Below are 144,179 nucleotides of genomic sequence, written 5' to 3'. Positions count from 1 at the left end.
CCAACAACATCTTCATCACATCACAGAGGTAAAAGTATATTTAATTACATCATAGAGACATAAAAATAACTTGTTTCAGGAAGTCATGAAGGTATTGTAGGGGATTAGGCTGTGTAAACAGCAATATTCACATTCATGAGTTGGTTGTTAACATGAAAAAGAAAGATGGGTTGATGGGTCTGATTCTTTGTCATCTTAAGTGGATGTTTACTCTTGCTTAAAACTGAATGCAAAAATGCAATTAAAACACAGTGTTCTGTTTCACTCCCATTCTGCAAGTGGGTGAAATTGTATATCTATAAATGCACAGACACATTATATAAGGGATGAAATTGTGAAGAATCCAGCTTTTTATCTTCAAGTATTTTAGCTTGCAAAATGCTATACTTGCCTCCATATGCTGAAAATTTGAAATTTACCATTTAATTGCCTACCAGTCCTGTTCTAAGACAAACTGCATATTACCTTGATTATTTTCAGGATCTAGGATCAATAGCAACATGAGGCAACATGTAGGTTAAGTGTTCAATATGGCTTTTTTTTTTTTTTCAAAATAACTTCTCTCACATCAAAGACTAGGTGTCTGGTTTAAATGTATGTCAAATGAGCATTCAGATGGAAAACAGTGCTGTGATTAACACATTCTATTGGAATCTGAGAGTTGGAAGTTTAATACCTAGGCAGTCATATCTATTGGTTTGGCTGACCTTAGAAATTTATTAGGAAAACAGCTTAGAAATATTTTACTCTGTGAAAAATAGGCTTAGTAATGCATCCATTTCTTCACAAAGTTTAGATTGGGGACTTCTTAGACCAGATGGTCTCTCAAAAGGGTATGTTTCCACTGCAGCTGAAGGTGTATTAGCTGATTGGATATATTTGCGCTAAGTGTAGTCTAGCCAGCTTTGTTAAATAGCAATAAAAATAGTGTGAGGTTGTTGTCACAAAAGTGGGATCACTACCCTGTGTGCAAAATGCCAATATACACACAGTTGAGGTATTTTATTTTCAGCTATTTTACAAAATAGGGAGCTAGATGGAAGCTCCACAAAGCTAGTAAGCCTTAGGTTTTTTTTGTACATCAGATTATATAACTTTCAGAGAATGAAGAAATTACTTTTCATTGGTCAAAAATTACCAAATGTATGATTAATTAGTACTCCATCTTCTATTAGGGAAATTGCCCTCTCTTGCCATGTAAATTAGCGCACATGCTCTTTGACACTTGTGGAGGGGGGCAAGCTTTTTTGATCCTGAATTGAGTCAGCTGTCACAATCTGTCCCTGACACCTTTACCCTTCACTCAGTTACTGCTGTTTCTTATTGACTACTTGTTTTTTTATTACTATTTTGTTTTCAGTTGTATTGCAAATGTTCGCCTTTTATCAGTCCTTTAGCTGTTCGTCCAAGGTTGAGGTAGTAAGAAATGTATTGGTTATACAAAGTCTTGTTCTTCTGAGTGATGTTGTTAATCAGCTAGACACTGTTATCATCATGGTCAACTCAGTTCTTACTCTACATCAAGGTATTTCAGTAAATGGGACCCAGCTTGCCCTGGACCCTTGAGTGGCTAGGTTATGCTGATGTACATTGTGTATTTTCACTTCCATAATTACTGGAGTTAGCTAAATTAAAGAGTGTATCTGCTTTTCCCTGTGAAAAGAACTGTTTTATTTTGATCAGCTTTTAGTTTACTTCTTTACTAAATTCTGCACTCAACCTTTAGATTTTCTTCTGATTTATTCTCCTGTAGAAACAAGCTTTTCCCATCCTCTATCTTCCTGGAGGAGGAATGGAGGAATTATGAGGTCCCCCTTGCCTCATGATACAGGTTCTTTTCTTACCCACAGAAGACTAGAAGGCATGCCTCTGTGGCTGCTTTGCTCAGCAAAGCTGTTTTGCTGGGGAATACTAGTTTCCCCAGAATTCCCAAGAAGTATGATTTCCTTGGTGCTTTAAGAAAAGCAAGAAATAAACATAATTAAAGCTTGAGTAAATACAGATTAGTACAGCTTTCTCCACAGCTAGGTAGTGATAATACATAGCCCAGGCCCTAAACGTAGTTGTTCTTATTTTCATCCTCAACCACCTCTAACAAAGAGCCCATTTCCTGCACAAGTTACCCACTTCTGAAATTATATTCTCCTCTATGACAAGTAGGCTATAGGTGTTCAAATTCCAGCTAGTGCACTGAATATGAAACTTGAATGGAGTTCTGTACTGTGGAAGGACATATTCTATGGTTTGAGATTGTTGAGTTTACATCTTCAGGAAGGATACAGACTCCTGTTACATGCATAACATGGAGTAACACATCTACCCCAAAGCTATAATATTTGAAAACAGTTATTTTTCTGGAAGCTAACAGGTCAATTTGGTCATCAGATTTTGAGTTAAAATTTGGTGTCTCTAAGAAATGTAGCAACCCACAGAAGCAGAGGAATGTAGAAGGGACGAGAGAAATGGAAAAGCCTGAATGAAGGGAAAGAAGAGGGAAGTTGGGACATGTGAAGCAGCTATTAACCCAGTTTAACAGGACTGTATTTTGCTGTTACACGCTATTCCAGGAAGATGACTGTAATGGTAAATCTGTCTTTAAATTATTCAGCCTGTAAGTAGCTTCTTCATAATTTAAAGTTTTTAAACATGTTGTGTAGAAAATGGGAACAGACACCGAGCTGCTGTGCAATATAGTGATACTGATCTGTAATGAATTTTAGGAAAACACTGTAGCTTTTGTTTAGTTTACATTATGGTGCTCACCACAGTGGATCCCATAGGATAATGAAGACATGGAGTTGGCAGACCAAATGCATGCTTGCATGTACCCCTAGTATGCATGCTGCACACTCACGAGGGACTGATGTCATGGCTGTAAGACAAGACCCCAGCATTCACCATCTATCTCTTGATACAGCTCAGAATCAACTGGAATTACTAGTACTTTACATTCACAAGTAGCCTAGAACTGCATGTAGTGAGCATATTCAAAACCTGTTATGGTTAGTATTTCACAGAATCCAAGAATGACTGAGGATCTCTGGATGTCATCTATTCCACTGCTCCACTGCTTCTGCTTAAAACAGGCTCAGCTAGAGCAGGATGCTCAGAACCTTTGAAAATCACCAAGGATGGAGACTCCTTAGTTTCTCTTGGCAAACAATTCTGCTGTTCAACCATCCTCCCAGTAAAACCAGTAAAACATTTCCTGTGTTTCAGTATGTGTTCACTGTCTCTTGTCCTTTAATTGAGCACCGAGAAGACTCTTGTCCAGTGTTCTTTACTCTTCCCTGCATCCTCCATCGGGAATTTATAGTCCTCATGTGCTAGACATCAGTCTCCCCAGCGATCTTTGTGGCCCTTCACTAAACTCACTCCAGTATGTCCATGTCTCTTTTACTGGGAATCCACAACTGGAAACAGCATTCCAGATGTGTCACACCACCTCTCTTGACCTGCTGGTAATACTCCTCAGAATGTAGCTGAGGTGACTGTTTGCTTTCTTTGCAAGGGTGCATTGCTGGCTCATGTTTTTTCATGTACACAAGTCCTCTTCTGCAAACCTGCTTCCAAGCCTGTCCGCAGCATGTACTCATGTGGGAGCTATTCCTTGCCAGTACAAGACTTTGCATTTCTCTTTGTTGAACTTTGTAAGACTCCTGTAAGCTGATTTCTCAAGCCTTTTGTGGTCTCTTTGAGTTGTGACACAACCATCTGGTATATTAACTACTCCTCTCAGTTTTGCATAATCTGAAAAATTGCTCAGTATGCATTCTGCACCATCACCAGGTCACTAATAATAATGTTAAGCCCTACTCAGTACCCTTGGGGTACTCCAATAGTGACTGACCTCCAGCTGGACTCTGTTGCTGATCATAAACTTCAAGCGCTTTGTGTGTTAAAATTGTAAACTGAGGGAGAAAATAATGTGGTAGAGTAGCAGTTACTTTTCACTATTGTCAATATTTGCATCTTGTCTGATTAATATTACTGTGTTCTGTGGCTTTAAGAAGAGACATTAATTAAAGAAGTAGAGATCTTCATAATCTTTTGTCTATGCTAAATAAATTATTTACAGTATTCTTGTAAGTGGTTACAAGTTTATTATTTTTTGGTCATTAAGTACCATTTAAGTTGGCTCCTGTTTACACTAGTGCCAGTGGTTCGGACAATAACTTCATTGAGAGGTCACATTCATAGTGAGGATGTTTGCCCTAAAATTGATAATACTGATCTTACTAGTAAGTAAAATGTATGTTTCTAAAGATTCAGACAGGTGGTCTTAGACTCCAGACAAACTTAAGGGCTACTTTTTCCTTCATAAGAAAGGTGACTGTGTGTAATCCATCTACAGCAATCCAGTATACTTGCCAATATACTCTTCTTTATAAAACTCTTTGTTATGTGATTTTGTTAACACCACAATAATTGTACCAAAAATTGTTGTTTTCAGGAATATTATTGAATCTCTGTGCTAAAATTCATTAGTTTGTTCTTACTGAATGAGGGACACTAACATAAAATAGGACTATTAAGAAGCAGTTTCAATACTTCACCTTGAGGGTTTTCAGGTGTTCTTGCATATTTTACACTATTCTCTGATTTACTTACTTTTTATTAAAGGAGGGGGGAATTGCTTCACTAGTACAAATGCAGAGACCATCTAATGTGATGAAGAAATTTGTACCACAGACTTAAATTACGGAGGATAAAAGTGTAAATTGGCAGTCTGTGTTTGAAAGTATCTCCTTTTGACGTATTTTGTAACAGTGGTTTCTCTCATGATTTCGGTAAGTTGCTGCTTAGTGGAAGACATAGCTCTGAAATACATATTTTAGTTCCTGACTGACGGAGGGTTATCATGGCACCAGTGTTTCTGACAAGTTTAGAAGACAAGGATAAAACACTATAGACAGCATTCCAGATTTCTCAGCAGGAAAATGTAAATCTCCTTAATTTTATTCCTCCTGTGCTGTGGCAACTTAAGGTCTTGTATTTAAATGTGAATTATTAAATAGACAGCATGATGATAACAGGAGAGGCTATGTGTTATATGTATCAACAAGTCATCGTAAGCCAAATACCTTGTCAGAAATTCATATTCCCATCTATGGATTTGTGATAAAGGGAAATAATTTTAAGAGTATTTTGCCTTTTATTCTTTAAACCCTACCAAGGGTATTAGATTAGGGAACGGAGTGAGATTTGCCATGTAAATTAGTAGGTGCCGCCTTCTAGCTCTAAGCCTCTGGAACCTAAATGTATCACAGCACTGAAGAAAACAGTCACTTCTAAAAAAAATTGGCAAAATGTATAGATGTTGTAATAGTATAGAATGGCCAGATACTGTATGAAATCTTTAGCATAGGTTATATTTTACTTTATAAAAACAATCTTGAAATGTATTTAACAGGCAGCTTGGTTCATTACCAATTGTGAACATTTTTGAAAGTGAAAAAGTTTTGGGCTTGTTTTATTTTGGGGTTTATTTTATTGGGGTTTTGGTTTTGGTTTGTTTTTTTTTGTGTGTTTTTTTTTTTTAATGTGTTTATACTGTTAAAAAAAAAAAAATTGCATCTGGCAACCTGAAGCTGAGGTATTGTATCTGAGATAAATCTGATCTCTTAGAATCTTGTAGTGTTTGTCAGTGACTGTAGGATTTGGAACTCTTGCAGTAGAGATTAGAAATAGCAGTGGGGTATGAAACAATAGTAAAGAATGATGCATGCTCTCCGCTAATTTTATATGCCATTATAAACTATAAGGAGATGACTGTTAAATATGTAGGTACACTGCTGCATGGACTTAGGTACTAAGCTTGATGCAAGTAAGTAGTCACTCACTTTAATGAGCTGGATAGTAGACTTGCATGGATTATAGGCATGCATAGTGAAGCATGAATAGTAGTGTTTATAGAATCAGGACCTGAGTATGAAATACAAACATAATTCACTTGCCATTTAAGTACAGATATACCTGCAAGAGAATGTAGTGAATTCAGCAAGAATGTGATTCTTGCTAACTGACAGATTTTTAAGGAGGGAATGGTTTTTCTAAATATAAAGCAAGAATCTTAATAGAATCTAATTTGCACACTTGTCGGACCTTTTCAGTAAATGCCATTAGATTTTTAAGGACCAAACCAGACATCGCTTTGTTATATTCCAACAACTGTATCTGTAGAAGGGGTTTGCCTATACTAGTGTGCTTAAGAACTGCTATCTTAGACTCAAGTGCGTGTGATCTCCTGATGTATTACCTACATTTCTTAGCATTGTTTTCTTCCTGAAGAATTTTATAGCAAAAGTAGTTCATGATCCTGTCTAGCTGATGAGACTGGACAAATTAGTAATGTGAGAATGAAATTCTGCAGACAGTACAGGTTTTTAGAAGCAGGATTCTGTATATTGTTTGTATTCTGGGAGGGACTCAGCCCTGCTCTGTCCAGAGCCCAAAAAGAGAGTCCAAACTGCCATAGCCTACTTGGCTAAAAGCCACGTGATCTCATTAGCACGGTGCTGAAACCAGATTTCCAGGCATTACAAAACAGAAGCTCAAGATGCAGGGATGGTAAACATAGTCACACAGGTGTTGGTTGATTTGTGCTTGATCTGATTAAACGCACATCAACCCAGAATATGCTGTTTTCATGCAGAGTCTGAAGGCCATAATTTTGTAATTACACAAGAAATTTAAACTTTTTTTTGCATACTTGAGAATTATTTTATACATCTTTCCTTTAGAAGACTCTGTGGTGCTAATGTCAGACACAGGCACCATTTATGCAAACTTTTCTGATTTACTGAAGTTATGGGACTGCAGTTGGGAAACCAGCAATGTCAACCTCCTAAGCTAATGTGACTGCAGAACTGGCATGTGATGCCAAGTTAGGGGCTGAGGAGTGATTGTTCCCTTGAAAATATCTTCTAGCGAGAATCCTGAGCTTATCTCTCCCTAAAATTAGTGTATTATTCACATGAAGAATTAATTGAAAGTATCAGTTTTGCTTAAGCTTTTTCCATTATGATACTGGATAAAAGTTACTAGTATTTTGAGATAATGCTCTCAGTAGAATGTTATTTGTTAGTGTGAACTGTTACAATGCCCAAATTACATGAAGAACTTTATTTTTTTTTTGCTTATTCTTAGGGAAAGGCAGAGATCATGCTTTGTATCTAACTCATGAGGCCAAATTCAGCTGTATCTGTGGTCATATGATTGGATGGACTGGATCACATGGAACACATTTGTTGCACAGAGTTTGACTCTTTATATGCTAAGTTGCCATCAAAAAATGATGAGGTTGTGAAGGTAAAAGTTAAAAATGAAATTCTTGAGTACCTTCACAAGATTTCCTCCAATGAAGCCTACTGTTAATTAGCAAAATGATGGTTCCAATGAATGAAGGTCTTCCCATTCAGTTCATATGAAATGGAGTCCATCCAACATTGTGTTATTAAATTAAAGGTTTTATTCTTGCGCAAGCTGGAAGCAGAACTCCTTTTGAAAATCGATTGAAGTACAGTAGTTAACTCCCTAAGACATTGTGAATGGCATTAATTTGTCTTGTAAAAGATGAGGCAATTTGGTTGCTACTTTTGTATTTCCTTTCAAGCCTCTTTATTTGCTGGTTCTGCCATCATAATGGGCATGAGTAGGTTTCTTGAGGATTGCTTTTGCTGAGCTTATTGGAGTTTTAAATTTGTTTTGACTTAAGATCTAGTAGCAAGTCTTGTTTTTAATTTGCAGTACAAGTTGATTGCGTAATTGTGAAGCTGTTTGACATGTGTGATACAATTTGATTTGCATTCGTGCCAGTTTTCAACTGTAAGAAACAAAATCTGTTAGTAACAATTTTAGCGGGAGTCACTGGAGGCTTCTTACAGTTTGTTTTCCATTTCCCAGAAATGGAAAGATGGCACTCTTATAAAACTATTTGAACACTTCACACTATTGTTTAGCTGAGCAGTGTATGTTGATATAAGTGGCTTTGATATTTTCAGGGAAGAATAATGAAAAATACAATATATAAAATATGTATTTTAATATATATAAAATGCAGTATAGAATACAGGAAGCAATGGAATGCTGACAGACAAGGGTTAAAAAAAAAAAAAGTCACTGAATTATAGCAAATATCTATTAAGATGTCTTGTGGAAAAGCAGAGACTTCATTGAGACCTGATTAGAAAATTTGAAACCTATGATCATAGTGGTATAGAGGTACTTTTTCCCTGGAAGGATACACACATAGAGTTAGCAAAGTGTTTGCCCCATGACCAACAGATCCTGGAAGTCTATGGAGAAGACATAGCCTTTGCTATGCAGACAACAGCTATATTCAGGCTGGCATGTGCATGTTACAGCACTGGAAGTTTTCTGATAATGTGGCTCTGATTGTTCCTGATTGATTTTATTATTTTTTTTCTATCCCCATTGTGCAGTAGCAGGAAGACTTGAAGTAGCATTAATTCCTGAGTAGATTTTCTCTGGAAAAGCCACAGAATAAGAAGATAATACTATGGTAGAGAGCAGAGTAAAAGGAAACTGAACTGGCAGAAGCATATGATGAGATAGCAATACAGGTGAAGTAGTTAAGAAGTGTTAGAGATGATATGATAATAGAAATGGCAACACAAGTGTGATTTCCATGAGTTCAGAGAAAGTCTAACAACCTATGCAGTCGAAGTGAAATAACAGGCCAGAGACAAAAGAGTAATTCTGAAGATGCAAGAGATTTGTGGCTCATGGATAGCAGCTAATTTAGAACCAAAGTGGGTTGTTTCAAATTATGCATCTTCTTTAAACTGTTACCAAAATGTGTGACCATTACTTGCTCTAAGTACTTACACAGAATTTCTGTAAATTTGTATAAAATGTAAGACTGTAAACAACTACTTTGGTCATTCTCTGTGGTTCTCCACAATTGCAGGCAACTGTGAAATAATGCCTACTCCATTTCAGCCTACAGAACATACCACGAACCACAAAACATTTTTTAAAATACCCTATAAAAAACTAAAGGCAATATAGTACAGGAGACCAATGCACGTGGAAACTACAGTGTGCCATAAGACAAAACCAGGAGAGGCTAAGGATACCACCAGCATTTTAGTTTCCTACAGATCCTAACTCCAGTGCAGATCATTGTTTTGAAACCAAGTACACAGGCAAACAGGGGCACAGAAGCCTCTTGACTGCAGATCTTCTGTACGTCCTACTGTTGCACGACTCCCTGTGAGCAATTTCTGATGGTTCAAAGGCAAACCCCTCTTCACCATGTCACCAGAATTAATTACATATGAAGAAAACAATTGTTGTGGCACAACCGGTGTGCCACAAGGAAGAGCTTTTGCCTTTGAAGCCAAAATAATGTCACTTAGGTCATTCTCACATGAAGAATCAGCTTGCCTACACAACAGCTTGTACTATACCTTTACTGTGCTAAAAAAAAAAAAAAAACAACCGAAATACAAACAAACAAAAACCCAAACAAACAAAACAAAGAAACAAAAGTAAACCGCCCCCACAAACCAGAAAGCAACAGTCACACAGCTGCACTCTGGAGTAACTGAATAGGGAATTTTGCTAATAATGAATTGCTGAGGTGAGTAGCTCGAGAGCTGACGCCTTCAACACCTGTGCGGGGCGAAGCTCAGCGTCCAGGAGCCTCAACTCAGAGCGGCGAGAGCCACCGAGGGAGCCTCAAGTCCTCGACAGGACCTGCCCAGGAGCCGGCAGCTCAGCTGCCGAGAGCGAGCAGCTGACTCACACGGGGCGGAGCCAGGAGGAGCGGCACCAGCCCCGAGTGGGTAAAAACCTGCCCCAGGGAGCGCGGCGAGACGGTTTGCGCGGGCAGGAGACCGGCACGGTGAGCGCTCCCCTGAGGACCAGGGCCCGGTCCACGAGTTCTGCTCTGGCTGCCCCGGCGGTGGCAGCGTAGGCACCCAGGCAGAGCCGATGAGAGGGGAGGCTGCAGTGCAGAGCTCGGGGTGTAGAGAGTGCCTGCACCGGTCTGGTGAGGGAATGGTGCACAACGGGCTGGGCTGCACTCGGTGCTCCCTGGTGGAGGTCCCCCTGCAGCAGGGGCTGACCTGCGGGACGCTGTCAGTAGGCTGCGAGATGTCAGGGAAGCTGAGAGGAAGCAGGAATGCTTTCTCCTGGCCCAAACTGTGCAGGGGCCTCAAACGTCCATTGTAGCTCATGCAGGAAAGAAGGAGGCCGTTAACCCGGGAAGCTGGGAAATAGTAACAAAAAAATAACAAAAAAGGAGGAAGAGGACAATTAAAAGCAAGGGGCTTCCTCCTAAATCTGATGTTCCCACCCAGAATTGCTTTGCTGTCCTGCAGGGGACTAACGAGGAAACACACACCATGAACAACTGGCTGATGCACTGGTAAAGAAGATCTCTACTGGTGCTGCCAGGAAAAAGAGGTGGGTCGTAGTAGTAGGGGACTCTACTTTGAAAGGAACAGAGGCACCCATCTGTTGGCCTGACCCCGTCTAAAGGGAGGTGTGTTGCCTACCAGGGGCACAGATCAGGGATTTGGCAGAGAGGCTGCCTGCTCTAGTAAGTCCCACCAACTATTACCCACTTTTAGAGATCCATGTGGGTGGCAGTGATATAGATAGCAGTAGCCCAGGGAACATAAAGAAGGGCTACAGAGCACTGGGGGAGGTGATTAGGGGCTCTCGAGCTCAGATTGTCTTTTCGTCAATTCTCCAGGATACAGGGGAGGACTCTAAAAAGGCTAGGAGGATTGGCCAGGTTAATAAATGGTCAGAAGGGTGGTGTCATAGTCAGGGGTTTGGGTGTCTTGAACATGGGACTCAGTTTAGGAGGTCAGGTCTAGCGGGGGCTGATGGAGCTGGTCTGATAAAGAAGGGAAAGAGCAGTTTTGGTAGGAGGCTTGCCAGACTGGTCAAGGAAGCTTTAAACAAGATGTGTTGGGGGGAGGGGGGCATCATTCCATCCCAACACACCCAGCCAGTTGCCAGCACCTATAATAACTGCTCGGAGCAATGTAGAGATATTCCAGCCGCTCCAGTCAATGAGCCGGCTTCATTTGGAGCTCAGCTCAGACGCCTCTATACAAACGCCTGCAGAATGGGGAACAAACGAGGAATTGGAGATGTGTGCACGTCTACGGGGGTATGATATAATAGGCATCACAGAAACATGGTGGGATGGCTCCTATGACTGCAGTGTTGGAATGGAAGGTTACAGGCTCTTTAGAAAAGCCCCGGCAGGCAGGGAGGGGGAGTTGCCCTTTATGTTAGGGGTAGGCTGGAGAGTATGGAACACTGTCTGGGGACAGGTGAGCAGTTAACAGAGAGTTTGTGGGTCAGGGTTAAAGGAAGAACAGCGATGGGAGACATTACTGTGGGGATATGTTACAGACCACATGATCAAGAGGACTCTGTGGATGCGGCACTCTATAGACAGATAGGCACAGCCTCATGCTTGCAGGCACTTTTCTCATGTGGGACTTCAACCACCCTGATATCTGCTGGAGGGACGGTACGGCCCAGCACAAGCAATCCAGGAGGTTCCTCAACTTCCTTCTGTAAGTAATAGAGGAGTCGACAAGGAGAGGTGCCATGCTTGACCTTGTGCTCACCAACAGGGAAGGGCTGGTTGGAAATGTGACGCTCCAGGGCAGCCTTGGATGCAGCGATCATGAGATGCTCGAATTTGAGATCCTCAGGACAGTGAGAAGAGCGTGCAGCAAGCTCACTGCCCTGGACTTCAAGAGAGCAGGCTTTGACCTCTTCAGGAACCTGCTTAGTAAGGTTCCATAGGATGCTGCCCTAGAGGGCAGAGGGGCCCAAGACTGTTGGTTGATATTCAAGGATCACCTACTACAAGCTCAGGAGCGTTGCATCCCAACCAGAAGGAAGTGCAGCAGAAGGACCAGGAGACCTCTTTGGAAGGATAAGGAGCTGCTGAGGAAACTTCAAAGGAAAAAAGAGGCTTATAAAAAGTGGAAGCAAGGACAGGCAGCCTGGGAAGAATTCAGGGATGTTGTCCAGGAAGCTAGGGACCAGGTTAGGAAAGCTAAGGCCCAGTTAGAATTAAATTTGGCTAGGGATGTTAAGGATAACAGGAAGGGATTCTATAGTTACATTACAAGTAAAAGACAGAGTAGGGACAACACTGGCCCTCTCCAGAAGCTATCAGGAGAACCGGCTACCCTGGATTTGAAGAAAGCTGAGGTTCAGAATGACTTCTTTGCCTCAGTCTTCACTGGCAAAGGCTTTGACCATACCACCCAAGTCTTTGAAGACAGATGCAGGGACTGTGAGAACGAAGACCCTAGGCCCACTGTAGGAGAGGATCTGGTTCGAGACCATCTTAAGAACCTGAACAGGCACAAGTCCATGGGACCTGATGAAATCCATCTGCAGGTCCTGAAGGAGCTGGCAAATGAAGTTGCTAAGCCACTGGCCATCAGAGTTGAAAGATCATGGCAGTCAGGTGAAGTTCCCGATGACTGGAAAAAGGGAAATAATAACCCCCATTTTCAAGAAGGGGAAAATGGATGACCCAGGGAATTACAGACCAGTCAGTCTCACCTCTGTGCCTGGCAAAATCTTGGAGCAGATTCTCCTGGAAGGCGTGCTAAGGCACATGAAAATCAACAAGGTGCTTGGTGACAGCCAGCATGGCTTCACTAAGGGGAAATCCTGCCTGGCCAATTTGGTGGCCTTGTGGTCTATGGCTCAATGTCCAGCTGGAGGCCAGTAACGAGTGGTGTCCCTCGGGGATTGGTGTTGGGACCGGTCTTGTTTAACATCTTTGTCGCTGACATGGACACTGGGATTGAGTGCACCCTCAGCAAGTTTGCCAATGACACCAAGCTGTGTGGTTCAGTTGATACCCTGGAGGGAAGGAATGCCATCCAGAGGGACCTGGACACTCTTGTGAGGTGGGCTGATGCCAACCTTATGAAGTTTAACCATGCCCAGTGCAAGGTCCTACACCTGGGTCAGAGCAATCCCAGGCACAGCTACAGGTTGGGCAGAGAAGAGATTCAGAGCAGCCCTGTGGAGAAGGACTTGGGGGTGTTGGTCGATGAGAAACTTAACATGAGCCGGCTTCAGTGTGTGCTTGCAGCCCAGAAAGCCAACCGTATCCTGGGCTGCATCAAAAGGAGTGTGACCAGCAGGTTGAAGGAGGTCATCCTACCCCTCTGCTCTCGTGAGACCTCACTTGGAGTATTGTGTGCAGTTCTGGTGTCCTCAACATAAAAAGGACATGGAACTGTTGGAACAAGTCCAGAGAAGGGCCATGAGGATGATCAGGGGGCTGGAGCACCTGCCGTATGAAGACAGGCTGAGAAAGTTGGGGCTGTTCAGCCTGGAGAAGAGAAGGCTGCGTGGAGACCTCATAGCAGCCTTCCAGTATGTGAAGGTGGCTTACAAGGATGCTGGGGAGGGACTTTTCTTTAGGGACTGTAGTGATAGGACAAGGGGTAACGGGTTAAAACTTAAACAGGGGAAGTTTAGATTGTATATAAGGAAGAAGTTCTTTACTGTGAGGGTGGTGAGGCATTGGAATGGGTTGCTCAAGGAACTTGTGAATGCTCCATCCTTGGTGGTGTTCAAGGCCAGGTTGGACAGAGCCTTGGGTGGCATGTTTTAGTGTGAGGTGTCCCTGGCCATGGCAGGGGAGTTGAAACTTGATTATCTTGAGGTCCTTTCCAACCCTATTTTATGATTCTGTAATGTTTGAGAAGTGTATCTCACTTTCTCTGAGAAGTTTCTGTAGATGTGTAGATTTTTGTGTCTGATGCAGACAATCATGACTATTAAAACTGTTCTTCCATAGAAAAATACAGAATACTGAACAAGACAACACAAGAACATCACGTGAGTAGTGGAAGAGGGAGTTTACCACTGGAATTAAAAAAAAATAAAATCACAACTGTGAAATAAAATTGAGTAGAAAATGTCACAAGCATGAAGGAGACAGTCTTAACTTCAGCCACTTAAATACAGAGGTTGAAGTGAAAAAATACCTGTATAGAACATATTATTAGCTGGCGGTTAAATGTGCTGAGGAAGAATCTTGTGACCCACTTGACAGACCTCCCTGGGATAGCAGTCTCCCTTTCCCTCTGCTATGGCCTTGTCCCTTACTTGTTTTCTGTCTTTCTCTAAGCTGGAAAGAGATAGTCTATGCTATGCCTTATCAGCATTTTAGTGTGCCAGGGAAACGTTTAACAATACAGATCTGCTTATCTCTCCCTTGGTAGAGGGAAAGTGTCAATGTTTTAATTCCCTCTCTTTTTCTAGCAACCAATTACTATAAAACTTGTAGGAACTTATTTTATAGTTTCTGTTCTTTTTAAAATTTGCTTGAAATTAGTTCAACAAATTTGGAACACTGTGAAACAATTTTAACTTACTCTTGAAATGTGTCTTGCATGCATTTGTCTTTTTTACTTATTCGTCAGTGGTGTAATAATACAGATGTTAGCATTTTGCTACCTGCCTTGCTAATTTACTTTAGGATATAAAAAAAGAGTAAGCATAAAAAAAGAAATGCTGTGTATATCCCAGAAGAACTATTATGTGCTAATAACACAGCATCTTACATAGAGCTCAGCAGGGATGAAGAAAAGCCCTCACAACAGAAACGCAAAATCTCATTTTCACAAACAGGAGATGGGGATAAGAATAACCTAATTCCTATCATTTCCTATAAAATCAAATACAGTCTTCACACTGAGCATAGTAATATTGTTTATACCATAAACAATGTTACTGCTCTTCCTAAAAAGCAAAGAAATATGATGCATGATCCCAAGATAATGCCAAAGACAGTGATAATGACAGCAACAGTTAAGTTTACTTGCTGCTAGTAAATTATTCACTTATATGGGCAAGTACACAAGAGTCAGCAAGGAAAATTCCAACTAGACCTCAGGGAAAAAAGTCTGCAATGAGTATTGCCAAAGGCTGAGACAGGTTGTCCAGAGGGGCTGTAGAATTGTCATCCTTGGATATATACAGACTGTATTTGGATAAAGCCCTAAGAAATCTGATTTACTTTAATGTTAGACCTGCTTTGGGAAGGAGCATTGGACCAGATGGTGTCCAAATGTCTCTCTGACCCAATCAGTATATGGTTCTAGCCCAGATACTGTTCTAGTGTATAGGGAATTTAACAGTGGAATTCAAAGATTATATTTGGTCTGTTTTTCATACCTGAATAAATATGCAGTAATTTCAGGTAAGTTGACAGCAGTTTGAGGGAGTTGATCCTCCTCTCTGTTCAGCATGGATGAGGTCACATCTGGAGTGGTGTGTCCAGTTGTGGACTCCTCTGTAGGAGAAAGTCCAGCACAGGGCTGCAGAGAAGATTAAGGGGCTAGAGCATTGTTCATATGAGAAGAGACTGAGAGTGTGGGGACTGCTCAGCTGGAGAAAAGAAGGCTCAGAGGAATCTTAACCAGCATGTAAATTGTTGATGGGAGAGAATGAAGGTGAAGTCAGACTGATCTTAGTAGTGCCCACTGACAGGACAAGGGGTAATGGCTGTGAACTGAAACACATGAAATCCCACCTGATCCAGTAAAGGTGAATGCTGTGGCTTCCCACTAAATATCATCCAGATTGCCTCACAATGCCTATTAAGAAAACTAGTGATTGTTTTGTTTGTTGGTTTGTTTCAATGACTGGTTTCTTGGTTGGGTGGTTTTGTTGTTGGTTTGGGTTTTTTTTCCCATTATTTTCCCAGTCCATATGTGTCCTAGTAATTTTTCCATCTACAAAATACAAGTAACTCTTTGGAGGACTGGAGGGTAGTTGGAGACTTGCCTATGAACAGACTCTGGTGTAGTTCTCTAGGGATGTAAGGTTCTACTCATGTGGATCTACTTGCAGAATTAGAATTACGTATTTCATATGTTACTGAGAACTTGGCTGTATTGATCAATAGTTATCTTCTCTCTGGAATTTACTTGAGAACTGACATAAAACGTTGGTACTTTTAAAAAATGTTGGAGCTGCATTAATGAGTAAAATTAGTGAAATGCCTGGAGTTGAGAAGTTCTTATGTGTTTTGGCTGTTCCTTTAAAAAGAAACATTTTATTCCTATTAAATGTAAATAATTACTCTGTTTCACATTAGGATGATCCAGTAGTTCTTGGGGGATTGCAAGAAACTACTCCTTTTCTTTGATAATGCTTAGGAAGCAGTCTTTAGTTGCTATGTGTTAGGTGAGCTCATGTATGTACAAAAGGACTTAGTTTTTTGAAAAAGTAAGTACTGTGTAAGTAAGGACACAGAGAACTGCTGAGTACAAGTCAGTCTGTAGGAAAGTCAGAAGTTTAAGAAACACGGAGAAGTGGGAGCAGCTGTATTTTCATCACTGAGTCAAGGCAAGGGCCTTCATAATATGAAATGACTGCCTTGTTTGATTCAAACACTATTCCTCTGTACCTTTTAACTGCTGCAAGTAGATCAAAATGATCACATCACTTATACAGTCCTATATTAAAAAACCCCGAACAACACTATTGTATGCTAGGAGTTAACTACCTCTGAAATAATTCATAAGTGTCTATTAACATAGTATACTTCCTCATGATATAAAGTTAGGAGCAAGTATTTTATTTAAGAAAATTTATTACACTATTTTCCTCCGATAATGAATTGAGAGCTTCTGTACAGCTTCTTGTTTGTTCTCTGTGTTGTGTTCTTGAAAGGTGCCAAATGCCTTAACTTTCATCATGTTCAGTGAGAGTGAAGGGCACTCAGCATCTTGTAAATACAGCTTGGTGCCAGCAGGACTAAGCTCTTACACTGTGAAGAGATGAGGCATGAATTTGTCATGTACCCTGTCACTTACCTGGCATGGGACTAGTAGGCCTTAAAAGAAGGACTTCAGTATGTCTTGTGGAAATCTGCACCAGTGGTGTATGTCTGAAGTGTCACAACTGCTGTGCAGTTATTACTGTATGGACTACACAGCATAATAAATGTTGTAACTCTGCGTTTTTAATGTGCTTGAATAGAACATTGTGTTACTGTGTAAACATGAGCTAGCTGATAAATTTGTTTACAGATCTTTTTTTTTCCCCAGTATGGACACTTGATAAACTCTGCTTTGAAATCTCACTTAGCACACAGTTTATTTTTAAAACAAATCTTACCACACACAGTCATTCTGAAACAGCCAGGAGAGCATCAGCAGTTGCTTGTTTTAAATAATAATGCTGTATCATGCTTGGTCTACATTCAAGCGGGGCTGCTCTCATGCTCCTTCTGAAAAACATCAACTTCTGCTAAACTGACAGAATATGACTGTTAATTAAAATATGCCCGAGAGAGATATGTATAGTCTATGCTGTCTAGTTTCTATGTTAGAGTTTAGTGTTCTCTAACCTTTGAGTCAGCAGTGTGTGCTTTATAATATAATAATGCAAACAATGGTTAACAACAGCAGACCAAAACCATCAAAACGCAAGTTTTTGTCGAACTGTATCACATGCGACTTTGAAAGAGCTTTATAAACTTCTGTTCCTGTTGTGGAGAAATAATCTCATCCAAGTGGAATATTCTGTCAGGTAAAATTATGCATGTTCTGTTGAGTTACTCCGTGTCAGGTTTATCATGCATTCACCACTGCACAGTATCTTTGTCAGTTTGTAAGGCACCTGACTCAGCCCTGCAGTTGACCTGATGTAACTGGAGATCTATTGGATCTGGATATGCCAGAAGTAGGAATGGATGCAGGAGCAGGCCTAAATTACTTCTGTTGTTGCAGCACATACCCGAGGATGAAAGGGAGACTGTACTGGAGGGCTAAGGCAAAATGAGTATTTATTTCAAATGCAGAATGGAAAAGCAAAGACCTAACACAGTCACAGGTAATGTGAGGGTATTGCAGCCAATACAGAAAATGCCTCCTTATATTTTTATTATTAAAAGGAGTGTAGAAGAAATTTTCTAGAAATAGTGCAATTGAAAACTATCATTAAGGCAGCTTTAGTTTTATGGATAATTTCCTGGTAATATGGTGCGTTTCTTATAACAGGGGAGCAAGAAGCAGATGCGCTGAACCACGGAGGCAGCATTCACTCGTGCTTCATGACTCTGGCTAGGCGGTCCCGGCTAGAGGGAAGCACATGTGTAACGTGTGTAACTGTTTACAGGATTTGGGCCTAACTTAGTCCAGGGGGTTGGTATTTCCTCTGGAGGGATGGAAATGGGTGTAAGTTTCACCCTTTAGGGGCAGGAGCTGAAGTTGTCTTCAAGAGGTGATGTGTGGTCGGGCGCGGGCTGCGCCGCGGCCGCTCCGCCGCTTTACCTATGACCGGCAGCAGCTCCGCTCCCACTTCTGCCTGCTCCCCCCTCGCACCGAACCCCTCCGCCCGCCCAGGTGCCGCTGAGGGGCTGCCGGTGGCTCCCGCCCCGGAGCGGCGCTGCGGGCCGTGGCGCAGCAGGGCTCGGCCGGGGAGCAGCGCCTGCGCGCCCGTCCCGCCCTGGGACCGGCCGCGGCAGCCTAGCGGGGAGGGCAAGAGGGAGGGCTCGGAGGGGGCGGGAGGCGCACGCCGTTTCTCTTTCTCTTTCGCTGGGCGGCCGCGGGGCGCCAGGTACTGGGGGGGGGGACGGGACGGGACGGGAGGCGCCGCAGGTACGGGGAGCGGGGGACAGGAGCCGGGGGAGAGCTCGGCCGCCGCCCTCTGCTGCCGGCGGGCTCTCGCGGCGCTGGGGCGGGGTGTGGGGGGTGAGGGCCCCGCCCCGCCGGGGCCCTCCGAGGCCTGCGGAGCTCGGAGCCGGTCGGCGGGGCCCGGCGGAGCTGGCCCGTGGTCCCTGCACCTGTCAGTGAGGCTGCTTGTCCCGCCGCCGGCCGGAGCCTGCCGCGGGCAGGGCGCTGCCGGGAGTTCGGCTGCCGGGCACCCCGCTGCTGTTATGTAAATAACAGCCGGGCTGCGTGCCCCTGCCAAGTTCACGGTGACTCGTGTCCTCTGGGGCATCGTCGCTGTGCTGCCGGGTTCACGCACCTCTGTATTTCCATGTGTGTTACAGGTAGGAAGATGACTCGCCTGGCACAGGAACAGGAGATATGAGCCATGGCCCTGTGAGACGTCCAGAATTAAGAGCAAATGCCTGGAGAAGTCCAGTTGCACAGAGCAGCGCCACAGCTCTTGTGAACCGTGGGCATCATCATCTCTCAGACTTGCTCCTCTGGTCCCGAGCACTCTGCCAGCATTTCCTACTCCACGAATGGCTACTCAGAGGAAGCACTTGGTGAAAGATTTCAATCCTCATATCACCTGCTATATCTGTAAAGGCTATCTCATCAAGCCAACTACAGTAACTGAGTGCCTCCATACCTGTAAGTAGTACTTTGCAAAACATTCCCTCCTTCATAAGCGATGATTCCTTGAAGCATTTAATACGCCCTCCATGCCAGTTTTTGTTTCCTTCTGCAGTGTTGCATGAAATACCATGTACTTTCTAATGGGGTTTCCAGATCATCCTTTCCAGATGCTAATCTGCCATCTGGGTCATCTTGAGGGTATGTCAACTCTGCTTAACACCTTGCAGAGTAAAAACACCCCTTTTCTTTCCCCCAAGCTAGTGGTGATTATAGTGGCTCTAGAAGGAAATATGTATCGCTGTGGCCTGGCTGATCCCAAGTAAGATCATTAGGTTGGGTGTGATATTTTGATAATGTAACTAGGCTTTTGAAACTAGAGCTATGTATCTGTTGGCAGTGTGCATGATGGATACACCAGTTCAGTCAGTACTGGCTCACATATCTCTGTAGTGTGTTCATGGCACAATGCATAGAAATACTTGAAAGTTGGCAAAATGTTTATTTAAGGAGTAGATCTCTTTGAATGAAACTGACTTGGGAAAAAATAGGTTGTCTTATGTTCCTCATACTTATAAAACATTGGTGTGTATGACATATTAAACATATGAATACCCTATCACAGTCTTACGCAAGCTAAATTATTTTACTATTTTTTTTTAACATTCATTATTGATAGTTTGCTTGGACCTCTTGAGAATTTGTCATCTTTCCAAATAAAATTTAAATTTTTCTAAAAGAAGAATAAGGGGAGCTATATGTTTTTCTGGTAGCTTTCCCATTTTTAAGCCTTTAATAAATACCAATTGAAAGCCTTGTGTTAGCATTTCCTGTTGGTTCTGTGCAGTGCAGTTCTGTGCAGTGCAGTTCTGTGCAGTGTTGTTCTTGCAGTTGTTACTGTCTTCACTGTTAAATTTTACATTATGGTGTTCTGTCTCTAGTATGTCAAGCACTAGAAAATTAAAACAATTGAAGCCATTGTGCAGCAGGAAAATGACATGGGTGCCATCCTGAAAGCATGGTGGGATGACTTGCACAACTGGGGTGCTGCAATGGATGGCTATAAACTCTTCAGAAGAGATAGGGAAGAAGAGGTGGGGAAGCCTGTGTGTTAGGGAGCATTTTGATTGTCGAGAGCTTAATGATGGTGACAATAGGGTTGAGTGTTTAGGGGTAAGAATCAGGGGGAAGTCCAACAAGGCAGATATCGTGGTGAGAGCCTGTTATAGGTCACCCAACCTGGATGCAGAGGCAGATGAAATAATGCAGTTGGGAGAAGTCTCACAATAGCTGTCTCTTGGTCTCATGAGGGACTTCAACTTTGCAGGTGTCTGTTGGAAATGCAGTACAGCAGAGAGTACACAGTCTAGGAGATTCCTGAAGGGTGTGGAAGATAACTTCCTGAACCAGCTGGTGCGTGAGCCAACTGGGGAAGGCACCCACTGGACCTCTTGTTTGTGAACAGAAAAAAGACTTGTGGGTGATGTAATGGTTGGAGGTCATCTTGGGCATAGCAATCACGATAGAGTTTTTGATTCTTAGAATGGCAAGGTAGCACAACTGCTACCTTTGACTTCCAACAGGCGGACTTTGGTCTGTTTGGGAGCCTGGTTGACAGAGTCCTTTGGGAAGCAGACCTGAAGGGGAAAGGAGTTTGAGAAGGACTTCCTGGACATTCTTCAAGAAGGAAATCTTAAAGACACAGGAGAAGGCTGTCCCCATGTGCCATAAGTCAGACTGGTGGGGAAGAAGACTGGGCTGGCTGAACAGAGAGCTTTGGCTAGAACTCAGGAAAAAAAAGGAGAGTTTATGACCTTTGGAAGAAGGGGCAGGCAAATCAGGACAACAATGAGGATGTTGTGAGGTTATTCAGGTTGAAAATTAGAAGGCCCCAAACCCAACTAGAATTTAATTTGGCTACTTCTGTAAAAGACAAAAAAATGTGTCTATAAATACATTGACAACAAAAGGAGGGCTAAGGACAATCTCCATTCTTTATTTGCTGCAGTGGGAAACATGCAACAGAGGATGAGGAAGAGGCTGAGGTGCTTAATGCCTTCTTTGCCTCAGTCTTTAACAGTAAGTCCAGTTGTTCTCCAGGTAGCTAGCCCCTGAGCTGGAAGACAGGAATGGGGAGCAGAATGAAACCTCCATAATCAAGGGGAAAAGGTAAGTGACCTGCTACACCTTTTAGACACACACATGTCCATGAGGCTGGATCGTATCCACCCAAGGGTACTGAGGGAGCTGGTGGAAGTGCTTACCATGCCATTTCCATTTATTAGCAGTCTTGGCTAACTGGGGAGGTCCCAGTTGACTGAAGTTAGCAAATGTGATGCCTATCTACAAGAACAATTGGAAGGAGGATCTGGAGAGCTGCAGGCCTGCCAGTCTGACCTTGGTGCCAGGGAAGGTTGTGGGGCAGATCATCTTGAGTGCTATCACATGGCACATATAGGACAACCAGGTGATCAGGCCCAGTCAACATGGGTTTATGAAAGGCAGGTCCTGCCCGACCAACCTGATCTCCTTCTGGGACTAGGTGACCTCCTTAGTGGATGAGGGAAAGGCTGTGCATGTTTTCTACCTAGATTTTAGTAAAGTCTTTGGCAACATTTCCCACAGCATTCTCTTGGAGAAAGTGTTTGCTTATGGCTTGGATGGGTGTACTCTTCACTGGGTAAAAAACTAACTGGATGGCCAAGTCCAAAGAATGGTGGACCTACATCCAATTGGTTCCCGGTCTCAAGTGATGTTCCCCAGGGCTCTGTATTGAGACCAGTTCTGCTTAGTATCTTTATCAGTGATCTGGATGAGGGCATCAAGTACATCCTCAGAAAGTTAGCACATGACACCAAGTTGAGCCAAGAGTGTTGTTCTGCTGGAAGGTAAGAAAGTTATACAGAGGGATCTGGAGGGGCTGGATCAATGGTCTGAGGCTAATTCTGTGTGGGCTCAGTGCCAGGTCTGGCCAGGTGCTGGTTGTCAGCCAGCTGAACATGAGCCAGCAGTGTGCCCAGGTGGCCAAGAAGGCCAACAGCATCCTGACCCATATCAGAAATAATATAGCTAAGTATTACTATGTGTTTCATGGTATTATTCTTCTTTTTTTGAGTTACTTGGTAAAAGAATTTAAGTTCTGGAGGGGAGAAGTTAAGCAAAGTGTCTTTATAAGAACTTGAAATAAAACAGGAAGGAGAGAGGTATATTACCTATTATTGAATTATCTTTCCCTTTAAAGAAAACAGAAAAAATCCAGCACTTGCTTTTTTTTTTTTTTTTTTATGGTTATAGTTAATGACCAGTAGTAACTTTTAAAAGGTTGGGGTGAGAGGAAAACAGTAGCATTAGAAATTAGCTCAGGCTTAGTAAAAAGTAGGTTTTGTTATGGTATCTTTCTGTTTAGATAATTTATGTGTGTATTTACTTTTGCTGCCATTATAAAACAGTGTCAGGAGGAGCTTTTTTTTTTTTTTTTGTCAGCAGCATCTGTTTCTTTTGTTCGCTTGTAGATCGTGAGCTCTTCACTGAAACAGCTCTGCTACTGTCTACTCCCCAGATTGGCACACATGAATTTTACAGAGCTGCCTTATAGTTGCACAGGTCTCCTCACAGAAAAGATGCCACATGTTTTGGTCATTAAGTAGACCTCCAGGAAAGGAGGTGAAGTTTCTTTAAAGCAAAGTTAAGTTGCCAAAATACAAAGCTTACAAAGATGGAAAGGAAAATGAAAAACTTAAAGTGGTGATATGGAAGTCTTATGTTTGTAGAGTAAAAGGTGATCTGTATGTGGCAGTATTGAGGAAGATACTCTGATAAATTACTTTACACTTTGGCTTGTAGAAAATATTTAAGCTTTTTTAGTTGGCTGGAGGTTTTCTTTGGTTGGTTGGTTGGGTTTTTTTTATGTACAGGTACGGTCCTTCAATCATATCCAAATAGTTACCACAAAGTGCAATGATTTTAACAGTCCTTTAGTATTTGTCTTGTACTGCTAATTGCGGTAATTCAAAACAGTGTTGCACAGATGATCAAAATCTGCAGATATTAACAGTTTAAGAAGCAGCATGAATTCATTCGATATTGTGAGTACAATGTATTTCTCTTGATGAGAAGAAAAGCCTTGAAGTATTGACCTAGATGTTCTCCAGCAGTTGTACAGGAACTAATATGATCAGTAGTAACTAAACCAGTATTAATTCCCATAATCTGTTTTGCTGAAAAATGTTAAGTAGCAAAGTTCTGCTCTGAGGAATATGTTTCTTTTTAATAAGAGATGTTTCTGTTGGGTTTTTTGGAAATGTTGGACAGACAAGTCCACCATTTATTTACTGGGGAGAATAAGCACAACCTGGGAATCACCATTACAAATTTTCCTGTCTCTGTTGGGAAGGAAATGCTTGTATTACAGCAAAATAATTAATTACTCTGCAAATTCAGCAATTTGTTTCTTGTTTGCTATTTGCAACAGAATGGCTTTGTCTTAAGGCCCACCCAAGACCTTTTTTCCTAGTCTGTTAAACAGCTGTCAAGGATGTTCAAGAACTACTGGTTAAAGCAGGCTAGACGTGAGCTAAAGGGTATGTCCCATCCTGTCTCCTGAGTCACTCCATTGTTTAGTGCAGTGTGGCTTACTTGGAAAATAAACTTTCCTCAGGAATGTTCTTTAGTGTCCTAAAAAATATCAGACTGTTTACACAGTCTTAGAAGTGTTGGTTGGAAGGGACATCTGGTGGTTGTCTAGGCCAGCTTCATGCATGAGTCAGGTTAGTTGCCAACACTACACAACACTGTGCCAGGTAAAGCCATGGCTCTGTATAGCTGAGTTGTCAGTTTCCAAGTGTGGAGACCTTGCAGCCTCTCTCAGCAGCCATTTCCAGTGCTACACTATTTACACAGTGGAGAAGTTCTGAATGTCCTACCAAACAACTTGTCACCATTGCTCCTTGTGGTACTATTTGCCACTACCAAGGAAAGCTGGGCTCTGTCACTCCTGTGACTGCTGTTCAAGTGGTATAGGTTGTGGTTAGTTTACCTACTAGCCTCAACCATGGTTTGCTTTTGGTAAATTGATCTTGCCTATTCCTGATTACGTTTTTGTCTCTCGTGATTGGAAATTGATTCCAAGGGACATCATGTGATCGGTCATCTTTTCAGGGAGCTAGGGGAGACTGTTTAGCTATAGTTACCTGGTCATCCTTCCCATCTTTCTTAAAGGTGTGCATAACACACTACCCCTTTCCAGTCATCAGACACCTCCCATGATCACCATAATTATCATGATAAACTTTCAGCTTAGTGAATCCTACCTGGCTTATAGTATGAATACATCCACCTTCGTATATAATCTATTCCTAAGTTTTTCCCGTCATTCATTACCAGACCCATGTTTTGTCGGAACTTCCTGTCACTGAAAGGCAAGCTGCCGTCTGCAGCTGTATTCATCACCAGTTTTTCCCTGTTTATGAACAGCAGATCAAGTGTTGCATTACTCCTAGTTAGTTTCTCTAGTATTTGCTTAAGAAATCATCAAATGATGCAGTCTAGGAACTTTGAGAAATGTCATTCCATGCAGGAAAATGACCGGAGCTGTAATCTTCAATATCAAACCAATAATCAAACCAGCATAGAATTTTTTCATTTTTTTGCTAAAAAAACTTATGCTCTCACCAAAAGTTCTCAAAAGAGCTATACTGCAGCAAAACTTCCCACCCTCAGACAGGCAAACTGATCTGCTTTCATACTCCTCCACCTTCAGAAGCTTCAGTCAATGGCATGTCACCGATCTTAAAGGTTAGCAGATATGTCTCATTCTGAAATTGAAGATTTCAACCCAGAAAGTGTTTTTTGACCACCATGTAGTGAAATTATCTCTCCTTTTTAACAGAAGGGAATCCAGTCTGACTTTCTCTGGTAACTGTAATTAACAGAGGAGTGAGTAGTCTCACATGTATATTTTCTGAAAAGGGTGGTTAAGTATATTAAGAGTTTTCTGTCCTGTTTTGATGCAGACTCTTTCCCTAAAAGAAAGTGCTTTTAAGCAGGTTTAAAGTAGCTAATTAAATACTTCATTAAACATAGCAAATACGTGTGCCATCACTGAGACGAATTTGATGTTCCAGTACCTGTGCGTATCCTGTGCCCCTCCTTTGCTCACTGGATTAAAGAGTGACTTTGAGAGACGGGATCCTTGAAAGAACTCAAAGGATGAATTCTAACAAAGAATTTGTGCCACAGTTAACTAATTAAACTTTCTCATGTAAAATATTTCGTTTTAAAAATCCAATACTAATTTTTATGAATGGAATATAATATGAAGTTTTTCTCGTTGAGCAATATGTGTGCAGGTAGACATAAGATAGGTATTTTTTTTGTTTGCACAAGATGACAAGTAGCACAGCTGATTAAAAAGGTCTAAAAGATTGTGTGAGCCAGGTATCTATGTACTGGCAAAAGCAGTATTGTGAACTATGCTATGGTTGCCAGCCAGTTAGCATGTCATGCAAGTACTCTTATCAGCTGTAGTAAAGGACCTTTTATGTGAGTTTAACTTTTATTGTGACTCATCTAAAGTGTCATAGTACAACCATGAAATCCAGGTCCTTATTTCACTGGCATGTGTAGCACATACCTCAAAATTCTGCAAAGTGTGCACATTTTGGTTCTTTTGTCTATTTGCTACCACAATATGACCTACTGTAAAGTAAGTGAAACCATGTCATTTTGTTAACCTGCACCAGAAGTGTTAAAGAGTTTTTGTTAGTGTTTCTGTTTGTTTGTTTGGGTTTTGTTTGGTTTATTTTGTTGTTTGTTTGGGGTTTGGATTGTTTTGTTGTTGTTGTTGGGGGCTTTTTCCCCCATAGGTGGTGAATTAAATGTATCTGTAGTTAAATTGTATTTAAAGACTCCCTTTTTCCCTACCCTTTTCACCCAATACTTGGACCTCATCCCATTCTCTGAAACTTCAGTCGTAAGGCTTTGAAAAATGTTCAGTGTTTTATATTGAGAATGACAGAGGATGATTATACCTATCATATCTGAAAATACTGATTGATGATCATACTCCTACTAGGAGTATTATGTATCAGTTCATTATTCTTGAGTGCTAGAATTTATGTGTATTTTTTACTTTCACATTGCTATCGGTAAATCACATTTAGTTTTGACAGGCAAATCCTCATAGCGCCATAGCTTTACATGAGAAAAAGCAAAAGTTGTTTTAGATTGCTGCAGTACTGATTTAACAGTTTCAAGGGTTTTTTTCACTGTATAAGATGATCTCATCTTTTGAGCTGGCTGCACGAAGACTTGTTACCTATCTGTAAATTTGCTGGGTAGGGAATATATCCATGTAGGACTGGCTGAGGATCCTAGCTTCCTTACAATGTTTTGTCTGTATATATTCTACTTAAAGACCTCTCTTAACTAGAGATTAAGCTTTTCATTAATTATTAGTCACTTTCTTGAACCATGCATGGCTTCCAAGGGTGCCATCTTCTCTCAAGAAAAGTTATAAGGAGAGCATGTAAATGTATTCAGACTGAAGAATTCAGTTTATTTCCATAGATTGGTTTATATTAGAAATATTAATTAGAAATGTTAGAAATGTTAGTTAGAAATATTTCTTCAAGTAACATTACCGTGGATTTTAGCAGGCTTTATGTTTGGCAGCATTTAGTATTTGGGAGGTTTTGGGGAGTCAGTCCTCTGACTTCAAATAAGTGTGTCAGTTATCTGTCCTGTGGCACAGAGTTCTTCTGAATAGTAACAAATTTCATACAGTAAATTAAAGCCATAGTTCAGGTAGATCCTATTTGTCTTTACTTTGAAAAACAAAAAGCCTAGCAAAGCCAAATTTAAAATACCTTACCATTCAGCTCAGTCCTTTTCAAAGCCGTCAGATCAGTGTCATCTCATTGTCACAGTCTACGAGAACTTCTCTTATGTGTATGGAACAGAGATCCCAAGAGCAAGTAACGGGAATTAAATTCTCTTCAAAGAATTTTAGGCATAGCTTCCTTAAAACACAGGGAGGTCCTTTTGGAAGGGGGCTAGTATTGATTGCTTACAGAAAGAAACCTCTCTGGTAATCCTTTTGAAAAAATTTTGTGTGAATCATCTCAGAGTCTCCATTGCTAAAAATTTCCCAACTAAGATCAGTAGTTAGGCCTATCAGTTCCCAAATTAATATTGACCAATGCCAATTGCATTTATGCCATTTTTCCATTTCTTTTATTTTTATAATTCTATTAAAATTGGTGTCAGATTAGAAAGACTGACCTAATAAAGATGCTGCTGTTTATACCAGACAAGATGTTTACAACAGAAAAAAAAATTAAAGACCAACCCCTTCCTTTATTATAGGAGTTAGCAGAAGAGGGACTTTATCTGCCTTGCAGCTCTCCATTGAAAAAGAGTTATCCCTAAGCACAGTTTCTATGAAGTCAAGTCAGAAAAGGTGTAGAGTATACCAAATCCTTTTGTTACTAACCTCAGTGACTTTCAGATGAATTTCCATGTGGCCATTATTCACAACTGTATTAGACTTCACAATTTCATCATCATACTAGCTTCCCAGACCTTTTCCCTTATGGTCTTTAAACTGAGATTCTCCAACTAATGGTATTTCTGAGATAGCAGATGATTCTTAACCTTGTGGTTCTCGTCAGTATTGTAATCACCCATCACTAATCTGCACTCTTTCTCCTGACAGAAGTAGTGTATCGTCTCCCCCTTCAGCACTATATAGATACCAGGATTATGAGATATCAAATGCTACAGTTGAAGAGCTCAAGTGTCAGTAGCATATTTTACAGATTCCTTGAGAAGCTTGAGCAGAATATAGTTATTTACATTCTCACTGAAGTCATCCAGGAAGTGCTTATTCTAGGACTCTCAGACTTTTGCTGTATCTGACGTCGGATTGAATAGGTTAATCCTATTTAGTTCTTTGGTTTACTTCACGCAGATCTAGTATCTTTACATTTAATTGCTTTAATTTTCTCTACTTCAATACTGTAGAAGAATCATGCCTTAAAAATGTCCTGGGCTTGTTGTTTTGTCTTTGTTTTTTGCTTTTTCTTTTAATAAGTAGAAAGAAGACATCTCTGTTAATGAATGGGAAAGGTACAATTTTTAACTACTCCCATTTTCAACAATGTTAACTATTCCCATTCATAGCAGTATTTAAAGAGCCTGGGTTTGGTCACATTGTCTGCTATTTTGATCTCTCTGTCATGTTTAGAGTAAGACCTTTTACTCACTTTGGCTCACTTTTCACTTCTCAAGAAAAGCAAGATAAATTAATGACATGATACTGTGATGGCCTATTTTGAAAAGAAAAGTTCACTTCATCATAGCTTTCTGATGAGCCCTGTATCTTAATTTCATATTAATTGGTGTTATTGCCTGTTGGGTTTTGTTGAATTCAGTGATATGGCATGCTCTTGATTTAGATGGAGGCTTGTTTTTGGTTTGTTTTTTTTTTGGACAATCTTCAGGACTACTGGTAGTATCAAAAAAGGAAAGGTGCCATAATTAGAGTTTGAAGATAAGCAAGGGCACTTTTGGAGAATATTACAATATGTTGTTTGACCAGTTAATCAAATTCTGTCTGAGCACTTGAACGGTGTTGGTGACTCTTTGCAAGTAACTCAGGTCTGGACACCTGTAGAGTTTCTATTTGTTCCTTAGTACATGTTTTTACATATCATTATGTCTTATAAAAATACCTGTTCAAAAAGTGTAACTTTGGGGAAGTGATGCTGCTTCTTCATCTATGACTCTGAGACACACTTGTGAGACTTCCTAGCCAAGCATGCACCCATCTAAATACAGGTGAGAGGGCTTTTTCATAGAATCATAGAATAGTTAGGGTTGGAAAGGACCTTAAGGTCATTCAAGTTCCAATCCCCCTGCCATGGGCAGGGACACCTCACACTAAACCATGTCACCCAAGGCTCCGTCCAGCCTGGCCTTGAACACCGCCACGGATGGAGCATTCACAAGTTCCTTGAGCAACCCATTCCAGTGCCTCACCACCCTCACAGTAAAGAACTTCCTTATATCCAATCTAAACTCCCCCTGTTTAAGTTTTAACCTGTTACCTCTTGTCCTATCACTACAGTCCCTAATGAAGAGTCTCTCCCCAGCACCCCTATAGGCCCCCTTCAGATACTGGAAGGCTGCTATGAGGTCTCCACGCAGCCTTCTCTTCTCCAGGCTGAACAGCCCCAACTTTCTCAGCCTGTCTTCATATGGGAGGTGCTCCAGTCCCCTGATCATCCTCGTGGCCCTTCTCTGGACTTGTTCCAACAGTTCCACGTCATTTTTATGTTGAGGACCCCAGAACTGTACACAATACTCCAAGTGAGGTCTCATGAGAGCAGAGTAGAGGGGCAGGATCACCTCCTTTGTTCGACCTGCTGATCATGCTCCTTTTGATGCAGCCCAGGATATGGTAGGCTTTATCACTGCATGTGTGTGGCTAGTGTTTGATTACTCACAGAACTGAACTATGCCTTCAGTTGCTCCCTGTGCTTCTTTGTATTTCAAGTAGGTGAAAGAAGGAAAGATAGTTCAAATACTTATGGGAGCTGGAATGGCTGAGGAGCTACTGATCAGCTAAATAATTCCACCTTGTGATGTTTGCCCCTGGGTTAAACGTGCAAATGCTACATCTTCAGGAAAACTGTGATCTGAGAATCTTCATATATTTTCAATTTCAAGGATAACTTAAATTATTTTCAGTTATAGAGGAAATTCATGATCATATTAGTGAGGAGAGATTATAGAAATCTTTACTACATTTATTTTTTTTTAAGTTATTTGGACTTGTGCTTTAATTTAAGCATGTTCTGAAGTGCTTCTTTGGCCTGGCACGAGGGCTTCTCTATGGGTGATGAAGTTCTTTATGTTCTGTAAGTGTAGTAGGAAAATGTTCAGTTTTAGTATTAGTTATAGAAAGTATATGGAAAAAGGAAGAAACCATGTAGATACGGAACATCACATTTGCTTCTTACCCTGTGGAAGTGTTAGGGAATGCATGTGCAAAAATCAATTAAGTCTAGTATTTTAACAAATTATAAAAGATCTGTGATATGAGTTCTGTAATTACAGGTTCTTGCGTTTGTGTGACAGTGCTAAATACCTCACAACTTTAGGTCAAGAAAAAAATGAGGGTTAAATGGCACTCTCACAGCATCACCATCCTCGGCTGTTCTGGAGGGCCCTATGTGCAGAGGACTGCAATGCGCCCACTTACTGGGATTGTTTGGCAGGACTCAGGAGCTTCCTGAGCTTGTTTTACCAGATCATCGGAAATCTGCCCTGCATCTAGCTCTACTAGAGCCATTTAGGTTGGGGAAGGTGCCAAGAGCCAGCCAGAGAGCTCTGAAATCTGTCTGTCTAACTTAAAGGGAAAAGTTCATGTAATTTCAGCCAAACCTATGAAGTTAACATCCTTAAGTTCATGTTTTAAAGGAGTTGGAAAAAAAATCTGCACAGAGGTTTAATGTATGTGTATTATCAGTGTCAGCTGAGTTGCACTAACGCTTCTGAGAAAAGATAAATGCAGGCTTTGCTTGTTAGGTGACATTTGTTAAAGGAATGTCAAGATTCCGTAAAGATTTTCATATAATTAGGATTTACCAGCATGTTTAGAGGTACTCTTAGTTCATTAGGTAATTGATGAAAGAAATTACAGTGTTTCAGCAGAAAGCATATTGTAATTGCAGCAGTCCATTTATTTTTTCAGTCTATTTACTGATGAATTTGCAGTTCTCAGTTTAGGTGAAGTAATAATAAACAGAGGATGGAGTTTATCTCCATGCAGAATGTTGTAATGCAGTAATAATAGCAGGCATATTTGTTGTCCTGGGCTTGGCTTCTATTTTCTTATTAATGGCATTAAAGTCATCAGTCTGCAGTTAATCATTTAGAAACAACAGAAGTGTAGCACCTTGTTTGGTTTAATTTCAGTTTATCGGATTTTAAATTCACACTGTTGTTGTTTTGGGTTTGTTTATACCTGCCATGGTTATGATCCTGATTTTTCATTGCAAGATTCAATTATTAAATGTTCCCTGTAAGTTCTGTCAGAGCTTTTGAAGGCGCTGTGTCAAAAGGGAAACATAGCTGCTTTGAACCTGTGTACAATTTCCGTGAACCTTTATCTTACAGTGAGTATTTACAACAGTATTTTTAGCTGCCAGCAACACTGCTGGAAAGAAAACAATGTGCCTAAGTCATTCTCAAATCATCTGAAGTGATGGTTGGCTTTGCTGGGCTAGAGCAACCCAGCATGCACTTTCTCAGAACCTGCTCTTTAGATGTGCTGTATGGTATGGGGTTTGCATTTTATGGTGCTGGGAGAATTTTAAGTAGTAAAAATCTTGCATACTTTGAAGCAGCACTTGTTTAACCTGTGCTGCTGAACTCGGTGTGTTGGCAGAGCAGAACTAGCTACAACTTTGAGGAAGCAGTGGATAGAATGCATTCCTTATTTGCTTTAAAATAATACTCTGATGCATGAAGTAGTTAGCTGGTATCATTAGGTCATGCTCAAGCGATGTTATTCAGATCTTACACTAAGTTGGTTTTGCCTTTTTTTCTCTTCTGTTCCTCAGTTTGTAAGACTTGCATCGTTCAACACTTTGAAGACAGCAATGACTGCCCCAGGTGTGGCAACCAAGTGCATGAGACTAATCCACTAGAAATGTTAAGGTAAGATGACATTGCACAGCCTTTGCTGAAATGGAAGAACAAAAAATAAAAAATAATATTTTTATCCTGAAAGGAAATAAATTTTTTTTTGCTTCTTTGTATAATACATACATCAACTGTTTTTGGCCATAGATACTACCAATTTCTTATCTCCTGGTAAAAGGTAAATTAACTTTTCAGATATAATAAAAGGAGGAAAGATAATGGAGTAATGCAGAAAGACTGGGTGTATTGTGCAAGTTTAATTTTATTATTTAATTATTTAATGCCTCAAACTAATAAACCAGATGCCTTTTATTCTTTACATGAAATTAAGTTCTAGAATTTCTTTTTTCAAACAATTTAGGGCATTCCAAACTGTGCAGCTTTTTTTTAATTCATAGAGCAATATAGAAAATGAATCATGCAAATAACTGAATACTTTCCAGTGTGTAGACCTACCAATCTGAATTGAAATCTGCTGTCAGATTCATGAAAAGACACTCATGAAAGAAAATTCTGACACCAAAAGTACCTTTTCTTGAGAGTTTGCATTTTTTATGTCACAATAACACATTGCTTTTTTAAACAATTATTTTTCTTGAAATTCTAGATTCTCTTTTCACCATGTTATATTGAAACAAACTGTACTTTTTTATATTGAAACAAACTTTGCCATGTTATATTGAAACTGTACTTGCTACAAGTATAGTACAGAGAAACTGAGAAATGTCATCATAAGTGGAAGAACTAGATATTTTCCTACAATGATGAAGCCTCTCCCTGCCCTCACTCCCAACAGTCCCTCCCCCTCCCCCGATTTTATTAGTTTGTAATACTGTTGGGAACTTAGGAAGAAATATCCTTACATCAGTGTTGCAATAAATATTTACATATTGTGTTTGTTACAATTTATCATATCTTGCTTTTTGACTGATACATGTGTGCATGGCAATTCCCATACTTCAGTTATGTACCGAGAGGGTAGGTGAGAGAGATTAAACACAACAGCTTTAAAGGGTGTTATTAGCTTAAGTCTTTACCATCTGAATGTTTTTTAGAAGGGTAGGGCTAAAAGGGTTTATGTAGATGTTTACCTTAAGTACTATTCTGATCTGTCAGTGTCTGAGCTGCTGGGTCAGTTGTAATAGAAGATTCTATGTAGAGTGCATAAGGCTGAAAATAAAAGCATTTTAGAAATATTTCTTTTATTCTGATAGGACCATTTCATAGGATCTAAAAAAATGCATTTTCTGAAGCCTCTAGTAGATGTTTACTAAATTAATACTATGCTCTAAGCAGGAAATGATGGAAGGGTGAGAAAAGTTGAGACCACAAGCCAGAAATGTGGGAAGAGCTATTTTCTCTGCAATTATTTCCTGAAACTCCTTTTAGAGTCACCGTGTTTATTTGCCAACAAACTGCATATAGCAAGGAGTTTGGTTGTATTTTATGAAACAGTTTTCAACATTTGCTAAACTAATAATCAGAAAAGCACATGAACAGTGTAATGGAATTATCTTTTTTGGATGTTGCCTGCCTAACTTAATACGTCTTACACTCTGACTGTAGAGGCCAGCCCCATCATTGCTCAAGAATGCAGTCATTTTCTGAGAAATGGTGTTGAACACTCTAGATAGTATTTTTAACTGAAATCTTTCAGATAAACTATATAAACCACTTTATAAACTCAGTTCTGAATAACTTCATAACTATGTGAGGTTTTTAGATGTATCTTTCCATTGGCAGCAATTAGGAATGTTGAAACAATAAGCCAAAGTCTGAAATCCGACATTGAGCTCCAAAATAAAAATCTAGGAAGAGTGCTAAATTGTAGAATTCCCCTTCCTGATTTAGCAGAATTCTGAATCGTTAGTATTCACTAGGGTCTGCAGTGGTCTGTCATGAATGCAGGCTGTTTTTTTTTCTTGGTAGCATGCTTCTTGGAAAGCAAGTTTTCTTGAGTGATAGTCTTCATTTGCCTCACTTCAGATAATTAACATTTATCAGGGAATGGCTTTGATCTTATAACTCAGTATTATAGAAGGGGTGAATAAGAGAAGTTTGGAGGTTGGAAGATGTGAGCATGCAAAGAAGCATGTCTAAAATGTTAATGGTCCTGTTTCGGCATTAACAGGAAGTATCATACTAAATGACTGAGACTGTGTTTGGAGTTATGTCAAGTAGTTTCATTTTGGAGTGGATTTGATGCAAGTCACAGAAATACGAATCTTTTGTTTAGAGTCCTGATAGGAGTGGATAATAGGAACACTGTAAGATGCATCTAAAATTAAGAGTCATTTTATAATTTCCTATTATTTTCCCCTATCCTTTGAGTTTTCCTGTACTTAAAAATCAGATAAGTGGGGTTTTTTCCTAAGTTTTTAAAGTATTGATTAGTAGTATTGTTGCATAAGGATAAATAGCTCTTTTTGTTTAGTTTTGAAAGAAAATGAAGTTATTGACTATAGCACATCAAGCCAGTTCTTGCTGCTAGCATTGTTGATTTGTTAAGTATAGTGGTTTTCTTGCTATGATAGCATTACTAGAGACTTTTGGTTTGGGGCATTGAAGACAAATTAGAAAGTGCTAAAAGGGAATTTTAAAAATAAATGTAGAAAACCCAGCATGTATTATGCCATCTTGAGGAATAGTTAGTGGGATTTTTAATTAAATTAGTGTTGTTCTCTTCTTATTTCTTTTCTCTTAATGAGTAAGTTATGAAGAGTAGAGCTTTCTTACAGTGTGAATTAATCCCATTTCCAAGACAGGTTCCCAGTGCTCTACTGCAGGAACTTCATAGAAAGCAGTACCCTCTAGTTGCATTAGATGCTGGAGAGGGACTCTTCACTAGGGACTGTAGTGATAGGACAAGGGGTAATGGGTTAAAACTTAAACGGGGGAAGTTTAGATTGGATATAAGGAAGAAGTTCTTTACTGTAAGGGTGGTGAGGCACTGGAAGCTGTGAATGCTCCATCCCTGGTGGTGTTCAAGGCCAGGTTGGACAGAGCCTTGGGTGAGATGGTTTAGTGTGAGGTGTCCCTGCCTATGGCAAGGGGGTGGAACTAAATGATCTTAAGGTTCTTTCCAACCCTAACTATTCTATGATTCTATGATATTGATTAGAGGTGCTAGAAGAGGTAACATACCGTTTGGAAAGCTAGACCTATATTGTTCTCTATCAGAAACTGAGTGCACAGACATCCCATGGTTTTGGTACCCTTCTTACCTGTGAGAAATTACTCTCTATGCTTCTTTGTTTTAGGGGAGGCCTGTTTCACTTGCCAAAGATTTTTTTTTTTTTTTAATTTTTATTTTTGGGGGTACTTTTAAGAAGAAGCAATTAGAAATGCATTGTGTTTGTAGCTTAAACATTAATATTCTTATGGTATGACTGTCTTCATGAACTAACAGATAACACAGGAAACTACTCTCAGAACAAGGTAACTGGGTAATAGGTCTGGTTGTAAACTTTCAATTACAAAAGCAAATTCTGTAAAGAAGGAGAACCTGTACTGCTTGTATATTTGGTATAAGAAGAGAACTCTTGTCTACTAAAATGGCTTTTAGGCATTCCTCAACAATAAAATCATTCAGTCTTCCTATTTTGCCACTACCAGTGAACAAAAGCTAGAGAACAGTCATATGTTTTTTAACAGGCAAATAGTGTATTATTAATAACATGTACACATACATATCTGTATATGTGCAAGCGTGTGCATAGATATCTCATTGCTGAGATTAAAAATTAAGGGAATCAAAAATATAACAAAGTCAATTATTGTATTGTAGCTTCTGACTGTGTATCAAAATAACTTAATTTCTCTGGCCATATTGCTTAGTACTTGGTTTTGTCCTGGTTTTTTGTTTAGGCTATGGACAGTGGGAGTTACTGTTCACAAGAGAAGATGAAGAGGGCAGAGGAGAGAAATGAAAAAGAGTAAGACAGAGGAAACCAGATAATAAGTGACACAAGGAAAGGAAGTGGAACTAGAAAGCGGATGATAAATTAAAAGGATAGGAGAGTAGGTAAAATTCAGAGAAAAAGGAAGCAAAATATTTTAGCCTCAGCAACAAAGGAAAATGCACCATGTCCTCTGGAAGGGACTGTAATAGCTGTTTCTGGCACTAATATCAGGGTAACAGACGACATGCCTGTGCTGCGTACTGTCATCTGGTAGACAAGTTCATGGCAGATTTAAATAGTTTAAATGAATTATGTTGGGCACTGAGAGCTGTCTAGCCAGAGCAGCATGGATGCTCTGTGGTCTTCTTTCTCCTGCCAAGACTGGTTTGTCTGTGTTGTAATGAGTAGTCAATAGTCTGTTCAGTTTTTCATAACAGCCTTATTACCAAAGCACTTGAACACTTAATATGATCTTGGAGTTTACAGTTTTCATGCTTATTACTCATGATCTGGACCTTAAAATTACATACTTTTTTTCAAGTTTGTTCCTTTTAGTAACACAATTGTTTGCATGTAACAAAAATTAAAATAATGAAAACTTTAGAGTATAATGTTTTTTGGGGGGGTTGGTTTTTTTTTTGTCTTTATACATTAAAAAATAAATTCCTTGGTTAATTCTAAAAGAAATCCATTCAGGAGGTGGTTGAGATAGGTGGTTGAGATGTTGTCTCTCAAGCTAAAATCAGCTGATTTTTTGAGGATACATTGTTTATGAGAAATATGCAGTTTATTATTCAGAAGTTTCTGTTATTTAACGGCTGAAAATATATAAAATGCTGGTTTCTACTTAATGTGAAATGTATTTTTTCCCTTTGAAAGGCTCGATAACACCTTAGAGGAAATTATATTTAAGCTGGTGCCTGGACTTCGGGAACGTAAGTTTTTCATTTGGTTTTGGGCTACCTGTTTGGGTTGATGGAGGGCATATGGTCAATTCTAGTGATATACCTGTAGTATTGGTTTAAAAATTCACATGACTGTTCTTTGATGTTAACTAGAGGAACTGCAGCGGGAGATTGAATTTTGGAAGAAAAATAAACCTCAAGAAAATGGACAAGGTGATGATTTTTTTTTTATTTTTTTCTCTCTCATCTGTGTGTTAAGTAACATTGATGATTACGCCCTTTTTCTTTAAACAGTTACACATGTACATTGTTTTTACAAAAGATACTACAGAAACTTGTTACAAATCTGCATAAACGTAGGCTGGGCCTTCATGTACTGCTGCTTATCTATTAACCACTTGTTTTACAAACATTACCTGTTCTACCATAATTTTAATTGCATCTCCCTAAGCTCTCACTTTCCACACTCATGAGATTTTACATTTGAATTGTTACTTTTCTTAATACAGCAAGATGCAGAACTACTTGAGTTTTTTACAGATTATTTTGTTACTGACTTTGACCAGCTGTTAAGTAGGAGGTTGTCAAGAATTAGTTATGACAAGTAGTAAAACAGCTTTCCACACATGCTAAACAATTGTTTTATATAGATTCCAAAATGTTTGGGTTTTTTTCTAATCTCTTCTTTTCTTTTTCCTTTTTATTTTTTTTTTTTTTTTGTAGTTCACCTATGCACTTTTGGAGCTGATTATCGAGGTGCTAAGTGAGGACTACACTCAACTGGTTTTATGTCTGTTTAATTTGACATTAGGATTTTGAAACCATAGTCTGTTTGGTTCAGACATTTTAAAGAACTTTTGAAAGTCTTTGCTAAGCTATAGCTATTTTTAGTAAAGGATCACTGTCAAGTAAATGTCTTGCAATACTCTTCTGCATTCAATTGTTTATAATATCTTCTTTTCAACTTAATAACTTTAATTTTCTTTCTCACTAATTCTGTTGATTTGCATTTGGCATCCATTATAAGGGACAAGGTTCTTTTCTCTGTTATTAAATGAAGAACTGCAGGACAATTCATATGATATTTTTTTTAGTTTACTGCAACATACCATATAGTGTATACCTATTCTTTTTTTAAAATACAAATATTTTTATGAAATATAGACATTTTTTGACTGTTCAGAAAAGTATTTCTGCTCTCTCTGTCTATATATAAATATATAATTTTCAGATCTGTAGAATGTGACCTCTTTATTCTTCTTGTCCTTACCCTTCTCTCGTAACTCAATGGCAAACCTAATGGCAATCAGTTACTAAGTGTAATGTGTGACTGGATTCTTTGGTGAATCAGAAGGCTGGTCTAACTCTCAAAATGTACTTTTAAGTAGCTACAGATGTATCCAGCTCTGTTAGTGACTGTATCCTTGGGCTATGGAAATTTGACTCTGCAAACCATTCAAAAGTCATGAGACAAATTATGAGCATTTAAACTATTTTCTGCCATAAAAAAAGCATTTAGAATCTTGCCTGAGAATAGATTATTTGGAGAGAATAATTTCAGTAAGACGGGACTGTTTCAGTTATCGATACCATGCCCTGCAGTCATATAGTCAATTCAAAAGAATCCGCAGGTCACGACACAGTTCCCAACCTTAGCATCCAGGATCTGTAAAAAAATTGCAGGGCATAAAATTTTCACATCTCAAAAGAAAAAAACCCTCAGACAACAGCATATCTCAGGCATTGGTGACTCCACTAGGAGATTGGTTACCAGAGAGAATTGATGGGTGATGACAGGAATCATACTGTGATTCAGAGCAGAAAAATCTCTATTGGGCTGCTCCAGTCTGAACTGGAAAAGGAAGAAGGCAAACAGCTTTACATTGAGTCAATCTTTGGCAATCAGTTTTCTATTAAATTTCAAGGAAAAGAACAGGAAATAGACAATTTCCAAGATTTGCAAGAAAGGTGAGATTAAAAAATGAGACACCATTTTACTCCTTACAGAAAGGGGGGAGGGGGGGGGGGGCTGAGGGTGGGTGTTTGTTTTGTTCTGCCTTCTGTTCTTGGCTTGATGTTTTTGACTTGGAAATCACCAAGTCCATTTTGGTGAGATCCAAACCTCATTTTCTTGTTGTTTTTTTTTGTGTTTTTGTTTTCTTTTAAATCATATTGAATTCTAATAACATGCCTCTAAAAGACCATCACATTAATTCCCTGAGGCTGCCTGTACAAACATCATTAATTCTAGTATCTACAGGGATTTTTTTAGTAAATAGGCTGGTGCCATTTATGTGGAGGAGCATTTGAATTTCTGTTAGAATACTTTGAAAAATGAGATCTTTTTTGTGGAATCTTTGTCTGGAATGATTTTGTAGTTGGGTATTTGGTAGTTTCCCTAGTTTTCTGCTTTCTCTACAGCTTTCTGTAGTTGCTTTGCCTTTCAAGACATTTTAAACTGCGTAACTAAATCTTCCTCTGTTACTCAGCAGCGATAACTGTTTAAAGTTGTGGGTGTGTTTGCATTGCCGAAGGATCTGTGAATCATAGACAGACTCCCAAGACAAATGCTTGTGGCAGGTAGACTGTGCCTGCTTGATTAAAAGAGTTTCTTTTTTCACAAAAAGAAAAAAAAGAATATATCTATAGTTCAATACTGTAAATTCTATTCATAACAAGATGATAGGAACAAAATATATGTATGATACATATTCAACTAACTCTGTCAATGGCTAGTAGGGACATGTGGACAATCTTTTCTAACTATAAAATACTCCAAAATTGTATGCAAGGAAAGAAATAACCATAGCTTAAATCTCATCTTGAATATGTAAACTGAACAAAATGAACTAATCACTGTGTCTAGGAACTTAGGCATGGCTTGGTACTTGTTAAAGTTTTAATTCTATCTTCTCATTCTAACTCTACTAAATAACTTTAGAAGTTTGTGGTAAATGTAAAAAAAAAACAGAATCTGATCTGGAAGGTTTTCAGGAAATGCAAAAGTAGCTTATTCAAGTTACTTGTGATAATATTTTATTCCGACAGAGAGCAGCCTCTGTATTAAATCAAGATAAATAAGTTGGGGATACAGAAAACCACAAATGTATTTAATAGGGTTATTGTATACTGTATTCCAAATCTGTAAAAATTACTCCGTTTTATGGCTCATTTTATGGTTATTACTTACATACATTGCAGCCTTATCTGGCTGTACGAGCTAGTCTCAGCATTCAAGTGTTTAACTGTGCTAAACCTTTGAAAACTGTAGGAGATTGTATTTTGCTAAAGAGTTAGATTTCTAAACCAGGAATCAATAGAGCACGTAACAGCATCAGTTGTTATATATATGTGATTATATAGGCTACGTGTGCCCTGCTGAAAAACATGGAGACCATTCCTCTTATTTTTGTTTATAAAGGGGGATAAGTATGTGTATGGCTATTTAGTTATAAAATCCTTCTGGAGAGGGTCACTTGGAGTTCTTACAAAGACATTTCCTAGATGGGGTCAAAAGTGGATGAAATTTAAGTTTTGTCTTGTTTAGCTTACTTAACATTTCAGTCTCTGATGGATTATTGTGACAGACAATAATGAATAAAGTAAAATAGTAAATATGAATTTATTGGCCATGTTATTTTGATATAGAAGTGTCGGGATTAGTTATTCCACTATGTATTTAAAAGCAGTATTTTTTGGCAGTGAACTGCTTCGCCACAGAGTAGGTTGAATGATCTTGATGCATGCTCAGTTGTGGGATTTTAATCACTGGACACAAACAGAAGTAGACAGCCATAACCATTAGTGGTCCATGAGCCTAATAATTTTCTGTCACACACAGAAATCTGTTATCACATATTCTATTAATTTCAATACTAAAACTGTTTTCAGAGATCTGTGAATTGGTAGGTTTAAGAATGCACTGAATTAAAATTGTATGAAGTTAATTTGAAGAAAAAAATACGCACTTGAAAATGATGTATCACTTTAAATATGTTTATTGCTACTGTGACTTTTCATTGTCTTACACTTAAATAATATGATCTTCATATTTTACAGATGAAAGCCCAAAAGCTGATAAACCCAAAGTAGACGAGGAGTGTGATGAAAATGAAGAAGATAAAGACTACCACAGGAGTGACCCACAGATTGCTATCTGCCTTGACTGTTTACGAAACAATGGGCAATCGGGAGATAATGTTGTCAAAGTGAGTGGTAAAGATAATCTGTGCTGTTGTTGTTGCAGAATAGCATCTTGCAGGAACCAAATAATTTTATAACCTTTAATAAGACACCTTAATGTGGTGATCTGTCTCTACCTCCTCACTTATTTAGTTCTTTTGTTTGAAGCATTTCAGTGCATCTTAGAATTTTGCAAAAAATACAATTCCATACAGAAATCTATTGGTGACCATGGATTATTTTGTCTTTTTATGAAGCATAGTTTTGTAGTCTACAGCCTTGATGGTATATAACTGCATTACACAACTGATTACAGCATACCACAGATGTACTTAAAAAGCTAGCTGTAGGGGAGCTGCCCCACACTTTCAGGACTGCTCTCTTCCCATGCCAGCATGAAGCTGTTTTTCATATATGTTGTGCACTGAATGACTGGGATCTGGATCTTTTGTGCCCTTGGACAGGTCACTTCCATCCGTAAAATGTGTAAAGTAATACCTGCTAACCGCTGTTTTAAGAATTAGGGGTATTTGGTCTCTATTCATGAAGGGAAGATTATACCTAATGGTATCAAATCTAGAAGAAAGTGTTTAGAAATCCTCTTAGATTTTGGCATAATATTATTAAATTACAAAGACAAGAATTATAAAAGATATTTAAAATTTGTCTAATAAAACACTACTTACATTTTCTGTGCGCTATGTTACATGTATAATTTTGAAATTTCTTAGTAAGAAAGTTTTGATTCAGCAAGAAAATACACATATATGTTATCACCCTGTTTATGCTAAATAGTAAGAAATCTGTATCTCCATTGCCATGTAGGAGTCTCAGGTTTCCAGCTCTCCTGTTGAATCAAAACTGCTAGGCTCTCTCAGAATTGTAGCTTCCTTGTATTTCACCTAGGTTATTTGAGGATGTTTTTACTTCCTTTTTCTCTCAGGGACTACTAAAGAAATTCTAAGAAATGTCACATCTGTTTGACCCCCAGTGTTACTAACACAGATTATTTAAATTCTTCCTTTTGGTGGTTTTGGTGGGGTGGTTTGTTGGAGTTTTTTTCCCTCCCTCCCTTCTGTATTTTTTGGATGAGTCAAATGAATTTGTAATCTTGTACATTTTGCTAAAAAGTAAAGAAAAATGAACCTCTGGTGCCAATATGAATTAGAGGAGAGTGCAGTAAAATTGGTTACTGGTTGAAGAAAATATCAGTTACAGCTGTTCTTGCAGTAAAACTTCTAACCCGTTTTTTCTGTTTTGTTGCTGTTGCTTTAGGGTTTAATGAAGAAATTTATCCGCTGTTCCACTCGAGTGACTGTGGGAACTATCAAAAAGTTTCTCAGCTTAAAATTAAAACTTCCAAGTTCTTATGAGGTACATTTGAAAGAATGATGCTTGTATTTTTATTTCCCTGCAAAGTATTAAGGTTTTATGAAACTTTATCATATTCGAACTTGAACATTTTGAGAAATATTTCTTTTAGCCCAATCACTAAGTACTGTTCAATATTCCAAGTTACATTTTCTGCCCTTAAATGACAAGTGATCATTTTATCACAGTGACTGAAGTTTCTAGTTAGTGAATTCATATAGTTCTTGTAAATTCAGTTTGTTGCTCACCTGTGAAGGGACACATACATTAGGTTTTGATATTTTTCTGCAAAAAAGAAATGCTTTCCCTTTCCACGTGGGTAATGAAAAAGTCACTTAATACAGTTTTGGGCTAGTAGCTATTGAGGTAAAGGAGAGCTCAATTAAGACATACACAAAACTACTCTGCAATTTATCTTTAGATATAAGAAACTATCCAACAATTATGAAGAAATGAGGAATAACAGCATTTGAATTTTTCTAAATGCAGATACTTTTTTGCATCTTCTCTGGAATTAATTAGGATTTGATGGAGAGAGAATCAAGCGCTTTGCTGCATGAGTGATTTAATTATGGCCAAGGCTGTTCCCTGTGGGGACGTGTTAACATGGTTGAAGTTGTAATGCACGGTGGAGCTGGGAAGTGTGTGACTCCTGCCTCTGCAGGGATGCAGGAATTTAGACCTCAGCACCCTCAGCGCAATTTCTTCAGCTAGTTCTTTTACAGGAGGCAACGACTGTAGAAACTGCCGGCTGCCTTTAGCACAAATGGCAGCCTCCCAGCTTTGGTCAGAGGTAGGGCTGAGTTGGGTCAGGTGCACAGGTTATTGGAGAGCTACATGCAGGAGTCCGTCAGATTCATGACATGCTGATCAGCCATTTTGCTTTTATTTGGTTTTGTTAATTATATTAATTTAATCCATATTTGGCACCTTAATGGCTATGGTGTTACATAGTATATGCTTACTTCAGCATTTTGAACTTTTTTTTTTCCTCTAAAAACCAGAAAAGCATTATGGCAACAGTAATGAAAGAATTGTCAAATGTTTTCAGTGAAGGGTAAAAGTAAGATGTTATAATACAGGTCAAGCTTATTTTCCACAATAAGATCCTTACTCTTATTTTAATTTTGCCTTCAGTTAATGAAGAGTAACATTTGTATACTCGGAAGTGTATTTTCTTTGCCATTTATAGTTCTTTTTAAATAACTTTTTTATATTGCCTTTTTTTTAGTGAAAACTACAGTAATTCTGTAGATCTTTAGTTATGAAGGTGTTGACATATCAAGAAGGCCTTCAAAATACAGCACAAGGCTTTCTCTACAAACAGATACTGTGTAGTATTGCTAAATACAGGGAGTGTTTATCTACTACTGATTTCCTGTGTAGTTTAGCAGACTTTCTTCTATTGACACTTTAATTGAAAACTTAGAAGTGCAAATAAAATGGAATGCTAGTGTACAAAATAGCATATTGTCAGTATGTTGTATTTCTTCAGAGTTGATACAGATTTTCAGTGGAATTACTGTATAATGATACTCACTTAGGAGTTCATTTAGGCATTAAAATTTTGTGTCCCTGTGTCTTACTGCTTGTTCTGTTGTATTTTAAGCTGGATGTACTATGCAATGGAGAGATCATGGGGAAGGATCATACTATGGAATTCATCTATATGACAAGATGGAGACTAAGAGGCGAAAACGTAAATGGTGTTACATTATTAAATGATGTTTTGGTATATTTATTATAGAAAGTATACGTGCTTTCACAGCTTGGTCCAAAATATATTCTGTGATCCTTCAAAAAATCCTTATTTAAAAATGCATTTTGCATGTTTTCTGGATTTCTTGTGTTAAACCCTGCAAGTGAAACCCTGAAGCACATATATTGTGTGGATTCTGAAACTTAAAAATAGCAGGTATACTATACAAGGGATCAAGTTTACGTGGAAGTTATGCTCAGAGTTTTATGTCAGGTATCTGAAAACCCAAGCACTTGTTCTTTTTCTGCATTTGAATTTGGTTTTAGTGACCTTTTGAGGTCAGGGAATACTAAACCCCAGTAGTTGGGGAATCTGTATCCAGCAGTTCTTTATTAAGAATTTCTTTTATTAAGTCAGTAAAGTGACACTGAAATGTTACTGGTGAAATCTAATTTTTTGTTACTATTTCTGTTAATACTCACATACAGATAACATAACACTAATGTCCAGATAACATAGCTGAATGGGTTTTCCTGTTTGTTTGTTTTTTTAAGCTTCCTAGTACTCAGAATAAAAAACATTGGGGCACAGACAGAAAAGACAGAGGACTGAGCGCATTGTAGAGTTAACAGTTCCCAAGTTTCTTAAAGTTTTGCTTTAATCTGGAGGAGGACAGATGGATTTTTGATAGGAATTAGGGGAGTTAATACATATAGGCAAGTATTCATTAAATCTGAAAGGAATACTGCACTGAAATTGCTGAAACCCCAATACTGTACCAATAATGGAGCTTGAAGTAGTATTTTTTTCCAATGCTGCATTGAAACCAGTGGATGTTTGTTTGGCTTGCCCTCTTGTATTTTAGCTAGCATTGGCTATACTATTGGGAAGTGTTGAGGCAACAACTTTAGTGATCATGGAATTCTTTCATGACATGTAATACTGCCACCTCTGCCTACAGATGGACTTTAGAAAGTTGCATGGGTTTGGAAACAACTGTAACTATCATCTTGACAAAAAGGATGTTATTTGTGCTATTTAAATATTTAAAAATTCTCAGAACTATCGTTTCTAACAGGAGTTGAATATGAAAGTTGACAACTCTTGATAAAATTTGTAAGTTGTGTTTACATACACATAGCATAGCCAGGTATGTGTACACCTTTTCTTTTCAACATTAACTCACTCCCCTGAAATCAAGAGATGACAGAATAAAACCTGTACAAATGACATTGTACTGGTAATAAATCCATTAACATCTGGGCTTCTATGATTTTGTTTTCCTTAACTGTGTTGGGTCTTGTTACAAAACAGAAGTTTTAATTAATTAACAATCTTTTCTTTTGGATGAAGATCAATTCCATTATCTCCATCTTTGGTACTATTCGCCATGAGCTTGCATCATGGGATGTACCTGTGGACCTTACATGAGGTGTCGTAGCAAAGGGAAAACACCCACTTATACGTTAGAGAGGTCTTTCCTTTTTAAATAAGTAAATTAATTTCAAGCTTTACATTTGAAAACTTAAAAAAAGAAAAAGCATTAAATGGTGAATGTGTATGTCCAGCTGTGGACGCCTCTTATCTGATCAGAAAATCATCTCCTTCGCAGTTTCGGTGTCAGAACTGCTCATCTTCGCAAGTCTGCTCACAGGATGGCACTTTTTATCAGGTAAGAGGCACTCACGACTGTACATACTACAGTCATTAAGGTCCTTTCAGCGCTTCAGTTGTAATCCAAGTTGTGGAGTTTTTATAATTCCTTACTAGAAAGTGCTAAAACTCTGTGAACAAGGCCTGAGCATTTTGTTCCTTCAGAGAAAGCTTTATTGAATGAATAAATAGAACCCATTCAGAAGGTTTAGGGATTTCTTTTACTTTACATAATGCCATTTGTCTGTTTATTAGAGAGATGTCCTTCTGTAGGCTGATATCCCCATCAGCCTGGAAGGTTTATCTGCCTCTTCTATTTCATCCTTCTTACTAGTAGCATTGGGCAGCACTGACAAGGGATCAAAACTAAAGAGTGTGGGTCAAAAGAGACTACGCTGGTTTCATCTCTTTATGGCAATTCATATGTTCTTTTTAATAGAGTGAAGAAATGTTATATTTTTCTAATACTGTATTCCTTTCACATCTTTTAAAATTAGAAATGAATAACACCTTATCTCTAGAACGTAACAAACCAAAACCTTCAGAACTTGCAAACTGATGTTGATTTCTAAATTTCATTAATCAGTCTGGTTCATACCCATATGAAACAGTATTTCAGTTTCCTCATTGAGAATTTTGATTTGAACTAATTTCTAAAAGTTACTTTGGAAGTTCGAAATAGTATTTTTGCTTGAGCCAAAAGCTGACGTTAATGATGGAGGGTCACTTCATCATGGGAATGACCTGCTGCAGTCATGCCTACTTCAATAAATAGAATTGTCCAGCATGGAGCATTTTACTTGTATAGTTGTTTTGTAATTTTGTGTGCAAAAACACTGAGCCTCACTGGTTTACATGGCAATTTCACTGAGGTGACTGTGCCTGTGTGCACTTCCAATTAATGTGAGTACTTTTAGAGACTTTATATATATTTAGTACTTTTTAGACTTCATATAATCAGAATGAAAAATGTGAAATAGCATTTAAGTGATGTGGTTTTCACATTCAGTGCCAGGAAAACAGAGATCAAGTAGTTTATGATACTACATTTGTAGTATCATATGTTTGTTAATTGCAAATGCAGACTGCACGTCGTGCTCCCTGTCTTCTGTCCTAAATGCTCCTGCTATTATGAATACCTTTGGGTTTATGTTGTGATTTCTCTACACTGCAGTTTGTAAATCCCCAGCAAGCATGATCACATTTAGTTCTGGTGATCATTTCACTATCACAGCATGGAAATTTTATAAACCTGTATAGGTCTCTGCAATGTATCTTTCTTTTGTCACTGAAGTTCATCTGTATTGCATTTGTATGATGCAGTAAAATATTTCTGGGTTTAGTGATAGCTTCTGTAACAATTTTTTATATTTCCAAGTTTGCAATAACAAAGACTCAAATCAGCTATGTTCCTCTGCCTCGTGGCTGAGACAGTAAGATTTTCGTGGGGTTTATGCTATAGAAAACATCCAGTGTCCTAATGAAGTTAATAGGAAAACAGCAGATTTATGTAAAATGCTAACAGACTGAAAAAAGTAAGACATTTAGTAAAAGAGGACTTCACAGCAACAAGCACTCAGAGCATTTTCTGGAAGCCCACGTATTCTTGCCTCCCCTTCCATGACAGTTTTGTCCAATTCAGGGATCCAAGCAGTTTATTTGCCCTTCCCCCCCCCCCCCCCCCCCCCTTTTTTTTTTTCTGGTAAGAACTAATAAAAATGTATCAATAGATCTGAAGTTGAGGATTTGGATTTGTGGGAGAAGTTAGCCTCAGCTCTCAGAAAATCAGCTGACGGCTATTTGACCTTTCTTATCTTTCTTTTTAATATTGGCTCCCGTTAACTAGTGCTGACTACTAGTATAGCGATGAATCTGTGTATCTATTAAAATTAAACCAAGTACATCATCTGTTAATAGACTTTGGTTTAGAAAGTATAAAATTTCAAGATTGCTTTTTCTCAAACGCAGCAACACAGAAAGAAGAGCAGTTGTTTGAGCCCTCTGAGTACATGTCTCAAAATCAAAACATAATCACGAAATATATAAAAGCATATACAGGAGTTTTATATTAGTCACAAATAACTACAACTAACTGACTTAGAGATTGAATATGGATTATGAACTATGGGTAGGAATTTAACTGTTGTAATATATAGAGTTGATTTATATAAATAAAACTGATTGTCGTACACACTGGTAATCTCTGGCTATTAAGGCAATCTTTAACTGCATTTTGCTATTATTTTTTTATGAATTATGTCTTCATTTTTTCTTGTCTGTGTGTGTTGTTGTTTTTCTCTTGCTTTTGTTTTCAGTCTTACCCTATGGTACTTCAGTATCGACCTAGAATTGACTTCGGTTAGACCAAAGGGCCAGATCCCACTGAGATGAATCCTGCACTATTTGTTTACCCATCGACAGATTGCACAATGAATGGATGTGCCTGGATTAGGGGGGGACACAACCAGATTTTCAGCATGCAAATAAGGACATTGTCTTTCTTAAAATTGTCAGTTGCATCTCTGTTGTTTTTATTAGAGCAAGCCAAGTGCCATTCTGCTACTGAAATGTGCATAAGATATTTCTTACGAGTGTGCTGCAAATCATAGCCAAAATCATGACGTGTACAGTCGAGATTCAAAAACTATGGAACATTTTTTGCTTGCGTGTTAGAAAATTTTTCCGGTCCTAATATTGATTACACTAGCAAAATGGCAGAGTGCTCATTCCATGTGGTGTTGCAGTTTCACACACTTACTATTTTACTGGATATTGTTGTTTAAACCATAGAGTACTGTACAAATAACTAAGGATTATACCTTGAAAATATTTTGTATAGAAAATATATTTAGAAAAGTGGTTATTGGGCCACTACTTTTTTCTTGGTAAGTTTCTCATGGGTCCAGGTATAGCTCACTCATGAGTGTGCAACAGTCCTTTTGCAGTGAATGAAGATTAATTACCTTAACAAGAGATGTAGAACATGGTGATTCAAAATGGTAATTTAACATCTTCTAAATAGATTCTGCTAATATTGCTTAAAAGCATCGCAGCCTTTGTGATTGCACTTTTCTATGGTTTCCCTAAAGACTGGAATTTGGGATACTAGCTAATTTTGGAAAATATCTTCTGGTCAGATTACATTTCTTCTAATAAACCCTCCCTAAAAAATGAAGTTAAAAATAATATAGATGTCTATGAAACAAATAAATTTCACTAGAAGACCACAACAAAGGCAAAATTTGACATAATTATTGCCTTTCATAGTAAGCATTTCCTTTTAAGATTAGTTGGAGGTATATAAGACAAAAATAACATACAGCTTTAATTACATTATATATCTCTTGTGACTACCTGGAGATTAGAATTCATTACAGAATTTTTCATTAGTTAAAGTCACATCATAAAATATTTCCATGAAATTAGAGGTAATGCAATACTGAAGATAAGCAGTCTGACCAAAATAATTGTTCAGGTCATTATTTTTCTAAGACCTGTTAGTGCTGGATAAAGTGATTGTTGCCTTAGGTATTGCAAGCATGATGGTTCTAGTGTAGAACGTTTATTGGGGTTTCTGGTAATGTTGCAGGGAGCATGGTAATGCATATGTCTTCTGTAGTCTTCTGTTGTCTTTGCTTAAAATTCAGTTGAGTTTTTCACTTTAAATTCTATGGAGATACTTATAGTTCAGTACTTTTATGTAATTTCTATTTAATGCACACCTGCTGGTATCGTAGATAACAATTTACTTTGTGAGGCCTTTTGCATACAGCAAAAAGGAACCAAATCAGTTTTTCAGAAGCTAGAATAGAGTGAACTAATTCTTCTTAGGTAAGACAAAGTGAAAATTATATTTTGGGATCAAGTATAAAAAAAATAGATGCAAGGCTGTAACTCCTTTGTGAATTTTTGTTCATGTACCTTAGTAAGTTTCTGTAGGAGAACTAAGCATGCTCTGGATAAATCTGCCCCCTCTAATGTTAGTAGGAGTTCTAGCATTGATGACTTGAGGAATCCATATGTAGTTGGGTTGAATTCTACCGTTGCACTCCAAAGCCCATGTGACATGCAGAAATAAAGATGCAGTCAGTAGCAGTCTGTTTAGGAAACCTGCCATTGCAGGTCAAGGTTGCACATATTGTGCAGATGCCAGTGAAACCTGGGCTAGCAAAATGTCAAAGCAGCTGCTGCTCCTTACTGCAGGCATAGTGTGCTGACTGTTACAGGCACTGCTTTGCCCACACTGTAGATAGGTGCATGTGCTGGCTGCAGGAAATGGTCATCTTTTTGCCCACCCAGTCTATGATGTGCTACTTGACAGAAACAAGAAGATACTCCGTGTAGGGAGGGCCCTTCTCCTCTGCAGAATCTGTAGGGAAGCAGAGATTCTTTGTATGTACAGAGGTCCTCCTCACGGAGCAGCTTGGAAGAGCAGAGCATGCATTCTAATTGCAAATCATTCTTCTCTGTAGTATACACAGTTGTTTTGTACAGTAGAAATAAGATATTATTTGTAAATACTTACATGCACATACAAATGACACCTTACAGTTTTTATATATTTCATGTGTTTTTATACCAGAATCTTCACTGTAGAGTCACTTGACATAAAACGCTTATTTCAGTTTATCACAAAACTAATGGTAGTACACTTAAGTATGATTTCTGCTTGGTTCAGGGGACAATTTTTTTTCTCAACAGTTGTGCTTACTGTTTTGACAAGTTTGAGCAGACTTGTTTTAAAAGGAGAAAACCATCAATTTTTAATCCATTTTAAGTTACCTTACACAGAAGTTTTCATCCACCCAACAGACCCCTGAAACAGGACTACTTTATATTGTTTTCTCAATGGCAACTAGTAGAAGATTTGACTGTTTAATGGCTTTCTGTATTCACAATTAAGAGAACCATGAATTCTTTTGATTGGACATAGATACTGGTTTAGTTCATGATATTATCTTGATGCAACTTAAAGCTAGATTGCAGAAGGCAAATCTTCATTTTAAGCATGGAATATACAGACAGATACAATTTAATGTTCCCAGCTGAGAATCATGGCATTAAATGCATATGATCTAGCCACCTACACTTCATGCATTTCTGATTTGATGGCACAGTGCCTGAATGCTGTTACAATTTAATAGGTTTTGTAGCAGTAAAGTGCCAGCGAAGTATGTATCTTAACTGGGCAGCTTGTGTGACACAGGCTTTGCCTTCTTTACAGGATGTTTCTCTCCCATATACTACATATGTGCCATGTGTCTACAGATATGCATATTTAGTTCATCTGTGCCAATTAGAAGTATCTGAACAGGATAGGAATATGCTAATGTGTCTATAGATTTCTGTGTGCCAAAGATGGGGTAAAGTGAGATGAGTACCTAAGCATTCCATTAAAACTGCACCATATGCCATCTTAGAGCAGATGACTGTATACAGTCACACTTTCTGAGCATTTCCATGACAAAGTGTCATAACGGCATGCTTGTAAAGAATAAGAATATAAAATAAGTGTTGCTGCCACTATGTTTCTATGGCTTTCCCATATTGGCAGTACCTAGCTGTAGAGGAAGAAGACCTAAAAAATTACACACTACTACCTAACCTTGCCATCTCTTATTTAGTAGATTTGGTGTTTGGGTTTTTTTTTTACCGTAAAAGTGAAAACCTTCTATCTGATTTTAACTCTGGAGTAACTCATTAATGAAAGTCATAAGTAACTTTTTGTTGAGCTTAGCTGTGTGCTGCATTTGTCTAGGAACGAAACGTAAATTAGAATTTACAGATGAGATCCTGTAATATCTTAAATGGTATGGAATGAGATGGTTAATCAAGAAATGTATCTTCCACCACGCATTACTACACTGCTCATAGCTGAGGGCCTAGTCCTAGAAACATATTTTTATTTGGATGAAATACCAAATAAGATTACTACAATAATCTTAAGTGACTCATCACTATAGTAGGTACTGTTCACATGAAAGCTTCTACGATTTGGGTCCTAGGAGTATGCAGCGCTATATTGTGCATACTCAGCTAGCTTGCAGTTATTATGCAAAAAAAAAAAGACAAAAAGTATTACTTTGACTTTACTGAAAATGTTATGTAAAGCAAAGTGCCTGGTTACTAATACATTTTAAGCCCATTATTTGCATTTGGCAGGGTAATATTTGCTTCTGTATTTTATCTATGATCTGAATAGTTTCAGCAAGAATATTTCATAAACATGCTGTATTGAGAAGCTTTCTTTCATGGGAAACAAGCAGAAAAAGGAATGTGTTCTGTAACAAAATTTAAAATTGAACAAAAAACCCTCTCTCAGTAGAAACTATTATGACAAGAATTACTTTTTTATGTAAATTATTTCCTGAATGCAGAACCCTTGAATTTTTAATCTCTTTTTCTACGTAGGTTTCAACAGTTTGACTTGACTTTTCTCTTCTGCAGTTGTCAAAAACAGTTCCAGTATATCTGCAGGAGAAAAGAGATTGATCACATTCCTTTTAGATATAAGCTAGGCTGTTGTTCCCTGCTGCAGACAAGGCAATGGTCCAGAGTTCCATCTCATCTCTCCCATGTATAATTGTTAGACACGACTTTGTAAGAAAAGTAAACAATTTTTCCTTCTCTGCTGTTTTCTAAAATAACAACATAGGCCAGGGTTTAGTCCTTTCATTGAACCAATTGCTGAGTTGCATTGTCCCTTTTGTGGGGTTTTTTGTATTTTTATATCACTGAAAACACCAAGCAGCATTCACTCCCCACAGATATTCCTGTGAAGACTTGCAACAAAAGGAATAGCTTCCAGCTCAGACAGCTACTGTGCCTGCTAGAAATACTAGAGAAAAATCGTTGTTCAAAGCAAGCCCTGTGTCTCAAAATAAACAGATTGAGCACTGTTTATAGAGGGGCTACATAAAATACTGGTCAATTACATGGACTGATCAAACTCATTTTTATCCTGGAAAAGACCAAAGGCAGTTAAAACACATATCCTTATCCACAATAAATATATAAACAGAGATGTTTAAATCAAGAGCTTGATCCAGTTTCTTCACTTAACCTAGCCAGGTTAAAGGTGTCTGCTTCCATCAAAAATGCATATATCATGCAGAATATTTGCCCTCATTGTACTTCATGCTATGTTAATTTATTAGTTATCTCAGTTAAAATGTCTATTCAGGCACTGTCTGTCCTGTAATTAATTCTAGGTTCTGACACATCTTTTGCCCATTCCTATACACCACGCTATTTAATGCCCACCAAGTAAAAACACTGAGGAGTTATAAAGGAGAAATTGCACAGGAGGAGTCAGCTCATAGGTTTCATTCACCAAGCAGCTCTTGCGGATTTCAGCGAAGTTTTCACAGTTCTGCAGTTTGAATCTTTTCTACCTAGTTTGAACAAGTTAATGCTTCCATGAGGTGTTCAGCTAAAGACACTTCTTTGAGGAGTGCTTGCAGTCTACTGGAGCATGTTCCAGGATGTGTTCCAAGACACAAGGGGATTGATTCACCCTAAAGGAAATGTGAAAAGCTTCCAACTGTGCATTTACCACTAGTTTTATCATATATGGATAGTCAGGCCTTCAGACCTCAGCTGAAACATCCTTCTGGAAGGATGTCCTCCAAAAAATGATCTTGTAATATATTTATTACCATAAATATATTTATGGTAATATATAAGCAGATCTGTGCATTTTTTAAGTTACTGTCTACTCTGGCTGTAGAGCAAATTAAAACATCAGATTTCAGAATAAGAAAATGATTAATTAATTAATTCCTGACAGATTCTTCCATCCAAGGTATGTGCCATAAATCCTCTGAATTTAGGTAGCTACTACAATCGAGTAAGGACATTGTTTCATTCTCTAGCTCACAATTTAGATCTGTACAGTTTTGGAGTGTGGTAGTGAAATGGAGGAGCTGTGTGGACAGGTGGAAATGTCTAGGCTATCTTTTGTAATTGCAGTAAAAGACCCAGTTCTGTAGGCACAGGATAAAGGAAACAGTCTAGAATGAAAGATGTCTGCAAGTGGAAGTTTTTGTCATCACATTAATTTCAACCAAAGAGAGGCATCATTTTGACTTCACATGTTTATCTGAACCATTAAATGTAGTTTTCTTTGAAGTAACTTCTATATGTATTTTTAGCAAATGCTTCTAACAAGGTTAATAATGTGACAGTTGACAGGATGAGGTGAACAAAGTAGTTACTGTGCATTTTCCTTTTTCTTCATGACAGTGAGTGGAAAGCAAAGTACAAGTTGAGAGTAAGTTGCTATACAACATTACTGCAACAGTAAAACATTTGTGCTGCTAGTCAAAATACTGAGGTTTGTATTAATAATTGATTTGTAGTAAAGATGTTTATTATCAAAGTGCAAGGCACATATTTTATGATGGTATTCTACTCCTAAAGTTCTGGTTTGTATAACATTGAGTATAGTAGACTTTTTTGCTGTTCTCTCATTAACCTTGATGCAGTAAAATGAAACACTCTCCCTTTTTTCTGAAAAATAATCCCATACTAATTGATTTAAAATTACTGTTTGTTGTCAGATACTTAGTTTTGTTCGTTAAAAAAAGTTTGGGTTTTTTTTTAACAAACTATTTTTATGGATAATCTGATTGCCTAATAGTTTTAAGGGACCTATTTAATACCAAAGGTAAAGCCACCCAGAAACTGACTTGGAATACAGTGGTCTAGAGTTGCACCTGGAACCAGTCAAGCAGAGCTTAACCGGTGGTAGCTGCCTGTGTCACCAAGCTGAAAGGTTAGGCACGCGTAGCAGTTTCCAGGACAAAATAGGAAAGGAAAAAAGCCAGCAGGAGTAGCCTAAAGGTTGAGTTAACAGAGTAGCTCTTTGAGTCATAGCTCATGTTCCCAGTGAGAAGCACAAAGGCTTGCATTACTGATGTGTCTGCTATACCTGGCCCGTGAACTAACAAAAAACTTCAGTGCGCTGTCAATCCTGTAAACCTTCCAAAGCACAAAATATTCACCAAGCTACTTTGGGGTTTTCTAGTTGTAGTTCAGTGATATTTTGGAGGGTGGAAAGGACAGACTGGGAGGATAATGAGAAGTTGTTAAGTATGTTATACAGATTTTTATAGATATTTTTTTAGCAAATGGCATCGCTGTCCTTGACATCAGACTATTGATTAGCAAGAAGTTGGTTATTTTACTTGTGCAGTGTGTAATAGAAAGAATAAAGAAATACAAATGTCTTTATTTCCTTTTCCAGGATAGTGATTAACTAAACTGGAAAGTAATAGGACGGTTTAATTGTTTAGCTGACTACAGTATTTCATTCTAAAAACTTACTGATCGTATTTTTTTTTTCTCAAATACAAGCTTCTTAGAATAAACATGAAGCAATGCATCATTTTTTCCCTTACTGCAGACTTAACTATTGAAAGGAAAATATTTTGCATTTTTTAAAATTAATGCAAAGCCTGAATTGTTGGATGTTCCAGGCTACTGAAGAGATGATAAAGAGTTACTCGCAATGGATTTTTTTAGGGATGGGGGCCTAAGTGTCCTTATATAAGCTGTGATCCAAGTTACAATTAAGAAAGGAGCCTACGGTGAGCAGTAATAATGTTCTAATGCTTCCTTGCATTTGATCAGTAGTTACCAGTTTTAAATAAAGCAGCCCTCACAGTACTTAGGAGCTCATAGAACATATTGTGATGTTATGTTGCTAATTTCTTTTAAAATATAAAATGTTTTAAGCTTTTTGTCAAAAGTGGTAACATCATATTACAACTAAACCTTTTTGTGGTTGTAAAATTTAGCATATAAATCATTCAAATTGAAGTGAAAAAAACACAGGTCATTGTTAATGACAGTCTATCCTACTATTAAGAATATATGTATTTTTGTAAAGGAAAAGCACTTGTAGATATTTAATCAGTCCAATATCTATCTATGTTAATGTTTTGGAAAAAAAAAAGGAAAAAAGAAAACAAAATGCTGCTTAGAGAATCACTTACATATTTTTATTTTTTGTGCTCAAATGCATTTTCTGTTGATTTATGGAATGTTTATTCTGTGTGAAGCTGTATAGTTAGTACAGCTGGGCTAAATGCATTTCTTAATCAATTGTATCTGACTATGATAATATATTTGCTGTCCGATCAGAAAGCTAATTGAAAAACATAGACCGGTGGTGCTGGTTTTCGTCTTTGATATTAGCTTCATCCTACCTTATAACATTTCTACTTCATAATAATTATAAAGAATACTAATATTTTTTGTGATGTTTGTGTTTTAGTGGATGTTTCAGGGTATCTTTGGTTATTCAGTTGAATCTTATTGTGCTTGTAAACACTTTCAGAAAATTGTGGCAAAATTTCACGGCAGCTCCCCGGATGGAAAAACTACACCAAATTGGTCAAGTTTAATACTTACTTTCCTCCAAAGGAAACTACTGCTGGGTACATGCATGGACCATGATTGCATCTGTAAGGTTTCTGAGCATTTGTACAAATAGTATTTTTAAAAATCAGAATAGCTCATTTCTTGTAATATTTTGCAGTTGTTTGCAACCTCACTCAACTTTATTTTGATTCAACGTAGTGCATTAACAGTTTCAGGGAAAAAAACAGCAACAAACAAACATTAAAGCAAAGAATTTTATTGAAATACAGTAAAAAGTAGCCACCACATTTGTTTGAAGTTATTATTATACAATCCAAAATGTGTTTACTTATTTCAGTGGGATTCTACAGGGGTCTGCTCCATGGGCCTGACACTAGAGTTAAGCTCTTCAGCCTGACCTCAGTGGAGTTACTTTCTTTAGTTATCTTTGTAAGTGAGACTTGAAATGACCCAGAGTTCCCACTTCCTCACTGAAATTCCTTTCATGGGTGGCTAATATTGTTGAAATTTAATCTTATGATTTAACCTTCCCATAAGAAAATAAGTTTTGCATTGAATATGTACTCTAGCAGTAGAATTCAGCTTGCATTAGTTGTCAAACTGGGAGGAGAATTTCGCTCAACTATCAACACTTGTAATGGCACTTTGTCATTAATATGCACGCTTCAGAAAGATTTGCAGGTGATCAGATTTTGATGTGGTTTATTATTTGAATACTGTCAATTTTTTTAACTTTAGTTAAGAGCTGATTTCTTTATTTGTTGCTGGGAGTCAACATCTCAGAGTCCACAAAGTAGCCGTTTAAAAACTTAAGCCCTTATGAGTACAATACCAGTATTGCAGCCTTATATCTTTTAAAGAACCAGATACGTTCTGGATTGAAGTATTTTTCAAAAGCACTGTAAATTTCACCCTGTTCTACCAAAGGAATGACGTTGGTTTGGTTTTTTTTAGTCTGTGCTACAGTCCTTAGAAGCTGAGTGTGGCCCTGGAAAAAATGAGACACCTATTACTGAGTTAACATCAGTGAGCAGTTTTGCAATTAGGTAAGGGAAGTGCTGGTAGTCAGGGGTGTCCTGCCTCTTGATGTAGAGTGAAGTGTGCCTGTTCAAAGCTGCATCAACATTTGCAAGCAAGATTTATTTTAGAACAACAGCTCATGCAAACTGTGTAAATGGACCTTTTGTTTTGAACATAACTATACTGATATGTAATGACGGTTCTAAATATGTAACTACCTGTATGGCTCAGTACTGGTGACATGAAATTGATCCATGCTAATGTCAAGAATGTTCACAGCACCTTTGTAACAGTGGAAAACAAGTGACAATTTGATCTGATCGATATGCTGCAAGATGCCTCTAGCCCAGCTGGATTAATTTTATGAAAAATCTAGATGAGCAAGAAGTATAACTAATCTGCTTACTAGCACTGAATTGCTCCTTTCTCAAAGCAATAAATATATTCATGTTGTAACATCTGTTGTGCAGCCTACAATACGAGTTGTTTTGTTGCATTGTTTCTATATAATTTATTTTGTGCAATAAAAAATCTCTGGTTTTATCTGACTTCTCTCTAGTTTGTAATAATATTAGAATTAAAACATTTACTAGCTTTATATCTTAATCGTGCAGGCATACTGTCAGCTGACAGAAATGCAGACTAGAAAATGGAATGCAGTAATATTTTGCCTTACAGAAAAATCAGAATATACTTACATGGCCTAGTTTTGTTCTCATTAATGCTATAGATTTTTGTGGGTGCAAAGCCTGCCTAACACTGAAGTTTACTGAATTTGTGGCACCCTGTTTGTAATATACAGCCAGGTGTGTTACACAGGGAAACTGTATTTGATGCTTTTATTTTTAAAGTACATTTCAGTGCTTAAACAATCCCTTAGAGCTTCTGCCACAGTTATTTTTTTTTCGGGGGGGGGTACTTAATTTCACTGGGTTTTATCATGTCAGATTTATTTTTTCCTTTCTGCTCTTCTCTCTTTTTGATGTTTTACTGAGTTAATATGGTTTCACTGGTATTTATTGTTCTATGCACTTATCTTTGATTACCCTTTTCAATGTTGTTGGGGTTTTTAACTCTAAGGTAACGTAATGTGGATGCAAATTGGAAGCTAGAGGATATCCTTATAAATGAGCCCTTGGTGTCAACCAACAGTCCTCATACTATATACTGAGTTATTGCAAAGAAAAACAGTGGAGGGAGAGCTGTTATTCAAGAATCATAGAATAGTTAGGGGTGGAAAGGACCTTAAGGTCATCAAGTTCCAACCCCCCTGCCATGGGCAGGGACACCTCACACTAAACCATATCACCCAAGGCTCTGTCCAGCCTGGCCTTGAACACCGCCAGGGATGGAGCATTCACAACTTCCCTGGACAACCCATTCCAGTGCCTCGCCACCCTTACAGTAAAAATCTTCCTCCTTATATCCGGTCTAAACTTCCCCTGTTTAAGTTTTAACCCATTACCCCCTGTACTATCAGTACATCCCTAAAGAAGAGTCCCTCCCCAGCATCCATATAGGCCCCCTTTAGATACTGGAAGGCTGCTATGAGGTCTCCATGCAGCCTTCTCTTCTCCAGGCTGAACAGCCCCAACAAACTCATACCTTTTATCTGAGATGCTGCTGTGAAACCTGCAGCACCACCACAGGAGATCCGAGGTGTGGTTCACATTTGGAAATGATAGAAAGGATTGCAGATTAAATTAAAATGACCAGAGACAAATAGTGTATCCTCTTGTAAGATCCTTCTTGATGTTAGCCGAAAAAGTTAACAATTGCTTGTGAAAACAAAATGTGAAGGTGTATATAATATAAATGAAACTCGTTGTCCATGGGATTTGTTAGTAGTGTTGCCATTTGCTGATACATAGGCAAAGAGCAGTTGTGGCATCATTGGCTGCCTTGTAACCTGGGCAGCAGGAGCAGTGCAGCCTCACTGGCTTTCTTTGACCCTTTCTTATGTTGAATATTTGAACTCCGCATTTGTCAACGGTCATAGACTAATACTCTCCTTTCTTCTAAAACTGTTCTTGAGAGTCAATGGAAAAAAAAACCAAACTTTGCATAATACTTCTATATAATGCTACTACATTCTTTATGAAACAGAAATTGAATTGTGTTTAAGTGCAAAATTGTGACCCTAAATAGCAAGCAATGTTTTCTCAGCAAGATTTCAATTAAAAATATTGGTATTTAAATTGTTTTTAATAACTACTTTGTTTCAGGTAGCTAAAAAGAGAATCCTTGTGGGGGAAAAAACACGCATAGGACTAGTAACAAATGTCTCATCAGTCATCAACCTGGATTATGTTCTAATGAAGGAGGAAAGTAGGTGGTATACAAATAACTATTTACATTAGGGGAACAACATATGAATTTCCCTATTAGAACTGTGATTCAAATTGTTTTCTATCCTGATTACTTTTTCTCTTTTATTCTAGAGGAGAGTATGCTATGAAACGTCATTATAGGCAAGAGTAATGTTTGTCAAAAGAAAAGTGCTTTAGTAATCTAGTTTTCATTAAAGAAACAGAAATTTGCTGGCAGTATGTAATATGAGCACCTCATTCCAGTGGCAGACTTCCAACATCCTCATTTGGAAAGAAGACTGCTGCATTCATAATTCATAAAAGCATTGGCATCCATCCCATTAAACTAACACAGGAAGAGAAAACACTCTTATATTCAAAAACACTCTGTACATCTTTTCTAAACTATAGGTGAAGCTCTGTCCTTTCGTGCAGTACACAAATAAATACAGTAAGTGCATTTATAGATATGGTAAATAATTACAATAACAAACCTGTTCTTAAGAAGAGCTTTACTTAATACCAGTTTTGGAGACACTATAAATTCCTTGGATTTAATGTCATCCTTTGGTGACTGAAGATGAACAAGATGTATGTGACAGTGCCCCTGCAGACTTCCAGTTCTGCTGCCAGTAGCTTCAACAGACTTCAATGTCCTAGTACATCTGTAGAACTGGCAGAGCTTGTATTAGCCTGTATTCTTCCCTTAGTTTTTCTGCCCATATATTTCTCAAAGTGGTATAATTTTATCTCCACTGCTTTCTATAATGTGCTTTATTCCATGCTCCTCCCTGTAAACTACTAAAAGTGATGCAGACATAAAGAGAACTGGGTGCTCCTCTTGTCCTTGTGTTTCATCTGACCTCAAGATTTCTGAAGATCCTAAAAGGTGGTCTCAGGAAGTTCACTGCAGCTCCTATGCTTCACTGGTTTATGATGTTGAATTTGTAAACCACCTCATTACTTGTGAATAACTCCCAGCAGAAAAATGGCTTTGAACAGCAGATGTAATGATCTCTTCTGAGACAGATAATGCATGACTCATGTTAAGAGATAAATTATTCTGATATAAGGGTCTACTGGCCTAATTCCACAAGACTTACAAAATTGAACACAGTAACTTGAATCTGGTTTGTGTGAACAATTTGACTGTCACCAGCCTTGACATAAAAGAATTTTATCATTGCAAAAAATGGCACTTGTGCACATCTGAGGAGTGCTATCATAGCTGAAAATAATGGATCTCCCACTATTTATTGTAAAAGCTACTATATTGACTATATTGTGTATAGACTATGTCTTAGGTTTTCTAATGCATATATTAAATAGTTGCATACATTTTCTATGGTACAGCATCCAGAATTGGCTATCTGGACGGCATTCATTTTCTCTGAGTTGAATCCATTTTTAAGGAAAGAAAAAAGGATCTACTCGCAATGGTTACCCCTTGGAAGCAAACAGGATCCAGACTAGCACCTGTACTTCTCTATCCTTTCTTCATCTCCAGTGTTAATTGCTTTATGATGTTAAACAGCAGTTTCACTGACTTCTTCTAGGCCCTTTCTCTTTCTGCAAATGTTCAGGTCAGGTTGTTCTGTAGTAATGAAAATCCATGGAACAAGAGGGGAAAAGAAAAGGCATGGATCTGCACAGGTAATAGCTGTCAAAGGAATCCACAGTGCTTTGCTAGTTATGTATTTAAAACATACACACGCAGGAGTGACTTTGCCATGGCAACGTGGCCATAGGTGAAAGTAAAATAGAGCAACTTAGCACAAGAAAATAATACAGCTGCAACTGAAAGATAAGTTTTCAAGGTAACAGTAATGTGAAATCAGAATTCTAAATCAATTCAGGTCTGTCCCCTGACTGGAGAAAAGTACCCAGAAAAACCCTTTCAGTGACTGCAGGGTGAGCTGCTTACCATCTGCAATCGCTCTTATTTCTGCCTGCAGCTCCTGGCCAAGATCTGTTCTATGGAAGACAAATTCTTGGGAGTAAAAAAAATTGTTTCATCAGGAAACACAGAGCAAAATGCTCCACCACTACGAGTCTTAATACAGGCTCATTTCCCAACATGGGGAAACTACAGTAATCACTGCTTAAAGAAGCTGAAGAGAAGCTGAATTCTTTTAAGTTCCTCATAATCACTGCTGAATTTTGAGCAGGGGGTGGATGTGGTGGTAAAGACTACCTGATCTTTCTAAGGGAGAGGGCTATATACTAATTTTCTTTATTCTGATGTCATCTTCTGCTAGTCACAGGAGGAGACTGGCTAAAATCAAAGTTGAATAGCCTGTGAGAAATTCAGTCTTCAGATCTCACAGTTCTCAGCTCTCTCGATTGCACAGCAGCAGGTCAGGCCAAGAGTTTCCAAACATGTAGCGTCACAGATAGCACCATATGAAGGAATGTTTGCCCATGGGTTATATATCAAAAACTGTATTTCAGTGTATATTACCTCTCACCAATAAATACATCTTACTAATTGCTGCTAAGCCATGCCTGAAGTTAAAATAAATGACAGATATGACCATGTTTTCTAAACATACTCACATTTTATTATTAGGAAGCTTAGATTTAGTTCCAGCTACTGTTTGCAGTCCAACATTAGGCATTACTAAAGAAATTGACCTTGTAGATTCACAGGTTTCTTGTTGCTAAATACTTGGGAGCATAGGTCATGGGAAGGAAAGCCATCAGCTTTGAAGCAGCTATATTATCTGGTCTGCTTTTATTTGCCAACAAGCAACCCCTGAAATAAGAATATTTATTTTGGAATGGTAGTGGTAGAAAATAACGTGTTAAGGAGTGCACAGTTGTGAAGATAAAACATTTTTGTGAGAAGGTAAGCAGTAGATAGTACTTCGTGCTATTAATAGCTTCTAAGGAAAGATACCATGTCCCAAGAGCAAAAGCATAGTTGTAGTCTGCTGCAGAGAGAACTTATCTAAACGTGGTCTCCACAGAGGCTGATGATCGTTTCCATTTACTCTGTAAGTCAAATGTGTTTTTTCCACTTCAGTACGGAATCAATTATACACGTCTCTAAAAGCCTACAGGTACAAACACCTCTAATGCAACAGACCACAAGGCACATACACATTTCTAATTTGAGGAACTGAAGGTGAACTGAATTTGTATCTCTTCATGCGTCAGTAATATTTAGAAGAGAAAATATCCAGCTTTGGTGAGTGATGACCCATGAAGGTTGCATTAAGAATGCTCAAAGTGACATAGATTCCTTCCAAGCAGCATTTTAGATGCTCCAGTCTTGCTTCTACCAAATTCACAAAGGGAGGTGGAAAGATTTTCCCTGACTTCCACAAATAATCAGCAATGCCCCTATGCTGAAGTGGTTCTGAGTAAGAATGGAGAGCAGCAACACAGCTCAGTGCTATCAGCAGAACAGTGGGGATGTATGCAAGGCCCAGGTTCCAGACTGAGACATAGGGCAAAAGAATAAATCCCAAGGAATGGGAGGAAAAGTTCCTCCGTGGCTGTCCATACTTGTTTAGCTTTCACCCACACCAAGTGCTTTTCTCAAGGGTGAATGCATATGGAGAGTTTGTTCTTTGCATTCAAAGAAAAATTAGTTTTTGCCGATTTCCCAAAAGCCCTAAATTTAACGGTAAAACTCAATACTGGAAGGCCAGAAGGCAAAGCTCCTCCCTTAGCACCAAGTCCTTCAGCAGCATGGAGAAACTGCAGATATGACAGCAGCAAAAGAAAGAGGATTCTGTGACTGGAAAATGTCTAATTAAATCGAAAAACTACAGAAGATTTAAAAAGCAACTCATTGGATTTTACATGACAGTGCAAGCCAAGAAAAGCTGAATAAAAATAAAAAGGAGCTTGTTAGGGGTTTTATAGATGATCTCCATGTGCGTTAATATCTGTCCTTCTTCCTGTACAAAGGCAATAGTTGAGCCTGAAGCTGTTAGCATAGAATTTACTGCTGTTAACGATCTGTCCATGGCAGCCACTCCTTTGTCTCAGATATGTCCAAGTCAGGATTTTTAACTGTAAATAGTACCTTTGTAGTGGTTAGGCAAAAACTGAGCTTAAATGCAGGAGACAGCTGCTGTAGATCAGCTGTTCTAGCTGGGAGGAGGTGTAGAGAGTTATCTTAAGGTTTGGAAGTTCCATCTGTGTGCAGTCTGTCATCAGCCCTGACCTTTAGGAGCTTGGTATTAGTCAAACAGAGTGACTGCTGACCCAGCCGTCATGACACACCAAACACCACTGCACCTCCAGCTCTCTTATGTGGTAAAGATTTCTAAAGGCATCCTTAATCTCCAAGTTCTATTATTTTCAACAGGTGATGCAGCTGGAGCAGGACTCTTCTGATAGCATTCGTGCTGTGTAGAAAAACTAAGGTAAATTGACCTGACACTCTGCAATAAGCAGAGCAAAGAGTTACTCATTTCAGAAGCTGTTGGTAGGAATGTGGCGGACCTCCACATTTTATACTCATTACGTATGACACATCACAGACATTTATTTAAATCGTGGAAGGATTTTGCTCATGATTTCTTGTTACCAATTCAACTCAAGCAGTCAATGATCTTGTGGAGCCATGAGCTTTTGCCATTGATTTACCAGCAACTGTGACTATTCTATTTGCCCTCAGCACCAGAAGTCCCGCCTGAGAAGCCAGCTGCATTGGGTTACCAGTTTCCATCCTTTCAGGTTGGATCAAATGAGATACTGACTTAGCACATCTTACAGAAGATTTTACTGTCATCGTCGTTAAAATGTCTTTGCCCTTTTAATAGCAACAGCTCTGCTTGAAATTGCAGTGGTTTATTTCTTTGCAACTGTTTCTCCTCGTGCTGGTTATGTCAGGAGGATGGAAAAGCCAGCACTCACAGGTACATGCAGATGCTAAGGACTAAATGCAAAGCTGTCCTAGCACTCAATTGCTCCTTCCTTATTAGCATAACACCAAAGCATTCACAGTATTTTTACTTTGGTTTTAGCTTCGTATCAAAGGCTTACAATCATTGGTCCCAGGTCTTTTACACCTCTCTTACATCATGCTCTACATTGGTACTGCACTTCTGAGTCACTTCATAATATTTATTTCACTCAAGAAATCACAAAACCCCCTTTTCCATAACTGAGTGATGTTTCTTCCTTTTTATTTCCCTCTGCGCCATGCCCCCTGCCTCTCTGGAGGCCTGCTTCAGTTGTTAGCATCTTGATATTATGCCTGAGAACTACTCTATTTTTTTTTTTACATTTTTAATTAAATTTTAAATTTAAACCTTCATTTTCCTGTCTTGTTCCAAACTTTATCTAAGGCCAGCTAATGCGCTCACTAGATCCTGCTTAAGGGTGTTAGTGCCCCTTCTACCCCAGTGTGATGAACATCCCCAAGGATGTTCAAACTGGGGATAACCTCTGTGCTCACTTTACCAGCATGTTGGGATCAGGGAGATTGCATGTGGCAAGGACCAGGTAAGAACCTTCTGGAGAACAACCTTATTCTAAGCTTTCTTAGCTTAATTCTGGACTTGCTCCTGAACATCATATTCATGTAAAGCAGATTAATTAGATCCCAAGATTATGTTTTTAGTGTATGTGATACTGAACCTTGGTTTTCTTATTGTAAACAAAAGAGATGTAGAAAGACTGTTGTTCTGTATTTTCCTCCTGTGGTTAATGCTATTGTGTGTTACTTGCCACAGGTTGCAGGTTTGCAAAAACAGACCCTACTCAAGAAGTTTTGAGGGTGTCCCCAGTGACATCCACACCTAAGCTGAAGTAACGTGGCTCCAAGATTTCCCCAGGATCTTCAGGTAAGGCTTTCCTCTCTTTCCAGTATGGACCTCCTCCTGGGATGAAACAGGGCAATGAGACCAGCTCCTCTGTCCCACTGGACTGATTTCAGAACTGTGGGAATTTGTGTTGTGCACAGACACCTAGTTAGGGTTAATGTCACCTTTGAATTTGTTTCAACATGAAAACACTATCTATAGTGGAAGTGGGTTGACTCAAAGCATAGTGAGAATGGACCAGAGCTCATTACTGCTGTTAATCTTTGTTCAATAATTAAAGCAGCAGAACATGGTCTTGCTCTCTGCACTGCTTCCTATTATAGAAAAAGTATTAATTTCAACCTTAGCTGCAGGAGGACTTTGGCAAGAGATGCTTGGATCTGAGGAGGTTTCCGGCTTTGTTCTAGCCTGTTTCTGAACATCTGCTGGGGTAGGTGGCTGCTTCAGGGGGGAGTGAAAATTAACTTTATTGATTGAGTAATTTCCTTTATAAAGGATCTGAAGGGGACGGCTGCCTGCAGAAATAATATTTGTTAAATAGCCATATTTGGAAAATGAGTCACTGAGAAAATAGCATGCAAATCCCCCAGTTTATCTGCAGCAGGGAACAAACAGAGACTTGCTAGAAAGGGGAGACATGCTGACTTGGAGACGGCAAGCTAAAATGGCCCTAACAGGAATCTTGCTTAATTTTGAACTGAAAAATCAATCAGGAAAATGTTGGAAGTGGCCATTTCAAATGCTAAAACATTTCCTAATGAAAAAATTTGCACTGAAATGTTTGTGCACCTGCAAATTATATTCAGAAGTGTCCACTAATGGCCGGTAGGTGAGGTTTTGCAGTTCTATCCTTTACCTACCTTCACCTACTTTTCCTAGAAAAAAAAGACCTAAAGGAGAACACAGTGTTGCATTCAAGGTATGAATAATGAGAGAAAGGAAAAGAAACATCTTTGTCTTATAGGAACTACATCAGCAAAGTACGCAAGGCTGGCAAAGTCTCAGAGAATTAAAATTAAACTATCTCAGACAAATGCTTGGGTTTCAGACTGCTAGGCAGCAGCCCATTTAATTAGCTACGGTTAGTGTCTCTTTAGCAGCTTTGCCACCACTGACCTTTCTCATTTGCTGTGGGTCTTTGTGGAGGACATTTTCAATAGTCTTTTGTCCTGGCAGCTGGCTCTTTAAACCCAGGAGCAGACTGAAATAGTTTCTACCTTCTACTGCTAGTTCGTGGATGTCTTGGGTCTCATTTTCTCTTGTGTTCCTGAAGAGATGCCATGGCCTCGCTTGGCTTTATGATGATGTGAGGTTGGAGTGACTGCTGGGGAAGTGATAATGATTGCTGTTTGGAAACTCTGGGAGAGGGAAGGGTGGGAGAGGAGACTGGCAGCAATTGGATGCAAAGTTACATCCTTGCTTTTGTGCTTGGCCCTGGAACTGGGGTGGGAAATGGTAGATGAAACAATATGAAATCTGATATTTACTAAGTAAGCTTTTAAATCTCATGCATTAGTCTGGGAGGCTGCCCATGGAACAGAATAGCTCTGCACTGATGCAACCAAAATGTTCCCGGCCAGAGCTAAAACCAAAACATCTCAGCGCCAGAAAGGAGTTCACATTAAGATGTCATAGGGGTGAGCAGCCACTCTGGGTATGCTGTGGGAGCCCCCGTGCTCAGGAATGCCATGTTCTGGGGAGCTCCTGCGACTACAGTAGCAGCTGGGAAATGCTTTGAGGCATTAGGCGGGAAGTTATAAAAGGTTTACAACAGTGTTACTCACTTTCACTGCAAATCCCTTCCCACCCTGCTGTGTGGCATAGACATCTCTAACAGCAGTAGTAGTCCTCTTTTGAAAATGCATGCAGTAAGCAAAGCAAGCCCTGCTGCTTTGCTGAGCAACTACACAGCACTGGGAAGGACCAGGTGATGTGGCTGTGCCCAGGCATCAGCATGTGCACATCTCTTCCCTCTTGGTGGGCACTGATTTCCCTCACATCCGTGCTCCTCTTCATGAAACTGTTCTGCAACTGGGAGATGGTGGAATACAGTCCAGGGAGAGAGGAAACAGCCTCAAGCTGCACGAGGGAAAGTTTAGATTGGATATTGGAAAAAATTCCTTCACCAAAAGGGTTGTCAAGCATTGGAACAGGCTGCCCAGGGAAGTGGTGGAGTCACCTTCCCTGGAGGTGGTTAAAAGACATGTAGATGCATGTAGAGACATGGTTAGTGCTGGACTTGGCAGTGTTAGGTTTACAGTTGGACTTGGTGATCTTAAATGCCTTCCAACCTAAACAATTATATGATTCCTAAGGTTATGACAGGAAACCAGTTGATGAGAGCAGTATTGAAATATAGTGCTACAAAAATGACCAGCAAAGGAAGGATTGAAAGGTGTGAAATACGCACAGCAAACTATAACGGGGTGTGTTGGGGATGACCCTTCACTGGGGACAAAGGTTGTCACAAACCCAAATCATTTAAACAAATACAACTGCCCACATGTCAGAGGACATTAGTACTGGCCAGTGAGGGTTCTGGCAACTCTTTAAAAGATGATCCTTCTAATAATAATATTTAAACCCTCTATTTACAGTAAGGGTTGTGTTGTGGCCCTGGACTATAGAGCATTGTTATCCTTTTTCTGTTTGCTTTAATAAAGACGGATGTATCACCCTCATGTCCTAGTGAAATACAAATTAGGTTATTTCCTTCTAGCTGAAGCTTCCTCTGTGTCTTAATTGGATGTACTTTAATTTGCCTTGTGAGGCTGGGGAACAGGAACATGCTGTGCAGAAAATCCTGCCCAGTCCTGGTCATGTAGGAAGTGTAATGAGCAGGCTGCCGAGGTTGATCCATCAGCTCCTTTGGTCTGCCCCAAAGCCTCCATTTCAGTGCCCATCAGCTTGCAGAAGAAAAGAAAATAATTAAGTATTGCATAAAACATTTGCACAGTACTTGCAGATGGATGAAGATCTGCACTACTGTATCTAATGTACCACAACCATTAAATGGCCACAGTGTTTATAAATTCCTAACATCTTCCACTGGCAGCATATTCAGAATTTGAAGTAGGTATTGCTAGCGCTCTTCTTACACTAGCCACATTGCCTTGAGCTGTGCCCTTTCTGTTACACGCTAGATAGATAGTAGCTAGCTCCTGTCCTGAGGCTGTTACAGGGAAGTGAGAAAAGTATCACTTCAGATCTCTGTTCCAAAATAGCAAACATTAATCTGCTTTGGCATTGGATTTGGTGTAGAGGGATCAAGTCAGTTACACATGTATGAAGAACAAATAACCCTGGCTTTGCTGCATTTCCTGTAGTAGATTTACTCCAGCTCTGTATAGACTTCAACAGAGGAACAAATGACTCTTGCTGAGTTGACCACAACTGGTTCCATATGCAAGAAACAAAATCCCACCTTTAAAATAAAAATAAATTAAATAAAAATAAATAAAATAATTAAAAAACAACCCAAACCAAACAAACAATCAAAAGCCAAAACCAACATGCTATATTGTCTTTCATCCTGCACTCTCATGTATTTGGGCTTACTTCCAATAGCAAGACCAGCACATTTTAATCAAGTGCAGTTATTGACAAATAGGTTAATTCAATGGTGAGCCATTAAAATGGGGGGACTGAGGAGGAGGCTGAGCATACAACAAAAAAAGAGCTAAGGGGGTGGTGGGTTTGTTCATCCTGGAACAGAAAGGGTTGGGGGGCTCTAACTGCATTATTCTGCTACCCAGAGGTGCTGGAGAGCTAAAGGAGGTAATTTCAGTAAACAGAAACTTTATTAAATACTAAAATTCTTTGTAGGCAAAGGAACGGGGGCTCTCGCTGGGGTTACGCAGCACTGAGGATTAGCATATGCCTGTGTTCTGGTAATACCTGTTTACTGCTAGAAGAAAGCCAGCTTAAGCACTGTTCATCACATACTCCCCCCTCATTAAATACCAGGGGTTTTCAGTGTTCTTGCGGTTTCTGAACATGTATTGCAGCCTTGGAGCTGCTGTCCTGACAGTGGGTGGTAAAAAATAAAAAGCTTCAAGTTAGAAGCCCAAGTTTCATGGGAACTGTAAATGTCTCAATGAATTTCAGTAGATCTTTAAGCAAGCAAAGTGAAAGACTGCTCCAATTCCTCTGTGTAATCAATTTCAACATTTATGACTCAGACTATGAAACACGCAATGCTGAATCATTCACTCTGGGCCGAGAAGGAAAATAAGGCTGTGTATCTAACCACAGTCTGAGTAATTATTGCAGGACAGCGGTGGTAGGTTGAACTTCTAAAAATCCTGTTAGTGTAAATCAACTGAAAGTAGCAAAACGTAGGAGGCGTTTGGGCATACTCCATTTCATAGTTTGTTTTGGGGTTTTTTGGTTGCACTTTTCTCAAAGCACAGGAAAAGCTGAAGTGAAAATATGTGTATTTGTGTTGAATCAACATGATGTGACATGGTAACTTATTTCAGATTCTTTTGATGTTTGGCACACAGGGCTGTTGGGTTTAAAGGACTGGCAGGGTCACAGCCTCTCCAGCTCCTAGGCCTTTACTATGGATGCCTGAAGTGGTCATCATTTGAGACCTTCACAGTAGCCTACAAAACTCAGCACATGATCTAAGCCCACTTTGTGAATATCGCTTGACATTTTTGCAGAAAGATCATGCCCTCAGCCAGCTTTTTGGCAGTTTGATGAGCTCTGAGTAACCCAGACCTGGTGCCAGCATTGCATGAAAAGAAGTTATGGGGGTGTCCTGGGTTCAGCAGTAGCAGTTATTTTTTTCCTTCTTACTAGCTGGTGCAGTGCTGTGGTTTTGACTTTCAGCCTGGGAACAGTGCTGATAACACCGAAATTTTTAGCTGTTGCTCAGTAATGTTTTGGTTTGGCCAAGGACTTTCTGAGTCTCATGCTCTGCCAGGGAGGAGGGGAAGCTGGGAGGAAGCAGACTCAGAACACCTGACCCAAACTAACCAAAGAGGTATTCCATATCACAGCACGTCATGCCCACTATATAAACTGGGGGCAGTTACCCGGAAGGGCTAGATCACTGCTTGGGTCGGGCTGGGTATCGGTTGGCAGGTGGTGAGCGGTTGTATTCTCTTCCCTTGTTATTTATGTCCCTTATCACTATTATTACTGGTGGTAGCAGTAGTGATTTGTGTTATACCTTAGTTACTGGGCTGTTCTTATCTCAACCCGTGGGAGTTACATTCTTTCGATTCTCCTTTCCATCCTTCCAGGATTGGGGTGGGGAGGAAGGGGGGAAGTGAGAGAGCAGGCTGTGTGGCAGCTGGGCTTAAACCACGACAGGGAGGAAAGTGCTTTTCAGCCAAACAAGTAGCTGAATCAAGTATGAGACCATTTTACCCGAGCTGTAAGGTCAGTGTAGCGCTTGTACATGTTGGCTCAATCCAGAAAGCACCAGTTTGATCATAGTGATTGTTAGACAAAATCACTTATTTTTTTTTTCCCTAACATTTGAGTCTAGCAGTCAAAAAGACCAAGGAAAGGGTTGTGCCAAGTCTATATACTCAGCAAGAAGTTGCCCAAATAATTACCTAAGTGAAATGTCCTACTTCAAGCTTCAGGGAGAAGCCTTCCTGCTGGAACTTGGTCCTGGCTCTGCCCTGGGGACGCTTCCAAGGTGCATTCCTTCAAGGAGCTGGGTATGGCTTGCTGGGTGTGTCAGGTGTGCACCTTTCCCAGCAGTGGGTGGTTACAGCCTGTGCATAGAAAGCAGGAGATTTACATTCAGTTCCTTTCTCAATCTGAGAGAATTCAAATCCACACGTCCTATTTTCAAGGCAACCGCTTATCCTGAAAGAACACCCTTCCCCTCTCCTCTTGAATGTGTGCCACCAAACCAAAATTAATTAAAAGCATGAATACAAAGAAACAAAAAAGCTGCAGGACTGTAAGCTAATGCTTAGGGCACTTGTGAGGAAGGGGGAGTTGTGAGCTGTGGTTCCTGCCCCTAAGATGAGTTGTGTTTGGCAATTAAACAGTAATATATGCAAGCATTTCTGGCAGCAGAGACAGTAACCAGAATTCTCTGCTTGCACTGGAGTGCCCTGAGTATGGCAAGTGCTTCCCTGAACAGTGTCAAGGCTTCAGAAGGTGGGATGAGGAGTATTGCTTCATGGAGGATAAACCTGTCACCTAGTGACAGACATCCTGCTCAGAATCACAGCTTTCATGCCCACAGACAGAAGCAGCAAGCATCAGACTTGTAATGAATTAAGAGGACCCTACCTCATCCTCTGTTCTACAAGACATCATGGTATCTGTCTGCACCTGGCAGACAAGCACCACCATGGTATCTGTCTGGGCGTAGAGCAGGTTGAAGCAGAACTGGATGCTGAGCTTCTCTGCTCTGTCTGAGCTGAGACAGTTCTCGATGTACAAAGTGATGCAGGTCAGGGCACCTGAGCATTGCGAAATGGAAGAAGTATCTGTCAAACTGATTTCTTTCCAGTGCTAGGAGGCAACCAAGCAAAGGGAGCCTGTGATCAGGTACTTGAATCTTGCATAAGTCATTCTTGATGTTCCTTGTATCCTTTTTTCTCTTTTCCATTCCTCACACACATGCACCCCCTGTGTCTGTTGGTCTGAATTCCCCTTTGCAAGGACCCCAATGTTTCTCTGAAAGGAGGAGCATTTCAAGGGGTTAGGTATTATTAGTGCAACTAAGCATAAGAAATGCCCTCCAGTATAAGGAAAAGCTAGTTTTATACCATTTTCCAATTTCCCCATTAATCTAAAGGTTGTCTGTTCAAGAAGCTTCTGATGACAGTATTGTTCATTTCAGTACTTAGTGATACTAGCTGCTTCTGAGGATGTGTAAGTTTGGCTGTAATGACTTTTTAGTCTGGACATGCTCAGCCAGGACATGTTACTGGAAGCGGGATCAGCATTGGCTCGCCTCTGCTGCATTGGCAGGCATTCCCCATCACCAATGCCTGTTTTCTTTGCTGCTGGAGCCAGAGAGAGAAGGCTGAAATGAAACTTAGGATTGGCAAAGAAAGAGCGAGGTGTAAAAGTGTGAATCTCAGCATTCTAATCACAACTATGGTTATAATTAGTGATACGGTGAGGATAAAATATGCAGCATGCCTGAGGGACCTATATATTCAACTGCTCCTAGATTGCTATCTGACAAGTTAATTAACCACAACAATGTTGAAATACATACTCAGAATGATTGCTTGGGACTGGAGTCACTGTTCTCTCATCACACTGCCATGGCAAGAGCAGAGAGAAACTTAAGGGAGTGAAGAGAGCAGTGAAATGAGGGAACTATTTCTCAACCAGAATGCAGAAGCTCTGTCTAGTAAACCTACATTACGTTAAAGATGAGTGAGCTCCCTCCCAACCACAGTCTGGACTCAGAGCATGCTTAAAGAACTCAACCCACATGGAGGAAGAGGAAAGAAGTTTTCCTCTATGGCAAGCCAACTTCAAAATAAACATTTAAAAATGACCTTTCCTGATTTTAAGGAGGTTTCTTTTCTTGTACCTCTGTTTTCTAATGTCTTCCTTTCATTTTTTTTTGCCCAAGAGTGGGCACTTCTGAGTCACCAGGCTTCCTGTGGCGGTAAGCAGTGGAATAATGACAGAGCATTTCTTTAGGGTAAGCAGAACAAGGCTCCAAATTTGGCTTAGCAAGCAAATACCTTGCTCAGCTGTAGGTACTCGGGTACGCAGTGCTGAGTAACTATGCTGGGATACATCACTATTGTTTCATGTGTGCTGAGAGGTTCTGGTGCAGAGGAGTGAAATCCTTTATCCAAAGGAGAAAAATGCAGAGGTGGCCGTAAATGGCAATTTCTGTCTCATGTGAAATGCTGATGTCTCAGTGTTTGTTCTTGTCTTGTCTGCTTGGGACAGAGAGGTGAAACTTCTTTTCAGAAGCAGCCCTGAGGAGAAGGACTTGGGAGTGTTGGTTGACAACAAAATGAACAAGAGCCGGCAGTGTGTGCTTGCAGCTCAGAAAGCCAACCGTATCCTGGGCTGCATCAAAAGGAGTGTGACCAGCAGGTCAAAGGAGGTGATCCTGCTCCTCTACTCTGCTCTTGTGAGACCTCACCTGGAGTATTGTGTGCAGTTCTGGTGTCCTCAACATAAAAAGGACATGGAACTGTTAGAACAAGTCCAGAGGAGGGCCACAAGGATGATCGGGGGACTGGAGCACCTCCCGTATGAAGACAGGCTGAGAAAGTTGGGGCTGTTCAGCCTGGAGAAGAGAAGGCTGCGTGGAGACCTCATAGCAGCCTTCCAGTATCTGAAGGGGGCCTATAGGGATGCTGGGGAGGGACTCTTCATTAGGGACTGTAGTGATAGCACAAGGGGTAATGGGTTCAAATTTAAACAGGGGAAGTTCAGGTTAGATATAAGGAAGAAGTTCTTTACTGTGAGGGTGGTGAGGCACTGGAATGGGTTGCCCAGGGAAGCTGTGAATGCTCCATCCCTGGTGGTGTTCAAGGCCAAGTTGGACAAAGCCTTGGGTGACACGGTTTAGTGTGAGGTGTCCCTGCCCATGGCAGGGGGGTTGGAACTACATGATCTTAAGGTCCTTTCCAACCTTTACTATTCTGTGATTCTATGATTCTTTTTTTGACCTGTAGAAGATGCCAGTCAAATTTCAGGTGGGTTTCTGTACTGAGTAATCTATAAGGACTTGGCAGAGCACCTTGACAATGCTTCAGGGGTGCTCTGCCACACGAGTGGCCTACACTTGCTCACACTTTGATCTCTTTGCAGGGTGTACTGTGATCCCTCTCTCTGTTGCTCCAATGGAGATGGACTGCTCCATGATCAAATAACTGAGTCTGTCCATTTACTCAAATATGGGAATTTGAACTGGCAACCATAACTCATGCAAGGAAGTTGCCACTGTTGAAACCACGTAACTAGTTATTAAAAAATTGCAAGTGAAATAGGAAGCTTTGTAAGTAAAGTGTAGATCCTAGTCAGACCCAGCTTCTTTCCTGTCACAGGTAGAGTTTGATGTGTGGTTTGTTGGTAGAGACAATGCATGTCTGTAGGAGATGGCACATCATAGGTACCCATCATAATTTTCCTTGAATTGTGTATATACATTCATTAGAAGGGTTTTTTAAAGACCCTTTCAAAATTGCACTTCTTTTCTGCGTTATTAGCTGTAGAGGCGCTCGGTCTAGTGCACCTCTTATGTATGTTGTATTTTTACTATTAAAGGAGCTGCTTATAGTAACCAGCATGTTTGTAGTGGAGGCTCTTTGCATGTGAATGTCAGGGCTGCCTTAATTTCCTGAATAATTGATGAGCAAATGAGAGAATCTCCTCCAAACTGAGAATTAATTGTAGCCAAACTTTAGGGAGCCCCAATGATGATAAGCAAACCACCTCATAAAAATGCAAGTTGAATAAGCTTGTGCTTTCTTCTGCTCAGAGATACACAACGCTGTTTAAACAAAATCTTTTCAATCACACTATTTATTTACCCAAGAGCACCACAGCGTGTTCTCCTACCCTCACCACAATTTCTTGTTCTCTGTAAAGCCACTAATACCCTCTTCCAGGAAGAAATCTGGAAGGTGGGCACGGAGCGGGATTAGGAAGCCAATGGAGCCATACTTGATTATTGCAGGCAGTAGGAAAAGGTTCTTTGCAAAAGTATGAAATGTCTCTGTGTTTTGGGTAGGTGTTTATAATTATTGAGAGAAAACAGTGAGATTTGGTAGATGTAGCCAAGTGTTTTCATTTTAACATACTGGGTATTTCTGATTGAATTCAAAAAGCCTACAATGCTAATAGGCCAAAATGAAGTTCTGGTGCAAAAGCCACATCTTGCAGTCCTCAATCAAGCAAATCTCCTAATAATTCAGATGGAAATCTTGCTGTAGGAAGGATCATTTTTTGGCAACAGAATGGAAGAGCTACAGCAAAACATGAATAATTTTGTCATGATTTACTTTCTTCTTTGTAAATGACTTTTTTCTTATTTGTGTTTGTAACAAGAAATCTCCTCCTTCCTGCACAGCCACAGAGCCCGCTTTAAAACCCAGAAGCTGTTATTGGCCTGTTTTCAGCTGCTTCTCTTGACGTCAGCAGGGAGATATGGCTCTCCCTGAAATGCATTAAAGTGCTGGATATGAATGTTATAAATACATCAAGAAATAAAGGCATTTCTTCAAAATATGTGAGCAGCAGCTCCTGCCTCAGTGGACACCCTGCTACCTCCACTCAGCAACAGGCAGAAGCATGGCTGTTTGGATAGATGCTCTTCTTCTGAGCTGTTGATTCTGTTTCGAAGCACAGCTATTATTTCTAAAGGGTTCAGTCATATAAGGTTAAATCTAAACAAAGGAAGGGCCTGACAAGTCAAACTAAGAAGCAACATCATTTTACTGCAGAGTCAAAAGTAACTCAAATATTTGCTATAATTTTATATTCCCTGTGCAGAAAAAAATGCTTACTATTCAGTCATGATGGCTGCTTTTTTTTTTTTCCCTTACTGTGCTTTCATATTGAAGGAGATGCAGAGGGTAACCCAGGACACCAGGAAGAAGGCTTTTCTTGTAACATGAGATTTTCATGCAGCACGCATATGAGCAAAGCGTTTGTGTGCAACTCAGCACAAATAATCCTGCAAAGACGATCCTACTTTGTTACTGATGGAAAGATGATACTGCTCCTCAGCCGCACAGAAGCAGCTCTCCTGATGGCTTGCATTAGTTCATATAGAAGGCATCCGGGCTATGTCTCTAGCAAACAGCTCTGCCTTATTAGGATGAGGCAGTTTTCTTCTCAGAGTCTGCGCTCTCCTGGTTCTCAGGAGCCTGATGAATGGGTAGATACTGATCTGACTCTCACTTTTTTCATGCCAAATTGATTATACTGTTTCGACATAAACTAGATCCCCTTCCGCAAGCTGTATGCTGGCATTTCTTTGAGTCTAAATATGTAGTTTTCTATCTTTGGGAAGGCATAGATTGTGTTCATTGCCATCTGTGGGTGAAAGCTATATTCTTTACATGTTTAGGTCTAAAAACAATCCTAAAGATGTCCATGCAAGAGGGAGGATTTTTATCTGAACCTCTTCCCTCCTCAATCTGCCAGCAGTGGATTTTTCATGTGGAAGCTTCATGAGAAGCTGGCCTAATGTTATTAAACAGTTATTATTAAGACTACTTGGCCCAGTCAGCACTGAAGCTTGAATGACACTGCAAAATAAACAGGGATATAAAACATTGGGCACTGCAGCTTTAGCATTAGGCACGTGTCTTTTTTTACAGCAACAAATTCTATGCTTAAAAAAGCTGCAGCAGCAGAATAGATAGCTTCAAGAGGGTTAATTCTAGTCTCTTCCCTCAGGAAACTTAACACGATAATCATTAATTCTTGCAAAACCGGTGAAGGTGTTGGCCGCCACTTGCAGATGCTGAAGCTACATTTCATTTAAAATGTCTATTTGCAGGGCAGCTGGTCACTTGCACCCTTCTGCAGCATCTGGGGAGCAAATACCTTGCCCAGGAGTCTGACCATGGGGCAGCTCAGCCCAGAGTCAGATGGTCAGTTACTAGGAACTAGCAAAATAGCATTGTTGAACTTAACTCTGGTTTCCACCATTTGATGTAGTCTGGCCCAAAATGTTCAGGCAAGAAGTTATCCTGATATTTGCCTCCAAGTTCAAATACATAGTTTTGCTGAAGCTGGCAAATTACTTTTGTTTGTTCTCTGGTCTATTTCTGCAAACAAAGCAGGACTTTCTGAATACCCAGAAAACAACCAAAGACACTGTTCCAGAATAGACCTAAGCAGGTAACTTCTGCTTTTAGAAAAGGAAATCCAACACAAGGCCACAAGACTACTTTGAACATTTGCCGAAACCACGTTTGTCAGTGATCGATCTTTCCAGTACTAAGTGTAGACTTTCACAGCACCACCTTAGGAGTGGCAGTGGGGTCAGCAGTGAGGAGGGCAAGATTCGGACAGCACTAGGTCCCACTCATTTTCCATAAATCACAAAATAATAATTGCAAAATGCTGACAGCTTCCCCAAGTGTTTTAGAAATTCTTTCTGTTGCCTAAATTCCCATTACAGCCATAACTAACAAAATAGCAGAATAAAAAAAGAAAACTTCTATTGTTTCTCTGTTAGAGGTCTGAGTAACTGCTCTGGGGGAGCCAGTCGTTGCTATAGCTTTTCATTTCTTCTTCTCTGATAAACTGTTAACTCCAGAAGGAAGATATTGCTCTTCTAGACTCTCATTCCAATAGGAGATTAATTTCTCCCAAGGATTTCTATCAGTTCTCTTATCTTTATTTTTCTCTGACTTTTAGCTTTTGTTTCTGTAAGTTTCCCCAGGGACATCCCACAATACTTCCTGCTCTAGACTCACCAAAGCCAAAGAACACTGCAGCTACACCCATCACTTCCTCAGACAGATTCCTAAGAGAATGCATAATCACCCCTTCTTTTTGGTTTTCTTTTTTTTTGGCTTGCTGTAACATGTCTAAGTTTTACAGGCATTAGACCTTTTAACACTTGCTATATTTATGCCATCAGAGATGAACAGTATAGAAGGACTTTAAATTGCATCTATTATGTTGCTCTCTGCTAAATAGAATGCAATGCCTCGCACCTCACTGATTCCCCTTTGTATGAAGGCCATACTTTTAATTAATATAAGTTGAAAGAAGGCCTCAAGCAGAGATGCTGTCTTGTAAATCACTGAATTTTGGGTCTCTATCTGCAGAAAAAAAGGCAGGTTTAGACTATTAGGTTTGTACAGAGCCTGACTACCTCCTCTCTCAAGAATTATAGCCTTCAGCAAGAAAGAAATGCGCAGAGAGTGTGGAAAAAGAGAAGGAAATCAGAGGTGAAATATAATGCTGACCTGGGTAATGTACCATTTCTTTCAAGATATATGTTTTTATCAGCTACTAGAGCTTCTTTCTCCATTGCAAAATACTTGCAGTAGCAGCGTCATTGCTGTGACAAAATCCTACTTCCAGTTATATTTGTAACACTAACAAAAGTGCCTTGTAGCCATTTTTACAATGATACCTGCTTGAGATAAGCTTGAAAACTGTCTAACATTTCATCCTTCTTAAAAGACCGTTTCTTGGAATTTCTCTATGAAAGCAGAGTGTTGGTTTTCAGCTCCTCGTTGTGGGTTTTCCCTTAAGTGTGTAAGGGAGAAAGGACATTTTTCTTTTTTAATCCTCTGCAGTGCTGGTTGGAAAACTGTTTCAGTTTGAGAATATCCATGTCTGGTCTGAAAAGAACAGATTATAATCAGAGAACCTGAAGACATCTCAAACAGTTGCTAAAGTTTAAATGACTTAGAAAGAGTCAGCATAGATCCACTATAAAGTGTGTTCCATCTGGCACTTGCCTTCTTCAGCCTTGGAAAGGATTTGAAAAGGATATTCCCTCATGGTTCTAATGGAGCTGTGCACAAACTGCATCAGGGAAAGCGTTCTATGAATTACAGGGTTTGGGGTTTGTTTGGGTGTGTTGGTTGGTTGGCTTTGCTGTAAATAGGTTTGCATCCAATCTTGCTTCCATTGGTTTTAATGAAAGTAATAGTTGCTAGAGTTGACCAAACGACAGTAGTATAATTCCTACCATAACAGAAGTCAAGCATTAGAAAATATTAACATTAAAATCGAGGGGTCACTGAATAACAGAGGTATTTAGCATAAGATAGGTTGTGATCCTATCTGTTCACTTTTGTGCAAAGCACCCAGATTCTCTAAATTCTATTTTACGTAACCTTATTGTTACCTGGCAACTTAGAAGATTTCCCAAACAAAGGCTTTCAGATTTGGAAACACCTCCAGAATGGCCAGTTAAAAACAGTTTTGGTGGTCATCTCTGATGTGATTTCTACAGTATCAGATACCAGGCTTAACAGCTTTGCAAATTCTATGTCTGAGAGCAAGGGTCACATTTGCTATTAATAATACCTTGCTTACTGTATGAACCACAAAACTACTACCTTATAGGTAGTAAGATGAATGCATCTCTCCATGCATTGCTGTAGTTCTTGGCTTGCTGTGATGAAGGGTCTCTCTCTCAGGAGCAGCTCCCAAAGTCGCCATCACTGACTTGTAACAGTTTGGTTACAGCCTGGTCGCATCCAGACAATGCATACGAGGACTGGAGCCAGCTGCCAAAACTCATCCAAATTCCCTGTGTCTGAACAGTGACAGATGGCTGTTTTGTAAAGCCCGGCTGCATAAATGCAGTGCTGTGGCTATGGGACCCTGTGGTTCAGCTCCCCACATACCAGAGCTGCTGCCACCATGAGTTGCCCAGGCTTGCTGTGAAACCTTGGTCATGGGATGTCCATCTAATCCTCTGCAGGTGGCTGATAAGGCCATTAGATGGCTTATGGCTTAGCCAAACATGCAGCAAAGACTGGGACATGTCAAAGTGGAGCCAATCATGTCAGCCCTTTGGGGCTTCTGTGATACGTGATGCACGCGAGTCTCATCTTGCAAAGGCTGATGTTGCTCAGCTCCAGTGCATATCCATCACAGGGAGAAATACATAACAGCAATAGTGCTAGTGTTGGCTGTCAACCTGAGAAATCCACTGACCAGCGTGGGTCTGCTCACCTTTGCCTCCCTCCAACACATGAACTAGGCTGGTAATGGAAACAATTTACAAGGCAATAATTTTTAATTGCTGTCACCAGTTAACAGCCACAAACGCAGAGGCAGAGCAGAAATGCTTCTCTCATTCTTCCAAGAAATAAATACCTCAACCATTTATTTGGTCTTACAGTAAAAAAAGAGCCTGTTATAAGGATTTGTTTGAAATTTTCTGCTTATCTGAGCAGACAGCTGCTGTAAAAAGATCAACATTCTATAACAAAAAAGGGCAGAGCTTGATTTCATTTTATGAAAACAAGAAAACAATCTTTGGCTTTGTAGAACAAAATGAAGCACAGTGAGAGGTGGGAATACTGGCTTTGCTGGGTGCTTTGCTCATTCCCCCCCCCCCCCCCCCCTGTTTTCTGATGCCTCCTAAATTGATTATTCTGCTGTTTAGTGTAGTCATGGTGGTGGTTAGGACTAAAGGTCTAAGTGGATGGAATCTCTCTCCCCATACTGCGTTTTTAAGACTCTTTAAAGAGTTTTCAGGACATACTTCCATCTCATGTAATTTAACCATTTTTTTTTCTAGCAAGATTTATAATGTTTTCAATTTTAACTCCATTCCTTTTGCAAATAACAAATTATTTCATGCTGTTAAACAGTGACATTAGAATTGGCACCAAACAGTAATCTGAGGTTTTCTGGGGGAAGTTGTAACATAGGGAAAAAAGTTTTCCTGTGTTACTGGCCTGCTCAGGGCAGCTGAAGACTGGTATGGCATCTGATGTAATTTTATCCCAGGCTTTGCTTGAAAAGTGATGCCTTCCTACACCTCTGATGAAGCCTGAAGTGCTGTAGACTAAGCTAACCCATCACCTGGCCATCTTTGTCTCTGCTGTGCTGAAAGGAGGGACAAGAATGACACAGCTCCTCCACTGACAGCAGTGGCATAGCTCCTTCACTGGGAGAATCCTTCTTACTAGAAATGTGGTAAACTTTGGTTGAAATAAACAATGCTTGAACTGTGGCAATCCTCTACTTGAGGAGCTGCTGTGTGAGAATCTTAGCTGAGGCCAGAGGTAGTCTCTTTAGCTTTTAAACTTGACTTTTTATCTTCATGTCTTTCTAACTCTTAACTGTGAGCCACCAGTACTGGAGTCAGTTAGATAGGATGTTCATTTGTGGTGTTGTTCATATCTGTTGTGATAATTCATTGTTTTTCTAGGCTGCATGATGGGAAGGCAGAAGTAAGGTCTGTCTTTCTCCTGCCTGCATGTTAGTTATGCCAGGATGGGACAAACAGAATCCAAAATGCTCCCATGATGTCTGCAAAACACTTTGTCATCATTGACTGCATTCTTTGGAAATTATCATGGGCTTGAAGGAGAGGTCCAGGGCCTGGGTTTCCTCTTCTTTCTGCTACATCTGCTACACAAAGTCCTTGTCTTGTGAGAGTGAACGATCATCCCTAATGATCTCTGCAGACATGTTCCTACTTGCTGCCTATGTCCTTGTAATGTCATAGCCCAGTACTGGATTAGTGCCAGGATTACCATGCATTTCCTTAACATGCCAAAGTGCAACCATCACATAAATAATACCTTTGAATTGCCTCTGTCTTTTTTTGCCAGCCATGTGTCCAAACTGTACATTAATCATTCATTTAGGCTCAATATGGTGCTCTGGTTAAGATCTGTATTGCTGTTCCTTTCTGTGGAATCTAACCTGCCCCCTCCACTCTAACCAGCGTGTTGCAGCACAGAGCTCTTGCAAGTCTTGTGAAGAACTTAAATCACATTTCTATTGTGTGTCAGGAAGAGAAGGCTCTGACTCTGAGACAGACTTGCTCCAGAATGGCCATCAGCCTAGTGCTTAAGGGTTGTGGACCAGCAAGACAGCAGACCCAGGGCAAACCAAGGGCTCTGCCTGGCAGGAAAAAAGGACTTGGCCCGGACATCCCACAAGTGTCTTGAATGCCATGCTGCTGTTGTGCAGCAGCTTCCTCTATTTATAACAAGCAGAGCAGCTTTTTCTCACAAAGCTACTCTAAAAAAACAACAACAAAAAATCTATCTTTCTTTGGCAACTGGTACCTAAGAGCCTGCAGTTTAAGTTCCTGTAATAACATCTATAGGAAGTAAGGAAGGTCTGTTTTGTCAGTATTTTACAGACCATGCGATGAGAAAAACCATCCTGCAAGATACAATAGTCCTAATGAAACAGAGCACTGACACAGCAATTCTCATTGAACAGGACGTGTATCTCTTGGTCTCATAGCCTGACTGACAGAGGCTATGGGAAAGCATGCTAACCACTGAAAGAGTTATACCTAGTTCTCCTCTGTGGTATACCCCATCTGTCTGGAGGACTTTCTAACTTCTACCCCAGCCCATGTAACTGATGGAGTCTGGATCTGCCCTCTCGTGTCTGAATATGGATTCAGAAGTCAGGTTTGTATATACATTTTGAAAAGGTACTTCTCAAAATCTTCTATTAAGGCAAGCTAAAAAGTCTACAATTTCTACAGGAAAAACCCATGAAGTATATTTTTTAAAGGCCTAGCTATAGTGAAGAATAGTAATTGCCAACATGTGTATCCTATTTTCAAACTGTAATCCAGCCAATTTCAGTTAATAAACTGGATCATGTATTTGTTTACAGTACTCTCTTTAAAACAGAACTCACATTTATAATAATCACATACACATGGAAATAATTTTATTCATGTCTTATCAGTTATTCATGCGTTTAGAATATTCCTTATTCCAGTTTCACTGAAGCAAGAATTGTTTTAGTTCAGAATGTTAATGAAGAAAAATTACTGAAACAAATTTGTTCGTTAAGCACTGCAAACGAAGTGGGAATTAATTGTGTCCAGTACCAGATCCATGTACAGAAAGTTCATGTACAACACCGGCATGCCTTTTGCCTGTCAAAAAACTTGGGCATGTGCCAGGTAGACTTTGGAGGGGCACCTGAGTGACCAATATCACCCTCTTTTCCTCATTTATTCCACTCTTTCCCAGAGTGAGCACGTTTCAAGCATTTGGAAGATCAGAGTGCTGCTGTCACCGAGCACAACCTTGCAAACAATGCCTTTCAAACGCCGCTCTCCACATTGTCCAGATTGCATCATTCCCATGCAAACAAAGCCAAATTAATGACTTTTAAAAGTCCCTGTGACAAAAGAGTCAAAAGTGTGTACACAGGAGTTTAAACAAGTAAGAACTTGCTGCCAAAGCTGATGGCAAACTTACATTGTATTCAATGGTTTTTAACAGAGGCAAAAAAGTTCCAGTTCATTTAAGTCTTACTTATGGGTTTAGCCTAAGCTATCATTGTATCAACAGAAACAGGTAGGTAGCAATGGGTATTCTGCTGGAATATATAGTTTCTCATTGTTGTGCTTCAGTTTTCATGTGAAGAATCATTTTCAGTAATCAGTCTTTATTTAATGAATACGTTTGTTCCCTCTTCCGGTATTTTGCAATCCCAACATAAGTATTTAACCATACAGAGAGACTTTTCAATATTTCTGCCTGTTGTTACTCCCCTAACTTCCACATTCCTAGCAAGCAGATCAACTGTGAGATACCCTCTTTCCCTTTGAGCACAATGCCTTGCTTCACAAATAGCTTCACTGACATCAGTGTACATCCTTGTTATGTCTGGCAACAGCTATCAAACTGCAATTTATCAGCACAGTGAGATTCTGGCAGTTCCAGCACAGTGCCTAGCCTGACAGAAGTACAATTGTTCATATAGTTTATATGGTCACAAGCCCAATAGAAGCAGGATAAAATGAAGGAAAACTTTGGGAGGGCTAGGGTAAAAGATAAATAGCTATGAACACAAATATTAAAATCTGTCCCTCAATCATAAACAGTGCTGTCTAATGCTGTAGGACTACTGCAAATGTTTTGTAATGCAGAACAGAGAAGCATCTTTGGCATTTGAAGATCATCTCTGCATGCCAAGGTGCTTCATACATACAAACATTAAGTTCATACCCCAATGGCTGTCTGCAGATAACATTTCAGCTTTGTTGCAGAAATTGTTGCAATAGTTTGTATGGACAAATAGAAAATTTTAAGCCTTGTTTTTTTTCAGCTTTTTTTTCATGACAGATTTTTCTTTGTAAGACTTAATCCTACTTACACGTCTCCCCAAATGGTCCTACTTGTTTTGCTATTTCGAACAACCACCTTACAAGCATTTATCCTTGTGTTTGCTAAATAATACAATAAGGGCTCAGTTCAAACGCAGAGCTAATCCCACAGCATCTTTTCATTTCAGATAGTTTATTGTTTGATCATGTTTATTAAGTGTTTAAGAGGCCAAAGTCACTCATGCAATAGTCAAGGAATGGGAATTAGTTAAAATCCACATCCAAAACTAATAAACTTGTTAAAACATATGCGGCTTGATAATAAACAGCAGGTTCTTTTGTGATGTTAATTCCATCCTCACAGAAATCTGAACTTCATAGAATTGGGATTGAATTGTCAGCTTTATATGACCGATTACTGTGAATAAGGATGCTAGGCACCTGGGAGACTGGCTGTGGGAATGGGTAAGGGTATGCAAAGCCTTCTAGTTCTCCATCAGAAAACATAGCACGGATGAGTACAGGCCATATGTAGGTACTGAGGGAAAAGCTGCCTTGAGTATCTGAAGAACTGAAGTGTGGTTCTTGTGAATGCCAACTTTAGAAAGACAAAACTGATCTACACCACTCAGCTCAGAGGTTGGTGGATGACCAGTGGAAGGCTGAAACTCTGGCTCTGCCTTCCTTTGAGGTGTTTCCCCATCTTCAGGCTGATCAGTGACACAAAGAGTAGTCTGGAAAAATTATTGCCCGTTTCTCCTATCATCTACTGTTCTTTGGCTGCACTGGTCTTACTTTATGCTGTTCTGGCAATAGAGTAGCCATCAGCACTTAATGCCCTCACCTGGAGAATTGTACCAGCAAGCGGCAGGCAGAATGTGACCATGAGCCCCTTGTGCTGTTCTTTTGTAAGCCATTTGCAGCAGCTTTTGTTATTTGACTTCTCAATGTGAGGATCCACCTGGATGCTCAGCTAGACTTTGAGAAGCAGGCAGAAGTCAGGACATAGGAAGACTCTTTTTCCTAATTGCAGCTGATGAGAGATGGGCTGCTGAAGGCTGAAGAAGAGGGAATTTCAAAGGGTGAGAAAAAGAGTCTGGACTTTGCCTCAGTGTGCACAGTGCATGAAGGAGCTGTGGTAAAAGCCTCTGAAAGTGTGTCTGAAACGCTGACACCCCAAGTGACAGGTTGTACACAACTCATCTTGACCTTGGCCAGGGTATATGGAAAAGATTTCCAGCTTTGTACTGCATGTTTTTCCATTTGATTAAGTGACATAATTATTTGGCTTGGAGGGGGATAGTATTTTATTATCTCTGGGCACATCTGATTGTGAAAGTAATACCGGGGGAAGGTTGGTTGTTTTGGGGTTGTTTTTGCTATGACAAGAGAAGTGAGGTCTAGTGGAAATTCTCTAAGTTTAACTCCAAACATATGGGTGTTTAAGACCTTGCTTCCTTGCTCAGGCAACTATTTCAAACTGACCTGGAATGTTAAGCATTACTTCATTTACAGATACCGCTATGGGAATTTCCAGTATAGAAAACTGTGTCACTTCTTTATGTGGAAGACACTAAAAAGTCAAAATGAGGGAATACCAGAGACAAAAACTTTAACTGCCATATGAAGCTAGTTTTATAGTGTTAACGCAGACAATATAGAGAAGTGACAGAATTTGCCTTTAGTATAGGTCTTGTTGAAATAATTAGCACTAAAGAGACGAAGCTTTGAAGAACAGTCTTGATATGCCATGAAATATTCATTTCCAGTAAGTCATTTAAATTAGAAGTGTTGAAAAGGGAAATTGTTCCAAGCTTCTCACAAAGTCTGTTGAACAGTTAGATGGGAATAAGGAGGGGGAGCAGGGAAAGAAGAGTTATTGGTTTTGTTTCTTTTTAACCTAAAACCTGAGAGAAATACTTATATTATTGATTAATTCCTTGCTATTTTTCTCATGTAGTCATATGATGCTGACCAAAACTAGGAAGGAAATGTTTGAAATGTGTACCTAAGCCCCTTCTCCTGTTTCAATAATTTGTACTGTGGGATATAGAGTAATATCAACCAGCAAAACCGCATAAGATGCTGGTTAACACTGTGCTGGAAGATTTATTACCACCCAGAACATTAATTTTTCTCATTTGCCTGACTTTATAGTAGTAAACTCACAAGTGAAAAAAAGCATGTACTGTGGCAGTTTGAAAAGTTTCCCTTTGATACTCCTGTGTTGTATCAGACTGCCAGCCAACGTCATCCACATGTCTGCTTGGTAGCAAAAAAGTTTTTAGCATTTCTTCTTACTAAAATGAAATGTTTTATATATATTTCAAAAGCATCCTTTCATTTGAAATTAGATTGCATACACTTAGTTTTACTATGGAAAGGAAAACAAGGTTCACACCACTTACAGTTTGGCTTTGCTTCCTATCACTCACTTCTCTCCTTTTTCAATCATCTTTCAGCAGAAACTTCACTATGCCAACCAATTTTAAGTAGAATTCCTTAAATTATATGAGCCCAAGTTTATACAGCAGAGAACAAAGGGCACAGTGCTACAGCTCTGCTTAAGGAAGTGCTATCTGTGGAGTTACTCCCACAGACTGGGAGTCTGGAGTCTGACTCACCACGTGAGCTGAGCTCACATGAACCCCGAGTTCATCACAGTTAGTACTTTGACCACAAGACTAGAACAAGCCAAGAGAACAGTCAGATAGTCATTGGAGACATTTGCATCATGAGCGAATGGAAAACTACTGAGGCAAGGACATCTTCTGTCCTTGACCTGTGTTTTCACTTGTACAGCAGTCTGTTACGATTAGTAAGTTTTTAGGTATTGTGGAGCTCCAGTTTGCATCAGGACTGTGTTACCCTTGGGGAAATACAAAGATCCGAAAGACTTTTTCTTCTGCTTGGAATGCATTTGCCATGGCTCATGGACACTGGCAGCAGCCCAGACTATGGCTTATTCTCTTGCTAAATCTACACCGGAGCCAGAGGTACTGGGTTTCTGTCTGCAGAGAGCACCATCACAGTGTACAATGATGAATTCTGGTGGGACCAGATTCAGCCTTAGGACAGACCCCTAAGGTCTAGGGGCTCCTCATTAATCCATAGATCACAACTTTGTGGCCATCCAAGAGGGTTCCACAACAGTTCATCTATATGATTAAATACTTCAAACTCACTAAATATCCAGCAGTGTCAAGGGAAATTTCTAATTAGACTATAAAAGGTACTGAGCAAAGTCTTTCTATTGGAAGTGTTCAAGGCCAGATCGGATGGGGCTTTGAGCAACCTGGTCTAGGGGAATGTGTCCCTGCCCATGGCATGGGGGCTGGAATTAGATGATCTTTAAGGTCCCTTCTGCCCCATATCATTCTATGATTCTATTTGGAAACCGCTTTTTGCAAGAAAACAAGAAGCTTTTTTACCCCCATCACCTTCCCTGCATACAAATTCTTCAGATCACTGAGCAGCCTATAGCAGAGTTATTTCTTCCATTAGCACTCATTTGTCATCTGTTGTATCACACACAGATTGCCAGCTTCCTTTGAGTCTGACTTTTTATCCCAGTTCTGTACAACATTCAGCACAATGGATTTAGGGACTCCAGAAGCAGAGATGAATAATGCCTGTACACAACACTGCTAGCTTCTCAAATGTAACTCTTGGGAGTGTCGACAAAAATCCAAATTGATATTGTTTTACCTCACTTTTCCCCTTTCACAGGGGCTGTAGAGTGAAATCTCTCACTTCAGAGCTGTTGTACCACAGAGCCAGTTGCCCTCTCAGTAATGCTCCTGAGAAGAATGGGCACAAAGGGAATCTTCTGGAGTGTCACTTCTCATGGGCAGAATAAAAAAACTGACAGCAACTTCCTAAATGTACCGTTGTCCAGGAAAGAGATGGTGCCTACTTCACATGAAATTGTTTTCACAGAATAAGTATTGTTCACATGCATATGAAATATCATGATTTTTTAGCTAGCTATCTTCCTGAATAGTCTTACGTACTTCATGGATAGTACAAAATAGACAAACAACTCTTTTCAAGAAAACTCACCACTCTTAAGCCAATGCATGCACAACCACTCCTTTATCCTGGTAGCATTGAGTTGCTATAAGCATAAACACGTGATAAAGTAAAAAATACTAAAAAAACCCTTCATAGCTGTCATTCAGCACTTTACTAAAATTGATATTTACAGTATAAGAAAACAGAGGGTAACTTTTCCAGATTAATTGTTGAAGTTACAAACCTTTACCTTTATACAGGTTTTGTACTGTTAATTTTGGGGGGCGCATCTTTTAGATGCAATGACAAAGCACATCTATTTTTATAACGAATAAACGATTACTGTGTGCAAATCTAACCCTGCTGGTGTTTGCATGGTATTATATTCAGCAAGACATGCAGTTCTGTGCACTCAGCATCCCTCTTGCGCATATCAGATGTTGTCAATGTTTTGGCATGGAACTTGTTCAGTCCCACTTTGTGGATCCGCGCTCATGGCCCCGAGGAGCCACATTGCTCCTACGGGCAGACTGAACAGACAGTTGCATCATCCAGCTCGTGCACCTGTTCTGCATCTATTTACTTTGACTCTTCTGTGGGTGCTATACTAACACTCAGGCAAATAATGGATATTGAGTAGCTTAACAGTAATGTGTATTTTGCAACATGGGAGTATAAAAGCACAAGTTTTAATGGTTATGACTAGAATTATTAAAATGCAAAACAATAGAGAAGCAAAGGAACAAGTTTGATTTTTTTTTTTATAACTGGCAATTTACTAAGAAGCAGATTGTTGTATAATGAAACTACTCATAAGGGTAAAATGGGCAGGAGCTGGCTTTACAGCTCTCTAAGGCTGAAATCTAATCACTTTGGTTAGTTTGTTATTTATCTGGAGCATTTTGTTTATTACCTTATTGTCCTTCACAAGTAACTGTGTATAAATTTCTTGGCTCCCTCTTTTCTGATTGTATGACTGTAGAACTTGAATGTATGAATTTAAATAATTCAGCAGATGCCACTGTCTGTAACCACCATTTCAAACAGGGCCATGGGTATTTTTTTCTAAGAGGGTTGTCAGAACAACTCATCTTTTCTTGCTGCTCTCTTAAACCACAGTCATTGTGTGCCACCCAGAGTTGGGATAGCAGAGGCAGGGCACAGAGTGGATTTGGAGAGGAGGATGAGTCACCATGGTCCTTGCGTGCGTGTCAAGCATCCCCTCCCACTCCTCCTTAGAGATGAGTGACTTCAACCAGATAAAATATAAATGTCTTCCCGTGGCAAAACACAGGGAGGTAAACAACATCTTCAATTTCTTCATCATAGGTATGATGTGTGGCAGAAAACTGATGCTTAATATGGTGCAAATGCTTACCTATGTAAGTTTTATTTACCCATGACTCACTTCTAAGCAGGTCATCTCTTATCCTGCAAGGGACAGAGTTGAGAGAGGGATAAAGAATGTCAACCCAGTCCCATATTATCTTGCTGGCAACACAAAAAGGCTTACCTTAAATTGCTCAGTGCTATATTTTTCTTCTTCTGTGGTGACTTCTACTGGGACTGACATTCCATCTCCCCCTCTGCATGTGATAACACTCTGCATTTCCAAGTGCCCAACAGTATTTTTAGCACATATTGCAATTCCTTAGATGGGAAGCAAAACCACAGTGTGGTATCTCAGTCCTGTGGTATCACTTCAGACCACTGCCAGGAGCTGGTACTTAAGTCATACATCCTTAATTATATCAGATATATACTAGGAAAGCATTCTTTCCCTCGGAAGATTACTGTGGTATGTCATGTGTCAAATCACACCACAAGCAAAAGATATTTGATGTACCTTTTTTGGGTAGTTCTTGCAAAATAGAATCTATGTGTACATTCCCTTTCTGTGCTGTAGGCAGCTGGGCACCAGAACTGAATCTGGGCTCTGAATCTCAGGGGTGACCTGCCTGAGTCTCCCCCAGTGACTGATTTAGTTGCCCTTTCCTGTACAGCACCTACATTAGTGTGATGAGTTCCAGCCTTGGAGCTGTTGCCTGACCTTCAGGTGCTGCACTGAGCCACCGCTCAGCCAGGCCCTGCTGCTGGCCCTCACTGTCTTTTTATGAATTATTTGCCAGCCTTTCTTGGTTTTTCCCTGATTTAAACATAACTAGCTCTCCACATGACCACACAAAACACCACAGAAGGGGAGTGGTGGGATGACAGCAGGTTGCTGGAGGGTGAGGAGGGGTGGAAAGCTTCTTTCAACATCAGAAATGGTTTATTCTACCTGAAAGCATTCAGGAAACCCCAGCACTGCTGACTAGCAAAGTATGAGTAACCTACAAAAAAAAAAAAAAATCCAGCTTCTATTTGTCTCACTTGGAGACAAGTACAGAAGAAGCTCTTGCAAACTTGAATGCTCTGGCATCAACCATAATGTGTCCTGACGGGAAACATTACAATGCAACCTGGGGTTGAATTTGAGGCTAGAAAGAAAGAAACTGCAGTAACTACTTGAGTAATGTGAGCCTGAAACAAATCTATGGGCAGGTATTGTCAGTTTCAAAGCTGTGCAGAAAAGGGTGGCTTATACCTTGAGAACTGGACCCTTACTAAAATAATCTTTGTGCCCTTGCTAGCTCTACCACAAAAGGCAATGCAAGGCTGGTTTTGGGGTCTGGTTTGGGTTCTTTTTTTTCTAATGAGCAATTCTCATTATGGAGTAAGGAGGTGCTTTCTAATTAAAAAAAAAAAAAAGAAAAATAAAAGAAAAAAAAAACAGGCAATCACTGAAACACAAATGACAATTATGTATGAATGCAACAATTATGTGTAAATGATGTCTCAGGATGATAACATCAAGTAGTGATAGTATAAGGGGTAATGGCTTTAAAGGAGAAGAGAGTAGATTTATATTAGGTATAGGAAGAAGTTCTTCACTATGAGGATGGTGAGACATAAGAACGGGTTTCCCACAGAAGTCGTGGATGCCCCATTCCCAGAAGCATTCAAAGTCAGGCTGTACAGGGCTTTGAGCAACCTGGTCTATCGGAAGATGTCACTACCCATGGTAGGGGGGTTGGAACTGGATGATCTTTAAAGTCCCTTCCAACCCAAACCATCAAACCATTCTGTGATTCTATGCTGACACAGCAGCAGCAGATGATGTAAGATGTGAAGATCCCCACATTCACAGAGCTCCTAGAGATGGTCTAGGCAAAAACTGAAACAAACACTGATTCTTTTGCCTGAATTTGCTGGGCTGTCTCATTTTTATGTACATTAGAAAAAAATGCAATCTCTGTATTTTCATGTATCTTCTCAAAAGCAAAGGGTTTGATAAAAAACAATCCTTTGTGGGTTTGGATTTTTTATTTGTAAAATTAATGTAACATTTTGAAATTATCAAAAAAGATTCATATTTGTGCCACATTGAGGCTTGTTTTATTTAACAAACATGATTTGGTTCAACCTCCAGGTTTGTAGAGTTGAGAAAACAGATCCCTGAGTTTTCCATAAATAAGCTTTTAGAGAAATAATTCACAGAGCACACAGTGACCAGAAAACATGTTTGCTATTTCACAAGGAAAACTTAGCAGGAGGGAAAGAGACTTCTGACCAGGTTCCCATCAAATGATGACGTGAGATATATGACCTTCCTAATAGTATACTGGAGCATCTGTTTGAAGAGCAAACTCCTGCTGGCATGATTTCAAAACCTGATCATAAATCATTTCTCATCTACAGCTGTCTGAAACCCAAAGAAATTAGCTTGGGTTCTTCACATTGTTTCATTCTGAGAGGAAGGACTAAAACATTTGCATGTCATGAGTACTGTAGGTAGGTGTTGTTAAGTCTTGACTACTAAATAGATCTTGATATGGTATCATTATCTATTATTTTCCTTTTATTTATAGCTATTATGCAGCTGAACATTATATGGAGTAAATTTTAGAGGAGAAATTACTGATTAAAACCTCCAGAAAAAGTGTTGAAAGTCTACCATTCCTCAGAGGAAAAGGATTGAGTATTGAATATGTATTATGTATAAGCAAATCCTTCAAGTTTATAATCTTGTGACTGGTCTTTATTCATACATAGGTCAGGTTGGTTTCAGTGGAATGAAAGTATCTAAACTTAAAAATATTTGTCTGTAACCATTCTCTTTGTTTTACAAACAGATGGAGCATGCCTCCCCAAGAGGGGTAGAATAAAGTAGTCATGCACATTAACTCATACTGGCACAAGTGCTTCTACCAAGAGTAAATTGCTCACTGGAAGAAGTATAACTATGAATTTGAAGATCATGTTAAACGAGTAAGTTCAGGTGAAACCTGATCACAATCTTTGCATCCTGTAAGTATTCTTAAAACTTAGAAAATTAACAAAACCCTACATATTATAATATGAGACACTATATTTAAATATGCTTGCAAATAAGTATGATCAGGGGGCTGGAGCACTTCCCATATGAAGACAGGCTGAGAACATTGGGGCTGTTTAGCCTGGAGAAGAGAAGGCTGTGTGGAGACCTCATAGCAGCCTTCCAGTATCCGAAGGGGGGCCTATAAGGATGCTGGGGAGGAACTATTCATTAGGGACTGCAGCAATAGGACAAGGGGTAACGGGTTAAAACTTAAACAGGGGAAGTTTAGACTGAATATAAGAAAGAAGTTCTTTACTGTAAGGGTGGTGAGGCACTGGAATGGGTTGCCCAGGGAAGTTGTGAATGCTCCATCCCTGGTGGTGTTCAAGGCCAGGTTGGACAGAGCCTTGGGTGACATGGTTTAGTGTGAGGTGTCCCTGCCCATGGCAGTGGGGTTGGAACTAGATGATCTTAAGGTCCTTTCCAACTCTATGCTATGATTCTATGTGTATATGAGTATATATGTATATAATAAGTATATGAGGGCAGATTGTGTTTACATCAGTCTGCCCTCTGCTGAAGGTGTTGGCAGGACATTCTGCAAGAAAGGTCCTGTGTTTTATAATCTCCTGGTTTTGTTTTCTAGTCTACCAGAGCGCTGGGTTGTTATCACGATATGGCAGCAGGCTTTTCTTTGCCTGTGCAAAATGGAGCAAATGGGATCACCTGTGGTTTAGTTTATTCTATGGGGGCAATTTTTTACCATTCAAAGAGTGTTCTGGAGATAATTTTTCTGAATTGTGGTGCCTTAGACTTTAATACACATACTCAATAAATACCATGGTGAATTTAGAGCTGTCCTCTGCAGTAATCCCTGGGAAAAGGTTCTTGCTTGTCTAAATGGGATTGACAGGGAACCACCACAGTACTGAGGATTTTGTCTTCCCTTTCACTGTGCTGTCAAACAATATCTCATCATTCGGTGTCATAACACTTCAGATGTCTTCTGATTTTTTTTTCTTTATGGTGACTCAAAGAGGATAGTTTTGTTTCACCAAAAATGACTGCTACTTATGCCTGTTTCCAGGGCACACCATCTCTGGATAACTACTCCAGTGTCATCACTTGTCTTCTTATTCCTCACTGTTCAGAACTGTTATGTTGGAGAATGGAAGAGGGAGGGATGTGACACAGTAAGCTTCTGTATAGTTGAAAGAGCCAGAAAACTAAAGCATCTGCAACCACTGCATAAATAATCCATTTGACACCTTAAAAAGCTTTAACTTAGTCTATTTTTGGAATAAAACTAGCATCTGTGCTGACAGCTTACATGCCAAGTTTCAGCTTGATGCATATTTGAAAAGTCCTGAATAAAAACTGCTAAAATTTAGGAGTGTATAAACACTACCTGATCCTAACTGACATTCAAAGTAGACAGTAGTTAAGCTGCAGTATTTATATAGTACACTACTTCATATCCTGGAAAGACAGAAACTAATCTCCTTCTTTAGAAGTGCTTTACCAAGTGTACGATTGGGTCACTTGAAAGGTTATTATAAATAGAACTACTTGGCTGAATACAAATGACGTTATAACTTGGCACCAGTGCCTTAGGAAGGAGCCTGTACTCCTGCAAAGCTCTTCTTCAGCAAATCGGACACCTCTATACTCAATAACAGCAAATTCCACAATATCAGCTGAAAATGTGGAAGACTGTGCTATAAGCACCAGCTCAGCCCTTTGGAGGGAGCAGGGCAATCCTCATCTGGCTTCCCCTCTGCACCCTGCCAGAGCGGGCATGCCTGATCACCCCTACTCAGGTTTTGCAGCATGGGAAGGATCTACGCACACCTTAATGCTTCTTCTGCTGGACAGAGGGTTCACAGGAAGCTCTGCAAAGTTTTCCTCTGTCCCTCTTCTTTTTCCAGAAGTCAGGTGGAGCAGTGCAGGGTAGAAGACCAGGATGAGGCTATTTTGTCAGTCAGATTGAAAAGGAAAGTGATGTCCTGCTCATGCTACCAGCATTGGCCAACAAAGCCAGGAGCAGAAGGCAGTCTCAACAAAAATGCTTCCAGATTTATTGTCATTAGACAGAGTTTTCACTTTAAAAAATTGCAGTAATTTATACAGGGACCTGGTACAGCTGTTTTAATATCTCTTGCTTCTATATGAGAAGTATTTTGTAGCTGTAGTATTCTCTGCTGCCTTACTATGTGTCTCAGGGACTCCAGTGAGCATGACCCTATTACAGACTACGTAGAAGTGAGGATCCTTTGTGCAAGAAAAGTACAAAAGCAAAACATATCTTAAAAGGGAATTATTCAGGAAGAATACAGACATTATCAATGCTGTTATCTAGACCAATGCTATGCTTTTTATAAAGTCTCCGCCACTAGAGTCAAACACTGTGGTGGGTATCTTTTTTTTATACAGCAATTCTGTGTGGGGCAAGAGCAGAAGATGACAAAACAGCATTATTTGTTCATTTATTATGACAATTGAGTCATCATGACATTGTGTTTGCATCACTCTTTTTGTTCCACACATACCAACTGGAGGTTTTTGTTCTCTGTGTTGGACAAGGAGGTTTTACTAAAATAGTTTAGGAAGGTACAGGTTATGAGTGAGTATGAGTATTTATGCAAGAGAAGCCAGCCAGTACCCGTAAGACATATCCAGATACTACTTACATAGGTGGATTTTTTTTCAGAAGTCCCTTGGGGAGTACATCAGTGTGACCCACACTGGAGCACCCTGTCTGCAGCGATGTGCCAGCTGCTCAGGGTGTTCCACTGGAATCCACGCTGCACAGCACAGGGATGACTGTCTGCTTTAGACATTACAAAGGGAATACCACATACTTCATTAAAGATGTAAAATTCTCAACAGTCGTCAAACATCCAGCTCTTAATCCTGCCCAAACTAACGTAAGAGATTAATTTTGACTATGCCATTTGCTCTATCAGTTCCCTGGATACATATACAAATTATTGTATAAACGATCTGATCCCACATTTATTATCTCTAAAGCTCTAAATCTACGAATTTCTACGATGTCAAACATGTCTGTGAGCTAATGAGCAGTTTCCGAACGCTAGGCCTCAGGAGCGCTCTCGTGCGCGGTGCCGGGCTGGCGCTGGAGGGAGCTGCAGCCCCGGCTACCGCCGCCGCCAGCACCCTCCCGCTGCCCACGCAAGCGAAGCATCTTGGAAATACACATTATCCCTCGCTGCCACTTCAGTCCAAGAATGTTCTCTTTTTAAAGCAATTGGGCAATTTTTTAAAGAATTACAAAGCAGTGCTAACCAGAAACGTTAATTCTATCAGCGGTTTACAATTTCATGGGTCACATGATGACACAGGTACAGAAGCAACTCTCTGAATTAAACATTATTGTCCTGGTTTCAGCTGGAATAGATTTAATTTTTCTTTCTTAGTAGCTGGTACACTCCTGTGTTTGGCTCAGAACAATGCTGATAACACACCGATGTTTTAGTTCTCGCTAAGTAGTGCTGACTTAAGGACTTTCCAGTCTGTCATGCTCTGCCAGTTAGAAGGGGCACAAGAAGCCAGGAGGAAGCACAGAAAGGACACCTGACCCAAACTAGCCAAAGGGATATTCCATACTATAGCACATCATGCCCAGTATATAAACTGGGGGGAGTAATGATTCGGAGAAAACTCCAGGAACTAACTTGCCAGCAAAGTTTTCACGCTGACAAGCAGGTATTCTTCACTGCAGCGCCGAGAAACACGGGAAATAGCTCCTCCTAACGTGTGTCCCCGTACAGAAGCCATCCTTATATGGTCCCCGGGCATACATACATATTCATGAGGCTACATATGGATTACATCATTTTCCAGAAAGTTCCCTGCATGCATACAGAATTGTGGTGGTGGTCTCTGAAGGTTGTTTACTTCTTCCAACAATCGTCATCACTTCTGGCTGCCTTTGGAGCACACGCAGTAGATGCTTATACCAGCTTAATTGGTTCGTTAGCACCAGAGACATAATAATGCTCCTGTCCTCCTACTTATCAGTTAGTTTAACTGTAGCCCATCCTGGACACCTGCGGTTCCCAAATACTCCTTGTCCCTGTGTCCTGTTCTTCTAGACTGTTTTTCTTAAAACTATGTCAACTATAACGATTTAGCTTGTACAAGAATTCTCAGTATGTTCTCTAGCTGTACTCTTTTTTTTTCCTGTATATCATGCACCTCAGTAATTTTCCATTGCTACTGTTACAAAGCCATCAAACTTAACATTACTTAAAACTGATTCTAAAGGTTTATACATTCCATTTTGTGATTTTGTGCCCCCCTTGTCTCAGTTACCTGGAAGCAACCACTTGCTGCTCAGGGATGGGATGGGCAGTGGCGAGCAGGTGATGAGCAGCTGTATTGTGCATGGCTTGGTTTTCTTGGGGTTTATTCCTCTCCCTCTGTATTTCCTATTATTGTTACTAATTACTTTATTTCAACTATTGAACAGTTCTTATCTCAACCTGAAGGTTTTATCTTTTCCCAAGTCTTCTCCCCATGCCAGCTGGGGCAGGGTGGGAGGTGACAGTGAGTGAGCTAGTGGCTCTGTGGTACTTAACCAGCTGGGCTTACACCATGACAGTTACATACTGCCTCCTCATTTGAACCTTCTTTAGCATGGCATACTTGTTTGAATAGAAATTGGACAAAACTCTGTATGTAATATCTGCCTCTACCTCACTTAAAAACAATTTCCAGATCAGACATGACAGAGGGTTATTTCCTACCCTTAACTTTTGTCCTTTGCTATATCTCAGGGCAGATCATGCTACTGATGTATCTTATAAGAGTTTAAGAGAAATTAACTGAAGTTTAAAGATAGAATAACAAACACCAACTTTCTGGAGAGAAGAAATGGAAATCATAGTAAATATTGTGTGGTCACTATGTTAATTCTCTTCACTTGGTGAATTTTCCTGTGTCTGTCTTCCAGTCTTTGCATACACTGCATTATCACAGATAACCTCACTCTGGACATCACTAAAATAGCCACAATGTTTCTAAACTAGAGTATAATGATTTCTTTCAACCCAAAGTTCCTGTTCTATGGCAAGCTTATCCAGGCAAACAAAAAAGAGCTAATTACTAACATAAAAATTAAGCTCTTGCCTAGGCGTCAGTGTCCATAAGCCTCAAGTTACCTGGCACAGATGCTGTATTGCAGCAGTTAGCAATGACAAGGAACCCAAAGTGCAAGTATTATGATGCAGATAAGATATAACTGCTGATTACCTCTGATTACCTTTTCCTTCTCTGTACTAGGAATGCCCAAGCAGGATGCTTCCCAGCTAATGATGTACCTTCAATCAAAAGTTTACCATTTGCCAAAGAGAAAGATGTAATTGAGTATCTGCCAAGACAAAACAACAGCTAGGTAACTTGCATGTAAGTGCCTCTGGTGAATTAGCTCAGGAGACCTTTGAACCACTTTTCTAAATGTTTATAAACTCTTTAAAAAATGGGGCTTTCCAAGTATTGGAGGACAGCCAAAGGGTAAGTATATATAGATTATATAGAGAGAGCTATAGATTAATTAATCTTATGTTAGTCATAGGGGAAATAATGTGGACCTAGCTCAGGAGAGTTTGAGTGCATCTTGCACATGTGCTCCTGAAAAAAAGGGACATTTTCAGGAACATATGAAGGCATCTGATCCAAGGACTGAAAGACAGTGATACAAGATCAACTTTTACATAATTTCCTATTCCTAGCAAGAATAATAAACATAATTGGGCTAGCTTGCCAGCAGTGGTAGGTGGATTCACAATCATTTGGATTCCTTAGGACAAAACTTCCCAAATTTATACCTTAGTCCAGCTTCAAGGGAAGTGGGTGGCTGCCAGGCTAGGTTGAACAAGGCTGGCTCATCCCTTACAAGCTCTGAGGCTATGCATTCTCAGAACAGTCATGACTTGTGGGCAGACATGCATTTCCGTCTTTCCTAATGGGTGATGTGCGCAGGTGGCACACAGAAGGGTAGAGCAGCTTGGGTGTTAGCTGACCAGGGAGTCCAGAAGTCATGCAGTCTCTGATTCACAAGTGTGACAAGCTCTCCAACTGAGTTGGATGAATAAACAGGTGGATTTCAGTGGCATCTTGCCTGAGTTCTGCTAAAAGGTCATTGTAAAAGATGCTTCTTTGTAAAACATTTCCAGTTCAATGAATCAGGTCTTTCTGTGAAACTGAAATGTTTTGCTGAAAACCTGTTGTATTGGAAAACTCCCAACCATCTATCTCTCCTACTCCCACAGAGAGAAAATGGATTGTCTCCAGCCATTGCTGGTTCCTTCAACATTTCACTTATCCTGTGCTTCCCCTTGAGCCCACTGAGGGTCCATCTCACAAAGCACACATCTGTTAAATGGCCCAAATATTTTGTACACGGAAGTGCACAAGATCTTCAAACAGTATAAAGAGAAAGAAACAGTACTACTTGATAAAAGAGAGAGACACAGTGTTGCTGCACAATGAAAGCGTATCATCAACTGAACAGGAAATTCAGCCTACCTTTTCTCAAGGACACAGGTCACTTACTTCAGTTCCTAAAATGCCACTTTGCCCCAGGGATCTTTGACACTCTTTGACTGCAACCACTAGTAAAGCATCTGAGGGCCAGGGAAAAACCTGTAATGGGCCAAAACTTCTGAATTAAACCAGGTCTGATTTTGACTACAGCTGCATTTTGACTTCTGACTGCAGAGGAACACGTGAGGTACACTCAATTATTTGTCATGAAAATACTAGCCAGGGAATTAAGCCCTTTTTATTTTTTTTCATTTGTGCATCACTCCCAAATGCCAGTCTCTGTGAGTGTATCTATTACTTGTAAGCATTTGCTAATCATTTGTGAAAAAATGTTAGCATTTGGTTTGTTTCCATCTGTCATTCCTAGTGGCGGTCTGCGCCTGGCCACGTCATTGCACAGAGATGTGTCGCTGACTTCTTCCCCTTCCTGACAGCTCAAACTCTTCAGAATAGAACATATTTGTGAATGGCTTTAAAATAAGCTGTCAGGAAGGTTTTGTTCTGGTTGAAAGGATCAACACCCTGCTAAAGCAGAACTGTGCTCCCGTAAGTACAAGAAAATATGTTTAGGGTCACATACTGCCTGCAACCCCTTCTGTAGTCATTCAGGGGTGTACTTACGCTTACCTGAGCCAGTAGCATGGCATGACAGTGAGGGGTCCAGCACAGGCTGCAAACTCATCCAGGAACCCATGTGGATGTGTAGGCCCAGGCAGCATGAGAAACAGGTTTGGGTTGAACTTCACCTTTCCCCCACTCACCAAAAAATACTGTGAAGTAGCTGGCACCATGTGATTTAAGATTTTTAAGCAGCTCAGAAGAGATTAAGAACAAAAAATAAAGGAAAGAGCCCTTGGAAGGATAAAGTAGGGAATACAGTAACAGTTGGAGATGGAAAAGCAACCACTGAGGTAAGCAAAAGCATTATTAGCCTCAAAGAAAGAACTGGAAGTATTATGAAAGGTGATGCAAACAAAAAGCCTGCACTTTCAAAAAGACACTGAGCGTGCATGACCCTTTGTCAAAGCTCCCAGGCCATCTGGCCAAAAATACTGCTGAAGTCCTGTAAAATGGTAGTTGCATACCTGTTTAGTATTTCAAAATGTTGTATATCCCACAAACCTTTTCTGTGAGAAGACAGACTATCTTTATCCTATTTTTCTGACTTCTCCATTGCCCGCTACCCTGGTTTATCACTTTGGCAACAAATCGATTGCAGGGTTTATGTGCATTGCCTCATTACATGTAGCACTGCTGCACCCAGCTAGCATCCAGCTGCGCTAGCAGATTGAAAGCCAGTTTAGACATGCCTTTCCCAGCTGTGGTTACATCTTCGACTGCCTTGTGGAGCTATAAATTAAATTGAAATATTTTTAGCTACAAACCCTAGCCACCAGAGGCATGCTACCTTTGTTAGAAGTAGGAAAACGCATTTGCTTCTTTCAGTATGTGGTCTTCTTGCTCCCTTATAAAAATAGGAAGAAAAAAATTTAACAGCACTTTTTTTGCTTATTTCCATAATTGCCATGGGTCAAAATACCTGAATTAGTTTAATTCAACATAGTACTTCTGCTTCAAATAGCACAGGACATTATGGACAGTAAAAACTGATGTCTTTGATGAGGCATTAGCTTTTTGTGAAATAATCCTGGTAGAAAAGCATTTTGATGCTATCAAAAATCAGGCCTTTATTGCTCATTGGAATTAAAAAAGAAAAAAAAAGAAGCATTATGAATGCATCTGTACACTTGCTTCATCTTTGCTTCATCTCTCTCTTTGCTTCATCTCTCTCTGCAGGCTCAAGGGAGCAGATCCTTCCATGTTTCAAACTGGCACAGCTCCACCAAACAGCTGTGCCAATTACTTCCAGTTGGGGACTGCCACTGGATGTATAGCTGCTTGTACTCAAGTCGTTGCAATTACTATCATTATGTTATTTCTTGGCATGGAGAGGAAAAAGATGAGTGAGTGTTTGGAGGGCTTTGTTTAAGTACAGCAGGTCACTTATTCATGCAAACCACTGAGAGCAACCGAGAAGTACGCACAGTGAGGACTGAACTTCTTGGAAAACCAGCTCTCGTATTTAATTTGGTAAGAAGACAAAGTGATTTCTTAATGAAACCTAATAAACTCCAGGTCTGCCAGTTCCCTCAAAAAAGGAAAGCATTTTTCTATGTGTTAGATTAACTCTGCAGTACCTATTATGCCCTTGCTTTTATGCAGCTTACAGAGATCTTTACCACAGCTCCAATCTGCAGGAGCTTACTTGTGTAATGCCAATACTGAGAAAAGCCATCATGTGGCTTTACCTCTATCTGAAAAACAATTTTGGAGGTTTGTTTTAAGTGGTCTGTAATTTTATTCACACTCCTTTGATCCTGAAGCTGGGAGGGGAATTCTTCTCCAGACACAAAATTACAGTGGTTTTAGAGAAACTTGTTTCATCTGGCAGAGAATGGTTTAAAGGGTTTAAATCTTCTGTAGCTTAGCATACACAAGCATTGCATCCCTGACACGCAGAAGGACTTCCATACCTGTACATACACAGCCACGTGGTAGGTCAGTACCCACAGACAAATGCTGCATTACATCTAGTCTGGATGTTGTATTCAACCAGTTCAATATATCACACCTCGTGAAGACGATTTTTAAATATATATCATTGCGGCAAAGCTCCAGCAAGCCTGGGCTTTGACAGTGGGTTCCCAAGACCTGTCCAAATGAAGGGCCAGGACCTGCCACCATTGCACAGGGCCTGGCACCACTCTGGCTTTGCCAGTGGAACAGGCAGGACTAAGGTTTTTCACTTCACGCCTGTATTTTCCCTGTCAGAGCATGACTTGAAGCCGTGATGAAAGTACCACGAGGCGTTGGGGCAGTGTGAGGTGTCACTAATGGCGCAGTCCCTGCCAGCGATGCAGCACACAACCCTGTCTCAACGTGAAGGAGGAGCGGGAGTATCCCGCCGGTCCCCACACCGAGGTCCTTTCTCCGCAGTGTTCTATTCTACTCTTGTGTTTACTTGTTGCCCTGACCGGCCTGCCCCCCCGCCCTCGCCCCGCAGGAGGCCGCCCGAACGACTTCAGTGGGAGGCTGCCGCTCCCGCCCTGCAGAAGCACCGCTACCGGGGTGCGGAAGGTAGGTGCCGCAGGGCGCCCCTAGTGGTGCCCCAACCCCGGCCAGCCCGGCGGCGCCGCGGTTGCAGCGGCTGCGCAGAGCTCGGCAGTCAGCTCCCGCCGCCGTATGCCCGGCGGGCACCTCGGCTCTCTCTGCGCTACGGAGTTTCCGTAGCCGTGTCCTCCGCTGCCCCCGCGCGGCGCCTCAGGTCGCCAAGCGCGTTTCTATGAGCCGCCTATAAACAACATGGCGGTGGCGGCCCCTTTTCCGCCCGCGGTCTGTAGGTGGCGCGGTGGCTGAGGGGGCGCTAGGGCAGCGCTGTCCGGCGGCGCCGGCCGCCTCCGTTCCGTGCATCCCGCGCTCCCTCTCCTCGCCGGGCCGCGGCGGGGGCGGCAGGGCTGCGCTCCGCCCCGCCGCGCGGGGGTGTCTGAGCGCCCGGGAGCAGCGCGGCTGCTGCATTGCCGCGGCGGCCCCGTGTCGAGCCGAGCGGAGCGGAGGTGCAGGGAGTGCCCGTGCGGGCTCCCAGGAGCCGGCGGCCGGAGGGAGAAGAAGAGGAAGAAGGCTCGGGTGTCCGGCGGGAGTTGAGGGGCTGCCGTGAGCAGAGGGCAGCAGGGCCATGTCGCTGCAGAGCCCTTCGGCGGCCACGGCGGCTGCCGACCTACCCCCCGACCCGGGCGCGGAGCTACCGCCGGGCGCGGAGCTGAACCAGGGCGGCGCAGAGCTACCGCCGGGCGCGGAGCTGAACCAGAGCGGTGCGGAGCTACCGCCGGGCAGGGAGCTGAACCATGGCAGCGCGGAGCCCCCGTCAGCCGAGGAGGGCGGCGGGTGTGCGGAGGAGCAGGAGGGAGAAGGGGAGAACGAGCGAGAGAAACTGCTGCCCATCCCGTCGGCGTCCAGCGCGGCTGCTGGGGTAGGTCTGCGGCTGCCGGCGGGGCCGGGCGACCCGTCAGGCCCCCCGGGGTGGCCCCGGGCCTGGCCCCGGGGAGCGGGACCGGCTTTGCGGTCCGCGGTGACATCTACTGTGTTTGCCGCTTTATTCGCGGTGGTGGGAGATCATCGTGTTCCTTTTCTTTCATGTTCTTTTCCGTCGAGAGGCTCTCATTCAAGTTTCTTAAAAATAACAAGTGCGTCTGTAACTAGTGACATAATGAAGCTATAAATTCTCCATCTACTTATAGTTCTTTAACATTTTACAACGGTCTGCTCTTTTGGGTTAGTCATGACTGAGGGTTTGCAGCTCTGTGTTCGTTAAGGGTTCTCGGTGGCGGAGGACTTCAGCTCTTAGCACACTTAATGGCAAGACAGCTAACTGCAAAATACTTGTGTATTTTTAACTTTTTCTTTAGAGGTTTTTTCTGGTTTTTGCTTTGTGTTGAAACAGATGAGAAAACACTGATAACTGGTGAATGAGTTAACACGGGTAAAAGACTCTGAGAAGGATGTTTTCCAGAGTAATCTCATTTTGGAAACCTCGTCTGAGATTTTTAATTTTACTGGGGTTATGATTTTTCTTTCTGCTGACCATACAATATTACGAAACATAAAATTTTCCTGGCATGAGTTGAATATCTTGCATAGCTCAGTGTTAAAGCTTCCTGCAAGTTACTTCAGTTCAACAACACAAAAATTTTACCAATCCTGTCGTAAGTAATGTAGTTAGGAGATTTTAATTCAGCAGTTCTGATAAGTGTCTGACTTCCTAGAAATTATCATTTTACATAATTTGAATTTTAAAGCTTCAGCGCCTGATGTTTGACTGTCATGGAATCATTGCAATGTTAAACGAAGTAATCATAGGCAAACTGCAAACTCCTTTGAGCAGCTCTGCCAATTTTGTGTTTTGCCTACAACCTTCCAGTTTTTTGAAAGACTTTCAGCTTTGCAAATCTGTCTGAATGTGGAAGAATGTGTTTGTTCTTGTGATTCACATACAGATTCGGTGGGAGAAGTCGGTAATGGACAGGTGCCCAGGAGTTATTTTTACCTTTGAAAATCTCCAGTTCAGATTTTGAATGGCAAATGGCAGTCCCTTAGAATTGAGATATAAGTGCTGGTCTAAAATGTGTTAGGCTTATCTCAGCTAATGAAAATGAGTGCAAGAAGGCAGCTGTGTGAAATTCCCTGCCTTAAAGAATCGGGAAACCTTGTTTGTAGCTGACCATTCTTCATGTACCTCTGAGCTGCTGTCCACAGACATAAGCTGTTGAAATTCTCCTTTTGGAGAGGAGCACAGGTCTAGCTAGGCACAATTGCTTGTCTAATGCGTGTGGGATCTTTGATATGTGAAGGGCTCTGTATGGGTTTTAACAGTATATTACAGAGAGAGAGAGTTTTGTCGGCGGATGTAATAGACATCTCCATAGCCCTGGATTTCTGTGTTTGTAGCAAATGAGGGTTTTGATCCGAATATACCAAAAAAGGAATGTAGGTATACTTTTGCCAGACCTTTAGGAGTTGCTGCAAAGAAGGTGTTGGACTATCGGTCTGCTAAACCCTAGTTGTGACCAACCTACACATACAGTTTCAGAGCTTTGTGAAGTATGTTGTGTGATTCATCATACATAGCATGATCTCAACACAAGTTCTTGTGTTAGAAGTTCTGATTGAACATCAAAAAATGAGTGTTACTTAGTCCTCTCAAACACTTTTAAAGAGGGAAATACGTTCTCAGCTTCCTGCTTGTTAAGTTAGGGAAGAGTTTGTAATATGATGACAACAGAGGGAAATTCCTGCCTTTTTAAAAAAGTATCTTTGCTTGTCCATGTTTTTTTCCCTCCCCCTTTCCTTTCCTTTAAAAGTATATGCCTAGTTCAAATACAGTGATATGCCAGGTGACCTTAATTTTCATATTCTCTCTGCCTATTATTTCTAAATGTATAGCCACACATGATGACTATGGTGATACAGATACTATACCCTGTTTATGTATGAAGTGAGCCTCAGATATCCTGGTCTTTGAACATCTCCCTGGGCTTTGTGTATTTGACAGTGCACTAAAGACCATAGATTTGTGCACTGACACAGCATGGCTAGAGCTTCCTCAAAAGCAACATGAAGGTATGACACATCCTTTAAGCAGTTTCCATTTTTCCACAATAGCTATGGAAAAAATGAGAATTTTAGTAAGTCAGTAGATAATAGTGGTAATCCTTTTCTTCGAAGTTCATGTGCAAGAAAGATGTCTCATCTAGCTGCAAATTGGAATAAAGGGATTATGTGACTGTTGATATTATCATTCATACTGTGGCTTTTTTGGGCCAAGGGCCATTGAGGATTGGGGGTGGGGTTGTGGGCTTTTATTTCTAAGGAAAGTTGTGGAGATTCAATTAGTCCATGAATAAATTAACATGATGCTCCTGCAAGGAGTTCAGGCTTTTCTTATGGGCCAGATGGTGATTAGAGACAGCACTCTAAGGGGTAATGGATGCGAGGTCAGTATTCAGATTCTGAAAAGAAACTTGTAGGAAGCTAAGTAACTTGCCCCCTAGTAAGCAGGGATAAGTAGAGGCTTCTGTAAAGCAAAACCGGTCCTATGTTACACCTTTCAAGATAAAAGTGAAAGGGAACAATCCTGTTTCTTGCATAGGCTGTTGCATTGGCAGCTGCCTTTAGGTAATCTTGAGTAGCCCCCAAGTCTGCTTGCACAGGAAGCCTTTTACTACTTACTGGCCTTTGCTTGCTACCTGTAAATGGGTCTTGAGGGAGTTACGTTAGGGCTAAAGAGTAGGATTTTCAAGAAACTCTTCTAGGTGGTCTTTTGCCTTTTCCCAGAAAGCACTCTGTATGTGCTTTTGGCGCACAGTTTCTGCGTGACTTACTTTCACTATCAAGTTCAACTTCAATAATAGAAAGCATAGGTTTATGAAGTATAATGCTAGTCCCTTGTCAGTGTTATGGAGGGTTTAATGTTTTGGGAAACTTCCACTAAAAAGCCATCAGAGTTGCGAGTTATTAATATGCTATTAACAGAGCATTAACATTACTTTGATCCACTTACTCCCCTAAGCATACTCATTCTTCATGCGGGGGCTCAGTTTCCTGATGAAAGTATGTAGAGTCTTGGACTCTAGAGGCTCACTGACCTCCTACAAAATTTTGAAGTATGGCATTGTGCTGTACACCTGTCCTAGATTAGTCTCCCAAGAGATGTCAGAGATCCTCACTAATGAGCATGTAGCTTCCCAGTATTCCTCCAGGGCTTTCCAGTACAGCCTTTGTCCATGTGTTTGTTTAATATTGTTGGAACTGCACTTGGAGCAGGATGGTGGAGGTAAATAGCATGTGCAATTTTTGTTCTTTCTGGTCTATACTATTTTGGTGGCTGGAGTAAAACCTCTAGAGTCAGTCAAAAAGGGCTGTTACAGTAAGTCTGTTACATAAAAGCTCCTTTTCTCAATTATCTGTGATAACTCTTCCCTGTTAATCACAATTAGACTAGTCTGCGCTCCAGGGGGGTTTTACCTAGGGGATACATTTTATGACACAGCAGACTAACCTCAGATCTGGATTTAAAAGTCCTCTTTTAGTCAGTCATGTCGTGGCATGTTTATTCAGGGTCTGGTTTTCTCCAGTCATGTGCCACATGATTTTTTTTTCTCAGAAGCATCTTAATGACATTTTCAAAGGTTATAGAATAATAATAATTAAAAAAATGTGAAAATTATAGCAGTAATTACATTTTATTTTTGAATGTTTGTTGCATAGAAGGAATTTGGAGCTAAAAATTGAAACTTGGGATTTTTAAAGGCAGAAGTCCTGCTGGTTGCTCAAATTTCTAATTTGCAGAGTTATAAGCCATGGAAAAATGGTTGGTTGTGCCACAGTAATTTAAAATTCCTGGCAGTGTACCAGCTTGCGTACACTGTGGTGTGGCAGGTTTATGGGCTGTGTTATTACCTTCCTGGTCATATTTCAGGATGTTCTGGTGGAAGTGAAGTACTTTTCTCAGAGCTCTGATGGCATGTCTTAGTCTAAATTTACTACACTTAAGGGAAAAGGGAAATGTATGGGTTTAAAAAAATGATAGAATATTATGTTAATTATTCTAGATTTTTTATTCTCATTTGGGGAATTACAGTTTTGATTTGCATGAAAACTTTTTTTTTTCCCTAGCTGGGAGCACAGATAGTAGATATCAAGCAAATGAATCTTTACCTTATTGTAAGGCTGAAAATCATGATGTGCGGGGAGAGTCTGTATATATTCTTGAGTTGATCTGCCTTTGCCTGATATCAACCTGATGACTTGGAGCTGAGGCGGAAATTGAAATCTCCATCATGTGACTTCTGTCACTTAACCCTCCAATGCTTAGCAAATTCTCCAGAGTAAATAGCTGTATCTAATAGCAGTCAGTATCAAACAGACTGATTATCCTCTGGAAGACTGTTGTGTGATTTCACTTCTATATATTAAAACATATTAGGGCTCAACACTTCTTAGCAAAGGCTTGTGCAGAGACTCCTTGGTGGCAGCGCACAGAGATACTCAAGCAGGTGTTTTTAGCAGTGTTCGTGAATGTTTGTTGACTGGCCTTTTTTCAGTGGCAGCTGGTGCTGCTAATTTTGAACAATTAGGGGTGTTTACACACATAGCTAGTATTTAAATTTTATTATCAAGTTAGCTCACAGAGAATTTGTGGCCCCACATTTCAAGTCTTGGGAAATTTGTCTTAACTACTTCAGTATATTAGGGTTATTTGGGAAAAGGAGTATGTAACGCTTTCATCAGTATAAACTGAGCTGGATGTAGTGAGGAATATAAAAGTAGTTAGAAATTAGGATACAGAAAGTTAGGATGCTGTTGAAAGCATTTTAATTGTATTGTGTTTTCCTCACAGTAATCCAAGGATATCTTCGTATCCTGCAAACTAATATTTAAGTTTTTGAATGTAGTAAAAGGGAATTTTATGGTATTTCTCCTGATTCAATTTGAAACAAACTTGCAGAATCCTTATTTATGTCTTATTTAAGTATTACCACACCGACTGCGAGATAAAAAGTATTTAAATATTCTGTGTAATACCTCATGAGTAAGATTACCCTTGTAGTCATGTATTAGCCTTTTATAGCATGCTGTCATCTTAATTACAGGGGTTGGAGAGAGGAGCCAAAAATCAGTTTTCGACTTTCAGCAATTTCATCACAACTATCAACCAAAAGAAAGAAGGCATCGGAAACAGAAATTCTCCTACGCAACTTGTTATACCCAACATCAAAAATGGTAAGAGAATAAAAGCCCTGTGTTACTTAGTTACCAATTTAAGAAGGTGCTCTGTGTTCTGCCAATATTTGTATTGTAGTGCCAGAAAAATCTATAAATATAGATTTTATTAATGTACGTGTGCTGTATGGTGTACAGGAAGTGATAAATGTGATAGTTCATCCTCTGTAAAGTTTATGTCATAGAGACAATTTGGATAAGAAAAAGAAATAGACCTGCAGGATGAAATAATCATCTGAAGTTTAAAGAAAGTTACAGATTCAGGAGTGCATCTGCAGTTTGTCTAACTGCAGGCAGATGACAATTTCCCTAAAAATTGTGTCAGAAGTTAAGTGAAGAAAATCTTTCCATCACATTCTGAAGGATGGCAGGGATGAGGGATCTAGGGCTTTTAAGCGAGACAGTTGCTGAGAATTGCTGTTCTTCACTGAAAATGAAGGCCAGTGATGACACAAAATAAAATTCACAGGCAAAGATTGTTAATTTCTGAAGAGCTTTAAAAGCAAGAAAGAAGGTGGTTGTGGTATGATGAAGTAACAGTAATTGATGAAGAGATAGAAAGTGGAGCTGTGTAATCATTAGGAAAGGCTAGAGTCATGAAGCCTGATTAGATGATGTTGTGGTTAGACCTGAATTTTTCATTAGATTTTTGGGCTAAGATACAGAATTTCAGTAACTTGGGACTGTTGATAAAAGACTGCACAAGCATTTGTCAGTTTTGTATTGATCTTATCTTTGAGCATATCCCTCTCAGCCTCATTATTCTCTGGTTCTCTAAGTCTCTATAGCACTCAATGAATTTGAGGCTAGAAAGAGATGGCATTAATTAAGAGACTGTTGTGAGTTTGAAACAAGACTAAGGCCAGGTAACCTGCCTATATAGAAATAAATTATTTTACTAACAGCCCGAGGTGCACTCAAATTTATTGAGGAGATATGTGTATTCTATGGAGAAAATAATTACTGAAACAGACTTCTTGGCTAAAAATGCTGCTTCTGCTATTCTGAAATTGAGGAATGATGCGTGGTTGGTGGGGTTTATACACATGCTATCTCTCTCAATATGTGTGTATATATATGAACACGTACTGGTAATACTTTAGGCTTGAGTTCAAAGAATGTTAATTTCATTGAAAAACACAAATGTAGAAAAAGTAGTACTGGTAAATACAGCATGAAGGCTAGGGTGATGTTTGTTTGCTATGCATCTTCCACAGAGATTAGAAAACTTGTTATAGCAATTTAATGCAACAGTGATCTGGTATGAAATTTGTATATAAACTAGATTGATCTAGTTCTTTTATAATGTTACAAATTTATTTGTAAGATTTGTTTGCTTTACTTTGAAAATTTTCATCTCTCAGCAGCTGTGTTGGTCACTGAAAATAACTGCTGTTATAAATTCATTCACCCTAAATTTCTTTGTATCAGTCAATTCTGCTTTGTATCAATGAGATTTTCTTCCTCAACGTTTTTGATTGTTCCCTAAGAAGTCATTCATTGCTGAATCTTTTTAGTTGATATAACCAGGCAAACAGCCAGCAGTGATTGCTTTTTCTTGTCTTGTAATGTTGTGTTACTGCTCTTATTAGCTTAATACACGAAGTTTCAAGTTTCTCCTCAATGGAACTCAAGTGACAGATCTTAATTAACATTTTTGAATGTCAGATGAACAAATAAATCTATTTACAAATAAACCTGAATAATGGCAAAACATACTGAAGTTGTCAGTATTTATTTAACATACTATTAAAATTCCATTTTAGTCTATCTAATTTAAGATGAATATATTTCTAAGAAAATTGCATCACTGGCAGGGTGCATGTTGCCAGCTTAGCACCTGCAGCCTCAATTTACTGAAATGAGAAACAGCTTCTGTCAGCAGCTCTCTCTTCTACAGATGTGGAGAGAATATTTTCCTCATTTCAGTGTATTCAGCTGGTTATAATTCAATGTTTAATCAATTTAAAATTGAGAAGACAGAATGAGAGCTAAATGGAAATTAGTTATGTTTTTCGGAGTATGAAAATAGAATGTAGTATTCATTTCTTTTAAGTCAGCCCATCCTGCTTTCAGATAATGTTGTGCAATAGCCAGCACTTGCATGGCAGGATTGTTTGACACTTTGAATTAATCTAGTACCTATATGTCCACTTTGTTTTTTAAATTGCTGCTCTTCTCTTTAAATAGCTTTAAATTCCTGCTGTGAGAGTGGGCAAGGTTCCATATCTATAATTGATGCCATACTCAGGGGATTGAGGGCAGCTCTGATCTATTATCATCTGATGAATGGTGTCTGTGTTAAGTCACAATGGCAGTATCCCTGTCATTAGCATGAGTGAAAAGAATCTGCCTTTGGGTTTGGGGATTTTGTTAGCATTTATTTCCCCACTGTGATAAAAGGAGGAGGCAGGAGAGTAGTAATACTACTTTGATGTTAATTTTAAAAAACAACTCTTGAAAAAGGCTTAGAGGGTTCTTAGAAATTCATACAGGATTTTAGTTTAGTATGTTTGACTTCTGAAGACATCTTTATTTTATATAGTACCTTTTATCCCAAACATATGTCATAATTCATATAAATACTTTTAAAACATGCAGCATAAATCAGACTAAAAAAGCATTTTAAGGATATTTGGGAAGACACTGTCAGTAAAAAATGGATGTTTGTGTATACTGTATTGGAATATTTTTTCATGGTTTTGGTGGGTTTACCTTGGCTGGCTGCTAGACACCCACCAAGCTGCTCTATCACTTCCCCTCCTAATCAGGATGTGTGGAGAAAATAAGATGAAAAAGCTCATGAGTTGAGATCAATACAGGGAGTCCACTTTCTAATTACTGTCACAGGCAAAACAGAGTTGACTTGAGGATATGAATTTATTGCCAGTTAAACAAAACTGAAAATTCCTTCTTCCCAGGCTTTAGCCCTTTGTTTCCTATTCTTTTACTTCCTTTCTGCCAAGGGAAAAGCACAAGGAGGTGAGGAATGGGTGTTGCAGTCAGCTCATAAAATTTCATCTCTGTGACTCACTTCTCACACAGTTACCCTTATCCAGCATGGGGTTTCTCCCATGGGATACAGTCTTTTACCAGACTTTTCTAACACAGGTCCTTCTCATGAGCTGCACTTCTTCAAGAACTAGCTGCTCCAATGTGGGCCCTTTCCACAGGGTACACTCCTTCAGTGCCACAGTTCCTGCCAGCAGCCTGTGCAGGCATGGGCTCTCCATGGGCTGCAGGTGGTTGTGTGCTCCACTGTGGTCCTCCATGGGCTGCAGGGAGACAGTGCTTCAGTGTGGTCTTCTCCACGGGAATCCCTGCCTCCAGTGCCTGGAACACCTCCTCCCCTTCTCCACTGAGCTAGGTGTCTGCAGGGAGGTTTATCCCCTCTGGCCCGCCTTCCCCTCCAATTCTTCCTCTCTTTCAGCTGCTGTGCAGTGTTTTTTACTGTTATTATCACAGAGGTGCTATGAGTACCACTGAAAAAAAAGGCTGAGCTGGGCCCCTCAAAGCTGAGGGGCTCAGCTTTGGCCACTGGTAGCCAAAGTGTTTTGTAGGTGGCTGTGTCTCATGTAGAGGTAGCCCCATGTCCTCTCACGTAGGCCACCCCTGCAGCCGCCCTGCTGCCAAAACCTTGCCACATAAACCTAGATAAACCTAATACGACATTCTCAAATCAAATAGAAAGGTGTAGAATAGAAAGATCTTTTAAAGCACTGCTACTTGTACTTAGAATAGGCAGACAGATTTATTGAGAATTGTTTCCAGATGCTTCTGTTTCAGCAATAATTCTCTGCAAGACAGAAAACTTATATTTCCCGTTTAATTTATTGGAGAGATTGCTTTAGGAGGTTTTAGATGATTCACAGTCAGCTCTAGGTAAAATTAATATATCAGTGTAGACAAACTTTTACCTCAGAAAATAGTTGGACTTTGGTGTGGTTGTGCTTGAGATTTTCGTTAGGTGTAGGGATCACCAGTGTTACAGTTTGTGTGTTACAATGTTTACAATGCATATTATAAATGCAATAATGGACAACGCTATTATTCATGACTAATAGCTATCACTCATGGATTGCTCTGTTTGCCTTTCAAATAGCAAACATAACAGGATCACTCTGGGTTAATGCTGTAGTTCATAACATCCTTTTTTCTTTTTTTAAAAATTTATTTTATTGTAATTGTGTTGTAACTTGCTTTGCTTGACTTCCTCATGTTCACAGGTAGATGTGATGTTTAGAATAGGCACTTTATGCATTTGACTTTAGAAGGCACTTGGCTTTATGTTCAGAAGGTTGAGTATCTACAGCTACAATAGATTTAAAGAAAATCCTGCACCACTCATTTCTAAAAGTGAAAGTATACATGGGGAAAGTATATGTGAAAGAAACTTGAGGTTTTCTCGTGTGATATGAATACTGCTGTATGCATACCAGTGTGTGTTACTGGTGTAATATCTATGTGTCTTATGTAAGTTTATGTAAGTACAATATTTTGCTATTTTTCCAAATAATGAGTTGGAACACAGACCACCAGCCTTCCCCCCCCCCTTTTTTTTTTGTTTGTTTGACAGCAGCATGTCAGCAATTCTGTTGTGAAAATGTGTCTTGGTTTTCTTTCTTTTTTCTTTTTTTTTTGTAATAAGCAAATCATTTGTTTGCAACTGGGTGGAAAAGCTCATTTATAAAATAGTAGAGTCCCTTCTTTCAGAAGACCTTAGGTAAGAGGCAAACTGGCCAATTTTCTCCACCCATTGTTCACAAAGATATAGCTACAAACTCAGGGCATGGTTTTTGTTTCGAAGTTTGTATTTCCATTCAATTAGTTGAAGTTTCTATCATGTCTGGTCTGAGCACATAGTACAGAAAGTATTTGGACGAGTTGGGGTTTAAAGTTGTAGAATTAATCAGTGTGAATTTTCTTTTTTTTCCTAGTTTCTTTATAGCTGTATTTTACTAACTGCATATGATTGCATTTTATTTATTGGGTTTTTTTTTACAAGTGAGAGACTTACCACCTATATGCCTCGATGTACGACAAAAGCAGCGCATCTCTATAGACACACTACCCCAAGAACTGAAAGCACCAATTCCTCCTGAACGTTCCCTTCCTATCCGAACCAAAACTGTGAAGGATTTTCAGTAAGTCACCCTGTGTTTCTGAAAGCATACTTTATCCCTTTGAACTTGCTTTGTGTTGTCCTGATTCATACAGTAGATTTTGTTAATCACAAATGAGGAGACAGTTTAGTAAGGCTGACAGGTAGTTGGGTTGTGATGGTGGGATTGATAACTTACTGTGAAAATTACCAAAATACTTTCTGTAGTTTGAAGTGTTGTTCTGTTCAAGAAATGGCAAAGGTTGTACTTCAGAGTTAGAAATTCGGTTACTGACATTCAGGGGATGTTTAGTTTAAAAAAACCCCATGTATGGCATATTGTGGGCTAGAAAATCCCTTTCAATCCTAATGTTTTATTTGCACTGCCAGTTTGGTGTGTCCTTTGAGGTACTGTGCATTCTCAGTCTTTGAAGCACTGCACATCAGTTACTTGAATGTATAACAATGTACTTGAGGACCGAGTGGTGATTACATGGACTGCACTGTTCATGCTTTATGTTAGAGGGTTAATTTTCAATATTAGTTTTATGGCAAAAACTTTTTTTCACATATCCTTGCTGCTTTTGTGATCACATAAGCAGCATAAGCTATTCTAGCACTTTTGAGATTCCCTATGCTTTAAGTTTGTCTAAGTAAAAAGTTTTAAGATTAACTAGTCTGTGTACACAATATTTATGCTGCTGCCTTAAAACAGTGATTTAGCTAGAAGTAAAATTGATGTGAAATAGTGTCTGGTGTTCCACTTCTGTTTTTCCAAATCAGTACAGACCCTTAATCAAAACTGTATCTGCATTAGATTTCTTTCAGCTCTGTTGATGATACTCAGCAATGATGCTTGATTGGCTGAGCTGGGCTAGCATGAGTCCCCAGTGAAATCACCTGAGTTGCTCTTAACTAGTAGAGCTTGTTTCCATGATGTCAGGTGTACACTAGAGAGTTTTGCTAGCTTTGCTTGATTTGTTGTGGACGCAAGGCAATAGGGAACTTTTTTTCTCTGTTTCACATAAGTCCCCCAAAATTATGATGTTGACACTGTCATTTGTGGAAATGGCGTAACTTTGTGGAAAACCTAATGGCATCAAGTGTGTCTGTACTAGGGAATCCTGCCTGCAATACATGGACATATATTGGCAGTGTTTCTTTAGTGTGGATATGTTCTTAGAGTATTCTTAGGTGAGTATTTACTAATTCATCGGAAGTATGGTGTTTGTTTTGTTGTTTTTTTTTTTTAGCCTTAGCACCCACAGAGCAGCATTATGCTCTGTAATACCCTCAAGTGTTTTACAGTAGAATTATCTTCATCAAAGAATGGGGAGAAGTATTCCCAGGAAGAAGCCTGATTCTTCTATTTTTTCAAACAGATGGGGACAAAAAAAAAATTTAAGAAAATATCACAGTTGCTCTAAGAAGCGTATGAGCATATACTCTTTACTGCTCTTTTCCGTGTTTGAAATTTTGTGCAGTCAGTGAGGAAAGGAATGCTTTCTGATTACTCAGTGTGTGTATTTGGTGGAAAAGGAAACGGGTATTACAGCTTGATGAGAGGCGATCCTATGTTGGTATTTGAGTGATCTGAAGAGCTGATGTTTTTTCTATATTCAGGTTTTTTGTATTGATTGACTGCTGCTTAATTAAGTAATTACCAAAAATTTTATTCTTTCAAATAAAGTATTAAAAAGTTATTAACATCTTTGGTATGTCCACTGATGTTTATTTTTTAGTATCTAGATACTAGATCTAGTACTAAGTATCTAGTGCTTAGTATCTAGTACTAAGTATCTAGTACTTTTAATATCTAGTATCTAGATACTAGTATCTAGTACTAAGAAATTACTTGGGGGAATCCAGCTGGGATTTGTATCACCAGCACTGTAGATAGCTAAAAAATCTGCATTAAAGGTTGTTTGGGGCTTGTTTGTTTATTTTAAATGCATGGTATTGTACAAAAGTTCATATACAGATACTTACTTTAAGGTCCAATACTTAAAGAGTCCCTTAGGAGATGTGTACAGTTGCATACAAAGAAGAGAAATAATATTTTGAACAAATGAGAGTTGATTTGACTACTTAAGGAGCTTTTAATAAACTAGTTAGAAATTTTATCATGTCAGTGTGTTTTCAGCATAATTCTGTTTTGCTAATTATTTGTCTTGACATACTGAACTGTGACACCATGAATTAACATTTTGAATAAAAGACATTGCTCAGGTGTATCAAACACAAACTATGCTTTTGTTCTCTTGTAATACCATGATCTTAAAATGACAAGGAAGATGTTAGCAAAGTAGTGATATTATACCTGTCTCTCTTCTAAGTGTGCTTACTGAGGAAAGCTTAGAGTTACAGTGCAGTGTAAAGTCTAAGTGGGAAGGTTGGAAAGATTGAATCCTTCTATTATCAATATTTTACTATATCCTTTCTAGGGATGATGTTGAAAAGGCTAAGTCATCAGGAGATTGGAAAGCTGTACACGATTTTTATACTACAACATTTGATTCTTTCTTGGAGATAAACGCTGCATTTAAGGTAGAAAATAATTCATAATACTCTTTAGTACTTGCAGTGCTTTGTATCTTTGAATTGTTTACAAAAATGTCAGTTAAGGGCTTGTAGCTACTTATTCAAGGCTGCTAAGATCGTTTTGTCACAATCTCACCTGTCTTTGGTAGACAATTGTTATTGCATTGATTTATAGATTCCAGTTTAAGCGACTCTATTTCAAATATATGTGGAACTTTAAAATTCCAGTATGTAGTTCGTTTTGTGGCAGTATGGCTGTGTAGATGATTTTTGCACAAACTACAGTTTAAAAACATGCAGCAAATATGGAGACCCAGGCAAATCTGGAAACAGAAATTCCCTGTTGCCAAAACACATGTGATATGGGTTCAAGTAATATAGCTGTTCTTGTGTTGTGATGGCATCCTCAGTTTTCCTTGGGAAAGATCATATTCATGTCTGAAAACTTTCTGAATTCATGCTAAATTAATATTTCCTGCCTGTTACAGAGCAAAATATGCTTATGGTATTTAATATGGACAGTAGTGCCTGACCCTAGACAAAATAAGCTGTGACTTCTAGTTACTTAACAAATATTGAATGCTTATGACCTTATTGCTCTTGTCTGATAATAGATCAACAATAAAGACGAAAAATGAAAATTTTATGTAATTCATTATTTGAAACCCTCTTACATTATGAAAATAGAATGATATGATAATGGTGTTACATTAATATTGCCAATGTGTATGATTACTGTTGTTTAGTTACATCCTTCACATATTAATAAAAGCATCTTAGATTCTTAAGGGTTTGATAAGAAAAATAATTACATCTGTGTTTTGTTTAAGCTTGCTGTTAAACTTTTATTTCTCAAAGATAGCTAAAATATTCAAAACATTTCAAAATCAAATTGCTTCATGTATTGTCTAACTTACAGAAAGATGCCAATTCTCCATTTAATACCACTGAAGACTCTGGAATTGATGCAAATTTTGTGAATGTTGTTTATGATGCCTTATTAAATACTGTAAGTAGAAGGAAAGAGTTCATGTTCTAAAACATTGTAGCAATTATTTCAGCAAAGAAATATGCTAAGAAGCAATTTATACCAAAAGTTTTTCTGAAGAATCTCTCAAAACATACTTAAAATGGCCCCATGAGAATTACCAGAGTCGTGAAAACGGCTATAGTAAAGGGGATATTTTTGCTACTAGTAATGAACAGCTTGTACTGTGCTAGATCTCAAAGACTGCTTGCAGGATATAACATGACTGATGGGACACTGCATGTTGGGAAATAAGGAAAAAGTGAGGATGGGGTAGTAAAAAGTAGGTACTGTGCCTACTCAACAAAGGATGGGAGTAATTTAGAAATTATATTTACATTTTTGAAGTTGTTTAAATCATTGAAAGCAGTCATTGACACAACTCCAGGCCTCAGCTAATAGTCTGCGAGGAAAGATACTTAGGAGTATGGTATCATAATGCAAAGATTTCTTGGCTGGCTTGAATCACAAGCAAAACAAGCTTGCTTGTTCATACAGTACATTGTATAGCATATATATAATTACATGAGATATGATTTTTCCTTTCTTTCTTCCATAGCCTCAAGATGTTCAGAAATCAGTCCTAAAAGGAGTAATTAATGGTCTGCTACAAGAATGGACAGGGTAATTATAACAAGTGCTTGCTTCAGTGCTGTGTCAGCACTTAAAGTTGATACACGTTTTGTTTTTATTCTTTTAGCTAAAGAAGTAATATGATTTGATACAACTTGTTTGACTCTTAAGAACTTGTCTCCTTTTGGCAGGCAAATATGCTGAAATATATCTTGAACTCTCTAAGCTGACATTCAACCCCTGAGGGGCAGACCCAGGCCCAGCAATACATTCCTCCACAAAATCTCAGCTGCCTGTTGCCAGGGCAATCTTTTGAGCGTCTGAACTGTGAGATGAGTTAAGGAATTTATCTAAAGTAAAATATATTCTCCCTGCTCACCCTCCAACAGCAACTAGGTCATTTTAACCTAGGTAATTCCTTGATCCAAAGTTTACTTCACAATACTGTTCAAGTGTGGCACCAGCATGGAAAAGGCAGTGCAGGATGCAGAAAGGGATAGCCCAAAGGCAGATGATTTGGAGATGACAACATTTTTGCAAGAGGCAAGAGAAATGAGAATGGAGTTTGATTCATGAAAAGATACGGCAAGTGTCAGTGCCTTGTTGTGACTCGCCTGTGACCCAACCTTTGGCTGTTCCTTTCTCTATCTTATAGTGCTTTTTCTGTGCTGTTGCTGCATTTGGTAATGTAAAAGCATTGAAACAGATAAACACCAAGAAGTACAGAGTCTGCAGTGGAAGAAGTGTATAATAATTCTGACAGGAAATATCAAGCATAAGGCAAATAAACACTTCTGCAAAGCAAAGTTAAATTGTAGGTGCATGATTTCATGGCTCTTTGTGTATATCATGTATACATATAGTTCTGCTTATTATTTCGTTCATTCACAGGCCACGAACAAAAGATGATCTTAGAGCATACTGTATACTTCTACAGGTAAGAAAAATACAATATTTTTATTTAAGTGTATGTCTGCTTAGTGTATAATCTATAAACCAGTATACTCTGCAAAAAAAGATACTTCACATTTAATTTCCTGTTATAAGAATGCATTAAAATAGAGAAGAAGTTTAGGGTATGCATGATGGGAATGGGAGCTTGATGGAATATAGTTGATGGGGAAATGTTACATAGGTTAAAACTATGAAGTAACAGACATGTAATTGTTTCCTGTCATTTTGTGGGTTGGAAAAACAAATGTTTTAGCAGATTATTTGTTCTTTTTTCCTTGTTCCTAGATTTGCCTTACTGTTATTCTGTAACACTGATCTTTCCAGAAAGTTTCAGTATATGCACTTTTTTATATTGCTGTAACTTTCTCCAGAATTGCATTATATCCAGTAGACTCTCGCCAGTCTGACTGGCTACATTGTCTGATTTCTGCCTGTGTTAGGGTATTACCTTTACTATTATATTTGATTTGCATTTGTAGCAAATTTGCCCTTTAAATTTTACAAGTGTAGATAACATCTCTCCACACAAGGAGAGATTTCTGCTGCTATTTGAGATGATTAGATGGTAATTTAATTTTTTGAGACAATAGTTTTCTGGGGTGGTATGCTAGCTGTGAATTACAAGGGATATATCCTGCTGAAAAGTAGGAATGTGTTAACTCATACATAAGAGAAAATAGGTTTGGACTGATATGCAGGAAGACAGGAGCTATGAGAATCCTTATTACTTAGATGGAAAGCACATCACTCAGAGGAGTATAATGTATGTGCTGTGCATTAAATGATAATCCAGAAAAATCTGTTGGGTACTGCCTTTATTACCTTTGGGCTTTCTTTTGAAACTAAAACAAGAAAAGAAAAAAAAAACCATACTTTTACAAGATAGAAGATATGTACTTTTCATTTGAACAAGAACAAACATAAGAAAAATTCCTAATGACTTCTTTCCCTTTCTGCAGTTTATTAACCTAACACATTTTTTTAATCTTTTTCAGAATCCTCAATTTAGTAACACTTCTACTTATGTCATCTATGCTCACTTGCTAAGACAGATAGCAGCCTTAACAGAAGCTGACCATCATTTCCTAGTGCACTGGTCTAAAAAGTAAAAAAATTAAAAAAATAAAAATAAAAATTCCATTTTTAGGATTACAATTGTTACTGTATTTCCATTGATGTTGACTGTTTTATAAATTACATGAAAGTTAATTTAATTGAGTACAGAGATTGTTTTTGTTGTTTTCAAAGTACATTTGGGCATAGTCCACTAAGTGATACTGATTTATAGATGCAAACTGTATATAATGTATAAAAATGAATATGCAAAATAGCCTTCATTCCAAAATAACTTTTTAAAGTTATTTTTCTGTAACACATGCAAAATACTTATGTATGTAAATTTTTTAGGTATATGTTTAAATGCTATTATAAATACAAACATCTTTAAGATCTTTGTGTAAATAAAGATATGTCTTGGATAATTTGCAGAAGATACTGTAACTTTACTGTGTTTTATGAAATTCACAAATCAAATCAAGTCCCTGCTTCATAGTGTAATGGAAGTGGTGAGAGACTGTAGTTAGGGCATTAGATTTTTTTAATTAATTCAAGTAATTCTTAATAGCACGTCACTAACAAAGTCATATGGGGTAACTACCCAAAGAGCAGGTTTTAAGAATTGGTATGCTGGTTGCCTTCCTCATAATAATTGTGCAAAAATTTCAGTGTGGTGTAAAAATGAAAAATTTGAATGGCCATATTCACAATTCCCTGACCTTTAAGGGAATCTGTTAATAAAGGATTTTCTTACCTGCAAGGTTGGAAATTATATTCCCCTCTCCCTACCCTCTAATATGTCTAGATTTGCTTAAATATGTGATATTATTTCATTTGTATCAGTGTTTACAAATGATGTTTACCCCCTTGATTAGGGATGCAATAGGCATATCAATATTTTTATTTTTAAAACATGTATCAGAAGTCTAAACCATTAAAATAAGAGAGCTCTTATTTACAAAAGCATTCTCTAATACATGTACACATGTGTATTGTTGTGATATGGAACTGGTGCACATAATTTAAAATGTGCACTTGTCACAAGCTTCAGTAGTTTCCGTTCTTTGTTCAATAGGACCAAGTGTCTCAAAAAAAAAAAAAAAATCAGACTTCTTCACTATTCAGATTGTGGATTGAAATAGCTAAGGAGTTTTGTTTTCTTTTTGTTTACTAAAAGTCAAGAACTAATGATTCTACTGCATTTTGGTGGGTTTTTTTCAAGTCACAGGCATTAAAAAGCTTAGCGGTGCACTGATGAAGAGCACTGCTGTGTATCAGTGTTTAAAAGCATGCTTCTTAAACTTTATATTTGGCATTTGTTTTTACGTATAGGGCATGTTCTTTAAAAAATAAAATTGAAATCTGATAATAAAAGCCCTAGTGTGGACAGTGATCACGTGAGAGTAACTGCAACACATTTGTTTTAGGATTTCGCAGAAGAGGTTCAAGCAGCTGGTGGACAGGTTACTGCAATTTATTTCTTTACGCTTGTTTCCTGCAAAACCTGAAGAGTTTCCACCTATGGTGAAATGTACCTGGTGGATTCCATCAGCAGCCAAAGTCTTGGGTTTATTTAGTAGGTATTTTGCTTGAACTGTATATGCATATGTATGTGGATATATATGTATATTTCTTTGTATGTGTATACATATGAGGAGGAATAGTTTATTCCTCTTCTGGGTGAGATTGACAATGATAGTGGCACAGTACAAACTACAATAATATGCCAAAAAGTAATAAACAACAAAAGGCATCTTCTATTGGGAAGTATTTGTAGTTGTTTTCTGGTAAAGGGTAATTGCTATGCATAATTTTCCTGTAACAAGTGCTCATCATTCAAACAAAAGTCCATGGAAGTAACCGATGCTTAGGGTTTCCCTTAGTTTTGTAAAAGAAACTGTTGTGTGTAATTCCCAGAATTTCTTCTGTAAGTGGCTTAGCCCCACAGAAATATTTGGCATCCAAGAGAAGCTTGGCAGTGCATATGTCCAAAACTACAGCTTAGAAAAAGTAAATCCTTGTCCAGTTCAACCATAGAACACAGAAAATACGACAATTGCAAATGCAACCCTTCTCCACTCATCCCAAACAGCTTAGTGATTAGAGCATTTGCTATGGAGATGAAAGGCTTAAGGTCAGTCCGCTTTTCTTTAGAGGTAAAAACATTTTCTTCTCTCTAAGAGAAGATGAAACCACCAAGTGAAAATTAAGATTGGAGTGAGGACATTTTCATTTCACTGTCAACTTAAAACTGCTTAAAAGCATTCTGCACAGTCCTGCCTGTCCAGAGTGACAGCTTAGATAAAGCTCACCTGTATCTGAAAAAAAACATGTGTCGTCTAGTCATCTGTGAAAGAGTTTGTAGTTCCATATTTCTGGGAAAAGAAATATTTAGTAATTCAAAATACATTACTTTCTGACTGATCAAAAATTAATCATGTTTAAGTGGATTTACAGAAAACTTATTAGATATTTGACATTGTGTGAATGAAACACATGTTGTTATACAAATATTAAATAATGAGATAGGCAGCTTAAATGTGAATTGGTTTTGATATGGTCATTTTTGTATTGGTGAGGCTAGATGGTATAGTAGTTACCTGAGGAAATAGGTGTATCTTTGAATACTATGTTTTATGCCACTCTCTTTCCATCTCTTTTACAAACAGGCATCAAACTCAAAGAGATAATTGTTACCTGAAAAGCATGTAGATGTTGTATCCATAGCTAAGTTTAAAATTAAACAACAATAATTAAGAAATCCATCTATCAAACTGTTTTTTCATCGATTTCAGCAAAAAAGAACTCTATGCATGAAACCTTAACTTAGCTTGTGTCATTAAGCATCAAATGGACGTTCTCTTATCATAAATGGGCTGAACTAGGTATTGTTTTCCACAACAGTTAGTGTGATGTCATGTTACACTTGTTAACCTGCAGGTAAGACTGAGACAAAGTTATTAGTATCCGACTTGGCTTAAAGTTTCTGAGGGCATGGGTGCCCAGGATACCTAGACAACAAATGTGCTGAATCCAGGCAGTATTTTAAAAGACTTTTGTGTTTTCTTTGTAGATGCTGCAAATTGTCTGATCAGTCCTCCTATTATTTCATATACGGATTTCTACAATTCTACACTTGATCATATTGATCTTATGGAAGAATATCATAACTGGCAATGTTACGGAAATTCTCACAGGTAAAATAAGTGGTTGTTTCTTGTTAATTAGTATTTCAAAGCACTGTATCTACACTATGTATATCATGTATATCTATCTTATAGCATGTATGTAGTGTGTATATATAACCACATTAAATACTGTATTTTATTGGAAAAACATTGTATAGCTGCTACTTGATATACTTGGTATTGCATGGATGCAAGACTGCATGCAATAGATCTCATTCTGACTTTGCAAACTGGAGAAAAGATGTGAAATATAGATGATAATATGAGTTTATTATTTACTGGCATAGACTTCTAATTGTGTCTTACTACAAAAATATAGCCTCAAATGTTCATAGAAAGTGGTGTGTGCATACTTACTACTTAATGATGAAAATGTCTCTATCTGTATATATGTGGCTCCAATCCTATTTGCTCCACTAAAATCAATAGCACTATTTCTGTTACATGAAGATAACATACAAGTTAAATCTTTACAGACTCAAAGCTTACAAAGGTATTTCTCTTCTTGTAAAAGGCAGCCAGCAGTGTGATTTAGAAACATCTAGAGAAACAGGCATTTCATTTTACTGCTAAAATTTAAAATCTCAGTGACATTTTCTTAATAAAAATGTTTTGTATAGCTGTATCTTTTAGCATATTAGTATGTATCACTCAGTCTTTACAGCTTGAATCACAAGATCAATTAAAATTCCTCATATTTCAAGACTTTTCAGTAAGCTAATATAAGACAACAGCCACCCAAATGTAGCTTTTTGCTTATTCCATGTGCAGTTTTCCTTGTCTTCAGCAGCAGTTGAGGAAAACTTCACATTATTTGCTCCACTAAAGCAGGTATTGTAGGCTAGGTTTCTGTCTGATACCTGATATTCTGCTTGGGAAGGAATTAAAAACAAATAAATGGAAAAGAAGGCAAAAAAAGGCCCCATCAAACCCCATGACACATGATAGCAGTAAATGTTCAGTAGGTTTTGCATAGTCTCAGTACAAGTATTGGAATCTGGATACTGCTGAGCTTCAGATTTACTTTTTTTTTTTTTTCCACTGGCACCATCTGGCTGTTTTGGCACCCACATCCAAACTTACAAAAGGGCTGCAAGATTTCCACCTGCTCCAGTTCTTTTCAGTTAGCTGGGACACTGGGAATTCAATATATGTCAAAACAAAATTTGCTTGGTACATAATTTCTGGAGTAGCTGAAATGCAGACTAGCTGTATTATTCTTAAAGTAAATTTAATTCTTTTACTTTGTTGCAGCCACACTTCATTCTAATTTTAACATCTTTTAACTCTGTGTCATTAAAAAAAAAACCCAGACAAAACAACAAACCAGCAAAGAATCACAGTCAAGTCTATATGCTTAGAACTAAGAAGGTCAAGTTAGGAGCAAGTCCTGGTTTACCTTCCACATGAAATATTTTGAAATACATAATTATTCAAACTATGTTAACACTCCTTGGTAAAACATTTTGGATTGGATTAGGATATCCAGGAGACCAAATGAGAATATTTTGCTCATTTTCCTTTCTTTCCTAGCAACATCTGAATCCAGAGCTTCTAACAGGTAGGATTCAGGGTGCACATGCAGTTTGGATTTAAGACGCACACACAGAGTCTGAAGCTCTGTGTATTTCAGTATGAACTTCTGCTAGGTGATGCATGAGCTGAATCACCAAAATCAAACAACTTACCAAAATAACCAATAAAAAAAAATTTTTTACCTTGGTGATTTCTACAGTTTTTGAAATTTATTTGTATTATTCGATTGCAGTGGAATGTGGGATCTGATATTTTAGAAGCCCTAGATGGCTGTAACTTCAAGTTAAATCTAAAGAACCTGTGGAAAATCGATTCCTTTGAAAGTCAGTTCTGCAGTAAATAAGCCAAACCAACATTATTTCTACTCAGTACCTAAACATGCTGCACCGAGATAGCTGCTTTTCTTGTATTTAATAACATAATATAATTTTCTTTAATTCAGTGTAGCAATTAAAATTTAGTATTTAAAGCAGGTGACTTTTTATTAGGTCTGTTGATAATGATAAACAATAAGAAAGAGCTTTATAGAGAATAAGTATTAATACCGAATACAATTTCTAGTAGTATTTACCGATAAGTTTGTTCTACTGAGTTATGTATGCAATGCAAAAAAACCCAGGAGCTATTTGCAAATTACTAACAGTGGAGGGAAGTAGTTCGGGAACCATAATGCAACGATTCACTCCTGTACTCTTAAAAAGTAAATAATATGCTAGATGCAAAAAAAAAGGAAATACTCTATCTTCTTTTCTCTTGTTAGGTTTTCTTTCTGTCAATACCCGTTTATTATTTCTATAGCGGCAAAAAAAGTTATTATTCAAAGGGACTCAGAACAACAGATGATAAGTATTGCACGGGTAAGTCATTTAGTGATAAATGTTTGTCTCATCCAATTGGTATTTTATAAGTTTTTGTTAGATTGATATTACATACAGCCTTTCATCACAACTTCTAGAATTTTGGACTACCCTGAAAAAGAACTTGAGCAATTTTACCAGTCTATAACTGTCCATGCTGGATTCTCTCAGGCTTTTTTATTTTAATGTTCTCAGTTTCAGGATATTTCTAAATGCCAGTGCTGTGGAGAAAATGACTGTAATTACTTTTTCTTCTTCTTTTTTTTTTTTTGAGAAACCAGCATAATGTTCTAGCATCTTAAATTAACAGGATAATTAAGGAAGAGAAATTCCATGAGAATTTTGGACTGTTACCTATATAATTCCATGAAGATATGTTGTCATGGCAAACCAAGATGTAACACTATGTCCACAAGTCATAGAAGAGGTATTGCTTCTGGCCAGCCTCTTCTGTTTTGAAGGAGACACTGTCTGCCTCTTTCAGTGGTCATTTTGTTCAGGTGCTAGGTGATACTGCTTTCCTTGGTGCTGAATGTAGCACCACCACCTGTGGCATCATTCCTGTCTTGGTGGATGTGTTTTGTGAATAGCTAATTAAAGCACATGCCAGTCTCTGAAGTCCTATGGGTATATTTTTAACTTTGTGGAGTTTTATAGGTGGCTGTACAGTTGCCATGTTCTTGTTAAACTTCCCGATAAGTTAGTTCAAATATGGTATAAATACTAGAAAAGAAATTGCTCTCCATCTCTTAGAACGTACTGAAGCAGCTAGCATATTAGGATAATGTCTTTTATGCAAGATACTCAGGCCTTTTTACATTTAAGAAGTGCAGCACTTTGGCTTATAAAAGAAGGTACTGCATGTGTGACATTTCTTCTTCATTCAAATAGCAAAGCCTTGTGGATAAAGTATCTCGCAGACAGAAACCTGACATGAACATGTTGTTCCTAAATGTGAAAGTGAGGAGGACGCACCTTGTTAGTGATTCACTTGATGAGGTAACAAAAATGTAATTAAATGGTGTGTTGCTGCAGAATAGCTGTTGCACTTGGATTTCAGTTTGATAAGTCATATTTAAATCTTTCTGCGCTAAGAGATTGGGAATATGACTATATAATGCTAAATAAAAAGAACTGCATCACTGTCACAATAGCAGTGCCACAGAATAAATTGGGTCAGACATTAACTTTATTTGCACTCTCACAATGCTCCATAGCGAAGCCCATAATAAACATACATGTTTGCATGCCATGCAGTCTGTGTTTGCAATTTTTGTTTTAAGAGCGCAGTGAATTATTATTAGGTGATGTAGGACTTGGTTCCATGATAGGAGCAGGAATAGTGACTAATCACTAATGACTTAGTTCTGTTCCAGTTTTTGGAGCATTTTTATTCTTTTCACAAACTTCTCTGTCCTAAAAGAATTATTTTAGGCTTTCTTAAGTTCTTATCTTGATTTTAACTAATTCCTCACATTCTTCATGTAATTTTTTTCCTTTTTTAGAAATGAAACAGATGTGTCCATTAAAGTAGGCAGTTCTTCAGTATCCACTGAATCTTGCTAATTAACATTACATAATAAAATCTAGTGCTCTACTCTTTCACAACACTTAAAACCAGCCTGATGGTATTGAAAAATAAGTCCAGGTGGCAAAAACAAGACCCGAACAAGTTCTGATTGCTAATCTTTAGAAAACATAAATTCCTAGATTAAAGCCTATTTTGGCCTCCTCTTCAAAGTTAGAAGAAATATAAGTGGTAATACTGCTTTCTCTTGGGCATTGTGGTTTTTTTTTTTACCCCACTGGAATTACCAGGAGCCACTTTAAGAGCTTTGATAGCCAAAATATTCTCATACTTATTTTTGATACTTCCTTTGCCCATCTTGGGGATGTGTAAGAATGCATTATATTATCCATATTCTCAAAAGTGTGGAGAATGGAAGATGGGGAAAGATGTCTTATTTGTATTTCAAATTTAAAAAAAAAAATTGCAAAGGAAAATGACTTCAGCTAATAAATAGCTTATGACAGGTAATACAAATACCTGTGTCATAAAATTTGTTGAACAGGGATTTTCTTGAGCTACTAATATAGAAATTATTTTAGCACATGCATCGTCCTGACTGATGTAAACACTTTCTGTAGAGCTGGATAGTAATTAGTGGTTTAGAGAAAAAACTTGTAGGGACTTGATCTGAAGGATCACTGCTAATTGTGAAAGGCTATAATCTATTTCATTGCAGGTCTTTTGCACACCTGGTTGTAATCCAGTATCTTGGGATAAAGAAATGAAAAGAACTTGGTACCATTGTCTAAAAAACAGTTTTATTTTTACGTATTTCCCAAACTTGCTGTCAGGTATCTTAAGCTGAAAGTAAGGCTGTCCAAATATTGAAAGTTTTAGATTGCTCCTTATTTCTAAATATCTCCAAAAGTTGTCTAATTTTCTTAATTTTTTTTTTAATCTATCATTTCTTCCTGGCAGAATGTCTTCTGCATCTAGTAGCTTATTAAGTCTGCTTGCACATCATTCTTTTGAAACCTGGAGAGCAGCACCATGTGCAAGGTAGTTCATGATATCAAGTAGTCATAGAATCATAGAATCGTTAGGGTTGGAAAGGACCTTAAGATCATCTAGTTCCAACCCCCCTGCCATGGGCAGGGACACCTTATGCTAAACCATATCACCCAAGGCCTCGTCCAACCTGGCCTTGAACACTGCCAGGGATGGAGCATTCACAACCTCCCTGGGCAACCCATTCCAGTGCCTCACCACCCTAAGAGGAAAGAATTTCCTTCTTGTATCCAATCTAAACTTCCCCTGTTTAAGTTTCAACCCGTTACCCCTTGTCCTGTCACTATGGTCCCTAATGAAGAGTCCCTCCCCAGCATCCCTATAGGCCCCCTTCAGATACTGGAAGGCTGCTATGAGGTCTCCACACAGCCTTCTCTTCTCCAGGCTGACCAGCCCCAACTTCCTCAGCCTGTCTTCATACGGGAGGTGCTCCAGTCCACATGATTATCTTGCTTCTGCAGTTCAGTCATTGTTTTAATATAGTTTAGACCTATTAGTAGGAGATGATGCCAATTACTAGTTTAAACAAAGTGAGAGTGGTAGAGACAAAGATACATTCTCTATGGCTACAGGTAGTGATAATAAGTTAAATGTCCTTTTTCTTCTTCCCTACCTATTTTGCAATAGCTAGCAAGGAAGAGAGCAGATCTGAAAAAGAAGTTGAAAGTCACATTTGTAGGGGAGGCTGGTCTTGATATGGGTGGCCTGACAAAAGAATGGTTTCTTCTTCTGATTCGCCAGATTTTTCATCCAGATTATGGTGAGTCATACATGTTCTAAAATGCCACATGAAAATATTTTTTAATTTAAAAAAAAAACAGTGATGGATAAGAATTCTTCATTAATTTGGTATTAAGCAGACCTGTTATTAATTTATGAGAAAACCAAGCAGGCAAGTTAGAATTGCATATAGACAAGAAGTTTTAGCATAGAGGAAGGTAGAAGAGACTGGAAAGTCTTTGAAGAGCTTTGAAGATGCTGGCTTTGGACAAGGAGGCTCAAGCATTGCTGAAAAAGTGAGATTTTGCTTCAGTGTTATGGCAAAATTAGAGGGTGGACAAATTTCTGATCAATTGAAGGGTTTAGAATTAGGATTCAGCTCTTCAAAACTTTAGTCATGTTAAACCTTGTTTCAGAAATCAGAAGCTCCAGTGTTCATTGTTTATTAGTGTCCCTAGGCTAGTAAGAATATTGGATATGAAGCAGGGGGATTTGAGACTAGCAGTAGATTTTTCCTTGAAGTTTTTCCCAAATATATGTGTGGTTACAGTGTTTCTATCTCTATCAGAGGCAGGATCTTGATTTACCTTTGGGCAAATGTGAGAAGGACATAATTTCATGGAGTAGGTCAAGGATAATTTTAATCTGTTTAATTCAGATGGAATCAGGACTTTGAAAGGGTTGTTTCCATATCTCTTCTGAATAGAAAATTTATTAAAGTTTTCTATGAGTTTTAGTGAATTGCTAGACCTAATAACAAGCTAAAAAGGATAAGCAAAATGCAAGCCACTGAATCACTGACAATTGTCTGCCCTTGGAAATATTCTAGAATATATGTGTAAATTCATATGTTAGGATTTAAAAATAAGCTTATTCCATTTAGCTTAATATGTTGTCTGGTTGCAATTGGAATATGATGTTCTTGTTCCAAAATAGGAAGAGACATACAGCAGCCTTTGAAATAGATGGTTGTCATGGTTTAACCTCATCCAGAAACGAAGCCCCACACAGCCACTCACTCACTGCCCCCCCCCTTCCCAGTGGGATGGGGGAGAGAATCACAAGTGTAAAAGTGAGAAAACTTGTGGGTTGAGATAAAGACCATTTAATAAGTAAAGCAAAAGCCATGCATGCAAGCAAAGCAACACAAGGAATTCATTCATACTTCCAGTCATCAGGCAGGTGCTCAGCAATCCCCAGAAAAGCAAAACTCCATCACATGTAAAGGTTACTTGGGAAAACAAAATACCATCACTCTGAAAACCTTCCCCTTCCTCCTACTTCCCCCAGCTTTATATGCTGAGAAGACATTATATGGCATCAAATATCCCTTTGTCAGTTGAGGCCAGCTGTCCTGACTCTGTCCTCTCCCAGCTTCTTGTGCACCCCCAGCCTACTCACTGTGGGGTGGTGTGAGGAGCAGAAAAGACTTAGACCCTGTAAGCACTGCTCAGCAGTAACTAAACTAAACACTGTTTTCAGCACAGATACAAGACATGGCCTCACGCTAGCTACCATGAAGAAAATTAACTCTATCCCAGCCAAAAGCAACAGAATGGTTTATCAAATTTTGAAGTGGAGATAAGACCAAAATTATTTGTATGCCACTGCCATCCTTGCCTCTTTCTTCTCATACTACATTTTCTGTTTTTACATTGCCCTCAACTGTCTTCATATTGCTAGTTTTCCTTGTTTTTGTAAGTAGCTACAGTTGGATGCTGTTTCTGTGCTCAGTTCTGGTAAACTGCTGACTCTGGCTTCCCATGTATCAATGGTTTCCATTTGCACTGGTAGTCTGCAAGTTCTAGCACTATTTCTGTGATTAGTATCGGTAGAGGTTTAACCTTTGATGTGATGTATTCTGCTTGGGGTATCTGTATAGCCAGTATTCTTAAAAGTGGTCTGAGATGCTCTCAGAAGAGAAAGGACCTTCAGTCAGGTACAAGGATGGTATAGGCTGATGTGAGACAGAATGAAACAGCCTGCCTCTGCTGTTACCAGGACCTGTGAGCCCATAATGAAAAAAAAAAAAAAAAGGGTTTTCTGAGTAGGTAGGAGATGGGAAGACATGAATTAGCATTCACAAATCAGCAGTTCAATCTTCTTGTTTTATATTGCTCTAGATGGATTTGGGTCAGGGCTTTTTCCCCACTCTAATATTTCTCAAATGAGTCAGCTTTCCTCAGCTGTGCATGGAGAAATTACTGATGTTATAATGGGTTAAAGTACTTCCAGGCTGTCTCTTAAATTAGAAGCATTGATTTCCAGGGACTTCAGCATAACAGCTGATAGTCATTGGCAGAATGCAAGAGCTTGTCTGTCTTTGCTGGAAGTGTTCATGTCCCTTGAATGCATGGTACTCTGTTGTTTATAGGACTCCTTTTAAAGGTCCAGAGCTTTAAGTCATAAATGTATCCTCAAATCTGCTGAGGTCATTCTTTGCCTATAACCCTTTTTCTAGTAAAAAGGTTGCTGTGTGGAGAAATGACATTGGTGATAACCTTTATAGGAAATAATTTATCCTGGAGAAAGCATTTTGTAAGTTTTACATTTCTGTTAGTAAAAACGTGTTGTCAACAGAGCTTGGCAACTGATGAGTTTGGAAACGCTTGTGAGTAATTATTTTTTTTCACCTGCTCCGGCAGACTTCCTTGTTTAAAGTGTAAATTCTTTCATTGATACATCTATCAGCCAAGTGTAGGAGGAGTTCAGAAATGTTCTCGTGCCTTGGAAAAGGACTGTATACTCTGCTGTCTTTAATGTTTAAGTTGCAAATAATGTATGTCAGAAGCTTGGAAGGAAAACCATAGAAAAACATCGCTGTTATTATCCTTTGCAGGTTAGCTGCAGATATAACTCCTAAAATTAAAGAACTCCCAATTAACTCACTTGTCTGCCCTCCTGTTTGTTACAGTGCTTTCTTCGTCTCAGTGTGGACAATTAATAAGTGGTATATGAGATCTGTTTTGTTCCAGCATCACTGCCATCTTTCAGTATATGTGAACCTTGCTCTTCCTTATATGGAACTGTTTTGTTGCTTCTCGTAAAGGCATTGTCTAAAGCTTTTATGATGAGCACCTTTTTGAGCTAAAGTTCAAAAGATGAAGTTCAGGAGAGTAGCGGAGGAGGGAATATGAAGGCAGAGTTTTACCTGTAAATTTTCATAAGACCTAGATGTCCTTGAGTCATCAGTTGGATTTTTATTCTTTTTTCTTTTTTTTTAATCCAAAGGAGTTTGATTTTTCATTTAAATATTTTTCCCGAACTTCATCTTCAAACACAGATGCAGTGAGCTACTGCTTACAATATGTTCTTAGAGCTGTTCAGTGCTTTGGTTTGTACACTGACTGTGGAAACAATAATAAACTGTTGTGCCATTCAGTCCCAACAAATTAAAACCACTTATCACATTTTATCCAATATACTGCACTTCTGAAGTTAATTTCACTGTTAGTGCTCACTTAACTAGTGTTTCTTGCTTCTCTGACCAGTACATCTAGGCATCGGAAAGCTGGTATGTGGTTTCATTACATAGGTTTTTACTTTCTATCACTCTTTAAAACAGAATGGTCCACAAACAGCAGTCAAACTAGTCTATAGTGATGATTTCAATAAGATGTAGCTTGTCATTTAGACCAGTGAGTGGCTTTTCTAGGGTATTTGTGTTTTGATTTTTTGTAATTTTTTTTTTTTACTTCTCTGATATTTTTTGACAGAAAATATGAAACATACCCCTTTGCTGCTAGTGTATGTATAACATAAACCTTTTAGAGCTTTCTATTCTAAGAAGGTAAATCTTATGGTATTTGTGCTATGGTGCTCCAGCCAGCATTTTTAAAGACTGTCATCTGCTATTGACCCAGAAAGGGAAGAAGAAATGGTTTACATTGCAGCAAGAAAATTTTTGGTTAGGCAGTTAACATTTCTGGCTGCCCTGATGATGAAGTACAGTGAAGAAACGGATTGCACAGAGACAGTGCAGAATATCCACGACTGGAGGCACTGAAGAACTTTGGTTTCTTTCACCCCAAAGGGCTGAAGGGCTTGAGCCTGCTTTGGTGTCTTGGCACTATGCTTCATGGTTCTTACCCAAGCACCTGCAGGCTCCTGATGTGGGTGGGAAGATGGGCTCAGAACAAGGTGTGGAGATAAGGGTGCTCCTAGAAGCGCTCTTAAAGTTGCTTGTTTGAGAAAGGTGAGGTTTTGTATGACTTTTTATGGAAGCTCAGGCTCTGTAAAGACCACTGTTCCTGTTCTGCAGGCATGTTCACCTACCACAAGGACTCACACTGCCATTGGTTCAGCAGCTTTAAGTGCGATAACTATTCTGAATTCAGACTGGTTGGAGCTGTATCCTTTTATGTGTGCTAAACAGTACTAAGCACACAGTCGTTAAATGACTTGGTGCAGGGGAGAAATAAGGCATCAATTAAATCTCATTCAGTTTTGTATATACAAGTGTGTTCCATTTTAAATGTATAAAAAGAATGTCATAGAAGCAAGTGAACTAAAAATAGGAAGCAAATGGTGGTATGTGGGTACATGGTACATTTTACAGTCAGAAAATTAAGATGTATGTACTTACACCTCTTTTTTTTGTAACTGAATGGAAGCCATGTGTTATTTTGAAAGCAAGTTTATTTCATAGGTTTTCTGTTGCACTCATATATTAAGTTCTCAGACACAAATGATTGATGATATTATTATAACTACATCAAGATGAGATGGTGGTGTCCCAGCTTTACTGATCGTAGTTGGACCAAGTGATCATTGTAGGTCTCTTCCAACTGAACTATTCTCTTCTAGTCAGAAGCTAGTATAATTTTTTGGTATAATTTCAGATTTGTTTCATGAGTACACTTAAATGTGCTAGCTGGTGAGCTGTAGTGCCAGTGCGGGTTTGTCTTTATGCTTTTAGATTTATTTTCATAAACATACTATATTGAGCTCTCTCTAGAATTTTGGGATAAAAAATAGATATCTGAAGTTCTGCTTAAAAACCTTTTTCATAACAATACTTTGAATAATTTATTCTGGAAATGCTTGTATAGAATATTATGAAAAAGATTATCAAGTGTTCTGTCAATGTGCATCATTTGACCACTTCAACAACTACTTAATTATAGTACAGAACTGCATTTAGAATTATCAGTCATAAACAAATATAAATGCAATTCCTTCTGTTTAGCGTGTATTAGAGTATGCTAAGTAAAATCTTAAAATATTTTTCCAAGTTCATTAAAATATTAACTATAATAAAGATGTGTGGAGTTTGCCCTTAACGTTTCACTTGTATAGCTTATGGGACTTGCTGTGTATAATAGCATCACTTTGGATATTCGTTTTCCACCTTGCTGTTACAAGAAATTATTGAGTCCTCCCATTGTTCCCTGTGATCATAACACACTTGTAGGCATCTGTGCTGTCACATTAGATGACCTGTTTCAGATTATGCCTGTAAGTATAATCTTTTTAAGAGGCTAAAAATTACTGATTTGAAACCTGTTTTATTTGTATTCAATGTTTGAATTATAATCTGTTTGAAAACATCTTTTTTTTCCAGTGCAGGCTGATAGTTGCCTTTTCTTCTGAAATCCTTCATGTTTTCTAGCATAGCAGAATTTTTGTTGATCTGCTTGAAGTTAGAATACCAAAATATGATACAAGTATTCTAGGTACATTTTCCATAGTAAAAGTGTGAGTTTGTACTTAAATAAAAATAAACAAATACATGAATTAAGCAGTGAATTTTATTTGTGTACATGTTTTGAATATACAGCTTTTCCCAAAATCCTTTCTGTATAAAGTAGTGATTCTGGCACATCCTTGCAAAGTGCATTACTTAGTTTTGTAGATTTACTGAAGAGTTTTTATTCATGTTGTAGGAGCTGGCTCATGGACTAAGTGAACTCCTATCCTATGAGGGCAATGTTGAAGAGGACTTCTACTCAACCTTTCAGGTCATTAAATACACAATTATAAGTGATTCTCAAACTCGGTCAGTAATTTTTACCAATGTTTCTGCAGTGGAGTGGCCTGCGACTCTGTGATTGCTGATTGTTTGGAATATAATTGCATGGACGTTAAAGCTTGCTTCAGGACTAGTCTAGTCCTGGAGCATCAAGGCATATAGGTGCTGGTTCCCTTTAGAGGCTTTAAGCTGTTGTCCCCTGGCAGTGCAGGTTGATCTGAGTGCTGACTGCCAGGGTCACATGGCCAGCTGCTGGTGCTTTTCCAGCTCTTTGCTTGATCTGAAATTGCCTTGCAGTTGATGACCTTGTCTGTGGAATTATTTGGCTGCAAAACAACTCCTTTCCCGAACTAGCCAAAGCTTACTCTGGTTTTTTTACATACTTTTTTCCTGGAAATCTGCCTTGAACAATAGCTTGTTCAAATTACAGTAATTTTGCCTGACCTGTATGTCTAACTGCTACTTCAATCAAGAAAGCCTTTTTCATTTATTCATTGTTTTAGAACACATACCAGTTAGTAAAATTTCGTGCTGGTTAGTGAATGTTTATTGGACTAGTACTGACCTTTTTTTTACCTCGGCTTTGAATTACATTATTATCAGACCATATGAGAATTTTTAAGTGGGTACTTTTGAGTTCCTAGGTGAGCTGCAGTGCAACAAGTACCTTCTTAATTGTATGTGATGCTTCAAAATTGTTCTTTTCTGTTAAAAACTCTGTGGCTCCAGAGCCTGCAGGCTGGTTTGATATGGCACTGTGTAACAGGGTCAGTTTTTCTACTTTGAATACCAATTTCTTGAGCAATTTTTGAAAATTGTAATATTTAACTTTTAAAAACCCCACAACCCCCAGAATTACAGCTTGTGCTAAAGAGAGAGGTGGAGGAAATACATGAAATAATAAATACAAGCTTTGTAATTTGTGGGTATACAAATGTATTTTCCAGTATTGAACTTGCCTCCTCTTTTTCTCCAGGTTTTTCAGGAAGAATTTGGTGTTATAAAATCTTACAACTTAAAGCCAAATGGAGATAAAATCCCAGTCACAAATCAGAATAGGAAAGGTACTTCAGTACATATTAATTACACATATTTGTCAGGTTTAAGTTTGTCCTTCTTTCCTTCTTATAAGCCTAGGTTTTCTTTAACAAAGTGTGAAAATGAAATTACTGTAGGCCCTTTCTGGTATGCCTACCAATTCTGTAGTAACTAAAATGAAATGTATCCATTTTTCTTAATGCAGTATAATTTGAGAGAGCACAACAAATGATTATTGAAAATTATTATATTGTAAAACAAAATAAAATGTTTTTTCTTTTTTAGAGTATGTGCAGCTCTATGTTGATTTTCTTATCAACAAATCAATCTACAAACAATTTGCAGCTTTCTATTACGGATTTCATAGTGTCTGTGCTTCATATGCATTACTGGTAAGAATAAAATTAAATGTAACTTTTCTACTTCAAATATGTGACAATGACATCTAAATCACACAAATTACACTGGATAATTTTAGGATTCATGAATAATTTTGATTAATCAACGTAGTTCATTAATTCAACATAAACAGAAGAAATTAAGCAGGTAATCCAGCTGTTCTCCATAGTGTTCCATTGAAAGCAGATAAATAAAGCTCCACAGGTTAGATTTATTAGTATGCATTCACAGACACTTCATGTGCATGTTTACAAGGATTCTCTGTATTCCCTACAGTTATAAACAGCAGAGCAACTGTGTCTGTGCTCTTAAGTGACTCCTCTGAAAAAGCATATTATTTTTTGCAGGCAGAGCACACAGTGAGGTTGAGATTAAACATTCTTCTGTATTCAGTTCTGTTTGGTGGTTGGAATGCCTTCTGTAATTTACATCATGCCCTGTACAGTAAGAAGAGAAAGAAAATTGCAATTTCCATGAGATTTGCTTCATTCCTGTGAAATTAGCTGCATATGACACACTTTCAGCAAAGTGAAATGGGACTAACTGCAGGGAAGGTTCTGGAAGGAGAATGAATATCCACTGAAGTGCCATTATGTGTTCCCATGCAATTTAACGATGTTGTAATAAATGAATAAATAGATTCTGCAGGTGTACCTTTAGCAGTTGTTAAACACAGTTTATTGTTATGTGTGTTTGCTCTGCGCAGCAGTGTGTACAACTAAAAGTCAAGTTCTGTCAACCACCACTATTAAGCAACCTACACTGGGACTTTTCAGTGTAAATGGAATGGGAGTTGTAGCTGAAATTGAGATCAAGACTCTCCATCTGCATTCCATATGTGTACAAACTTAATTTTCTTCCTGACCCATTTGTCATCTAATCATATAGCAATTGAGTCAGTGTGATAAAGGTTAGAATGAAACAGTGAGGAAAAAAAGAAATGTATTAAAATATTATGTTATCCAGTAATTTGCTTTTTACTATATACAGTAGTAAGATTCTTGAAAGTACCAAGGAATTAATTTTTCTGTAAAAGTTTATGTTACAGATTTATATTGAATGAGATTATTTTTTTCTGTAATGCAAAAAGAAAAACTGAATCATAGAATCATAGAATGATTAGGGTTGGAAAGGACCTTTAGATCATCTAGTTCCAACCCCCCTGCCATGGCCAGGGACACCTCACACTAAACCATCTCACCTAAGGCTTTGTCTGACCTGGTCTTGAACACCGCCAGGGACGGAGCATTCATAACCTCCCTTGGCAACCTATTCCAGTGCCTCACTACCCTTTCAGGAAAGAATTTCCTCCTTATAACCAATCTAAACTTCCCCTGTTTTAAGTTTTAACCTGTTACCCCTTGTCCTGTCACTACAGTCCATAATGAAGTGTCCCTCTCCAGCATCTCTATAGGCCCCCTTCAGGTACTGGAAGGCTGCTATGAGGTCTAGTATCTGAATCTAGTAGAATAATTTCTCATTTAAAAAAAAATAAATTAATTCTGGCAGTTACTTCGTCCAGAAGAGGTTGAAATTCTTGTCTGTGGCAGTCCTGAACTGGATATGTCTGCTTTACAGAGGAGTACCCAATATGAGGGCTACCAAAAAACTGATCTCACTATACGGTAGGCTTAATTTTTTTCTTTATAATTACTGAGTTTAAAAACATCATAGAATGGTAGACTAGGTTGGGAATAATCTCCGCAAGAATAATCTGAGAATGATTGAAGTTTTATAAGCTATTTCCAAATAAGACAAAGACACAATTAAATTATCTGCAAGTAGGAAGAGTTGGATCCTTCATGGCATAATGTGTTGCTGGATACCTTTAAAAGGCTATAATGAGATTGAAATGGAGACAGTTTGAAAAGAGTAGCTTTAAATCCTGCATAGTGAAGTCTGGATAACAGAAATAAAACTCAGACTTCTAAAAATGCTTGTTCTCTTCCAAGTCTATTTAATACTAAGGGTGCTTGTATTAGTTAGTAGAAGGCATTTGTATTTTTATAGAAAAACAGGCTTGGGCATCGTTTGACAAGAAAACATTCCAGAATTTTTAAAACATTTTACTTGTCCAGTCCCTAGGGATTCATTTAACCTTACATTTTAGTATAATACTGATGTCCTATATATTATAATAAGTTCCCAGTAAGTGACATTCATCATGTAGTACTTGTGGTTGTATTATTCTCATAGTGTTTTGTCATGATATTGCATCTTACACCATTTTCTTCTCCCTCTGCCCTGAACATAGATACTTTTGGGATGTAGTGCTTGGATTTTCTCTTGACCTTCAAAAGAAGCTGCTACATTTTGCTACTGGAAGTGATAGAGTACCTGTGGGAGGAATGGCTGACTTGAATTTCAAGATTTCAAAGAGTGAAACATCCACTAATTGGTAAGTAATTTTCTGGATGTTTAAATATTTTTTGTTACATTATTTCCTGAGAACCCTTATTGCTCTTGAATGTGTTTTTTAAAGAGCAGGAAGCTAATATATAAGGAAGAAACTGCATGGACTTCTTTAGTTTGTCTTCAGAATGTTATTATTGATTGCATAAATTCTGCAGGTGACCATCTATTACAATATTGATTCTTCAGTCAGTGTTCACATTTGAGGCTGGGAATTCTTTATTTGTAGAGATTCCTTCTTTTATTATTTCTAACGTGACTGCTGAGCTAATGGAAATATACTGTGAATCACCATGAATTTTTCTGAATTCAAGTCTATCACTATGTATAGTAGCCCCCGAAGCTGCAGAAAATGCTTGCATTCCTTCTTGATGGTCTAAAGAAGAGTTTTAACACATATGGCTTAGAAGTTGTAGCATTTCTTTAGGGTCTCTGCTGAGGAAGTATACGCCTGATACACAGGTTGCTCCAAAGAAACAGCATCAAAGTAGCCTTGTAATTTTGTTGTGAAGGTTTAATTGTTCGTGCCAAGTTCTCATGTTTCTGGTAGTGTTTTATTTTGTATTGAATTGACTCAAGAAATTCTATGTATGTCCCAGCTACTGTTTTCCTTCTCAAGATTCTAGAAAGTCAGTTTAAATAATTTGGAAAGCTGTATAGAAAAGCCCACTGCTAAGCAGTAATTGCTGCTAAGCAGTAATTACTGGCTTTACCTAGAGTTCTCAAACATTTAGGGTAATCAAAATACTTAAATGGAACTATATTTTTAGACAAAATTTTGTTGGGTTTTATGTGGAGAGCTGAATTAAATGCATAAACAAAATAAATTTTGGGGTTGTTTTTAAATTTGATTTATCTCATTACTGTGGTATTTCTAATGCTTTATTCAATGAGCTAATAACTGGTTCCAGTAACATGTTAAAGGAACATTAATATCTAATGAAAAGTAAAGAAAAATCAACCAACATTGAATCTGTTAAGTCCGTTCTCCTGTAAATTGTTCTTTTTCTTAAAAATGGGAAAGAGTGTTTTGAACTAGCATGCATTTTAAAATCATGTAGGGTCTGTATTTTGCAAGATAATTGTTGCAGTCAGACTGCCTGTGCAGGGATGAATGTAGACATGTTGGCATTGCATTGCTCGCACAGTAGGATCAAGTAATATAACAGCAATAAGAATTGCCAAATGAATATCCAGTTTCTCAGTTTTCCAAATTCTGAAGCACGTGACTCCAGTCTGATAGTAGATTTTTGCTTGCTTGTTTAAGGGGCGAGGAGGGGGGAAGTAGATTGGGTATCCAAATCTGCGGGAATTCCACCCGCTTTCAAGAATATCTGCTAATGACCAAAGGCCAAGATGCTGCCATTCAAAAGATTTAAGAGCTTTAATGAAAACAGAAGTAGAGAGCTTTTGAGTCACCTACTAAAAAGTTTTAAGTGTCCAAGTTTTAGAAATTGTTCAGTGTTGGGTTAATTCCAAATCTCAGGTTGAGATCCAGCTCACTGTCTTTCTCCTCTCTCCCCACAAGTAATCAGTTGTAGGACAACGACAAGTCTATATCCTCAGTGTTGTCCTGTATGTCACTTGAGAATATAAAGGACAAAAAGATCACATAGGTTATTGCCTGTAGCTATGAAGCAGGATGTTAGTGGCATCTCATACTGATGGCAAAACAAATGCTTCTGCTAGTGAAGAACAGTTCTCGTCAAACTAATCCATTCAAGTGAGTGTAGTTTCTAGTGTTTGTAAGGCAATCCTAAGAGGTATCTGCAATATATATCCAAACTCAGCTCTCAGAAAAAACTCACAGCTGAAGGTGTTGGTATGGCTAAGATGAAAATTTATGAACTGTTGTTTTTCCAGGGCTTTAATCAGCTCCTCAGTACTTTGCACTGAGGCATGTGTCTGTAGGGAAGTGTTTTACCAACCTGAACTTGGAGTTTCATATCCTTGTTTCATCTAGGTGCCTTTATTCCTAATGCAGGACCCACCTTCTTTCTTCATGTTGTGGGTTCTGATTATACTCAGATTTTGTGTTTGGAGAAAAAACTGATTTTGAAGTCATGTGGTACCAGAAGTTTCCAAAACCTTGAAGAAGATGTTGCTGACTTACAAAAAAAAGAAAGGCAGGCAGTTCCAGGCAAACAAATTCACTTGAGATGCATATGGCCACCAGCAGTGTTATTTGTGTTCAACAGAACTTGAACCAACAACATGAGGATAAATGTTCCCTTTTACAGGGCTTCTTATTTAAGTAATGTTTAACTGAAAACATGTAGGCAGTTGGCAGTGTTCTGCTACTGTTGTATTATTATGATATCTATTTTATTGGGGCTTGTTTTAATGATCTTAGGTTACCTGTGGCCCATACCTGCTTCAACCAGCTTTGTCTCCCTCCTTACAAGAACAAGAAGGAACTGAAGCAAAAGTTGATCATTGGAATTTCAAATGCAGAGGGGTTTGGTCTAGAATAAAATGAAATACTTCAAGAACAGCATTTTTATGTAGCATTCACTCTTCTGATTGTGCCTTTAAGCTTTTTGTTATGTCTCTTGATACTGTGCCAGTCTTACCTAGTGTAGATTTTTTCTTTTAATTAAATATGAAGTGTATTTTTTTCCTGAATGGCAATACATTTACTGCTTGCTTTGTCACAGAAAGTAGCTTTCTTTGTACAAAAAGCTAGTCAATTTGATAAACGAAACCTAAGACAATTTCTAAGTTATAGTTTATTTCTGGTTTTATTTAATAGCACTTTATCATTAATCATAATTGCTTTATATTGCAGGTATCCTACTGGGATATAGTATACAGAATATTTCTTTATTAGCTAATCCCAGTGGTAGAATGTTTTCAATTAACATGAATAATAAGAAAAAATACAACATACAGCATGTAGCCATATTTTCACAAAGGCAAGTAGGAATTTTAGTCTTTATAAAATGTATGCAGTTTTAATATTCTGGTTTTCCTTCTCAACAAAACAGGCTATCTAAGAAGCATGTAAATAACTGCCTGTGAAAAAAATAGGGTTTTGATAGTGCCATTTACTGCTAAAAAATCATTTTTTTATAAATAAGAGGTTTTGGATGTTCTATATTCAGCTTTTACACTTGGCTGTACAAGAGTGTTAAAAGTGAAAACTTTTTTCAGTTTGAGGGGATTCAGATTCAAACTACAGGTGTTAAGCAGCTTGTGTGTTCATTCTTTGACAGCAAACTAACCAGATCTACTGTAGCGTTATAGTAAACGGAACTAGATATTTAAAATACATTCTACATATGGTGAAATATTTCAGGAAAAGAATTAAATCTACAACACATGGAAAACTGAAAGTATATCATGCTATCTTTTTTTTTCCAGCAACTTTCTTAAAAGTCTTAAGTAAGCTGTGACAAAAGTGAGTACAATAACATTTCTGAAGAATGTTGAAGCTTTCACTAACTTGAAGGCCAGCATTTAAAGACAATGTTTTGTGGTTTTCACTGCACAAGCTACATGAAAAGAATTCTTGGTGTGCCTGCTCTGAGTTAGTGATTAGGAGCTGGGAAAAAAACTGGTTCTAAAATGCAGATGTAATTATAAGTCTGGGTTTTATTCATTAAATGGAAAGAATTTATCAGCATGCAGTACAGTACTTTCTTAAATATGAATAGCTGCTGTGTGTTCTATAGATTTTTCTTTTAGCTGAATGAGGCCCGGATCATTCAAGACACTTTGGCATCTGTCAGCTATCCACATTGACCTTCTGGGGTATGGATGCTTAAGTATCTTGTGGAGTCTATACTCAATTACTTATTTGCAATAAGAGTAAAATATCTTATTATTCTTGTTTTCCCTTTCTGTATTATTTGCATATAACCAACATATTTATATATGATGAACAAATTAATCTTCCTAATTCATATTTTCAAAGCCATTGTGGATTTTCTGCAATAGCTAAATGTAAATTTTATTCTTTTTCATAGAGAAGGTACTGGTGATTTTACTGTTTTATTAAAGCAGAGATAAATAGTAGGATATTTTAAAATATTTGTCATTGTATTCATTGTGCTCTCCTTGAAACTGATCTGAAAGCTTCCATTGACTTTAGCCTGGAAGAAAACTAGGTTAGCATGGAGGGTGTTAAAAGCAGCACTTTGCACTTGTGCATCTTATATTGGTTTCCCAAATGTAGATTTTTTTAATAAATTTTGATTCATCAGATGTCAGATATTAAGAAATAAATGAATCTTTCACCATTGCACTGAACGAACTAAATGGCTTCAAGCAGTGTTAAATTTTTAATAGCGAAATGTGCAAGTAGGTAAGAAATCTGGAAACAAAGGCATGCCCTCCTTCCCCTCTCTGTAGAATTGGTTTCATGGGCATTTGGCTTATGAATAAATAGCTATACAGTTTATCTGAAAACATGGCAAATTAGCCAAAATATTTTTTTATGGCATAAGCCCACTTTTAATAACTATTTATCTATTATTGTTAAAATAAAGCTTTTATCTTATTTTCACTGAATTGCACTTTGCCTTGGGTTTAGTTTTATTTATGGAAGCTTTTTTGGTTTACTGTGTAATATTACCTCAGAATTCTAAAAAGGCTATTGTATTCGCATCAGTTTTTAAATAAGATTGTCATTCAATGACATTTTATATATTTCCTGATGTTGATAAATTAAATAGTAAATTTTGTATTTGTTAAATGAAAGCATTGCACTGTATTTATGAAATAAGCTCTGATCATTTTAAAACTTTTATTCAATGATGTTTTGCTGTTCTTGTCTTGCCCTGTAATCCAGCAAATCTTTTTTTATCTCCATCATTGTTTTGTACCGTACAAAAGAAATCTGGTTTGTATAAACTTGTTCATTACTAAGTATCTATTTTTATGTATTAGATTTGTGCAGTCATTAAATAAAATATTTAAATTTCTGGCCTCACTTGTTTAATTTCAGACTTCCATAATTCATCATAATGGATTTAAAAACAAGATCAACTTATTTGCTTTTGTCTTATCTTTCTTATGCAGAGTTTTCTTTACAGTAACGGTTTTGCTAAAATATTGCATATCCCACTGAAAAAGATAGTTTCAGCTACCAGACATACTCCCAGTAATATTTATAGTCCATATTTATACTCAAAACTACTACCACGTCTAGACACTACTATAGTCAAAACTGCATACCATGGTGTAACAGTGCTGTAAAATAGCATGGATCCTCAGCTTGGTTTTTCTTCTTTATTTTTTTATTTCTTCAGTTGCAAAGTTTCTTTGAGGTACAAGGGGAAACAAAGCCAAGTTCTTAAATGTTTTCTCTTTTTCTGACTAATTTTAACACTAACATCGGGAGGGACAGGTAACAGGAGCACCATGCTTTCTTATGGACACAGGTCCTGATCACAGGACTGATACCTGGCCAGGTTAAAACTTGCTTCTTGTCTCCTTTGTACCACTCCACGTTACCTACAGATGGCAGCAAAGATGAGGATTGAAAGAGGAGACAGTTTGTATATCACAAATAATAGCATATTCACAAAATCAGTAAATACAAATTGCCTTCTAGCAAATGGATATGGAGGAGGGAGAAGCAGTTCGTTTTATCTTTAGGTTTTAAAAATGTTTTCTTTTTCCATGAAGGCTTCCCTAATGTCTTGCTATTGTCAAACAGAGACTCTGCCGAAGCCTCAGGAAGAGGAGGCTTATTGTTACTGATCTCTAAACAGTCAATAGCCTCAAGACTGATAATTAGAAAGAGGTTATAAAACCTAGACTGCTTTATCCTGTTCTGTCTAGGGATCGGATGGCTGGGGCTTAAATTTGAAATTGATTATTTTGGCCAGAAGTGGTGAAGTTTCTTCTCTGTAGTTGTAGTTGGTGGTGGTACTGCTTGACTTCTTCCAAAAGGAAATGCTATAACTGTTGTTACTTTTCATAGTTCTGGTATATCATATTCTTTCAGGACTGTTCCCTGAAAAAACTGATTAAAGGTCCCT

General features: G+C 38.8%; 2 protein-coding genes and 1 long non-coding RNA gene across 5 annotated transcripts; 2 read left to right on the top strand and 1 right to left on the bottom strand.

Annotated features, from left to right (window-relative positions):
* Positions 1-18,625: 18,625 nt before the first annotated feature.
* PCGF5 (polycomb group ring finger 5) lies at positions 18,626-48,929 on the top strand. 3 transcript variants are annotated; one of them, XM_057402372.1, is made up of 10 exons: positions 18,626-18,647; positions 19,043-19,352; positions 31,961-32,057; positions 36,824-36,879; positions 37,003-37,062; positions 40,909-41,057; positions 42,307-42,405; positions 44,012-44,101; positions 45,714-45,773; positions 48,070-48,929. In XM_057402372.1, the coding sequence occupies exons 2-10, from the start codon at positions 19,241-19,243 to the stop codon at positions 48,115-48,117; spliced, it is 771 nt and encodes a 256-aa protein (XP_057258355.1). In that variant the 5' UTR covers positions 18,626-18,647; positions 19,043-19,240; the 3' UTR covers positions 48,118-48,929. The 3 variants fall into 3 exon arrangements, with proteins under 3 accessions (XP_057258355.1, XP_057258356.1, XP_057258357.1); XM_057402373.1 differs by lacking the exon at positions 18,626-18,647 and adding an exon at positions 18,813-18,927; XM_057402374.1 differs by lacking the exons at positions 18,626-18,647; positions 45,714-45,773 and having other exon boundaries at positions 18,942-19,352.
* Positions 48,930-93,147: 44,218 nt separating this feature from the next.
* Positions 93,148-98,854, bottom strand: LOC130595527 (uncharacterized). Its single transcript, XR_008971339.1, has 3 exons — positions 98,774-98,854; positions 97,613-97,775; positions 93,148-93,491 (listed from the first exon to the last, which is right to left on the bottom strand). It is a non-coding gene; the product is annotated as an uncharacterized LOC130595527 (long non-coding RNA).
* Positions 98,855-102,607: 3,753 nt separating this feature from the next.
* Positions 102,608-143,128, top strand: HECTD2 (HECT domain E3 ubiquitin protein ligase 2). Its single transcript, XM_057402370.1, has 22 exons — positions 102,608-102,753; positions 102,832-102,932; positions 108,112-108,241; positions 113,247-113,385; positions 115,787-115,889; positions 116,803-116,892; positions 117,470-117,534; positions 118,375-118,420; positions 119,433-119,542; positions 120,921-121,069; positions 122,567-122,690; positions 124,978-125,074; positions 125,966-126,073; positions 128,280-128,412; positions 132,634-132,722; positions 133,671-133,829; positions 134,258-134,332; positions 135,320-135,407; positions 135,667-135,773; positions 137,290-137,405; positions 138,035-138,178; positions 140,546-143,128. Exons 1-22 carry the CDS (start codon positions 102,639-102,641, stop codon positions 140,664-140,666), a joined length of 2,409 nt encoding a protein of 802 aa, XP_057258353.1. The 5' UTR covers positions 102,608-102,638; the 3' UTR covers positions 140,667-143,128.
* Positions 143,129-144,179: the final 1,051 nt, after the last annotated feature.

This window comes from Pezoporus wallicus, unplaced genomic scaffold (assembly GCF_028554395.1).
Source record: "Pezoporus wallicus isolate ANWC-B61680 ecotype Strahan unplaced genomic scaffold, APGP_CSIRO_Pwel_v1 contig_6787, whole genome shotgun sequence".
NCBI lineage: Eukaryota > Metazoa > Chordata > Aves > Psittaciformes > Psittacidae > Pezoporus > Pezoporus wallicus.
Note: the sequence above shows the minus strand (reverse complement) of the source record. Positions and strands in the feature narration are given on the sequence as shown.

Coding starts and splice junctions, on each gene's coding strand:
- PCGF5 (XM_057402372.1), top strand. CDS start 19,241: ATGGCTACTCAGAGGAAGCACTTGGTGAAAGATTTCAATCCTCATATC. Junction 32,058..36,823: donor AATCCACTAGAAATGTTAAG/GTAAGATGACAT, acceptor TCCCTTTGAAAG/GCTCGATAACACCTTAGAGG. Junction 44,102..45,713: donor GGAGACTAAGAGGCGAAAAC/GTAAATGGTGTT, acceptor TCTCCTTCGCAG/TTTCGGTGTCAGAACTGCTC.
- HECTD2 (XM_057402370.1), top strand. CDS start 102,639: ATGTCGCTGCAGAGCCCTTCGGCGGCCACGGCGGCTGCCGACCTACCC. Junction 113,386..115,786: donor AAAACTGTGAAGGATTTTCA/GTAAGTCACCCT, acceptor TATCCTTTCTAG/GGATGATGTTGAAAAGGCTA. Junction 135,774..137,289: donor GTGCTTCATATGCATTACTG/GTAAGAATAAAA, acceptor TAATTCTGGCAG/TTACTTCGTCCAGAAGAGGT.